The 144,179-nt window shown below is 39.1% G+C and overlaps 1 protein-coding gene across 2 annotated transcripts; it reads right to left on the reverse strand.

Annotated features, from left to right (window-relative positions):
- Positions 1–23,333: 23,333 nt before the first annotated feature.
- JAG2 (jagged canonical Notch ligand 2) lies at positions 23,334–118,197 on the reverse strand. Of its 2 annotated transcripts, XM_070931596.1 has the most exons (26): positions 118,117–118,197; positions 116,999–117,319; positions 69,048–69,102; positions 67,541–67,795; positions 65,989–66,049; positions 61,686–61,816; positions 61,237–61,356; positions 59,340–59,453; positions 57,745–57,858; positions 56,466–56,579; positions 56,000–56,046; positions 54,324–54,497; positions 51,417–51,567; positions 48,148–48,312; positions 46,864–46,977; positions 45,687–45,800; positions 44,998–45,111; positions 42,232–42,348; positions 39,680–39,707; positions 38,662–38,747; positions 34,038–34,151; positions 33,757–33,872; positions 31,475–31,723; positions 28,155–28,286; positions 25,126–25,285; positions 23,334–23,928 (listed from the first exon to the last, which is right to left on the reverse strand). In XM_070931596.1, the coding sequence occupies exons 1-26, from the start codon at positions 118,195–118,197 to the stop codon at positions 23,444–23,446; spliced, it is 3,732 nt and encodes a 1,243-aa protein (XP_070787697.1). In that variant the 3' UTR covers positions 23,334–23,443. The 2 variants fall into 2 exon arrangements, with proteins under 2 accessions (XP_070787697.1, XP_070787698.1); XM_070931597.1 differs by lacking the exon at positions 56,466–56,579.
- Positions 118,198–144,179: the final 25,982 nt, after the last annotated feature.

Below are 144,179 nucleotides of genomic sequence, written 5' to 3' on the forward strand. Positions count from 1 at the left end.
TTTTAGATTGCTGGGGACAGAAATGTTCTGTATCAATTAATTCTCTGTCCCCGCTGTTCAATTTAAACATTTATCCAGAAAATCTGTGAATTTAATGCCAAGTAACTGAAGCCCTTTCTTTGATGGAGGCAAACCATCTCTTTTGTACAGTTTTTCATTGGACCAACTGCAGACATCATGACTAATAAAAGGAAAGCCTTTTCTTTTACACAAGTTCTTTAGCCACACATTAAACTCCGCTACATGCTGCCCTTTCCCTTTTTGTTCCTTATATATTAGTAAAACCTGTGAATGATTTTCTCCAGTTCCTTTTCTTTTAGAAGAGAGAGCAGTGTTCTGCTCTCTCCAGGTAGTGCAACATCCACTATCCAGACTTTTTTGTCTTTTTTATTGACAATTGTTAAGTATGGAATATTATGGGCAGGTGCTTCTCTGTTTTAATTCTAAAGTCCCAAAGCACTTTAGATTCTTCATTTTCTATTACATCATCATCATCATTACTATTATTATTGATCATTGCACAGTCATCCAGATGTTCAGACTGGGTTTGGCATTTTTGTGTACCTATCGAATCCTTACCAAGGACCTGGGATAGGCAGATCTGGATGTTTGATGGTGTTACAGATATTGTCGCAGGATGGAAGCTGTTCCAAGTAAAGCCGCCTTCTGCAATTGACTGATGACAAATTTGTCAATGCCAATGGTGTTCAAGTAGCACTCCAGTTGTTTTGGAATTGCATCCAAGGCACCTATTACTAGTGGTATTACGCTTGCTTGCCTTTGCCACAGTCGTTCTATTTCTATTTGTAGGTTTTTGTATTTTGTTATCTTCTCCAATTCTTTCTCTTCTATTCTGCTGTCTGCAGGCACTACCACATCCACTAGCCATACTTTTTTGTCTTTCTTATCGACAATTGTTAAGTCTGAGGTGTTATGTAGCAGGTGCCTGTCTGTTTGAATTCTAAAGTCCCAGAGCAATTTTTTAAAAATGTATATTTTAGTTGTACTTTTTCTTTTAACATCCATACATATTTGTGGACAGTGTGTTGTCTGGGTCAATATATTTTTTACACAATGCTAACAATAATAATACAATTAAATATACATAATCATAGTCTTCCAACTTCTAACCTTAACATGCACATTGTAATTATAGTAAATTCTATTATATAGCCGTGTGTATAATACTATTTTCTTAATTTGTACTTTCTACTCCCTCCCCGCAATTTTTAATACAATCACCATTTTGAAAAGTATTTTGTCTCTATCCATCATCTCTTGCCCTTTTTAAAATTTCATCATTTATTTAACATAGCAATTTAACTTCTTCATTTTCTATGACTTTCTCTATTTTATGGTCCTACCAGTTCTTGCTTGCAGGCAAATGATATCTCTTGCAGATCTTCCAGCGCACCATTGCTGCTACTTTGTTATGCCACTGCTTTGTAGTTGGTCTGTGCAATCTTCTTGCAGCAGTTTACCAGGTGGTCCACTGTTTCCTCAGCTTCTTTGCATAAGCAGCACTTATGGTCTGTTGCTGTCTTCTCAAATCTGGCTTTGTATATGTTTGTCCTTAAGGCTTAGTCTTGTGCAGCCAGAATTAATCCCTTAGTCTCTTTCTTCAGCTTTCCTTCTCGTAGCCATTGCCAGTTCTTGTTATTATCTACTTTCCTTACTATTTTTTTTAAATGTACTGGCCATGTAGTGCTTTGTCTTCCCATGCCTCCATTCTTTCTTCATTTGGTCTTTCTTGTAGGCCAGTTTGGTTTTTTCAGTAGTCAATAAGCTTCTCCTTCTCCTTCTTCCTATTATCTCTTTTATTCATTAAACATGAAACACAATTAACGAATCATTTAAAAATGCATCACATATACCATTGACTAGTGCTAATGGTTGATATGGGTTGCTGCCAGTGTCCTAGGTATTAACCAAGTACCTTCTTAAGATGTATGATGTTCTGAGTAGTGCAGTTTTTTGCAGTTCCACTGGTGTTATTGCAGGAAGCTGCAATTTCTTGATGTATTTTATAAAATTCTTGGACATGGTACCAAGTGCCCCGATGACAATGGGTATCACTGTTACATGTTTCATCCATAATCGCATAGTTTTGATGGCCAGGTTATTACTATTACTATTACCATTACTATTACTATTACTATTGTTGTTGCTGTTGTTGCTATTGTTGTTGTTGTTTACACTGCAATGTGAAATCAGAGCTGCCAGTTCTTTTTTCTAAAAAACATTGTAGTTTATTTGTGTATTAATATTATAAGATACAGAAATACAAAAAAAAAAGTAGGAAAAATAGGGGAGGAAAAAGGGAAAGGAAAAATGTGGGAAAAGGGGGGGAAAGCCTTCCAACTCCCTTTGATGCAGTAGAATAAAGTAATAACATCAAACCTCAACTTTTACATAATAGTATAAACTAGCCATTTGTATAATCTGTAAAATCCAAAATCAAAGTTTCATTTTTTTCCTGTATATTTTTTTCCAACTTCCTTTTTCTATAGCAGTCCATCTAATATTGCTACATCAATTATATACACTTTCATCTTTTCACCCACAGTTAAATCTGGTATGTTATGATTATGATTCTTGGATTGTGGGCCCAGTAGAGGCAACCTCAAGGAGGAGGTAAAGAAAATAACGATTGTGTGTTTTAAGCCCTGCCCCCTTTTTATGTGTGTTGCAATGTGCATACAAAAGAGGTGGAGCTTTAACATTATGGTCATGTCTTCCACCTTAACTTTTTTGACCCAGACTTGCATACTACTGAAGGAGAAGTGGAACTTTTGTTTGGAATAAAAGTGCACAACATTGTAGCCTGGTTTTATCTTTTAGCTTGCTTGAGCTTTGAGGAAATTTCATGAATGCACAATATGCTACAGCTAATAAGGAATCTTTATTATACACTAAGATGGAAACTGTTATAAATGGTTGATTGTCCACTAACAGAATAAAATTGTATCCCTTTTTCTATGTTACACTCAGTACCTCTTTCTTTTACTCTTCCATAGCTTAGTGAAACCCCTGCTTTGCACCTCTTAGGCTCAGTGACTCTTAGTTATGAACAGTTTAGCATTCTTGCTTTCAGAAAACCTATTTCTTATATTTCCCATAAGTGTGACTAAATACAAAAGAATCTTTTTTTTTTTTTACAAAACTGCAGGCATTTTTCCTCAATTTAAGCTCTCTGGAGGCATACCAGAAAGAGAGAATAAGAATCTTGAATCACCTAGGAAACAACATAATTGGGGCTTTCAGGGGTTTTATATTATTTCAATTATTTTCAAAGTTCATACAGTGTGAACATATACATATATATCCAAAATATACATATACTTTGTGGTGTGTGTGTATATGTGTGTGTGCATGCATAACTTCTCATGGGATTTCCAAGAGGGTCTCCCCATACAGGATCTTAGTTGGCAAGTGCTAATGAAAGAGACTATCTTTCCAATACTAAGTTGTGAACCACTTAAGATTCTATAGTACAATCTTGAATTGGATCCAGCAGATCTTTAGAAGACCACAATTAGCTGTCCCATCTGTTGGGCAGTTGTTTCTGCATCAGCCAAACTTCCTGATTTTCTTCTAAGGTAGGCTCATACTGTGTTTATTAGAGGTATCTAGTTAAAAAGTTAATAGGCCATGGCTCATTGAAATGAAATTACTCAAATTTAGATAGAATGATGGTGCACCTGCTATACCTAAGTCGTCTTTGCTTCTGTACCCCCCCTGTGCCCATAATGTAAGCTTGGGATCAAGGGCAACACCCCACGTTCCACACTAGTCCCTTTGGGAGTAAATCTCTTTGTTCAGATTAGATTTTAACCATTGAACTCATGCAGCATGCCTCAAACATTATGGTATTAAATACATGATCATCACTAAACGTTAATTTCTTATTTCTCAAGATTCCTACTTGATGGCAGTCATTCTGAAATTATACTTGTGTTCCGTTTGAAGGGGTCTATCATAATCACCAAAAGTTTTTCAGTAAGCAAAACTTTTGAAAAAAATTGTCCAATGTTATCATGTCTTGGCTTGTGAATGTCTCTTGGAAGGGGGTTCTAGAGGGGAAAAAAAGCTGGCTCTTTCATGTTTTCATTGTATGAAATGTCATCCTCATCTGGCATGCACAGACGTATGCATAGGCATATGCAGATTAGGGAGAATACCAATCTGTTCCTTTGAAAAGAAGGATTTTTTTGAAGTCGATGGTTCAGGTCAGCTGAATTTAGGCCCCACTCAACAGATGCCTGTTGAAATGATAGGACTTATTTTCAGATTTGTCTCTGTAAGTGTAAATTAGCACATGCATATTTTATGCAGTTTGTATTCTGCCCATTTTCATGACATATACTCTAGGTATGTGTGAAGGAAGAACAAACTTTTTTTTCTCCTTTTGAGAAGACAGACCAAGAGAGATTGCACTGAGCTGAAGGCAATTTGTAGTTGCACCTTTCTTTGTCTAGAATTCTCATACTGGTTAATAGAAGTTCAGAGAATATATAAATCAGGTGTCCACATGTATGATTAAAATAAATCAAAATGGCAACCACATGGTGGGATTAAAGCTTTGGTTGTTTTTATGTGCCTTTGACCACATGTTGTGGCTGCCTTTTTGAATTTTGACCCTATTTTGCAGATACCCTGAGAGATGCATGCAGATTGGTCTTATTTATGCTTTTGGACTGTATTGCCCACTTCCACCTAACTATGCCACAAGTCATAGCAAATTCTCCCCATGTCCTCAAGATGTTAACTTTCTTTTGTCCCAACCATGAGTGAAGCATTCTTAAGTATTGGTATTAAAGCAGCTTTCTCCCCTCTCCCCTTTATTCCATCTCCATATGATTTCTTCCAGCGGTTTATAAAATCTATTAGGACTTGTCATCATTTCTTAGAAAGAAAGTCAAGTATGCATTAAAGTGAGGGAAAGAACTGAAAATAGGGAGAGAACATTTTACGCTGACATAGTTTTCTGCCAATTCAAGGAAGAGTAAATGGGACTTCATCTCTGTAGCGGGAAAAGGATTTTAAGTACCGGTAGCAGTGGTGAAATTCAGCCAGTTCTATCCGGATCGTACGATCCGGTAGCGCCAGTGGCGGGAGGCTCTGCCCACCCGCCTGGACATTATCATGTCCCGTTTTTGACCCTCTGCGCATGCATGCGTGCATTTGCAAACCGGTAGTGAAGGTAAGTGAATACCACCTCTGACCGGTAAGTATCTATGAAATAAAATATTCAAATTACAACATTAATCACAGTGTAATTAGGGGGACCTAATTCTGATGAAATGAGATAATCAAAGGTCTATGGAGATTCTCAGCCATTCAGGTCATGGTTGTACCAAAGATGCTTTTTGAAGAGGCAACTGGTCTTTCTGTTTTTTCTTTGAAGAAGTTTCGCTTCTCATCCAAGAAGCTTATGTCAAAATCAAACAGCCCTTTCTCAACAGAGGGAGAAGATACAACATCATCTATCTCCAGTCTACAACACAGTCCTTTCAACAGTTCCAAGAAGGCTCCACACCCATTTGCACTACTCAGGTACCCTGATGACAGAGATAAATCTCCAGGTGGCCTTAACGACTCGCTAAAAGAATGCAAATAACCAGTTGTCTGCAAGGAGTATAAATCCTTCCATTCCCCACCATCCAGTCAGAGCTGAAGAAGCTTCTGGGATGAAAAGCGAAATGTCTTCAAAGAAAAAACAAAGTCCAGTTGCCTCTTGAAATAGCACCTTTGGGACAAGATAATCATATCTGCTCTTTGATTTATTTCTCTAATTCATTGTTCTCCAAGTAGATGTCTGCTAGATAGAGCAGGGAAGGCCACCTTTTCACAGCTTTCCTCACTGGCAAACATGCTCAGTCTGGCCTAGTCAGGGTAGTTGTTCCTTCTTTGGGGTGCTAATTGCCATGCCTAAGATCTCTGTATGAAGAACATCAAATGCTCACTCTCTCGAATGCTATTTGGCTATGGAGCCAAATTTTGAAGTGAAATGGAGAAGAGGAATAACCCCCCCCCCCAAAAAAATCCTGGAATTTCTTCTTCCTCTGGTTTCTTTCTGCTGATACAGTCAGACTAAGACAAAAAAGCTGAGCTCCTAAGCTCCTGCTCAGAATCCAGACTCTGGGATTCGCGCCCAAGAGCAGCCTAATGCTCTTCTCTGGGAATGAGCTAGAAAGGACTTGTGAAGGTGATTTCCCAGGATTTGATGAGAAAAAAATGGCCTCAGGAATGGTGGCTGACATGTTTAATTAATTTGTTCTTGGTAGTTTAAATATCTTTTCTTTCACTTCTACAGCTCTGAGAATTTTCTATGCAAAAGTGCAACATTTGAGATTCAAGACACAACAAACCCAGTGAGAGAGTAGGAGATTAACAAAAGGTCATGAAGAAATTCTGCTGCAGCAAATTCAATCGATCTGCAGCTCTATTTTAGAATGTGCTTAAAGCCAAACCAGAGATGGTATCAGATACATTGATTGCAGTCAACATGTTCATGTTTAGAAATGTTTTTAGTGGCCACTGCTTATAGTGGGTACATTGGTACAGTAGGAAAAATTGAAGAGGAACATGGGTTCATAGACTCAAAGGGGTGAAAGCTACTTTGGAAGTCTTCTACTCCAACCCCCCTGCCCAGGGCAGGAATCTTCAGACTATCACAGATAAATAGCTGTCCAACTTCCATTTGAAAGTCTATGGTCAAGGAGTATCCATAACTCCAGAAGGCAGACTGTTCCTCAGCTAAAACATCTCAGTCAGGAAATTCCTGCTTGATTTGAGTTTAGCTCTCTCTCTCTGCAAAGCTTCCCCCCATTCGTCCTTGTCTTACTCTCAGGAGCTAAGAAGATTGCATCCACATTTTCTTCCTTATGGCAGCAATTCAGACTGGGGGTAACACATTCATCTTCGCTCTAATTGACCTCTCAGCAGCCTTCAATACCATTGCCCACAGGGTCCTTCTCGTTCAGCTCTGGTAGTTGGGGATGCTGGTTGTCTTCTTTTCTTCAGGGCTAGTTCCAGTTGGTTGATTGGGAGTGAGGGGTCCTGTCTTCACCCCTACTATGCAGGGGACTGTAGGGTTTAGTACTTTCTCTGCTTTGGTTTAATATCTACTATTAAACTACCACTGGGTGAGATTAACCGTAGCCATGAGGTGAAGTAACATCAGTATGCTGATCATAGCCAGTGTCATATCTCCATCACTGGTGAAGTGATGCTACAGTTTTGGTGTTGGGAAGCTGCGGGGATTTGAATAGTGAACAATGAATCTCAACTCAACCCTGACAAGTGGTTTTGGGTTTTGGAGCCATCAGGCTCCAGGAATTTCCCATCTTTAGATCTTGGCACTACCCCAGCAAACTCAATGCACAATCTGGGGCAATTCCTTCTGAACTCATGACACATGACCAAATAGCAAATGACAGTTATGGCTTGGAGGGCATTTATGCATTTATGCAATTTTGAGTTGTGCACCAATTGTACCCATTCCTTGATCAGAAAGCTCTATGCTCAATCACTCACAGCCTGGGTACCTCTCATATGGATTATTGCAATGTAGTCTACATGGAGCTGCCTTTGAAGAGCATGTGGAAGCTTCAGGTGCTTCAGTCACTATTTATTTACTTACTTATTATTTGTATCCTGCCTTTATTATTTTTATAAACAATTCAAGGCAATGAACATACCCAATACATCTTCCTCCTCCTACAGATCCAGCTGAAAGGGCCTTTGCAGGTCCTACAAATGAATGTCATTTGGCAGAACCCAGAAGGAGAGCCTTTTCTATCTCAAAACCCATTGCAACACCATGCCCTCAGGGTGAGATTGGCCCCAACCTTTTTGGCCTACCAGAAGAGCTTGAAGACATGGCTTTGCCATCTGGCATGGAGATCTAGTGACCTTGGTGGAGAGCCTGATAACTGGCTGTATTTCTAGGAAAATGACTAGTGCTCTCCTGTAGCACACCCTGGTTAATTGAATAGACTTATTACAAGGCTTCTGTCCTTTTACAATGCATTAAACACTAAACTATGGTTTATAAACAGAACATGATTTAACATGTAATGTAAAAGAAACCATAATGCTAAATCAAAATGTAATTTGGTTTTGCTTGTTAATTGTATGAATATAGCTAGTGTTGTTAACAATGACATGATTAAAGCATAGTTTGTAAACACAGTTCCTGTTTTCCTGGATTATCTCTGTTTCTTAATGCAGGAACAAATACTTAGGTACATTAGTAATAAATTCTACTATTGATATATTGAAGAACTTGAACTAATTCTTCCTGTTTTTACAAGGCAGCACTCTTCAAAAGCACATTTGAATTAAAGTGAGTTAAATATGCAGTAAGCTTAGAGCTTTTATTTTATTTTAAATAAAAAAAACAAACTCTCATAATTTATTTTTTTTAAAAGAGCTCAACAGGCAGAACAGAAACAAACATGTTTTTAAATGAAGTGTGGCTTCAGCTCCCAAGAAAAAATATATATATTAGAAAGCGTGCCTTGCTCTTGCTTTCAGAGTTTGTCCAAAAGAAGATATTAAAAACCAAAATGTTGAAATTATTCCAGAAGGAATGTGTTAATTGTCATGGCAACAACTTGATATGTGTTTGAGGTGACTGTGCATAAAGCAAATTCACTGTATTACCTTGTTTTCACCTATCCGAACATGCAAAGCAGTCAATTTCACAGTTCCACTGATTCCTATTACCAATATTAGTATTCATCAGTATTAGCTGTCTTAACTCATCAGTTTCCTTGGCAAATCTATTGGAGAAGTAAATAGGAGATTCTGAATCAGCATCTCCGTCTCTTCTCCTAATCTGGCTTGCTTTGTTTTGTTACTTTTATGTGCAGTAGTAGATTTTCAAAGCTGAAAAGGCAGCAAACATCATGATCTAACAGAATCCAATCCACCCTGGATTCATCAAGTGGGTCCCAGAAATGGGCTAATCTCTAAAGTACAGGAAGTGATTAGAGCCTGGAAGATGTAAGAATCAGACCATTTGTCTGCATTGCCTCCCTCTTCATTCCACATCACGGTGCAAGATCAGAATAAGTGCCACAATGAAATCACTCCAGAGAATTAGACCCATTATACATCATCTCCAGGGAGACTGAGCCAAAGAACATAATTGCAGAAACTCTACTGTGTTTTGTGCTTTTGTGCTTGATCCCAACTTAACCATTTGCTTTGCATATATGACACAAAAATCTATAATGACTTTTTCATGAACTACAAGGCAAGCAAGAATTTCAAATGCCCTCCCCCAAAGAAAACGAAAAGAAAATATGGGTTCCTCTCCTTTGCCTTCTAGGTTTCTTTTTTAATGTTTTAATTTATAATGCCTCTAATAGTTCCAAGGCAAACTTAGACACAGAACAGGATATGCTGTAGGGTATCTCTACTACCAGAGACTTCAGTGTTCCTTCCAGTTCCTTTCTACTGGTTGATCTTGGCAATAGATCATACAGCTCAATATAAACTGTGTCCATTGTTAACTCGACCTAACATTTCTTCATGGCTGGAACAAGACTCCTCTTCCCTGCTGCAAACACCTTCAGCCAAACTGTTGCTGTACCTTGCAAAAGTTGTCAGCTATTTCTCTTTTCTCTGTGTGTATCTCTATGTTTCTATACGCACATACATGTGTATGTCTGCATACCTCCTTCTCCTCTCTATCCTCCTCCTCTGCCTCCTTCTCCTTCCTCCTCGTTCTCCGTTCCCTCCCTCTTCCTTTTTCTTCACTATCATCTATCTTCATCATCTATCTGTCTATCTAAAACCAGGCAATGTGATGGGAAATGGGTAGGATCACTGTATAGGTGTGAATAGGAATGAAAAATTCTGGGTTTGTGGGGGTGGATTTGCTTTTTTGAAAAACTGTGAATCCTATTTTGAGATTTATATTATAATTCACCACTCTCCCAGCAAGGGAAACCATACCACCAACATATTTCAACAATGCAATCAGAGTTTGTCTACAGCAACTATAGTGATAAGCAAGGGGTGAAGTTTTGGAATGTAAAGGTCTCTGAAATTGAGTAATTGATGAGCCCAATGTGTGATGTTTGGTAAACACAACTGGGTGTTCCTACAATAAAAATGTGATAGTAATATTTATTGTGTATTTATGCATTAAATGTATATCCTGTCTTTCCTCAGGAATTCATAAGGTTCTCCCTTTTTGTCCCCACAACAATTTCCCAGTGAAGTAGATTGGCCTGAGAGAGAGTGGCTCTCTCTAAATCACTCAGTGAGTTTCCATGGCAGAAGGTGGATTTGTACCTGAGTCTTTCCAGTTTTATCCTCTCATTTTACCTAATATACTTTGGTAGCTATAGCACTTCTTTTTCCTGTTTACTGGTATTTACTGGAGCACATTTGGCCTTTCAGAATTTTCCATTCAATTTGTGGTCAGAAAAATGTGATGGACAATTTCTCCACATTTCTTCAGAATTCTCCAATAATTGTTCAAAGACACCTTCTTAATGATGGCAAAGCCAGTTGGAGGGTTTTCCCCACATTGTTAATTTTGCAATTTAACTGAAGAAGGGGAAACCAGGGAGGCTGAAAACCATTGGAGAGATGCATATAAATGAAAATAGAACATTCAAAGCTACGCCTCTTGGCTACCTTGTGAAAACACCACTTTTGACTTGTGAAAGTCAAAACTTCACCAAACTGAAAGAGAACTGCTACAAAAATGTGCAAGTGAATTTGCTCAACACTAATAAAATGGCAATTATGGTTTTAGAAAGGCTTGGGTTGAATTTATATCAGGCCCCAAACCAAGAATGATTCATAGTGATTCTCCCAAGGTGAGTTCTTTATTGTTTGCAAACCTATAGACAAAATCTTGCTAGACTAAGGACTCTGCTACCTGCATAAAGAATATATTCTGTAAACTATTAGGGAGGGGCGCACAAAAGAACAGGACTGAGTTGCCTCTTACTCTTCTGGAATGCACTCCCTCCCTTTGAGGAATACACCTACATATTACATTCTACCATAGATTATGGCAGAAAAAAAATTGAACTTGTGCCCTGCAAGATGCTGTACTTGTTTGTCATGACTGCAATTTGAACCTATGCTCAAATACAATAAACATTCATTTAATTAATAGACTTGATATCATTTCTAGTTAGCCATTCAACTTATTCAACATGAGGAAATATGAAGTAACCAGTTGCTTCAAGGGTATACTGCTAACATCTACATCTAATGTTAATGACAATTGAAGTTTTGGAAGCTCTCTACATGAGCATTTACCACAGGAAAAAATTATATTTTATATCCAGATACCTGATACGCTTCACACAGACTAAAATTTTTCCCAATTTAAATTCTTTCTTCCACAGAATTCCCTCTGTTTCTAATCAATAGCATAGCAGCTATATAGAAACACGTAGGCTTTTGTTTAGATAATGACTTAATAAATATTTTTTTATGCTGCTTAGGTAACATTTACCAATTAAAAATAAATGTGAAAGTATCTGAATGCCTTATTATTTCCCTTATTGGCCTCTTCTCACAACATCTTTAAATGCAGTGACTCTTCAAACATTTCAAATCTCCTTGGCGGCTTTTAGCTATACTAACTAGGTCAAAAGTTGCTATTTTAGGAATTCTGAACCTTGCCTTTTATCCTGAGGAAGTAATTGTGCTAGAAGAGTGCTGGCAAAGTTCTCTGTTGGTCAGGTGAACAGAGACATTCCCATGGAAATATGAATGTATGCAAAAAAAAAAAAAAAAAAAGGAAAGAAGTCAACATGGCATCCACAATGCTTATTAAATTAGGGCTTTGGTTATTTGATAGCAGACATCATCTTGACTTTTTTTTCTCCCCTCCTCTCCACACAAATTCTGGACACTGTTGGTGAAATGGTGTCTTTTGGGGACAACATTTAATCCTTCAGAGATACTTGATTGGACTGCTTTACAACTCACTAACCCTCTTCCTCACTGGCCTGGTTAAATGTATTGTGGCAACAGAACCATTTTTTTGGTCAATTATGTAACGATAAGATTAATCCTTCTACCTTTTTAAATTGAAGATAACATCTTGATCTTTCATAGTTTTTGGATGTAAAAAGGGCAAATAATAAGAATATGACGAGATGCAGCTGATTTCCATCTCTCTCTCTCTTTATATTTTATGTTTCTAGCTGCCCAACTCCCTCATGTACATGACAAAGAAAACTGAGGAAAAGCCCTATGATCAAACAAAACATAGAGTAATCAGAAGACAATGTTGTCTTTTTTATTTTAAAGCATAAATATGGCTTTAAAAAAATGCAGCCAATATGTCTGGCCCAGGTATAAAGGTGTTTGTGTGTGCATGTATGAAAGAGAGAGAGAAAGAGAGAGAGACAGAGAGAGAGACAGAGAGAGAGAGAGACAGAGAGACAGAGAGACAGAGACAGAGACAGAGAGAGTGATGAAAGAATAAAATCTGGAATAAATATATTAGTGCATAATAGAGATTATTGATCACTCTGAAGTATTCTCAGTTTGTGTTGAGAATATCTGCAGAACTGAGCCACCAAATGTAGTAATGCAAGGTGGATTCTACCTGAGGAGTCAAAGGCCACGATTCCCTTTGTTCTCCAGCCTGAAAGCCATATGATCTCTTCACTCCCTGCCCACCCCCGCTCGCTCCTTCCCGGTTGCTGCTTCTCCTCCATCAGCACTAATGAATAATGGATGAAGACCAGTTTATAGCTAAAACAGATGAGCCTCCCAAGATCTTTAAAAGCTTAGTGATAATGGCTTTGCAGCGAAATTGAACATAGACTTCTATAACCTTGTTTTGTAACTCATTTCTTAAACAGACGTTGTCTATGTATGCTGAACTAGCAGAGATTTCACCTGCCTTGCTGAGCTGATTTCTTAAACTTAACAAATAGGTATGTTTGCCAATGTCGAATTAGTTTACATATTCCATTGGAAGGATAAATTTTCCAAATTCTAAATACTATTTGTCTTGATCAGCATTTATACCACTCAGCCAACTTTCAATTCCGTTTGTAACTCCTTGGTCTCCCTTTCATTTGGGAAAACATCTCCAATAACTAGCATAACTTCCTTAACATGGTGACCTCGTATTCATCTTCCATAATTCTTACCTAGAAAAGGCCTTCCAATTGAGGAATATAGATACTGAAGACCCAAACATGTAATTATTTCTACGCCTGGTGCATTTCTAACTACAAATCCATAAAGTGTCTGGTTATGTGTATTCCTAATTATGTAGCATCTTAATATGCATTTTGTAAATAATTTTTAGAGTTAAATACTTGAATTTCAAAAAATAAGTATGAATTAAAAATACAAAAATAATTCCCCCGTAGGCAAAGAAACACCATATTAGAGATTTTCCTAAAAGAAAAAAAAAATCAAGATGCCTAAATAACTTTATTTATTAAAGCTGTGCTTTGGAGTCAGTCTCCAAAAGATTATTTGGAATATGTGGGAGTGCAGAACACTTCTTTGCAGATCATTAAAACAGCTGTGTTTCTCTATGCTCCATCTTTTGGCGATAAAATCAGAAGCACTTCACATAGAATTCCATTTTAACTTTGGCTCTTCTAAAACGATTCTGAATAATATCCCCCTTGCCTCCATCCACCCATAATTTGGATCATAATGTTTGCAGGTATTAATTTAAATATGCTTTATGTATAATCTTCTATGGTTATGGTGGTAAAATCGGCAGCCAATAAATTTTATAAATAAAATAAATAAATATTCAACATGAAGACCAAAAAATAAGAAAAAAAATATAGAATCTTTAAAACAAAATGCTTCACAAAATTTAAAGTGTACAACATAAATTGTACATAATATAATCAGCAAAATGGGAAGCATAGAAGTTTAATAATGACTTTTTAAAGATATGGAACTATTGATTGTTTAACAATAAAACGTAATAATTGTATCAGATATGAGCCCTTATGTTTCATATATATATCAATGTTGTTTTCCTGGCAACATGGAAGTATGTGACTACTGATTTCTAGGATTTTTTTGAACTTTCCATTTTAGTATATGAACCTGTTAGCTTTTTAAGATAAACCAAGGTATTATGTCAAATCTAAGTATTTCAGTAAAGTTTTTTAGAAATAAGAGCATAAAGCATTTTTCAATAGGCAACTGGATTGTGTTTTTTATTTGGAGAAAAAGAATAAGACATTTCGCTTCTCATTCAAGAAGCTTCATCAGTTTTGACTGGATGGGGTGTGTGTGTGGAAGGAATCTTTCTATTTCCCCCACCATCCAGTCAAAACTGATGAAGCTTCTTGGATGAGAAGCAAAATATCTTCTTCTTCCTCAAGGAAACAACACAGTCCAGTTTGACAGTTTTGAAAAAGCATCTTTGAGACAACCATGGCCTAGATGACTGAGAGTCTCCATAGAAATATCTTTTATTCTTTTATTCTTTAAATTATAAAATCTAAAAAGAATATTTACCCAATTTTCCTTTGAAAAATTAATGTTTATATAATACAATTAGAGATCTATTGGGTTGTTAAGGGATTTATTAACATACAACTTCAAAGAAAAACTTTAAAGACACTGAACTTTCAAATATTCCCTAGGTAATTTGTTTTTTAAAAATCTTTTATTCTGCCTTTTATTATTTTTTATAAATAACTCAAGGCGGCAAATATACACAATACTTCTTCCTAACAATTTTCTCCACAACAACCTTGTGAGATTAATTGGGCTGAAAGAAAGTGACTGGCCCAAAGTCACTCAGCCAGCTTTCATGCCTAAGGCAGGACTAGAACTCACAGTCTCCTGGTTTCTAGCCTGGTGCCTTAATCACTAGATCCAATTGGCTCTCTTTTTTATGTTCTTAATTGGACATAGCAATATTCTAGTAATTTATTTATTTTTATTTTATTTTATTCATATTTATATGCCACTCTTCTCCCAAAGGACTCAGGGTGGCTCACAACAATAAAACAACAAAACAATAAATTAATGCTAAAATAATCCAATTAAAATCCCCAACAGTTAAAACTAGAAACTCCTAGCAGATCAGGAGATTTGCTGAAAAAGCCATGTCTTCAGGCCACTGCGGAAAGAGCAGAGGTCGGGGGCCGTCTGGAGCTCAGTGGGTAATTCATTCCAGAGGGTCGGTGCGGCCACAGAGAACACCCTCATCCTGGGCGCCACCAGCCGACATTGTCTGGCTGATGGCACCCAGAGGAGGGCAGCCCTATGTGAACGCACTGGGCGGTGGGAGGCCAGTAGGAGGTGATCCTGCAAGTACCCCGGGCCCATGCCATGTAGGGCTTTATAGGTAAGTACCAGCACCTTGAAGCGGATCTGAAGGACCACCGGCAACCAGTGCAGCTCGCGCAGGAGAGGTGTAACACAGGAGTAATGGGAAGCTCCCATAACCACCTGTGCGGCTGCATTCTGGACCAGTTGGAGCCTCCGGGTGCACCACAAGGGCAGCCCCATGTAGAGGGCATTGCAGTAGTCCAGGCGGGAGATGACGAGAGCATGACTGACTGTATGGAGGGCATCCCCATCTAGGAAAGGTCGCAACTGGCACATAAGGCGAACCTGTGCAAAAGCCCCCCTGGTCACAGCCATCAGATAGTCAACTAAGGATAGCCGCAAATCCAGGAGAACGCCAAGATTGTGAGCCCTTTCCGAGGGAGTAAGCAGCTCCCCTCCCATCAAAAGCGATGGGGATGCTAGATCAAGGGATGCCAGCATCCACAGCCACTCTGTCTTGGAGGGGTTGAGTCTGAGCCTGTTCCTGCCCATCCAGACCCGTACCGCCTCCAGGTACTTAGACATCACGGAAAGGGCATCCCTGGGTTGGTCCAGGGTGGAGATGTAAAGTTGGGTATCATCAGCGTACTGATGATACCTCACCCCGAAACTACGAATGATCTCACCCAGCGGCTTCGTATAGATGTTAAAGAGCAAGGGGGAGAGAACCGACCCCTGAGGTACCCCACAAGTGAGGAGTCTCGGGGAGGATCTCCGTCCCCCTGCCCAGACAAACTGCGTACGACCCGAGAGGTAGGAGGAGAACCACTGTAAAACAGTGCCCCCCACCCCCAACCCCTGGAATCATCGCAGTAGAATACCATGGTTGATGGTATCAAAAGCCACGGAGAGGTAAAGTAGGACCAGGATAGAGGAATAACTACTATCCTGGGCCCGCCAGAGATCATTCACCAGAGCGACCAATGCTGTTTTCGTGCTGTGTCCGCGCCTGAATTGCGGTAGTTGGTGTGCCACAACGGACTCAACAATCTTCGCTATAAAGCGAAGGTTGGAGATGGGACGAAAGTTGTTTAAGGAGGCCGGATCCAGAGTAGGCTTCTTGAGAAGGGGTCAAACCACTGCCTCCTTAAGAGTGGCGGGGAAGACCCCATCCCTTAACAAAGCAATAACAATTGTCTGGACCCAGTCTCCGGTCACCTCTCTGGTTGCTGCAACAAGCCAGGAGGGACACGGGTCCAACAAACACGTTGAGGCCCCCAGTCTTCCAACAATCCTGTCTACTTCCTCTGTGGATACAGGGTCAAAGTCAACCCAGATGTTACCTTCAAGACATGCTCCCATCTCTTTGCCAGACCCTGCCCAGTCAGAGTCCAAACCTGACCGGATCTGAGCGATTTTGTCTTGCAGAAATTGAACAAAGTCCTCAGCACTGCCCTGTAAGGGGTCCTCCCTCACTCCCTGATTAAGAAGAGAGCGGGTCACTTGGAACAAGGCTGCTGGGCGATTTTCTGCAGATGCAATGAGAGTGGCGAAATAATCACGTTTTGCTGCTTCCATCGCCACAAGATAAGACCTAATATAGGTTCTTAATTGTGTTCGATCAGATTCAGAACGGGAAGATCTCCAACAGCCCTCTAGGCATCTCTTCTGATGCTCCATCTCCCTGAGCTCCACGGAGAACCATGGAGCTACCTAGGATCCCTGTCGGGGGAGAGGCCGCAAAGGGGCAATTTGATCCAGTGCCCCGGCGGCAGCCCGTTCCCAGGCGTCCACCAGGGCCTCTAGCGAACTGCAGGATAGGGATGTGGGAAATGTCCCAAGCTCCGTCAGGAACCTATCAGGGTCCATCAGGAGCCTGGGGTGGAACCAATGAGTCAGCTCCGCCTCCCAGCGGTGAGGGTTGGTGGATGGAAAGTCTAGCTTAAGGAGGGAATGGTCGGTCCATGACAGGGGTTGAGTGGAAAGTACTCCCCTACCCCGAGGATTAATCCACTGCCCAGAGATAAAAATCAGGTCAAGTGTGTGTCCACCATTGTGAGTTGAACCCTGTACAACTTGAGTCAGGTCCATGGTCGTCATGGAGGCCATGAACTCCCTAACCAGCTCAGATGTCTCGCCGTCTGACAGGAGATTAAAGTCCCCCACAACCATCAGGTTGGAGAGCTCAACCGTCAGTTCGGCTAAGACTTTGAGCAGTGCAGGCAGGGCTGAGGATACATAGCTGGGGGACAGATACGTAAGCAACAGACCCAACTGTACTCCAGGGTTCTATTTCAACAATAGGGATTCTCACTCGCCTATCTGAGGGACAGTGACCTAGGACCCCTCCCATGGAGTCGCGGCTGGTGTAATGCACGGAAACCTGGCATAGATCAGAGAGAGGGATCCCTCCCTCCGGGCCCAACCAGGTCTCCATGATAAAAGCCAGGTCTGCGCCTCCCTCGTCAATAAGATCACACACAAGGGGGACCTTATTCACAACAGACCTGGCATTGACATACACCAGCTGGAGTCCTGGGTTTTGCACTCCCAACCCCCCAGGGGAGCAGGAAGAGCTAAGAGGGCCAGAGTGCACCACTGTCTGCAAGCAGTGGGGACACACCCCACTGATGTCATAACGCCCTCTGCTCTCCCTACCTCTGCCCATCCCAACCACCACGGTGACAGAATGATCCTCACCCCACCGTACCTCATCTGTCCCCCCCCCGCCGCGGCCATCCGACAGACTAAATTGCTGATCTGCAAGGACCCCCCCCAGGTCCATCATTAAAATAACCCCCCCCGGAACACCTTAAAATTTTCGCTAAAAATTTGGACAAAACCCCCCTCAACCTCCTCTTCGCAGCATGTAATGTTCTCTGTGTATGTACAGGAAACCGAAGAAGAAAATTAAGTATTCTTTGGCTGGATTTATACAGCATACTACATTATAAAGTAGTTTGGCTTTGATTATGTTGTGTAACTCAATTATTATAGATAATTAACTCAATTATTTATAGATATAAACTATATAAGCTTTAGTTAAGCTACTGTCTTTCTTGTTGCATGAATGGAGTTAATGTTACTTCCCTAATATTTTACATTCTCAGAAGGAGCAGCTTGCTGAAATGTGCTGTGTCCCTAATATACTAGCTGAAAAGTGTTGCAGAAATTGGTGAGAAGCTATTTTGTCAACTGTAGATCACTCCAGGCGCGCAGATATTATTTTTACATCATGAAAAGTTGCTGGTTTACCCTATGTGACTGTGAAGAACCTTCACTTCAGCCCTTTAGCCAAGTGATGCTGAGAAAAGAGACGAAACTCTCCAGAGGCTGAAACACATCTAAAGTGCATCTGTGTATGATGAGACCCACAAGGAAATAAAGTGCATTGAATGCCATCATAGGTGCCATTAAAACTAAGCAGATCTGCCACAGAGCCAGTATCTCTGAGCTTCCCTGCCTAAATTTAGACAACAGTCAATGTCAATTTCTGATCAAATATACCCTTGCACTTAGTTGCCTCTGCTAAATCAAGACTGCTCTTCCAGAAGCAGAATAACTATTAAGCTTAAAAGAAAGAGATTTGGCAAAATACAAGTAATAGCCAGATGTTAGCGCAGGATAAGATGCCACTGTTCTTTGGTTCCAAGTCAACTATAAGCATTCCCTTCTCATTCAAATGTTAAATGATATAGGTTATTTATTTATTTGGTCAATGACTAGTATAAACAATGTAGATAAAACTGCTTCCAGTTTTCCTAGCCAATTAAAAGTTTTTTTAAAACTAAGTGGAAGACTAGCTATTAAGTTATTGTAAAGTTTATCAGTCTTTTAACTACTAGAAGGGTATAATAACAAGGATCACATAAAATTTTAGGTTCTGTATAAACATATCATCCCTCTTTTGTTAAGGAAATTATGGAGGTTGAGCCATGTAATCTGAAAAGGTCCCCTTTAGGATCACACCTCTTCAGAAAGCAGATTGAAGTGGTCATGGGGAAGATAGTGGTGATTTAGGCAGTATGAAAAACTCATATTTTAATATTGCTCTGATGTTTGGTTCTTGAATAAGGTACAAGATACAATGCATTTTCTGTAGTATATCTAACCTATACATTATGCCAATTCATGTATTCGGACTCTATATCTACATTTCTGTAAAGAGATGCTAGCCTGCTTTATTCCAAGATAAACTGGTGGGACTTTTGATGCAACTTCTCAAATATTTCTGATTCATGTATCACCCTCCAATACTCCTTTAAAAAAAGTATGTTCCAGTTGGAATTTGATTGCCCACATTTTGCTAAGAACAACTTCCAGTAAAATTGGCAGAACAGAATGGCTGCCAGATTAGCCTACCTGCATAAATTTGACTGCCTCTCTCTAAGCAGTGCGAGCAAGTGGGCAAAGAGGTCACAGTGCAGAGTTCAGGGGAGTCAAGCAAAATCAAAGATTTAGAAATGTGATTCTAATAGACGAGGGCAAGAAATGCATACTTTAGTGGTCTGTTTGGGTTACTTCTTGAATATATTGCCATAGTTAAGAAGCAAGTTTTATATATATTATATATTTGTAAATAATCAAATTTTAGCTCCCAAATCCCTAAATTTAAGAGAACATTAACTCTAGTCTCCTTTTAATGCATCAAATGTAAATTTTGCTAGTTAATGACCAAAATAAGGGACTTCTACTACAGCTCTCCTGTGATAAATTATTGTTTCTTAAATATCTGACTAATTAAGTTGAACAAATAAATTGTTTTAAAGCAAAAGGCCTATTCAATTTTTACTGTATGCAATAAGTAAATTTGCCAGATATTGAGATGGTTTTAAAAACAATGAGGTACATTTTAAAATGTATTTATAATCACTGTAGGTTTTTTTACGGATGGGTGGGTGAGTGATAGTAATAGCAGCAGCAGTAGGAGAGTTCCCATCCCAGGACAGCCTGCAGGAGAATAATAGTTTTGTCAGCATTCCTCATTTTGGGTATTTGCTCTTTTAGTAATCCTGTTCCTCCTGGTCTTGTAAGCTCTTCAATGTAGCATTCCTGGCTGGATTTCACCCTAAACTAGGTCTTGCTCAAACTTGTCTCAAAATACCAAAACAAGGCCAAAAAGATATAGTCAACATCTATTGTATTCAGAATTCAAGAAAAAGCTTTCATTTAGCAATGATATCCAGATTCCACTTCACAATTAGGGGATCACGAAATAACCTATCATATCAAAGGAGCAAGGAACATGGAAGACTGCTTTACATTGCATGCAATTTCTCTGATATCAGGGATATCTGAGTGGATCCAAGTAATAGATGCCTATGCGTAATTGTTTGGGTTCTAAGAAAACAATTATTATGCATTTTTTTTGTGGATATGGACATAGCTCGGCAGTCCTAGGCTGGAAGTGAAGAAATTTAGCAGATTTGAAGCACCGAAAATCCATTGTTGTAGAAACTGTGTTATTCTGACATACTATTCATTCAGTTTTTGATAGGATCTATCTTTAAAGCTGGTGGAAGCTTCATAGCAAACCTGCATCCACCCAAGGATGTGAAGTTTCAGGAGTATTAAAACCAGGGGAAGCCCTACAATACATAAGAATCCTTCTAATCAAAGCAGAAAGGTTTTCAAAGATTCATTAATAGTACTGAAGCCTATTGCTCTCCTGAGGGTTAATTAATCTGGTTGGTAAAAGTACATAAACATACACAGAGAACAACAAAAGGCCAAAAGGAATACAATGTACCTAAGTTGATTGGGGAATGGACTTACTATACCTAACTGGAAAACAATTTGGACTGGATTTTTTGGGGAGAAGATGGATCAACAATAGAAGTTTATGATTCTGGAGAATAAGATACAATTGTTGGGAAAATTCTGAATTAAGAAGACTGTAGTTAAGTTTTAATTTCTGATTCCATCCAGATTACTAAAATTTCTTTGCTCTGCATTCAAGAAACAACTCATTTATATTTGACATGAAGGCTCAGACTCCTCCAGTTTCTCCCCTTGTCCTTCCAAACCTGAAATACCACAGGTGACAAGGAAGAGACATTTGAAAAGCATTGTTTCAAATGTTAAATATATAAAATGAGAGAAATAGTTTTATTAGGCTTTGAAAGACAGCAGTATTGCAATACAAAATAAAATTACAATGGCATCAAAATTGAATTTTGAGAAAACTCTTCAAGTTGCATAGGAAAGACACTGCAGCTGTGGGAGTAGAAAGATGGGGGTGATTCAGAGATTCCAAACCATTCTGAACACTTCAGCACAGAGTCGGGGCAAAAATTTCAACTACTGACATTGTTATAAAATGCTTTAATAAATAGTTTTCATCTGAAAACTACAGAAGAACATGTCAAACAAAAGGTACTGCACAGAAGTTTCTGCAAAGCAATTTCTGCGTTCATGTATAAAAAGTGGTTCCAAAATGGCCAAGACATTGAAATATTTGTCTCCTTTGCAATTACAGGATAACCCACTTAACATAGGGTTTTATCAGTAATTAAAATAAAGGTATAGCTCATTTTTTAAAAATAATAAAGCCTTTTTTTTTTTAAAAAAAAGAACCCCACAAATGATGCATAAGCCTTCTATTAAGAATAACAATTTCTCCTGAGATTTTCCATCGCGTAAGATGGAACCAGATGTTACAACCAACGTAAAGCTGAGAAGAGCAGGCCTCTATTCTCTCCACATGCATCTAGCGACCCGAAACACATGACATGATGCTGCTTTGCTGTGGGTTACCTGCCTCCACAAGTAGCAGCTAATGAAGTGACACAGAGGCAGGAAACTCAATTCAGTGGCATCACCCCATCTAACTCGAAAAAACACTAGTTATCAGGGATAAAGGAAAGAATCCCAGAGCTAATTGATAATTGGCAGGTTTCTGCTGCACCACCTAGATCCAGCATGTTTGCCAACATGTTTTCAGCGTGAATAAGCATAACAAACAAGAAATGAGAAGAATATTGTTCCCTTCATTAGGCCTGTATTTAAAAAAATGCAAAAAAGCAATGCCACATGTAATAGAGACATTCACAAGAAAAAGAATATTGCCCTGTCATCTTTATGCTGTACAGGATACTTACTCTCTGTGTTCTTGAGATGCGAGGAAACACCTTGGATCTATTTACATGTGAAATGGTTGCGATACATTGAAAAAAAGTACAAAAAGTGACCAACAGTTTCCCAACATTAATTATAGTAACATCATTTTCTAATATGAACATAATACCAAAATAAGGTTTTTGTATCTTTTTTAGAAACTGCCATAAAACTTCCCTTTCTGCGACATAAATTAAAAAGGAATGACATTTAAAAAGATCAAAAATATTTTTTAAGTTATTAACTCAAATATACAGAAGTGATTCATTTAAATATATACATATTTACAAAAATGCACTTGCACAATCTGAAAATAAACTGTATCAATCTGAGAGAACCAAATATCTTCTTGTGGTAAACTTAGATGGGCATGGCAGTCTTTGACAGTTGCTATTGAGACAGAAAGATGATATTTCAAGGCACTTGGTATGTGCTTCAATACTGCATTTCTAAGGTAATTAAACCAAATTGACAGATTAAATTAAAAAGGCCACTTTTTCTAACCAATCACAGTTTGAAAGATCTCTATAGATTTTCTTTTGTTCACAGAATAAGGCAATCTTTTTTTCAAGGGGACAAACTTGTAGAAGTATAGAGAGAAGTTTTTAGTAAATATTAACAAGAACACTTCATGTTTTCTTTCCTTAAGTTCAGCAACTTCCTCAACCAGGAGGATTCCAAGCCACTGTTATAACAAGTAAAAAAATGAAACAAACAAACAAAAAAAAAATCCCCTCCATTTTTTAAACAGCGTTGAGCTTTCTGTGATAAACCTTTTGAATTGAAAATACGAACTTCTCTCCTCTGCCTTATAAGTGTATGCTAAATAAAATTTACAAAAATAGCAACTATCAAAGATTACTCTATCATCTGACAGTCATTGAATAATTTATACAAGGTTAAAAGAAACAAAATAAAGTTTTTATTTTATTATTTTAATTTTTTTATTCAAAATAAAGTAACTATGAATATTTGACTTCAGACAGTTAAGTCCTTTATGCACAATGGAGATGCCAATTTCTCCAATTTTTTTTAACGTAAGCAATGTAGTCATGGTCCAAACACAGATTTAGTCTCTTCCACCTTCAAGATTTTTTGTGTTCACATTTTTTACAGATCTGTTGTCCATTTTGGTTGTCTGAAGAGTGTTCTTAACAGGACTATTCTCTAATGAGTCCACTGCTACCTTTGTTGTCAAAGGTTTAGAGAGTTTTTGAGAGAGGAATTTGTCTATTTCCATAACCTCTTTTTCTTCTTCTTCTTCCTCTTCCTCCTCTTCCTCATACTCTGTGTACTCCTCTACCCCATCGTAAGTTCTTTTTTGAGGAGATATAAAATTTTTCTGTTCATAATGAATGCCTTTATGACTGTAAGGTCTATCTATAGGATTCCAAATAGGGTTTAGAGGTGCCCACTGATTATTTGTAGCCTCTTCTCTGGATGGGCGGTTTCTTTCTCTTTCTTTTCTCCTCTTTCGTGTCCACCACACACAAATTATTATGCAGGTTATCCATACAATGCTAAAAACTACACAGAGGATTGGAACCAGATAATCTAGAAAGCAAACCAAACACAACTTAGAAAGGGAATCCTGAAACTATGTGGAGTGCAAATGAAATCTCCAAGAGGCAGCATAAACACAATTTGCAGTGAGCCATGCAATTAATGAATCGTTTTGCAAAACTAATGAGTCAGGACATAGGAAGCAACTATCATATTTATATTGAATTTTTAATAAGGGCTGCTTTGAGATGGCATTAAATGTCTGTTTCAATTTATCAACAGTCACAAAATATCTATCATCTGAGCAAAAGTAGTATAAAATAGATGAGCACATAGAACTTCTTAATAGTCAAGATGTTATTTTAAAAAAAAGAAAATGGAAATTTGTATTATACTATGTATCTAATTTGTTTGTCATTTGAAATACCTGTGTCAGTCATTTATAACACAGTGGTTTTAAACACATTTGGACATAGAAGAACAATGCGAAATACTCGATTATTACTGGATTAAAAATACTGGATTATTTTTTTAAACCAACCCTCTTTTTTTTCCAAGAAGAGTGGTTGGAATGTTATTCCTGTCACTGCTCCTTGCAGAATAGGATTGAAATAGTCATGATTTGGGGGAGGGGGCATTCTCCATTTCCACAACATAACACAACCACTAAATTTAAAGTGGAAAGTTATCTGGATAGACACGTGGAAAAGGCATTTATTTTAGTACTTACACAATTTCCTGTTTATAATTGATTCCTTCTTTCTTTGGGAAAGTACAGAAGGAATGGGTAAACACATTTCAATGAAAAAGGAAAGACAGAAATTTTACTTAAGTTTTACTTAAATTTTTAACTTAAGCATTGCTACTGTAGAACAATAAAAAAAAAATCAAAACCAACCTCAGTGCTTAAAAGATATCCAAATAAAAACTAAACACAATAGCCAATTTCTATTTTACATTCTATATAAACTACTTTGGGTTTTTTTTAAACGAGACTGACAATTCGATTAAGGGAAATGGTTGTTAAGTGAAACCATGATTATGCTCACAATCTTACTCAATTTTCCTTTGCCTTGCTGACCTGCAAAGGTTGTAAATGCAAGGCTTAGTCATAAAATTACTTTTTCATTACCACTGTAACTGCAAACAGTAGCTAAACAAGGGAGTTGCTAAACAAGTAGTACCTATACTATGAAATCAGTATATTCTGAGGTAGGCATTCTTTCTCAAATGCATATTTTATCTTACCTGATGAAGAAGAATTCCCAACTACTATGGTCTCTATTTTGACTTCTGTTACTGCAAGCATAACTGTGCTGTTTTGCCGCCTTGTAATCGCGTTTACTATAGTATTGGCAGCATTCTGTATGAGGCTATTATCCGTCTCGTCCTGATGCAAGATGAAAGACTAGGAAGAAAAGACAAACAGGAAACTTAAATTTAAAAGTAACTACTTTCTTGAGATTGATGATGGGGAACTTGAGCATTCCAGTTGATTGCTGTGGCGTGAAGATTGGTTTCAAGCCAATATGAAAGTAAAGGTAAAAGGTAATGGTTTCCCTCTCCAGTCATGATCAACTTTGGGCACGGTGCTTATTTCAGTTGTTTGGACAAGGGAGCCAGTATTGTCTGAAGACATTTTCATGGTCATGTGGCCAGCATGGCTACATCCAAAGGCTGTTACCTTCCCAACGAAGAAGTATTTATTTATCTACTTGCATTTGCATTGTTTCGAACTGCTAGGTGGGTAGTTATAATATGAAATTATTATATTGGTATAATACTTATAATATTATACTTGTATATTCTTATACTAATAGTCATACTCCTTCCTTCCTTCAGTCAATTTCTATAGTAGCCTAATTGACTCCTCAATCCAGCTGACTCAACTGGTTACATATTGAAGATTTCTTATTATTTACAGCAAACTAAACTGAATTCATATTTAAAATTTTTTGATGTATTATCTAGCTAGATAGTTGCATTAATGACATAATCTGATACATACACAACACAAACTTTCTTCAATTTGTATCACAGATGCAACCATAGTTGAGGTGGGCAACTTAGCTAAGAATGATCAGCCAATATTATTCAGACAAAACAATGTCATCAAGCAGTCTTCAGTCTCTTCAAACCACTTTTCTTAGTTTCTAGGCTGAACTTATCTTATTACCTTTCTGGTATTCAAAGCACTTTAGTTCAGCCAGAAAAGATGAATCTGATTTATATAGCTGCCTATCTTGCAAATGTTATTCTGGTCAGTTAACAGAATTTTAAAAGGCACAATAAATGGGGGAAAAAACAGCAATATATAACAGGACAGACAATATATAACTGAGAAAACCAACAACCAATCTAACTGGGCTCAATTAACTTCCCAACCCCCAGGTCTGGAAAAATAGCTAGGGCTCAACAGCTTTCAAAAAGGCTAATAGGGTCAAGGTTAGCCTAATATCATGTCGTAAGGTGTCCCACAGGGTTGGCTGAACAGAAAAAATGTGCTTCATGGCTTGCACACAATGCCATTATCTTATCAATAGGGCCTGGAACATATCCGTCCTGGCAGATTTGGGACAGGCAGAGACAACTGGAAAAAGGCAGAATACAGCTGTATGCCATGAAAGCTTTATAGATGGCAACCAGCCCTCTGAATTGCACTAAGAAGCCTACTGGAAGCCAATGCTGTTTGCAAAGTGAAAATATAACATGGCCATATTTAGATTGCTAATTGCTTATGCTGCTGAATTCTGGACCAACTGCAACTCTTGGATGTTCTTCAAGGACATCCCCATGTAAATCACACTGCAGTAATTCATATGAGAGGTGACCAAAGCATGAGTGATTATGTGCAGTACTTCTCCAGAGATCATCCATCAGCATGATTAATGCAGTCCCACACTAGGGACTGAAACCTGAAAGAGGTCTACCCTGTTTCCCCGAAAATAAGACATCCCCTGATAATAACACCAATCGGGCTTTTGAGCGCATGTACTAAAATAAGCCCCCCTGAAAATAAGCCCTCCCCGAAAATATTTAAACGCATATGCAGCCACTCCCCACCATTTCCTCTGGTTTCCTCCACGCGCCTCAAAATAATAAGACCTCCCCGAAAATAAGGCTAAGCGCTTATTTCGGGTTCAAAAAAATGTAAGACAGGGTCTTATTTTTGGGGAAACACAGTAGATAATCCACTTCTTCAAGATTGATGAAGCACAATCATCCTATGAATAATTTTCTCTAAAAACAGAAGAGATGGGATGAATGTTATCCATGGACAAATGGCATGGCTTCTATTTTTTTCAGTAGATACTTTTTGGAAAGTATCAAGCGTCATTGGAATTTTCATTCACCCTCTAGCCTTGTACACTGACTAACCTAATTTTAAGAAGAGTAAAACAGTGGAAAGATCAGTCTGCCATTATAATTCATTAATTAAAAGCAAATCAAACTCCTTCTATATTGCTCAAGTAGTAACTGGAAATATAGTTTAACAGAGAAACATTTAGCTGGTTTATAAGTACCCTATGATATTATAAGAACCTTGCTTTTCCATTGTCTTAACCATGAAAGGACCAAATTTTGATATACTAACCTCTTTGTGTTATTTTATTATTCCAATTTTGGTATCAAATTCTATCTATCTATTACAGGTAGTCTTCAACTTGTGACCAGTTGCTTTGCGACTATTCCACGTTACAATGGATCTCCCCATGTCTACTTAACTATATATTCCTGATCATCCTATGGTGAAATCTATAATAATTTTTATAAATGCTAAAAATACTTTTATTTCTATCTTTTGGCCTTGAACAAAGGTATATAAAGCAGGTTAGCACCAAAATTAGTTAAAAACAGGTGACAAATAATTAAAAATAGCAGAGTCATGCTGAAAGCAAATCTAACACCCACACATTCTCTGCATTTTCTTTCATCTCTTAAACTGAATCACACTCCATTTCTATTTGCATAAATCACACATCTGTCTTCAATAACTGAATGAACATTTACTTTACATAGATCTGAAGGAATTCTTTCTCTTTCACTGAAGAAAGAGATAATCTCTTTCTCCTTCTGGGTCATACCAACATGTTCTTCCATTATTCAACATTCTGCCCTTTTCTTGGACAGGTTCACACATAATAAGCCAGTTCTCAATAATAATCAGCTCATTATCCAAATCTTGGGTACTTCTTACTATATCTACTAAGCAAAATACAGCCTGGCATTACCCAGAAAGGACATTCATTTTAATTTAACAAAAATGTAATACTTACAACAGCAACTTCCACTGCATTCTCTATAGAGTAGGATAGGTCACACAATACTAACAATATTCTTTCACTAGAAACAGCTCTAGTTGCTGGTAAATATCTTATTTCAGAGCATACATTTTCAACAGTAGTGCCCTGAGAGAAGAAAAATGTAACAGGAAATAAAAATTAAAGTGCATATTATTTTATAGAAAACTTAAAACTATTAAACAAAAAGGGAATCAGTGTTACAACATATGGAAAGTTCTTATGTTACAATCCGTATTAATAATAGTAGAAACACTATTCTCATATTCAGCAATCTCACTGGACTGCTATATACTTGACTGGAGATATGCAAGGAGATAGTGCATGACATTTTGACAAATGTATTCTTTTCCCCCCATCTCTAAAGCAAAAAGGAGAGATAGTGGCCAGAAATGAGGTTCTGGTAGTCATCTGCAAAAGATGTACCTTTTCCCCTTCTCTCAGAAAACAAAACATTAGTGGTTAAAGATGCTGGCCAAGAAAGCAGGAGATTGTGAGTTCTAATCTAGAAAACTGGCTGGGTGACTTTGGGCTAGTCACTTTCTTTCACAGGGTTGTTGTGGAGTAACAAGAAAGAAGGAGTATTGTGTTTTTATTTATTTATTTTCGTCAAGCATGTATTAGATAACAGATATAAGTATAAACATAATTATGAATACATGAAATGGATACAAATAAAAGGGAATATTAGGACAGGGACGGTAGGCACGCTGGTGCACTTAAGCATGCCCTTAAAGACCTCTTAGGAATGGGATGAGGTCGACAGTAGACAGTCTAAGGTTAAAGTTTTGGGGGTTTGGGGAAGGAACCACAGAGTCAGGTAGTGCATTCCAGGCATTAACAACTCTGTTACTGAAGTCATATTTTCTGCAATCAATCAATCAATCAACCAATCAAAGTTTGTTGACAATTGTATTAATATATCTTGTTAATAAAAGTGGGATACAAATCAAATCAGACCAGATCAAATCATAAATAAAGAAGTGTGGATGGCGGAGATTTTGAAAGTAAAGTTTGGTGAACTGGAGCAAAGCATAATCCTTGTAAGTAATCCCTTACGATGAATACTTTCCAAATAATATGGGTAGTCCTCGACTTACCACAGTTCATTTAGTGACCATTCAAAGATACAACAGCACTGAAAAAAGTGACTTATGACCATTTTTCACACTTACGACCGTTGCAGCATCCCCATGGTCACATGATTTACATTCGAGTGTTTGACAACTGACTCACATTTATAATGGGTGCAGCATCATGTGAGTTACCATTTGCAATCTTGTAACAAGCAAAGTCATTGGGGAAGCCAGATTCACTTAACAACCATGTTACTAATTGAAGATCTGCAGTGATTCACTTAACAAATATGGAGAGAAAATGGAGCAAACTCACTTAACAAATTTCTCACTTAAAAAACGTAAATGTTGGGCTCCGTTGTGGTTGTAAGTTGAGGACTATCTGTAATGTGAATGCCATTATTTCTCATAAAGAGCAGAGTAATATGAAATCTATAATTTCAACAAAGGGTAAGAATAAAGATAGCTGGCAAAGTTTCTATCACAAAGAAAATTAATATGAAACAGAGTAAATTCCTAGTCTTGGTAACCAATTTCAACCTGTATCCTTTGAAAGATGCTTTTAAAAACAAGAACAAGCTACAAAAACTAAGATGATGTCATCTAATTCAAGTGGACATGGTTTACTACCAATCACCAAGAAAAATAAAAGAAAGGCAATGATTCTAGATGATTCCTTCCAGGTGCCCAAATCCAAAATGCAAAGGAGCACATTAGATCTACCAGTTACAGACCCTTCTTACTCATCCAGAAAGGCAACACTCCTAGCATGTCAAAAGTGAGTTCACAGCTTTGAGGAATATTAAGTATTAGGGAGAAAAATATAGGATACACTACAATGAGGAATTCATGGCTTGAAAATGAAATAAAAACTTGGGTGTGGGTCAGCAACAAGCCAACTGCGAGTAATGGGAGTTTTAGGCTGCATTAGACTATATCAAAGATATATAAAAGTATCTTATTCATAAAACATAAAAATGTAACAATCTTATTCTCTTCTACTCTGCCCTGGTGAGATCAAACCCAGAATATTATGTACAATTCAGGGTACTGCATTTCCGGTATACTGATGGGTCAGTACACGTTCAGACGATGGTGACAGACATGTCATTATACTCTATAAGGGCAAGTTGAAGGAATTTAGAATTTTACATTTGGAGAAAAGAAGATTGTGGGAAGACATATTAATGTTTAGGTACATTAAAAATGGCATAGGAAGATAGTCAGGAAGTTGTTTCCATTTTCACAGAATCAGGATGTGGATTAAATGCATCAAAATCGGTATATATGAAAAATGCCAGAATTCTCATTTATATTATTTTCCCCACTTAAGGATTTCAATTCTTCAACAAAGAAAATATTTTCAAGAAATGCAGAGAAAGAAATGTACCAGTCACAGAGTTTTGTCCTCTACTCTCGAGTATCACAAGAAATTCCTCTAAGAAGAATTCAATTATTAAGAAACCATTTGATATTCCATCCAAAATGTACTAATTGACCATGGTGGGCATGGATGGGAAAATGTGAAGAACAGAACAAATTAAGTATCATGGGGGTGGGATCCAAAATCTTTGTAAAATTGGGCCTGCTTCCAAAATTGTTGCATTTCCTTTCCAACTGATACAGATGGAATGGTAGCACAAGGAAGCTACACCAGCTGACCAAATAGAACCCATCCTGCCAAAAAACTCATTCTACAAAAGGCCAAATAATAGGCAAATTTTGAAAAAGTAAGGTCTGTGCAAGTAAGGTCATTCCCAATAGAGTTTTAGAAATTTTAAAGTCCCAATATATTCCAGGAAGAATATATAAATAATTTCCTCAATACTTGAAGCAGAAGCAAACTTGGAACTTATATAATGTTTACTATTTTTCCACATCTATCTAATTTTTTATATCAAAAACTGGTGGCAACCTTAAATGGAAGGTTCACAATTAGAAAAAATGATTTTATACAAGACAGCTGATCTTTATTAACATTCCACATAACCAGACAGGAATTTTTCCTAAGAAAAAATCAGTACATAACACCAACAGACTTCAAAATAAAATAAAACTTTCTTTCTCACTGCCTTCAAAGCAGAGGACTATAAACAGAAATGATAAAAGTGCTACATACCAGTTAATAACAATTAGAATTTTGCTAGCAACATGAACAACTACAAAACAACATGCTGTGTGAAACATTAGCAAAATTTAAACAAAACTTAAATGTCTTACCTGGGGTACTTTATCTCTGTTAAAAATCAGAGTAATTCTTGCACAGCTGTTGTCTAAGTGGCCTGAATTAGGGAAGCACTTGATGTTAACAGGTAGAGGTTCTGATTCACTGCATTCTCCCCAGTCAATGCAAGGTGGTTGGAAACATTTGATGTATGAATTTTCTTGGCATTCTTGGCCTCTAGGACATTGGTAACTAGAACGGTCTCCATGTTTGGTAAGCAAACAAGATTTCCTTCCACACCATACCTAGAATTTAATACAGATCTATTGATTTCAATGGACTATAAAAGGAAACACTAAACGAGATTTACAATTAATTCCTATCACTGTCTGTTCATGTCATTCAAGCAAGCTTTTCTAGGGTTATGCTCACAATACCTCTTTCTTGTTTCTTATCTATATGTAGTCTTCAGTTAATAATGGTAATTGGAATTGAAATGGTGCACAGGTGGGCTGGTGACATGTGGCTCCAACACAGTTGGGGTAGCTGCTGCTGGGCAGGGGAGGGTGCACCAACGAGAGGTTGGTGAAGTATGGTGTGGTTGCTGCTGGGCAAGTGATGTGTGTGGGTGGCTGACAAAGTGCAGGGTGAGTGTGGTGGGGCTGGCTGCGGCTGGGCAGGGGAAGATGTGTGGGTAGTCAGTGTGGCATGAGTACAGTGGGGCTATAGCTGGGAAAGGGCGAATGTGTAGGATGGTGGATGGCGAGGCGAAGCTGGAGGCGGTTGCTGCCAGTTGGGAGAGAGTGCAAGTGACTTGCCAGAGTCACCTGCAACTTTGCCTGCTGGCTTCCCCATTGCTTGTGGGAAGCTTGCAGGGAAAGTTAAAAATGAGGGTCATGTGACTGCAGGATGTTGCAATTTTCATAAGTGGGAGACAGTTGCCAAGTGTCTGAACACAATCACAACTGCTGGGATAGCTGGTCACAAGTACCACTTGTTCAGTGCCATTGTAACTTTGAATGACTGCTGAATGAATAGTTGTTAAACAAGGACTACCTATATGATGAAACCAGAGGCTTTTCTTTGTGATCAATGGACAGACAGCTAGAAAAAAGCCTTGGGATTTTGTTTTTATATATGACAACTATAGTGAGATTACCATATGCTCAAAAATAGAAAGATCTTACATTACCCACAATAAAGGAATGGTTAGAGAAAATGATGGAACTTGCAGAGATGGCTAGACTGACTTCTTTTATCAGAAAAAACACTGTTTATATTTATGGCTGTCTGGAAACCCCTTATAGACTTTTGCAGGAAACTAAGAAATGCAGTTATGACTAGTGAATTTGACGATTAGAAAAAGATGTATTTTTTGTAATCACAGAGCAAGAGATAACTTTCTAGGCATTGTTATATTTGCTACAAAGGAAATTGGAAGGTCCTTCATTCTTTCCTTTTTCTTTCTTTCTTTCTTTCTTTCTTTCTTTCTTTCTTTCTTTCTTTCTTTCTTTCTTTCTTTCTCTCTCTCTCTCTCTCTCTCTCTTTTCTGTATTAGTTTGCATTAGTTTTTAATGTTCTCTTTAAAACCTTTAATAATACAAAATAGGACTATCTGTATGTCCAATTTGCCCATTTACAGTTAACAGTATTAACAGTACTACAATATTATGATCCAAGGACACAAACAGATGGGACGAAAGTGTGGTTCTGCACCCAGATAGGGCATATTCCTATTCTCACATCTGAGGTAGGGCTGCAGTCTGCTCTTCCTTATTTGCCTGCCCCGGCCCTAGCTATGATGGCACCTTGATGTAGATTTAGGAATGTAGCAATCCTTCTACCAACCCTGTTCAGCTGCAAAACCATTTCATCTCAGCATGAGAGAGGATCCACAGTGCCAAGTAATGCTGTTATACTTCTGGCAGTCACATATTTTTGCTATTTGGGTGGCAAGCTGAAATTCTTTTTGTATGTGTCCATCTAGTTTGCTCCCATTTTACTTGTAACACCCACTGAAATCGACAGGCAAGAAGTATCGTAGTTTATCATTCTTCTCCGATAGTCATTGCAACAAGGAGATGCATGCCCCATATAGCTTACTTTTTCCTAAACAATGTTGCTGGTGACAGAATATGATTTAGAGGCTTGCACTGTGGCCCAAGAGCCATGAATTTAAGATTTGAATTTTAAAATATTGTTTCATCAGCCCTAGACACAAATCTCTGGGCATTGGAAGTGTCCTCACTCTAAAAACATTCAGAGGAAGGTTGCCATAAAGATCAATAAACTCATTTGTCATTGTTTAAAGAGGGAGAAGAATTCACTGCAAATTTACCTTGGTACAATCAATGTGGCCATCCAGACAATGGCAACTGTTGCATTCTTGATCCCATCTACTCCTGTGAGGAAAGGACTTTCCTTTAAACCAGCAAGATTTTCCAGAGCCTATAACTAAAGAGAAACAAGGGAAGGAAAGGCAGCAATTTAAGAATGGGTAAATTTAACCTAGGAAGACAATGTCAAGTTCAATTTGCAGGTCATGTCTGGCAATCACTGATATGCAAGTTGTAAACTTCAATATCTAATTGTTTATTTTAGTTTACTATTTCAAATTACCTTCTTGGCATCTTGTTCCAGCTCGTCCAGCAGGACAAGTACACCTGTAACCATTTATTTCATCAATGCAAGTAGCACCATATGCACAAGGAGAGGATTGGCATTCATCAATATCTAAAGAAAAGGAAAATTCAAGGGATTTAGAAAAAAACAAGTGTTCAATGAAAAAAAAAGCTCAACAAGTGGCTAATTGATATTACCAATTTTTACTAGAATTTATTCAGATATTGTATTAGTAACTGTTTTCCAAACTTATGGCTTTGAGATGCATTGAATTAGATTGAGTCACCATGATCATTAGTTTTAGTGTCTGAAGATGATGGGTACTACAATCCACTATATATAGAGGTCTGATGCTAGGAAATCTTTATTTTTTTTAAAATGCCTCTTTATGTATATGTATATGTATATGTATATGTATATGTATATGTATATGTATATGTATATATATATATATGTTTTCTGAGGTTTTCGCGGGTGTTTGTATGTAGGTCTTTGGTTATTCGGGTTTTCTCCCGCGTAAAATTGGAGGTTTCTTGGCAACGTTGCCAAGAAACCTCCAATTTTATGTGGGAGAAAACCCGAATAACCAAAGACCTACATTCACACACACACACACACACACACACACACACACACACACACACACACACACGTTTCCTCCCATCATTTATCCTCTTTCGCCATTATAAACTTTCCTTCGCAGGTAAATTACAGCAAGCATCCATTTTCTTTGAGACTATCTTACTAAGGCAGAAAATATGAAAGTTGGTTTTACTTAGTTAACCATCTCCTCCACATGGAAGCCAACTATTTCTAAGCGTTACAAAGTAGAAAAAAGCCAACCTCTGTAAAGAAATCAGTAGGGTTTCAACTGTGGCAAAGAATGAAACTCTGAGGACCTAACCTGCTTTCTTTTGAAACCAGTATTTTTAGATACAAAAAAAGGAGACAATTAAAGTGAGAGAGAGTGAGAGATAAAATGCCAATCACTAAACTTTCAGAAATCTGTACATACGCTATTTCAAAATTTGTATATATTGCTTAGAATGCTGTGTGCCAACACACATTGCTTCTAAGTATAAATTTTATAACATCTCTTATTTTTTCATTCAGCTCCTCTTGCCTAGGCACTTTTTAGCATCAGATTGTCATTGAATTTTTTTCTAATCTTAATTAATTTCAAACGCTTAAAAAACTTCTCTAATTCCCTATTCAGTTTTTGAATGCAACTATACTCATTCTTGCTGTGCTATTAAAGCTAACTGCTCTTAATTATTTCTAAATAATGGAATATATAAATGTATAAATTATCAGCATTGTGTCAAGTGAGCAATATTTACTCAGACTTTGGGTCTTAAAAGGCTAATTAAGAAAAGTCAGAATTATTTTCAGCTGTAAAGCAAGCTTAGAGACTTTTTGTTCAAACACAAATAAAAACAGGTTGCCAGCAATTCTTATATAATGCAATAATATTGCTGAGCATTCCAGAAAAACAGCATTTTGTTCAAAATATAATCTCTTTCCAAATGGGGTCAAACTTTAACTATAGTCATAGAGGTTGGTCATCTGTGAATTCATAGATTTAGAATACATAGAACCCTGTTTGGATCCACCTGAAATTAAGATTTGTGTCTGTGCCTTTTAGCAGAGTTAGCAAGCCTTGACCTATTCATCTCTGCTCTAAGATATTCTGCCCACTATTTCCTCTTCAGTTCCGAAACAAGGGATCTGAAAGTGAAATAATTGTGATACCAACTGATACCAACTAGGATGCATCATTTGTATTCATAAATAAATAATAATTAAAGAACCCATTATTTCTAAGCAATTATTCTTTATAATGGCATCTCTGGTTCATAGTTATCAGAGTACTTAATTACTTCAAGGAGAGCAAAAGACTTTGAGCTAGATACTTGAACTGCTCTGCTAAAAGACGTATTCTGATAAGCTCACAAATAAGATTAATGACGAGGGATAAATGATATTCATCAGATGCAGGCTTCTGAATCCTATCAAGAACACCATCCATCTTTAGATTAAATAGACCTGTACCACTGCAAGTTTCCATATACATTTGAAACATTCAGGCCAAACAAAAAGCACTCAAGACCCCCATTGCCTCTAATTCAAAATGACATTTAATACATATTTGCCAGGTTGCTTCAGAAAATGAATAGAAATGAATAAAAATGACACTAGTTTCGAAGAGGCAATGCTTGGCCATAAAAATAGGCTTCTTCTTGCTTGTGGGGTCTACACTTTCTGCCTTTCTAATCCAAAAAAGCTGAATTTTGTTTTCAACATTAAGAATTTTCCATGATGACGAAATGGAGAGAAAGGTGCTTAAACAGAAGAACCAACCATCCTCTTGAAACCCACTGAGGTTCTCCATCTTTTGAAAATGGGTATCATGGTTGGAAATTTGGATTCTGTACCTTTGTACAGGAGTACGATGTCACCTTGAACCTAACATGGGCTGGACCTGATGCTACCACCTAGTCATCTAGAACTTCTTAGAACTCAAAATTCGAGATTAGTTGGTCGTGGCAGATCTTGTAAATCAGGGGTTCCCAACCTGTGGGCCATGGCCTGTTGACCACCAGGCTGTGTGAGTGGCTGGCCAATGCACACGCGTCCCCCCCTCCCCGCACTAGCATATGCACGTAAAGGCGCCTGCCCCCCGCCTCCGGGCCGTCAACCCAGCAAGGTTGGGGAACTCTGCTGTAAATCATGGATCTGCTATCTTGAATGGGGATCCCAAAGGAGTACACAGTTGTGGAGTTTGTTGGTGCCATTAACAGCTCTCCCTTTGCCTTACTAATTTTAACAGGGTGTAATTATTCTTAACTTCTTGAAAAAATTTATAACATTTAATTTTAAAAAAATAATTCTAACTTTCTAACATTTTAATTTTTATATGTTTTATATTTTGATGCTTTATTGTACACTGCCCACAGCCCCTCTTTGAGGGAGATGGGCAGTTCAGAAATGTAAAATACAAATAAATCAAATTAAAAAAAACCTAATTAAAACAAAAAGACCGGATACCTCCTTACCAACAATCAACATCCAGATAAACAGGGATTAACCCCTGGATTAACAACTACACAAATAATCATGCAGTAAACAATATCCTAATCAAGAAACAATCAATTCAGGCTAACAATCAAGCAGTAAAGAAAAAGAAACTGCCAAGGAGAAAACAATACCTCCACTAATGTTGACAAGGAAAGCTATTGTAGAAAAAAACCCACTCCCTTCTAGCACTGAACGTGTTACCTACTGGAGTAGATGCTGTTCAAAAGGCAACTGGATTTTCTTGTTTTTTTCCCTTGAAAACACTTCACTGCTCATCCAAGAAGCTTCTTCAGTTCTTGGATCAGAAGTGAAACATTTTCAAGAAAAAAAAAGCAAGTTCAAAAGGCAAGTCCAGTTGCCTTTTAAACAGCACCTTTGGGACAACCATGACCTGGATGACTGAGAATCCCCATAGACATCTAGTCAGATAATGAAACAAAACATCAAGGACTCCACAGTTCAAACCTGAGCTACATATATTCTCTTATTTGTTAATATAGTATGCTGGCAAGACATCACAAGTAAAATGATAAGTGCTAATAGTCATACTTGGCGTATAATACAGTGCAGCAATTTAAAGTAATAATTCATGATTGGTGTGATACTAAAAGATCAGGGCTTCTCAAGACCTTAGTAAAGCCATAAACAAGTTTTTAGAGTGGGAGCTAGCTGGAGAAAAGCACCTTGGCTGAGAGAACAAAAGATGGTGAGTAGGTGAGAAGCTTTGGACATATGTGTCAGGGCTTTCCAGGGTGATTATTCTAAACATAAGAAAGACAAAGTGTGCTTATTCAGTGAAGGGAATCTTTCCCTGCACTCCTTGTATTTGAAATAAAGCAGCATTCAAAGCTCATAGTCCCAAAACAGGGGAGAAACATTTTAAGAGGTGTGTATCCTAATATAAATGCAGAAATGACAACTGAGAAAAAAATTGTAATTAGTAAAAAAATAAAAATAGAAAGATTTGAACTGCAAATAACAAATGGAACTGGCCATCACTATGGAAGTTGAAAAATAATTTAAAAGAAATAGAATTTAAATAAAGGACAGGACAAGGTTCCTACTATCTTAGTTCTGGAATATTCTGAATCGTCTTTGCAGAGGTTCATAACCCATGTATAAATCATAAATATCATAATGGAGAAATATATAGAGAAATCTACAGTTATAATAAACAAATATACTATAGGACATCCTTAAGATGAGTTGAATATAGAAATTCTCTTTTAAAGTTCCTGACTGAATATACTAGTATCATACAGTTTAGAACTAGCAGATAATTTAAATACAATTTAAACCACATTATTTATAATTGCATTTATAAAATACATATTATAATTTGTAAAAGGTTATTTATAAAAGGATTCTATCTAATAACAAAGAGAGCACCATTTTTGTAAGATAAACATCAGCATCAATGAATAACTTAATTAGTTTCTGCTTCATTATTTGAGATATAGCTGACTAAAACTTAACGCCTGGGTGAGGTTAAGACATGACAACAGTGTGAATTTTTCACTCCTTTTCCTATACAGATACTTACTAATTCTGCAGTCAGGACCAGCAAACCCAGGTGCACATTCACAGCGAAACCAATTCACACCATCAACACAGATGCCTCCATTGTAACTGTAAAAATGATAAATCTATCATCGCAATGAAGGCTGTCAACAGTTTTTCAAGCTGAGAGAACATTAGTTCTTGTATAAAATAATGTGCTGAAATTCAAATTTATTTCTATCCATAGTCACTGTAGTTAACATTGCAAAATTCAAGTAGTGTAGTTAATTTATAATGTATGCCTATTTAATAAAACATTTGTGTTTTCTTAATTTGTTTATTTAAGCTTAGTTAATTGAATCTTCAATCACACTGAGCAAAGGACTTCTATTAACAGACGCAGCATGTAAAGAATTTTAATAATGGGTAATAACAACTTTGATTTAAACTCCCCAAATTCTATTAAAGCTGAAGAAAAAATGGATAACTACATTACATTTTATAGGAATATAATTTTTTTATTATTTCAAATGTAAAAGACATTTTGGCAATGTGACTATATAATTGAAAGATAACTAATCCAGTCACATTATTTAGATTTTATTTCAAAGAAGGATATGAAGTTTTAAAATTTTATGACTTAAGAAACAGGACATCTTGAATGCAATTATATTAAATTGCACAATTTCATAAATTCTATAACCTCAAGGAACTGAGGAATGCATGAGAAAGCCCTTCAAAAACTGTTCATTTTGTGGTTGCTAAGATTTGACAATGACTTAAATATGGATATCAAACAACTAGACCCAAATAATTCAATTTTAAATTGGATTATTCAAGTAATTTTCTTTTGAAATAATTTGCCTTCACAAAAACTTTGCAGCTACCAATCTGATACAACAGATTTCTTAATAGAAATCAATTAGTAAATAAGTATAGGAAAGTTCATTGGTAAACCCAGCACAATTGCTTAAGATTGATGAGAAGATTTTGAAACAAGATCGTTTATTTTTATTGCTGTATTAGGGTATTTTAAAAAAGAATTATCACTGAATACTCACCATGGGTGAGGATTGCAATCATTAAGATCTAAAAAAGAAAGAAGTGAAATAATTACTCATCTGAAGTATATAAACAGTATTCAATGTAGATAATATCTGAGCAATTTTTGTGCATATACAAAGTTTCTATAGTATAGTATAGTATAGTATAGTATAGTATAGTATAGTATAGTATAGTATAGTATAGTATAGTATAGTATAGTATAGTATAGTATAGTATAGTATAGTATAGTATTAGTATAGTTTAGTTTATTGAATAGCCCGAAGGCCTTTTCAAACAAAACAGAAAAGAAAAAGGGAAAAAGATAAAACAGTTACAAAAATAGCAATCTAAAAATATATGATAGATGACATTAAAATTTTACAATATCAAATTTCAATAGCTAAGTTGCCAAGACTAGATAACCCAAATAGGATAGCTCCTCTCTAACTGAGCTCATCTTCCTTACAATCGATAAATTTTTTTTTGATATAACTGGCTCGTATTGCCGTCATTCTTTTAAGGTATCGAGTGATCGCTCTTACCAGGGGAGGAGTCAGCCCTCAACAGAAATGCTAATTTTTGGCTTATATTCCAGTGGGGAAATTTATTTATAATTGGGGACAGATATTGTTTTCTTACTTCTTGATAGAGACTACATTCGAATATTATATGCGCCGTGTCCTCCACGACGTTTACCCCACATATGCATATTCTTTTGTCATACGGGATTTTCCGATAACAGCTGAATCTAACGTTGGTATCTAGAAGTTCGAATCTAAACTTAACAAATAACTGTCTCTCCACTGATGGCATTTCTAAATGTAAATACTTTTCCAGAGTGAAAGTTGTTTTAACTGCTGTCAGCAGTTTAAGGGAATGATTAGTTGAAAGGGTTGCCATGTCCATTTGCCCATGCATATCTTTAATCCGTTGTTTAACTTGGTTCAGTGTGTCACACAATGGGAACCCTACGCCATATCGGTTCAATATTTCTGACAGCCGGCTTAGCCAGGAATACCTTTGAGGATTTGAAATCTGCTGTTCCTCTAGACATATTTTAGGGTGTCTGCTGGCATCCATCTGGGTCATTTTTAGCCAGTAGGCTACCGCCCTAGTGATTGTATAGGTGTACAGTGAGAAATGTCCCAATTCAGCTCTGACGGCTGCAGCTGAAGTGGAATTGTTTACCCCAAGCATCCTCCTTAACAAATTAAAGTTTCTGTACAGTATGTACAAAAACTTTTCCCCAACAACATACAATAGTAATGGCAATTCTATAAATATAGCCCAATTTGTTTTTATATGTAGTTATTGTAGTATCAATTCTAAAGCTACAAGAAAGTGTTCTGGTGAAATAACACTAGTGCATTGTTAAATATGTAAACAGGAAACTCTTTTTCATATTGAAACTTGAAAGTGAATGATGGGAGTTAAACCCTTGTCTGCTAGAATTATATTCCAATTTTTCTCTGGGAACTCTAAGTGGATTCTCTCTTCATCACAAGAGGTGAAGTTTTTTGGCTTGAGAGTTTGTTACTGGTCCAAAGTTAGTTTCATAGTTAAAGAGGGACTTGAGCCTGGGTCTGCTCAGTCTCAGGCCAATATATGAGCTTATGTAAAACACATTTCTTCCCAAGCCTCATTCTTTGCCTCTAGTTGGACTTGTTTTCAGTATCAGAATTTAGGAAAAATAGTTTTAGAAGTTAAACAAAGGGAGATCATAAACATTTTAATATTATTAATAAATAATAATAAAAATAATGATCTACTTAAAAGGAGATTTTCCAGCCCTACTTTATAGATACAGTACATGCAAAAGTTTTACAAGAAATCCAAGTTTGTTTTTGATCTTAGAACACTGGCCACAAAGATATTGAGATGACTTCTAGAGGTTTAAAAGCAGTTGTTCCATAACTGGGGCTCTCTAAATGCTCCTTTGCTTATGAGCCCCTTCCCAGCATGTCTAATTAACATAATAGATAGAAATGATGAGGTATGAAAAATGAGAAAGTGTTGACTTGGGGAAGCAGATCTAAGTGTACACCAGACTATTCACACCATTACTGTATGGATATTCTCTGTGTTGCTTTCCAATATATAACTGGCAGAGATGATAGTACTTTTAAACCTTTACCTTTTCATCAATTACCATAACAAAATGTTATGCCACAATGAAGAGCTACAGTACAATGCAATTCATAAAGAAGTCAACTCTCTCTTATCTACCGTTTACACTGAATAATGCTAACAATAATCACAGTTTGTACTTTATAGCACAAAAAAACATAATCAAATGCAAAAATTAGATTTAGATCAGATGTAAAATTTTAAGCAAATTTTGTCTTGAGCCAAAAACTGAAGCTCAACCACACCTAAGAAACTTGGTACTATGTATCAGAATGCTAGTAAAATGCTCAAATATAATATTCAACTACGCTTTTTTGATAAAATGTTTAATTCAATATGACTTTTAGTACAAAAGTCCACTCTTAAGCATCCATCATAAATTATCTTGAGTACGCTACAAGACTAAGAACATTATATTAATACAAACAATAATTACACTTACTCTGGGTACATGTGCGTCCTTCCCAACCTTCTTTACAAATGCAAGAAAAGGAATCTCCACTGCCAACACAAGTTCCGCCATTCAAACAAGGATTAGGAATACAACTGCTGTTCTTAGCTATAATAGAATTTTTTTAAAAAGGTTTTTTTTCTAACCATTGGGACTTTCATTCATAATATTAACTGACATGCCAAATAAAAATCTACATTGTTACAATCATTTTAATCTCGACCGTGAAGTGGATTAACACGGTACTTAAAATAATTAGCAAATAACCCAAGTTCAACATCAGATGCTTCTATCAAAGCTTCTATCAAAAATCATTTATAATTTGTTTAACAGCTCTCATCAAACCAGCCAGTCAGACTCCTTTGAATGGGAGTCCACAGTTTGATCAATTTATTTTTTATTTTATTTTATTTCAGATTTCCATACCGCCCTTCTCCTTTTGGACTCAGGGCGGTGAACAGCCAAAGTAAAACACTTTATACACAAAAGTTAAAATAGATTTAAAATAATTAAATAAATTTGGCCCATAATTTAAAACATTTCAATTTAAAACCAATTTCAAATTTTAAAAACCCATCATAAAATCAGGACAGCCCGGCTAACTGAAAGAAGTAGGTTTTAAGGGCCCGACAAAAAGTCCGGAAGTCTGGGATCACTCATATCTCTGGGAATAGATTGTTCCAGAGGGTAGGTGCCATCACAGAGAAGGCTCTCCCCCTGGGGTCACCAGCCGACATTGTCTGGCCGACGGCACCCTGAGGAGGCCCTCTCTGTGGGAGCGAACTAGCCGGTGGGAGGCAATTGGTCCCTTAAGTACCCCAGCCCTAAGCCATGGAGCGCTTTAAAGGTGATCACCAACACCTTGAAGCGCACCCGGAAGTCCACCTGAAGCTAATGTAGCTCACGCAGGAGAGGAGTCATGTGGGAGCGCCCCGTCGCTCCTATAATCCCCGGCACGGCCGCATTCTGCACCAGTTGGAGCCTCCGGGTGCACCCCAAGGGGAGCCCCATGTAGAGAGCATTACAATAGTCCAGACGAGAAGTGACGAGTGCTTGAGTGACCGTGCGTAGGGAGTCCCGATCCAGAAAGGGGCGCAACTGGCGTATCAGGCGAACCTGATAGAAAGCCCCCCTGGCCACGGCCGTCATATGCTCTTCTAAAGACAGCCGTGCATCCAGGAGGACACCCAAGTTGCGAGCCCGTTCCGTGGGGGCCAATGATTCGCCCCCAATAACCAGCGATGGCACCAGCTGGCTATACCAGGACGCCGGCAACCACAGCCACTCGGTCTTGGAAGGGTTGAGCTGAAGCCTGTTTCTCCCCATCCAGACCCGCACGGCCTCCAGGCACTGGGACATCACTTCCAAGGCATCGTTGGGATGGTCTGGGGTGGAGATGTACAGCTGAGTATCATCAGCGTACTGATGGAACTCCACCCCAAAACCACGGATGATCTCACCCAGCGGCTTCACATAAATGTTGAACAGAAGGGGCGAGAGGACCGACCCTTGTGGCACCCCACAAACAAGACGCCTCGGGGTCGACCGCTGCCCCCGTCAACACAGATTGCGACCAGTCGGAGAGATAGGAGGAGAACCACCACAAGACGGTGCCCCCCACTCCCAGTCCCTCCAGCCGGCGCAACATGATACCATGGTCGATAGTATCAAAAGCCGCTGAGAGATCTAACAGGACCAGGATAGAGGAATAACCCCTACCCCGAGCCCTCCAGAGATCATCCACCAACGCGACTAATGCCATTTCCGTGCTGTGCCCAGGTTTGAAACCGGACTGGAGCGGATTTAAATAGACAGCTTCATCCAGGTGCTGGGGAAGCTGTCGCGCCACCACACTCTCAACAACCTTCGCAATAAAGCGAATGTCCTTGTTAGCACCATAGATGGGATTTTTGATAAGATTTCAGTTTTTCACACTTACAAAGCAAACTCCCAGCATATTATCTAAAACTAGCAATCCCTCAAATATGACTTCCAGGAGCTCTGAGAAGTCAAATAAATAAATAAAAACTAAATTTTCTTAGTTTTAATTTATAACCCAATAAATATTGATGGATATAATGTACACAAACCAAAGTTCTTTAGGTCTTCAATCATTTTAAAGAATATAGTATTCTAAACTATTCAAATTATTTAATTTTGCCAAGTTTATCAGCTAGTAACTTGACCATTATTTCTGCTTACCTACAGTATACTGAGGTAACTTTAGTCACATTATCATTATTTCAATACAGCTCCCATGTTGTTATTGTAAAATGTAGGTGGGCATTATAAAATTTATATTTATATATTTGGCACCCATCTGATTCTGAAAGGCTTAAAGCATAAAAATATTAAAGACTTCAATTATAACATAACAAAGTAGTAAAATAAAATAATTAAGACAAGATGGAGCCGGATTTTTATACATTTCCTGCCTCAAAATAGTGAGAAATGATACCTTTCATTTGGAATAATGACAATTAAAAGAGCTTTGGAGCCATAAAGAAGGATTGGTATCCTTAGGACTGTGAATTTAATTTCAATTCTACTTTAATGGAGGATAACCATCTCAATTCCCCCTTCGTTTTTATGCCAAAACAGCGTCCTCAAATATAATCAAAACTATTACACTGTTCTACATAACAAGACTTTTTCTAGATCACAGAATGAAGAAGGAAGAAACAGGCTACTTATATTAGCTTCTTAGCCAAGTCATTCTCTCGATTTAGAATCAATATAAATAGATAAAGCACTTACCAATATTGCAAGTGCTTCCTTTCCATTCTGGAGGACAAGAGCATCGAAAAGTATCACCATCATCGTAACATGTTCCTCCATTTGTACAAGTATTTGCATCACACTGGTACTTACCTAAAATAACACAAAAGCAAATTAAAGCAGCCTATCAATATAATTCATTGTTATAGAAGGTTGTTACATGGAATTATGTACACTATTAGACCTATTATAATTCAATTTACTTTCTATTTCAGCTGTGCAGAGCTTCACATTGAAAGACAAGAACACCTCTCTTCTTGGGATAATGCTGGAGCTATGTAGGGCAGCTGCATAATCCAAGGAAAATGTGGAGCTGTTTTAAGGAGCTGCAGAGAGGTGCTATTCAAGTGCTCCTACCTCATATGAAGCACCATTTTGTTTTACCTGATGTGAAGCACTATTTTGCTGCATTGCTCTTTCTAAATAAAATAATCTGTGAAAATAATTTCTAATGGCATTTTATAAATATTAATTTTAAATGGTGATAGATAGAAGCTGTAATTTATAATTTGATATTTTATTATACTCTTCCCTATATCCAGATAATTTCAGTTGTTAGATTTAATCGTACACTTCTTTTTTCATCACATTTTTTTTTGCAATTCTTAAAAAGTTTTCTTTTCAACTTTTGAATATTTTAAGCAGTAAACCACCTATAACACACTTACTTGAATGGCATGTTTTCCCCTTCCAACCGTTTTTGCATGCACAATAGAAGTCATTCTCTAAATCAATGCACTGGCCTCCATTGTGACATGGATTTGGTGAGCAGTCATTAAAATCTATACAATGAATAAAGAATTGAACAAAAAAATGTCTGTGAAAAGAAGAATCTTCATAGATAAACAACAATCCATTAAACCAAACTTAATCTAGTCTTATTAATCTGGATTTAAATGCTATAGATCCCTGGATAAATTTGAGTAAATTAATGTGGGTCACAATTTAATCTCTATGATGAAAGTCCAAATTCTGTTAATTAATTTGTAATCAACAAACAATTGCTGGGTTTGTACAGTATGTTAAATTAAAACCAAACTGAAATATTTTATTACTTAACTTGGTAGAGAATCAGTATAAAGGTACTGGACAAGAGTGAAAGAGGACCAGTTTCAAGTTCCCACTATCCATATGGTAATTCAAGGCCAATCACTCTATTCAACAAAAGCTCATTTCACAAAATAAATTGCTTATTATAGAAAAAACTGAATGAAGATTTGCAAACAAAATGCTATCATTATTACGGATGCAAAATTTATTTAAAATTTTTGTTTTGAGAATTGTTGATTTGAAACAAGTATATTAGTCACAAACTGATCAGAACAAAAACATTATAACCATCCAAAATTCAAGTTTTTCTTAATGTGAGATTTTAAAATATCAAATTCTATCTGATTGGTTTTCAAGATAATATTGACTGTCTCAGATTAAATAGAAATTCTTGTCAACTTTGATGATTCTTTTAATTCTGGTTGACTTTTAAAAATCTTTAACTTTAATAAATGTTTTAAAGCATGTTTGATACATGATTATTATTAGGATATATAATCATATATCTATTATAATAATATAATAGAGGAATGGTTTTTCTTCTTAAAAATGCACATTCTTATTTAATTTTTATAGTCTTTAAATCCTTCTTTGTATTTCTTCCCCCAGTTCTATTCTTCTGAATCTTTAAATATAAAATAAACTAGTTATAAAGTATCTTGTCATGTGACTGAGAATTAAGAATACAAACCCAAATTTCTTTTTTCACTATCATAAATAAAACTCCTAAAAACTACAAGTGACAAAAATATTTCAATGGCTAACTTAAATATATTAATATTTAGCTATACTCACTAATGTCACACAATTTTCCTTCCCAGCCATTCCGACAGAAGCATCTGAAATCATTGACTTCATCTATGCAGGTTCCACCATTCTTGCAGGGTTTCTCAAGACAGTCATCAATATCTAAAATATAATAATACATAACTACTAGATTACTATCTGTTTGTTTTTATATTGATTGTTTGAAAGAAACAAATACCTTCAACAAAATTCTTCAACAATCGTTCAAAATTAATAAGTATAAAACAAATATGAAACTAACCTAAGGAACAAGATGTTCCATTTATTTCAAATAATACTGTACCTCAAAATATCCTTTCTAAATTAAACTGGTGCTTAACTGAGCCCAATGTGGTGAGTTTTGCTTTTCTAATCCAATGAAATAAGTCTGATGTGATTACTATTTTTTTTTTTGTTCAAAAAGCTACCATGTAACAAGTGTTTATTTAAACAGTCTAAAATCTAGCTACATTTAAGATGTTATCTGAGTGGGCTCTTGCTTTGTGAAGTTTTTATTACTTTGTGGGGTTTTCCATAAACGTTAAGTTTGTTGCAGAACACGAATCACAATTATAAATGCTATTTATGTCTCTTAAAAGTTTTACTAGAAAACTTAATTTTATCAAATGTGGCCAAGTGTAAAATGGCAGGTTGTGGGCCAGGAAACCAGATACCAGGCTCCTCTGTTTCTTATTTTCTCTCTGAGCTCTCTTCACTCAGAAGTGATTTTATCATTTCTGTAAAGCCAAGACAAGCTGGAAATTCTTGCCAAAAATCAATCTAAAGATTCTGATCCATTCATAAACACTGGAGACCTTATATACTGAGTAGTACAGATCTACAATTTTGTGTGCCTGTACATCTATATCCTATATCCATGCAATGTACATTTCACTACGAAGTGCTTTTTTTAAAACAAAACCTTGAAATCACAGAGAAAGAGCAAGAGTGAGCACTTGTAAATTTGCCAAACAATAACAATCTAGTCATTATACAATGGATCTTTAAACAGCTCAGCAACAAATAACTATCATTTAGTATTTGTACTAAGCTGTTTGTGCAAAGACACCTGCCCACCACCCTATTGAGAACAAATGGCTACTACTCATAGAAATAGTCACTCATGTTCAAACTCCAAGTCTTCAACTAACTTACAGTAGACCTCTAAATCCTGTTATGTACCTATGGAATCGCTTTAAACAGTTAAGAAATAATGTTGTATAAATTAAGCCCAAGTACTTGAACCTTGTATTTAATAATATATATGTATATATATATATATATATTACATACTTTCATGACAGTACGTTCCAGTAAAGCCCTTTTCACAGGCACAAGTAAAATTTCCTCTTGGTTGACTGATGCAGCGTCCGTGAGGCCCACATACACTGGATGAGATTAAACGAATGCCATTCTGAGTAGCATTTGTGAAGACTTCTATTGTACAGCTGTCTATTACTAAGAATAAGAGAAAATTATGCATATAAGCTACCCTCTAGGATAGAAGGCCTCCATAAACCTGTGGTTTCTTAATTCAGGCACAAGATATTTCATTTAGTCCTCATATTTAAGTTATTTATTTATTTATTTATTTATTTATTTATTTTATTTGCAAGTATTTATATGCCGCTCTTCTCCCGAAAGGACTCAGGGAAGCGAACACAGGTAAAAACAAATAAACAGATAAAAACATACAATAAAAACCCAATTAAAACCAGTTAAAATCGAATGATAATAAATAATAACACCCAAGAATCTAAATCAGCCCATTTGTTGGAATAGTCAAGTCTTCAGGCCCCGATGGAACGGAGATCAGGTGCTGTCCGGAGCTCGGTGGGTAACTCGTTCCAGAGGGCAGGGGCGCCCACAGAGAACGCCCTACCCCTGGACGTCGCCAGACGACATTGTCTGGTCGACGATACCCTGAGGAGAGCAGCCCTGTGGGAGCGGACAGGACGGTGGGAGGCATGCAGGAGATGGTCCTGCAAGTACCCTGGACCTAAGCCATGTAGGGCTTTATAGGTGAGTACCAGCACCTTGAAGCGGATCCGGAGGACTACCGGTAACCAGTGCAGCTCGCGCAGGAGAGATGTTACACGGGAGTAACGAGCTCCCGTAACAACCCGCACAGCCGCAGTCTGGACCAGCTGGAGCCTCCGGGTGTACCTCAAGGGCAGCCCCATGTAAAGGGAATTGCAGTAATCCAATTGGGAAGTAACCAGGGCATGAGTGACCGTGCGAAGGGCATCTCAGTCCAAGAAAGGGTGCAACCTGTGCGAAAGCCCCCCTGGTCATGGCCGTCAAATGATCTTTTAGAGACAGCCAAGAATCCAGGACGACACCCAAGTTGCGGGTCCTTTCTATGGGGGCAAGTACCTCCCCCCCATCAAAAGTGATGGGACCTCTGAAACACGAGGTGCCAGCATCCACAGCCATTCAGTCTTGGAAGGGTTGAGTCTGAGTCTGTTCCTCCCCATCCAGGCCCGCACCGCTTCCAAGCAATGGGACATCACAGAAAGGGCATCCCCGGGGTGGCGACGTACAACTGAGTATCACCGCATACTGATGATACCTCACCCCAAAACCACAAATGATCTCACCCAGCGGCTTCATATAGATGTTAAAGAGTAGGGGGGAGAGAACTGACCCCTGAGGTACCCCACAAGTTAGGGGCCTCGGGGTGGATCTCTGTCCCCCCGCCCATACAAACTGCGAGCGACCTGAGAGATAAGAGGAGAACCACTGTAGAACAGTGCCTCCCACCCCTAACCCCCCAAATTGCTGCAGTAACTACCATGGTTGATGGTATCGAAAGCCGCTGAAAGGTCAAGTAGGACCAGGATGGAGGAACAACCTCCATCCCGGGCCCACCAGAGATCATTCACCAGAACGACCAATGCCGTTTCTGTGCTGTACCCGCGCCGAAAACCTGACTGATACAGGTCTAGGTACTCTGTTTCCTCCAGGAACTGTGGGAGCTGTTGAGCCACCACGGTCTCAACAACCTTCGCTATAAAGCAGAGGTTGGAGACGGGCCGATGGTTATTAAGTGAGTCTGGATCCAGGGCAAGCTTCTTGAGGAGGGGTCGAACCACCGCCTCCTTAAGGGAGGCGGGGAAGATCCCCTCCATCAAAGAAGAGTTGACAATTGCCTGGATCCAGTCTCCAGTCACCTCCCGGGCAGCTGAAACAAGCCAGGAGGGACACGGATCCAACAAACTCATGGAGGCACCCAGTCTACCCACAATCCTGTCCACTTCATGGACGGAAACAGGGTCAAACTCAACCCAGATACTACTCCCAAGACCTACTTCAGTCTCCCAAGTGGACTCCGCCCAAAGTCCAATCTGATCCGGATCTGAGCAATTTTATCATGCAGAAATTGTACAAAATCCTCAGCTCTGCCCTGCAAGGGGTCTTCCTCGCTCCCCGATTGAAGAGGGAGCGGGTCACTCTAAACAGGGCCACTGGGCAGTTTTCTGCAGATGCAATGAGAGCGGCGAAGTGGTCCCGCTTCGCCGCTTCCATCGCCACAAGATAAGACCTAAAATGGATTCTTAACAGTGTTCGATCAGATTCAGACCTGGAGGACCTCCAACACTCCTCTAGGCGTCTTTTCCGACGCTTCATTTCCCGGAGCTCCATGGAGAACCAGAGAGCCACCCGGGATCTGCGTCGGGTCAGAGGCTGCAAAAGTGTGATTTGATCCAACGTGCTGCCCGCCGCCTGTTCCCAGGATGCTACCAGCGCCTCAGCCGAGTCGCGGGATTGAGAGGCGGGGAATGTCCCAAGCTTCGTCAGGAACCTCTCAGGGTCCATCAGGTGCCTCGGGTGGAACCATCTTACTGTTGCACTAATTAAGTTGCACTAATATTTAGTAGAAAACCAACAAAAAAGTCTCTTTATGACACATCCTTGCATGGATTAGGAAGTAGATACATTCTAAATATTACTTGTACTTAGTATATGACATATAATGCTCTTATAAAATAGTAACTGGCTAACCATTATCATATGAAAGCACTTTGAACTGTATTAGATTTTTCTCTCTGTATGATCTTTTAAATCTGCTCTAAATAGTTCCCAGTTCCCTGAATCAGATTTGGAGAGACAAAAAGAAGCTAAGAAAGATAATAAAATGTGATCCACTTCTACTGTCTATTTCACTGACACTCAAAACAGAATTCAATCTACTTCTGGGAAGCAAGTTTGATAATGCAAACAAGATAAGAACAAGTGTATAAGATTATCACAGTTTTATCTAAGAAAAAATGACCAACAGATCCTCTATGGATAAGTAAAATAATTCATGTTCATCTCCATATATTTATTTTCTATAGAAGGACTGAGGCTTGTTATTTTCCTTTCTTACTGTATTGATTTTATTTTCCTTTTTTTAAAAAAAATCAAATTTACATGCATTTAATTTTGTCCTTCATATTGTTAAAATCTGTAATACTAATTAAGAAAAATCACTGAACATATTTCCCTAAAAGAATCCTATTATTATAAAATTTCCGGCATTAGGCTACACAGTCAAAATTTCACAGGACAGACAGTACCTTTACAAGAGTTATTTTTACAGTGATCCTTGAGGTGAGAGCAGTTCTTTCCATCGTAATCATCAGAGCAAGCACAATAATAGTCTTCTCCCAGATCATAACACTGTGCTCCATTTTGGCAAGGATTAGGCTTACAGAGATCAATATCAATCTACAAAAGATTTAAACTGCATTGTTAGTTTTGTAACAATATTCCACAAGGTAGTTACTCTCATTTTTATAGATTAGTTATGGGCTTAAAAAAGAGAGAAGTGGTATGTCACTAAAATTAAATTCTAATTTATATCAAGTAATCAACCTCTAGATGAATATCCTGACATCTAGTGCTCAAAGTGACTTAAATGGGGATCTCCCTTCATTGTATTGGCACAATAAACGTGTGGATTAAGTTTGGCAGAGTGTGAGGGAGTGAATTTTCATGGCTAAAGGCAGTCTTGAACCTGTATCTTTCCAATCCTAATCCATTTATTAATCATTAAAGCACACTGGCTGAATTCATTACTCTGCTAAGAATTTCAGTTCAATGTTATTAATCTATTTCTCTATCATATAATCTCTAATACACCTGCTTTTTTCTATGCATCAAACTAAGCCTAAATTCTAAAACACAGACAGACAGACCCAGTGGTGAAATCCTCTGGGGACTGCCACCGGTTCGCTGCCTGTGCATGCCAAAAACAGTGTGCGCGCCCATGCACGGTGCGCATCAAAAGCATGCTGCACGTGCATGCATGGTTTGCACCAGATGCACACTGCGCACGCATGCACAGTACATGCCAAATGTGTGCTTCGCACGGAAAAAGGAGGCTTAACAAGGTAAGTAGAACAGCGAGGGGGGGGGACAGCTGTGCCGCGCGATTTAGATTCGCTAGAAAGCAGGACTTCCTGCTTTCTAGCGAATCTAAATTGCGCGGCACAGGTAATCGTTGGAAATACCACACACGAAATGGTAGCTTTTTTTTTTTTTTTTTACTACAGGTTCACTTGAACTGGTAGCTTTTTATCACTACCGGTTCACCTGAACCGGTGCGAACCGGTAGCATTTGACCCCTGAATGGACCCTAATTCTTACCTGAAAGGCTTCTTATAGAATTTCAGGCAAAATGCATCTCTTAAGATTTATTTGGTACTGAGCTAATTTATGTATGGTTCAACTACTATGCATTTGAAACCACTATAAAGCTAATTTGTTTTTATAAAATCTGTAGTTCTGTGGAGTTTGTGGGACAATTTGCAGAAATTCATTTACATCTTATTTCTTATGTGGCAGCTAGCAGATTTTCCAAGGAGAATGGTAGCTTGATTGCTTTTCAATCTATTTCCTCAAAAGAACTGCTAGGATTATTTTTTGCAGAAACAATTGTTTTCAAACTGCTTTGGGATTCTGTGGGTGAAAAAGGTTTAGAGACTATTATAGGTGGTGGTTCTTCTTTGAAAATATTTGATTTCCAAGCTAACCATTTTAATTGAAGGTGGCAAAATTTAAAAATCCTGTAACTACAAAGAATATTGAATTACACTTATAAATCATTCTAAGGAACTGTAATCTTAATATAGTTCTTTATGTCAACTATAAATGTTTTAAAGAAGCATCTATTTGCATTAAGCTTTTCCACAAATGTCACCTGTTAATCAAACACATAAAAACACACGAGAGCTATATTACAGCATTAAAACAGTTAAATAGCCAGATAATGGAAATATATTTTTTCCACTAAAAGATATGGGAACTAGGATCAACTGGGACAATTTCTTCCAATCTGATTGATATGAGTTGTTTAGGCATACCTGAAAAAACTGGTCTCTAAAAATGAAGGTGCCCTCTTCTACAGATCTTAATATACCAGGCATTATTTTAGTACTAATGCTACAAATGAGCCGAAAGCAATATACAAAGAGAAATAATCCAGCATCATTTCTCATTTATGTTCTAATACACAGGAAAGGTTATTTCAATAAAAGCACACTCAATTCCTCAACAAAAAGGAAATCAATCTAGAACAGTTGTTTGCTCCTAAATCACATTATTGTGATTATATCAGCATAGCCATATTAGAATACCTGCACACTATCCAGTTACTTATAAAATAATACACAACAATACCTCATGAATAGTATAGGATTTTCTCCGAAAAAAATACCTTGGCCTGCTATATGCCAATGTATTAATTCAAACAGACTGACTGACTGATGGAATGGTATTAGATGCCCAGATTTTTAAACTTGTGCTTTAATAACGCCCACTGAACACTGAATTTAGAATTTGATTTGTAGTCTGTAAAAGTGGTGGAGGGAAGGGAAGCGAAGCGAAGAAGGAGAGAGAGAGAGAGAGAGAGAGAGAGAGAGAGAGAGAAGGAGAGGGAGAGAGTGAGAAAGAAAGAAAGAAAGAAAGAAAGAAAGAAAGAAAGAAAGAAAGAAAGAAAGAAAGAATGAATCAACACTCACACTTATTGTTGTATATTCCAAATATGCTACTACTTAAAAAATAGTGCTCCCAGGTGGGAAAGATGACAGCTTGAGAGCATCCTGAAGAAGTGTCCTTCCAAGTACTTCCTTTCCTCAAAAGGCTTATAACAACAATTAATTTCTATTGCAGTAGCTGACATATGCTATGAAGCAAAATCAATTAATTGGAATCTAGAGGAATTTGGGGGAAATGAAAGGACAGCTTTCTGTTGTAGCAAAAAAAAAAAAAAAAGGAAGCAAACAAAAAAGGAGAAAGCAAAAACAAAATAATGTTGGTGAGCTATTAATGGGCTGATGGCAGGACTATTTTGCACCAAATTTGGTTGTTTCTGTGGGGCAGTAAACGAACTGTTTGTTCCATTCATCCATAACAACAAACATTCAAGTTGCTCTAGAATTCAGACCATCCAAACATTCTAACAAGTCTAAAGTATCCTTCACCTCACAGAATTCTCCTGAGAAGCCATGAGGGCAAAGACAATGGAATCCATTGATGAGGTTAGTACAGTGACCTGCATTCTGACATGGGTTGCTCATGCAGTCATCAACTTTTTTTTCACAGTTCTTGCCTATGAAAGCAGGAGGGCATATGCAATGATAGCCATTCACTTCATCCTGCATGGACAAATTGAAAAAAATATTATAATCATTTCCAGAAGATACTAGAAAAAAGTTAATGAAAAAAGATTACAATTAAAAAAAAAAAACATTCCAGTAGTTTTCTAAAAAGAATGACTAGGACAATGGATCCTTCTAGGCCGATTCTCCTATAACTTTAAATTGAGGTCCATGGATTAAAATACTCTAATGTTTACTTAACTATGAAAGTAAAGTGACTATTTTTGCCCTTTTAAAAACTATTTCTACCTTCTTTTAAAAAAAACAAAGCTGATAAAGCACATGTTTTAAAGAAGAAACCATTAAACCCATAAGAAAATTGTTTGGGATGAGTAATGTCAAACAATTCAATACCACTAAAATTTGATGTCTAGAAAAAAGTAATTCAATGGCTTCCTTTTATGCTTTAGATTCATTGTTTCCAGTATTATACTTATTTATTATTCTAAAACAATTGTTATGATCTTTTTAGAAAAAAAAGCGCCCATCTGAATATTTGTTTTAACTTATTGATATAGACTATGCCACACAAAAGGCACAAAAGTTAAGTTGCCCAATAATTTTGCATCTGAACTTTTAGAATTACTGTACAAATGTTTCATAGTCACTTTGCTCTAAAACAAATCTAATGAACATTTTACTAAGATTATTCTCAGTTAACCTCTAAATGCTCACATATGAATTTGAATTGAGTCTCCTTTTTAAGAGTTTTTAAATCTTAATTTGCATTTCTACTTTCTAGTGTCATAAACATTAGGGATACGTACCTGAATAATTTTTTTCTGAAATACTTCAGAACTCTTCCTTATGGTCTTATTTACATTTTAAGGAATGTAAATAACCCTCAAAATGTAAATAATCCTCTTATTTACAGAAAGGGGCAATTAATTGGTATACCAAAAGCAGTGTAGGATACTGGCTACCTAGTCCATATTATTAAAAACTTGGATATAATGTATCCTTTTATCTCCTTGATTTTACTGGATGAATTTATTTATTTATATGACTCCTATGGCTGCTTATCTGATACAGGTAGCCCTTACTTAACAAATATTTGTTCAGCAACTGTTTGAAACTATGATGATGCTAAACAAAGGGACTTACAACCTGTGTCCTATTGCAGTGCCCACTGCTGAGACATGATTGTGAGTGGGTAGTCCTCTCCCAATAACTGATGGGATTCAGTTATCAACAGCAATAGAGATTGTGATGTCACATAGAAATTCAGGTCCTAATTACTGTCACAATTCAAGGACTACCTGTGTAGTCTGAATACTGAAAGTATATTCTTGAATGGGTGCTGGATATCCATTTGAATCTTGAATTTTCTACTGTATTATCCATACATGAACAATTGCTAGTGTTATTTGTCTACAAAGATATAAAGAATTAAAAGGGTGAGGTTAAGACAAATGCTGTCAGGATCCAATTATGATTGTCCTGATGAATTTTAAATTTAAAAGGTTGCTCAAAAAATCATAAAATAAAACAAAAATTACCTTGCAAGTCCCTCCATTTTGGCACTGCCCATGACAATAATTAACATCTATAGATAAAAGAGGAAAATCATTAAAATAATGGAAAAATAATGGAAATAGACTGAAGCACAATTAATGATATCTGTTGATTTCAAATATTCAAACTGATGTTTTCCAGAGGAAAGAAAATAAGATTTTTATAAGTGATATAAATTTGAAAGAGCCCAAATCATAAAGTCAAGCAATGTTTAAAACAAATTGTCCCATGTGAGTAATTTCTCAGAAACTTTCAGTTAGTTCATTCCACAATTCAAAAGCTAAGGCTTTAGATGCAAGGAAGTATGTGATAAAAAGTGTCACTGTAAAGACTTGTAGAAAAGTTAGGTTTGGAAATGAAACATAAGCATTAATTTAAGATTGTCTGCTTTCAGTCTATAAATAAGAGACCCTTAGGGTCAAGTGTATACACTAAATATTAAATACTGACTGATATGACAATTTACTCCTTTCCATCCTGGAATGCAGTCACAATAATATCCACCAATAAGATTTTTGCAAGAATGAGCATTAAGACAGGGTTTCCCTTCACACTCATTAGCATCTGTGAAAGAAGAGAAGAAAAGCAGAGAGTGAAGAACAAACCCAGAAAGATACTGCCCTTGCACCAAAGCAAAGCTTCCATGCTTTCCAAATATCAGCTACATTTCATTCGCTACTTTGATATTGTTTGCTGATATTCGCAATATGCATGCTGCATTCTTTGCTCTAGGAAAGCCTCAGTGACTGTTTAAATAAAATCCAGGGAAATAGCTGTAATAAAAATTATCTGAACAGGTTACTTCCAACTTTAAAAAAAAACCAAACTAAATAATAAAATAAAATAAAATAAAATAAAATAAAATAAAATAAAATAAAATAAAATAATAAAATAAAATAATAAAATAAAATAAAATAAAATAAAATAAAATAAAACCAAACCAAACCAAACCAAACCAAACCAAACCAAACCCACATCACCCTTCTGGCAGCTGCATTAGGATTTTTTCAACAATTTAATTGTGGATTAGATGCAGAATAGCCAACAAATGTGGACACCGGGGATAATGGCTATGCAGCCTTTTTAAAGAAAGGTTAGATATCAGCATCTATTTTACCTCTTATGCAACTATTCAATCACTTGCTCAACAGAAAATTGATTATAATATCTGGGGCATTAAGATCAGTGCTTTCACTGACCTGATTCTCCTCTAATGCCATTACCTATTTCCCTGGGGAAACAATAATTGTGGGGTTTTTTTGTTAACTCCAGACTGAATTATGCATTCAAAAAGAATCTGCCCAAACATCTGTACAAAAAGCGCCATGTTTCTGAGTAATCCTGCAGACTGCACATACCACAATCATGAAATGAGTCAAGCAAATGAAGCAATAAGGAAAACTGAATGGCCAGGTAGCAGGAACAAAAATCTTTCTGCAGTGAAACAGCAGCTTAAACATTTACACATGCCTAATTTAGCCACAGTTATTTTGCCAAAGATAATTATCTATAGCAGGGAGGAATGCTACAGATGAATTTTGATTAAATGTAGTACAGTATATGGCTCAGGAATGCAGAACTGCATTCAAAAGATAGTAACATTTTACAATCTGTTTCATAAAGTGGTATGAGAAGTAGCTAAATAATAATTCAGCAAAGTTGACTGTAAAAATCTTTAAAAATATTTTCGAAGTAATAATTTGAGATATTTTTAAATGTTAAGACTTACCAAGATGGCAGGTTGCCCCAATCCACTGCTGTGGACATATACATTCAAACCCATTAATGCGATCGACACAAGTACCACCACTAGCACAAGGGTTAGATGCACATTCATCGATATCTGGGGAGGGAAACAGTTGTCTGAGATAGTTTTAGAACTATAAAGTATCTTTCAAGCAAAGAAAGACACTAATTTAATTTGACATGTAATTCCAAAACTGTTTACAATTGTCAAAACTAGCAATAAACTAAAAAAAAAAAAAAAATGGGGGGGGGGGGGTGGTTTCTAATCTTAAAAACAGGGTTAACATACCTTATTTTTCGGAATATAAGACGCACCTTTTTCCCCCAAAAAAGAGGGTGAAAATCTGGGTGCGTCTTATACTCCGAATGTAGCCCCGCCCAGACTTGCAAATGGAGATTTCAGAGGCTGAAAGAAGCTTCAGAAAAAAAGCCTCAGAAACGAAGCTTCAGAAAAAAAGCCTCTAAAAGGCTTTTATCTAAAATAATATGGCAAACAACAACAGAAGAATCTGTAAAGGTTCTAACCAAACTATGTTAACAAATCTGGAGAATGACACAATAACCAACAGATTGGAAGAGGTTAATCTACATACCAATACCAAAGAAAGGAGATTGAACAGAGTACAGGTAGTCCTTCAGAATAAAAGCCTCTGAAAGAAGCTTCAGAAAAAAAAGCCTTTTTTTCTGAAGCTCTGTTTCGGAGGCTTTCAGAGGGAGAAAAAAAAGTTTTTCCTGAAACGGAGTTTCAGAAGTTACAGAGGCAGGAAAAAAAAGCAAGGCACAGAGCTCAAAACCAACGAACCTGTTGCTAAAATTCATGTCTGGAAACAGCTGATTGGGGATATTCTGGGAGGCTGATCCACCTACCAATCAGCTTTTTTCTTATTTTCCTCCCCAAAAACTAAGATGCATCTTATACTCTGAAAAATATGGTAGCTAAAAAAAATCTCAATCAAATAAGAAAAGGGAAACTTCTGGCCTGTTCATCCATGTGAGGAGTTCCACACATTTTGCATCTTTGTCTTATCTATTGTGGTTCTCCCCTTCATCATTACTACTCATTTTCCGATAAACTATTTTATTGCACACATTTTTTAAAAAAAGAAGTTGCATCCAAACTTTTTGAATTTATGGGCTATTTAGAATTTTGTTAAGGACTGTATAATGCAACTTCATACACTGCCATTGGGAAAAGAAATTAACTAATTCAGAAAGAAGCTATATGTTGAGCATTTTCTAGTAAATAAACTGATGAGGATCCTTCCTATCAATCCTAAAATCACTTATCTCTCTCATTCTTTCTCTCTTGGATAGATTGCTATCATTCTTAAGCACTGTATTATAGCCACATACCATAATAATTTTAAGGCATATTTCTGGGTGGAATTTTATTTACTTTTAATTGGAAGAATCTAAAATTGATAGGATGACAAAGGGGGGAGTCCATGTGTGAATTGCAGAAACGGGCACTTCCTTCAAGATATCTCTAAGGGAATTGCAATTGAGTTGCAAGAAATTTTTCAGCACCAAAGTGAGTTTTCATCAAGGTACAAATATTATGACTCAGACAGTACCTACCAATTGCACATGTTGGTCCACTCCATCCTTTAGGACACTGACATTTAAACCCGGATGAAATTTCATGGCAAATTCCGCCATTAGCACAAGGATTTGAAACGCAAGCATGCTCAGCTAATGGAAAAAAAATAATAGTTTTTAAATCCAGTCCGAAACCCTATTTATAGTTTCTCTATAAGAAAAGTCACCATTAAATTTTATACATTTAGGGCAGGGGTATCACGTTGCATTTCAGGGGTGAAATGCTCCCAGTTCGAACCGGATCGTCCAATCTGGTAGCAATGGTGGCGGGTGGTTCAGAGAACCAGTAGCAAAAATCCCTGCCCCACCCCCCATGCCCAGCTGAGCCGTGCAATCATCAGAGGCTGTTTTTTTTACTTTTAAAAGCATTTTTTCTACAACCTCTTTGGCCAAAAAAAATGCTTTTAAAAGAAAAAAAAAGCCTCTGATGATCGCACGGCTCAGTTGGGATCATCAGAAGCTTTTAAAAGCATTTTTTCTACAACCTCTTCGGCTGAAGAGGTTGTAGAAAAAAATGCTTTTAAAAGCCTCTGACGATCCCAGCTGAGTTGCCTGATCATCAGAGGCTTTTAAAAGCTTTTTTTTACAACCTCTTCGGCCGAAGAGGTTGTAGAAAAAATGCTTTTAAAAGTTAAAAAAAAAAAAAAGTTGGCCACGCCCACCCAGTCACATTACCCCACCCACCCACACTCACAGAACCGGTAGTAACAAATTTTACATTTCACCACTGCATCATGTGATGTGTTTCCCATTCATGGAGCTAGGATAGGGCATGGCCTGTGCATGACGCATTGGACCCGTGGGCAGCCAGTTTGACACCCCCGATTTAGTGTGATCCCATATCTGCCAATTTCATTTTCTCTCAAGTTTCTTGTTTTTCTACCTTGCTTTTTTCTTAATCATTGACATATTCAACAGGACTACTTAAAAATTTTGTGTATGTTCATGAATATTTTGTAGATTACCAGTTTGCTTCCGGATCCAATTCAAGGTGTTGGTTATCACTTTTAAAGCCTTTCTGGCATAGGTCCAGGATATCTGAGAAATTGCCTCATCCCATTGGGATTAGCCCAGCCCACCCGCACTGGCAGAAAAGGCATGCTGCAGACCCCATCAGTAAAGAAATGTTGGCTGCTGGGGTTCAGGCAGGGTTTTCTGCCATGGTTCCTACTGTCTGTTCTATCCTGCCCTTCCCAAGGTGAGATCTGCATCCCTTCTGGCCTTCTGAAAGAGCTTGAAGAGCTGGCTCTGCCAGCTGGCCTGGAGCCCCAATGGGGGAGTGGCATCCTGAAAGTAGTTGATTAGACAGACCATAACTACTACTCCCCTCCACGTACTTTGCTTCCTTCTTCTGATCTTGGTTAATTGAATTTTAATTGAATTTCAACTGAATTATATGTGCGGTTTGTATTGTTTTAAGGTTTTATATTTTAATTATACAACTGTAAACTGCCTAGAGTTGCCTTGGCAAGATGGATGGCATAAAAGTTTAATAATAAACAATAATTATTTTCCTATTGTTTTCATACTGTATATATTCTTAAAATGAACATACTTTCCAAAATTTTTCTATTATAGCTTTAGTGTATTTCCCATCATTATTTTATACAGTTTGGAGGATTACCTAAAACATAAACGTATTTTACAAATGAATTTGTAAAAAGCAAATTCCAGCTTGCAAGTATGTGCCAAGTTATCTATAATTTTTTGAAAGTATAGATGAATTTTTTCATAAAAGACAGTGAAGAGAACAGAAATTCATTTATTCCTAATGCAGACAGAGAAAAGAAATAAGCCATACATTCCAAATTTTTCCAAGACTGTCATTAATTAATAACATTTCTGGAGTAGAAAACATATTATTAGCTGTATGTACCAATTTCACAGTTCTTTCCAGAGTAACCATCTTGGCAAGCACAGCTATATTCATCTGGTTCTGTATTCATGCAGGTTCCACCATTCACACATGGATGATGATTTCCACAATAGTTTAAATCTAGACAGAAAGGATTAAAATAAAATAGCACATAAGGTGCAAAATTTCATACAAAGGTCTTTTCAAATATAATGTTAAAATACTTTATTCTCCTTTAATGTATCTGATTTCATGTAAGCTATTACATATACTATTATTTTTGTGGTGTTTATGATGGCAAATATAGAAAAATCCATCAAGCTACAGAACTACATGTTACAGGAAAGTTACTGACGCAAACAATATTCTGCTGAATGCTCTTAAGTAAACATCTTTACATAAACAAGCACTACTAGATTTTTGTTAACGTTGAAGGTTTAAAATATTTATTACAAATAGAAGTGCAATACCTTTGTTGCAGAGCAGGCCACCCCAGTTGGTTTCACATTTGCATTCCCATGGAATGTTGCAACTCCCATGAGCACAGCCTGGGTAGCGGACACACTCATCACAGAATTGCCCGTCCCAACCATAATTACACCTAGACAAAGTGCATATTAAATGTTAGCAATATGTTGATTAACTACAATGTTCATACAATTTTAAGCTGCAAATTTGCATTCAATTATTTTGTATTTAGCAGTCTTTAACAACAACGAAGCATCTAGCCACCATGGATTGCCGTAATCTTAAAAACATATGTATCTCTTATTATAATGACATATGTCAGTGAGAAGTTACAAAACTACATATGTGCAGGGTTTTTTTTAGTATCAATGGCCCTTCTTATAAAAATTAAAAATATTCTGGATTGCTAGCAGTCTGCCTGATTTATAATTTCAGCATTCATCAGGAGCTAAGTTTTGCTTACCAATATTTAGGTTTACTTTGAGTACTAAGTACAAATTATTTTTTTAAAAAACATCTGTACTTTATCATCTTGATTATTTTAAAATACTTGTGAATGTGCCATTGCTTTAATCTGTAGCGAAGAGATTGTCGTAAAACATTTTCAATGCTGAACGCAACTCATTTCCCTCTGTTTCTAATCCTTGAAAGTCCTCCCACATCAGATAAGACATTCATGATGTCCACTGTCAATTATATTATTTATTTATTAAATTTACTGGCTGTCTATCTTACTACAGGTTAATTCTGGGTGGCTTACAATGTTAAAAAAGATAGAACTATAGGAAACATAACACCAATAAAATATATGAAACTATAAATTATTAACTAAATTTGTATCATTTTAATAATATTGGTTCCAAAGCTATATACACATTGAAAGTAATATATAGCTGATAATAAGAATACATTATTTTATACCAGACTATAAAATGGAGGCATTTAGATTCACTAGGAATCAGTGTTTTTAATTAAGCATTAGAAGCACACTTACTGTGTTTTTACTGACATTCAAATGATCTACCTTGTCCATATAAGTTTGATTATAGCACACTTCCTAAATTTCTGCAGGAACCAAGTAAATGTATAACAAACTATTTTTTTTAGATTCCACATCATGTAGATTATAAAGATAGTTCATATTGCACTATACAGGTATCTCAAGAGAGAGAAGACTCATTTCTTGTTCATTCTCAATTCAGTTTTCATTCAAGGATCCGACATATTTTGGATAACAAGCTAGATAAAAAGCAGTTGCCAAAAGCTTTTAGTTTTTTAATCACATTATAATATCAAATAGCAAAGCTATTGAGTTAAAAATAAAAATATGCAAGAAAAAATAGCTTATGCAAGTGATTCCTATTAAGTAGGTTGTAACTCGGGATGCAAACAAAAAAGATCAAAATATCGTGATTACTTGGAAATATTTAGTTTTTAGCTCTAGGTGTATTAATTTGCTTTCTTTATATATGTAAATGAAACACTGCACTTGAATACAAGAGGGCAGTGAGAACAAAGCTTCTCATGAGTTCTGTTCTCTCTGTTACTCTAAGTTTTATTTCATTTTATTTTATCTGAAGGCTGCCCTAAATGCTCTATTTGAGCAGACAGATGGTATATAACACTATTTTAATTTGTACATTTGACAACAATGTCTATATTTGAAAATATAAAAATATGTGCCAAATTTATTGCTAGTTGCTTGCAATACAATTTTGTAAAAAAGTATCATCATTTGAAAAATAGAAACAATCTCTCAAATTCAGAGATTTGTTTAGCAATTAAGCATCTTCCCCACAAAATTACTAAATGCCCATAAAGATGCACATAAACAATGGTTCTGCAGTTAAAGAGTTAGATAACAGAAGGAGATCCAGTTTCCTTAGCCACGGAGACTCACTAGGTAACTTTGGGCCAATCATTTTTTCTCAATCTAACCCACCTCACAAGATTATTGTTTAGGAGAAAAATAAGTGAATTGTATATACTGCTTCGGAACAAAATACAGAATATAAATCTAATACATATCGACATAAACTTCATACTTTTTGAAAGAGGTGATAGTAAGCTCTCTCCCAAGAATCTAGTATTTGATCAAGATAAACTGGACAATTATACTCTCCAACCCTCCCATTGGGAGAAGATTATGGAAAAAGCGCCTGAGCTGCAATTATAAAGAATCTTGGAGGAAGTAGTTTCCAATGCCATAGAACACAATGTCCTTCTGAACCACCTTCAAAGATTACAATGATCCACTGAATAATATTTCTCCCCCTTCCTGAAGTCACAATTCTGGGGTGGTGGTGGTGAAGGAGATTGAATCATAGACTACTTAATGGCGAGTCTTGTAGGGCTTGATGCTCTCCCACTTTTATTCAGCATCTAAATGACATTAGTGAGAGAGAAGGGGTGTTGGTCCTACCTGAGATGCTCCTTCTCTGATGGACAGCGGGAGGGTCCAAGGAGAGGCTGGCAGCTTGCCATGTTTCTTTGCAGCCCTTAAAAATTGCTTTTCAAGTGCTTTCAAGCACCTCTTAGCGTCCTTTTCCTCTGCGCTGGTGTGCCTGGAGGATCTGAAAGCTTTGGGCTTAATTTTGTCGGCTGCTCTTTTAGAAGCTGACCTGGATTTGGCAGGTCCCTTGCTGGTATGCTCCAGCAAAGCTGGGGAGCGACCGTTAGCTCTACTCCTGTCATCAGGGGAGCTTTCGACCATTTTGACAGCTCAGCTGACAGGGGAGGCTGGAAATAAGGCAAGGGCACCGCAGGAGTTTAGCCTGTTGACGATGGCAGGAAGGGTGGTGGCGGCGTTGTCTGCGACCGCAGTAGCCAGTGCACACACCCACAGGTTTATAAATGCCTTCTCTCAAGGTCTGGCTCCAAATTTAGCCATAGCAATGCCAAGCGGCTTGAAATTCCAAGTTCTGGCTCGAGCAGCTCCAAAAGCCGCAGCAGCAATTGCAGCGCAATCCCAGCACTTTTGTGGGTCCATGGCTGTGCCAAGCAGACTGGAGCTAGCCAGCACGTTCCCCCCGAGCTCAGACGAGGGTCTTTCAGGTCAGTGGCATTGCCAGAGCACCTGGATTGGCCAGCATGACTGAGTAGCATGGAGCTTAGCCCTGGCGGCAGGAACACGGCAAGAGTTCCTGCTGCCTCCGCTATCCTCCAAAGCCAGAAAAACCCCCGATATCAAGCCAATACACAAGAAAAAAACCCTGTTCCTGGGAGAAGTCCAAGAATGACAATCTTTGATGTCCAAACTGTCCAAAAGAAGTCTCTCTAGGGCAAGTCTGAGTTGAAAACTGTACCAGAACAGATGCAAAGTGGGCGTGGCTGCTTTATAATCTCAGTCTCTGGGCAGAAAGGACATATCAAGATCCCATTGTTGGACCTTCCTGCTGTCTCTCAGGAGAACCTCCAGTAGCATGGGGTAACGTTACATTGGTAGACAGATGATATTCAATGTTGTATTTTGACCCCTCATTGAGTAGTTGATGCTTTTGAAATGTTGCTCAGGTGCTGGCAGATGGTCTGGGTCTGGATGGGATCAGGTAGAGACTCAATCCAAGGAAGATGTTTTCAGTAAGATTCCATTATTAACTCTAAGCAGAGTTCTACTGTCTTAGGCAGAGCTGGATTTGCAGTTTAGGGAGAGCAGGCACAGCTGTGGTCAAGAGGGTATTTGCAAGCTCCATTTTATATGCAATTAACAGTAAATTCTCTTGGAACAATAGCCATTGCTCACTGTAAGCCTGTTACCTATTGATTTGGCTGTTGTAATGCACTTGACAGGCGAATAGTCTAAGAACAGTACCTGTTGCTAGTTAGCTTCCAGATGCAATTCACAGAATGGCTGCGAAATCCTTAGGTATATCCTTATAAGATATCTACAAGGTTTGAATGTCTAAGGGACCACCTTTACCCTGCCTGTTAAGATCGAGTTGGATAGGCTTGTTGCATTTCCCTCAATTAGAAAATGTTATCTTAAGGGCAATAGAAGCACTCCTTTTAAGTTGCCATCCCACTCCTATGAAACAGAACCCTCTGCCCAATTGTGTAATATGCCCCTTCCCTCTGGTTTCTAGGAAACTGGCGAAAACTTGGTTGTTCTATCAAGCCAGGGAAGCTGGTTTGCTATAATTGTCTTTCAGTCATGAGATTGGATTTTTCAAAATTGTTAAATGTTTTTATTCCTGATTCCATAGGAATGTTTCTAGTTATTTTTTAAACATTGTATGATTTGAATCTGAATTACATATTGGAGAGTTCTATGACACTCAGAGTAAGTAAGTAAATAAGCAAGCTTACTTGCACTCCCCAGGTACACTGCATCCTCCACGGATTAAATTACATCCTTGCTTACATACAGCTATGAAAAGAAAGAATTAAACATCAGTTAGAACCAACTCTTTAGAAAAAGTGATTACTGTAATTAAATGATACTACCATTTTATGCACTGATTTTTTTTCCCTTGAAGGATAGTTTTAAGAAAAAGTGGAAGTTTTAGTTAAAAACTATCAATTACAATGATCATATCCATAACCTCCTGAATACAAAAAACCAAATAGATTTTTTGTGATTTTTTTTCCTGTCTAAAAATATCTATTTCAGGAAACACAAAAAGACACAAAGAGGAAACATAAAGCATTATAAAAGTATCTTGTCCAAAGGCTATTCTTACAAGATATAAATATAATAACTCAGATGCTCTGCCAACATTCTAATTTTGGAATGGATGCAGATTAAGTTCTCTAAAATGACGAACAGAACAGAATAGAATAACACAGTTGAAAGAGACCTTGGAGGTCTTCTAGTCCAACCTTCTGTCAAGCAGGAGATCCTATACCATTTCAGACAAAAGGCTGAAATCTTAGTGTTTTAACTGTGAACTATAGACAAATAAAACAATTGCACTATGGTCAGCTTTCAAAACACAAGCTCACTATCTTCAAAAGCAGTTTCTAGAACAGTCTAATTTCTTAATATACTTGATCAACTTACACAAACTGTTAAATATGGTAATACTTGAGTTTATCTGGATAAGAAAGCAAATCACAGGTAAACCCCACTGAAATAGAAGTTGTGTGAAAAATAACGGTCATTATAGCTTGCCAACTATGGTAAACAATGTATAGTCTTGAATATTTCAGAAGAAATGTAGAATAAAAACATTTTAATAAATAATGAACTTCAGTGAAGCAGGCAGACGGTTCAAGAGGTTCTATGGTTAAAACATTTTGTGATTATGTGCTTTTATGTGGTGATTCAATATAGTATCTCTAATAAACAAAATCATATTATCTATTTTAGATGAGGCATAATTCAATGATGGACATTATTTTGCTTGCAGAAGTTATAAAGTTCAGCTCTTGTCTTTTTCCTATTTAGAAAGGACTCCAAAACTTAAGAGTCAACTGTTAATTGGAATAGACAACATATGGCTTAAAGGTCCTCACTGCCTAATTCAGATATGGCATCAACACAAAGTACTGGGTTAATAATAATGCACTGATATTCTATGCTGGAGAAGAATATTTATTTATTTGATCTTCAAATGCTGCAGTAGATGGCTTGATAATATGAACTTTGTTATCAGTTATGAATGCCAGAGGCTTAATACATTTTACTACTAGGGGTGGTGGGTGGTAGTTAACATACACGTGTGTATAAATAAAACAAAGAAAATAGTGGATTATCTATTAAAAAGGATAGTTTGCTACTACATTTCAGTCATAAGTGTATCTAATAGCTACAAAAATAGTCTTGAGGAGTAGTCAAAATCCTTCTCCTCTTTTGCCATAAAAACACATCATAATTCCAGTATAACTGTTGCATTATAAAACATGAGAAATACAGTACCTTGTTTACATTCATCACCTATCCAGCCTTCCATACAAGCCTTATTTCCATTTTGGTCACATGTATAATGGCCCACAAAGTCATCACGTGGGCCACAAAATTTATTGCACTGTGGTCCATAATAGTTTTCATCACACTTCACTCTTATTTGTGCTTCAAAATGAGCAACAGGGCCATTCAACTGTACTGTTGTCCATCTATCCTCTGGGTTGATCATACCCGCAGATGATACTCTATCAATTAATAATTTTTCATCTAAAAATTGAAAGATGAAGAATTTAAATAAACATTTTAATATAGAGAATGTTAGCAAAGGAGAGCAATATAGTTGCAAAGGACAAAATGTGGCCAGAAGTTCAGAAAATGTTAATCAGCACACCCATTTAAGAATGTACAATAAAGCCTTTCTAGGTTTCCACTTGTTATAGAAAGCAAATTATTCTTAAGAATGAAGGAAATCATATTGTTAAGGGTGCAGGGAAGCTGCTGCTGGTTAGAAAGGGATTTCTATTTTCAGAAAAGAAAAAGGTCACACACAAAAAACAAACTGAACAAAGTAACCAGTGACAAATGAAATACAGACAAGATTCCTGCATACCCCCAATACAGAAGGGTAAAATTGTGGCTCAACTTCTCCTGTTGCACTAGTGTTTTGCCTTTCATGTTTCATCCCAATTTTTCTATAAATTGGGAAGATAGAATTTATGTTGTGATTTAAGACAAAAGACTGTAGAGTTCAGTACTTGCACTGAATTCCCATTGCTTCCTATACAGAAATTAGCAATGTAAAGGCCTGGGGGAGGGGGAATCTTGTGAAAAAAGATCTCTACTACATTATGAAATATTTCCTCAAGTTTCCTCAATGCTTCTTCAAGTTACCTCAAAGCTTCCAGAGATTTATTTGGAGTATTGTACTATTCTTTTGAGTTTGAGATCCCTGATGTCAGCTATTATAGTTTTATTTCCTGGGAAGAGATGTATTTAGATTTTTTTACTAGAACCCCAAAGACAAGTTAGCATATTTCTGTCTTCAAACATCTAAGATACTAAAAGAATTGATTAGCTAAAAATACTATGAACAGTATACAAAAGCTTACAGATGACTTTATAAATATATACAAAAGATAAGGAAGGTCAAATATTATAACTCTATTATACTCTATTACTTTAGAGTAATGATTCAGATGCGATGATATCAATAGTTAAAACAACTCAGAAGAGTACTACTAGAATTACTGTTGAGTATATATTTCATATACTTTTTGCACATATTTCAGAATCTACCTGTATGTATCTCTGAGAATACAAAATACAGATTAGACTATATCTCTTAATCTTTATTTTACCATATTCCCAATTTAACATTTGGTGTTCAGACGGAACATATAAACAAATCTTTGTTTTAATTTTATCTGCTAAGCTGTAAATTCAAAATGTTTCCTACAAGATGTCTATTTCCTCATAACTGTCAGCTCTGAGAGTTCAAATTCTTTAAGAATATACTCACCAGCTTTTGTTTCATTATCCCAGTCCCAGGCTTCTATTGTTAATGTAAATGACCTCTGAAACAAAGCATACAAATCAGTTACTGAAGAGGCTAAATCAATATCAGAATCCTCTGAAAGTGACATACAACATGAATTAGATTTAACACTAGCATCATGTATTCGAAAACAATAGCTTTAATTCATTTATGCAGTGATCTGACCTGTTGCAAAGCACATTTATAAGACTTAGTCAAGAAATATCTGGTGGCAGATATTTCCTGCTATTCAAAAATCCAATCCCTACTAGCAAAAGTACTATTTAAGAAAATTTCCCCAAGATTGTACCTGTATTTTTTTAAATAATTAAAAGGTGTTTTAAATAATTAATTGTAAAGGTAATTTTAAATTTTAAAGTAATTGTGAAGTAATTCTAGGTTAAAACACCAAACCAGATATTTTAGGATTGTTCAAGCTTCAACAATGTTTTGGAAGAAATAATCTGGAACATACGAGAACACCTCTCTCTTATTCATGAAAAACCCCCTCTATTTTTGTTATTCTAAAGAGATCTGGTATCTTGTTGACTATAAATTAAATATGAGCCATCAGTTGGATCCAGGTTCAAAAACAAAAAAGCTATCTTGAGATGCATTAGCAGAGACAGAGTCCAGATTATGAGAGACATTTGTTCTCTTTAAAAGGCATCCAACTAAGAAAATCAAGGATGATTCTTGAATTGTATTTCAAGAGCGTGGTGGCGCAGTGGTTAGAATCAGTACTGCAGGCTAACTCACTGCTCACTCCAGTTCGATTCTGACCAGCTCAAGGTTGACTCAGCCTTCCAGTCTTCTGAGGTCGGTAAAATGAGGACTCAGATTGTTGGGGGAAGCCTGCTCATTCTGTAAACTGCTTAGAGAAGGCTGTAAAGCACTGTAAAGTGGTCTATGAGTCTAAGTGCTATTGCTAAGAGCCTGAGTAGCGTAGGAGGCTAATGCCTCCTACTAAGGCAGCATTTAACATCCAGCTGCCTGCAATTACTGTGAGTTCAAATCTCACCAGGCTCGTCGACTCAGCCTTCTACCCTTTCTAAGGTGGGTAAAATGAGGACCCTGTTTGTGGCGGCAATAAGCTGACTTTGTATAAAATATTCAAAAGTATGAAGGCTATTGCTTAACGCATTGTAAGCCGCCCTGAGTCTCCGGAGAAGGGCGGCATATAAAAATAAATAAATAAAATAAAAAAATAAATTTGTATTGGATCAAGACAGTGGTGGGTTGCTCCCGGTTCAGGCGAGCCAGTAGTGGTGATGATGTGATGTCAGCGAACCGGTTCTCTATGACTGTGAGCTGGCCCTCCCACCTACCCCCGCATTATATGTAGCTTTATTTGTCGTTTTTTAGCCCAGCTGATAGGTGTGGCAGAGTGGATTGCTGTGCCTCAGCTGGGCAAAAATTTAAAGCACTTGCGCGGAGTGCAAGTTTGGCATGCATGCGAGTGAAGTGAGCAAAGCGCACACGCGAAGAGAACCGGTGGTAACACCGGTTGGAACCCACCACTGGATCAAGACAATTGCATTCATGTGTCCTTCTCATCAAGACTATAATGCAATGTCTGGAATCGACAGGACTCTTAATACATACATACAACCCAAAATATAGATCCAAAGTGTGTATGTTACACTTTTGTCATAATAAAAAAGGACCAACTATAGAACAGATATGAAACTATCAACAACATCTTCAAAGGAATAAATTTTAGTAGGGAAAAAGAAAACAGCTAACATGCTAATCCTTTTTGGATATCCTCAACAGCAGAGGCAGTGGTGGCAATTAGAAACACAAATTTATCATAAAATCATCCACACCAACCAAGTGATGGACACCGACCAAGGTAACAACCCAATCTCCCACAAGAGAAGCTGTGTAAGAACACAATTTAGAGAGCACAAACACACTGCAGTAACCCTGAACAGTAGACAAAGGAAAAAGAGCATCTATACAGCATTTTCCACATTTCCACCAAAATGGATAGCTATGCAACTTCATCAAAAAGTGCCTAACCACTGAACCCAATAAAGCACAACCAACACAAGCTGTGAAAAGAATAACACTGCCATACATTAAAAATATTTCAGAAGCCACCAACAGATTATTACAACCTATGGCATCAACCATAGAACACAAACCAACTAAAAGTCTCCAAAACATCCCAAGCAAACCAAAAAACCCAGCAACCCAAGAAGAAAACAAAGCCAGAAGTCATCTATAAAATAGAATGTAAGGATTGCAACAGCCACTATATAGGGCAAACAGAGAGAAGATTAGCAAAGTACATCCATGAACACCAACTAGCAATTGGAAGACATGATGAAAAAAACCCTCAATTTCGCAATATATGGATATACTTAACCATATTTTCAACAGGATTAGAGTTAGGGTTAGTTCAGAGAGAATCAAGGACCCACAAGTTTCACCCTGAGCCACAAATATTCTCTTCTAATGTATTCTTTTGCTTACAATTTTTAATCTTTATCCCTCTCTTTATGTAAGCAGCTACAGTAAGCCAAATATTAAGTGAATTTATTAGTTTTTTATTTATTTTATTTATTTCTTAATTTATAACTGGATAATAAACAAGAAATTTGCAAAAGAAAATTAACAGTATCCTATTTTGTCCAACCAATGGCTTCAAGTTCCAAGGAATGTTAATGTTTTATTCCTTAAAATATTGAATTAATTTAACAACAAGAACAACAATAGAAAAACATTCAATGTTTATTGGATCACTGAATATTTAAAAGTAGTTAGCTATCATTCTTTTAATGCTGAAACTATAATTCACAGTAAATGACAAAATTCTTATCACTGCATTCTGTACTACATTAGACTGCTCTTGAAATACCAGGCCCAGCACTGGGCACTTAATTTTAAAAGTTACATGGAGAAGCTGCTCAGAGGAACAGTGAAAGGGATGGAAATGTTTTAAGTTACAAAAGAAAAGACTGAAGGGAGAAACAATGCAGGCAGTCTTGCTTAATTTGCTTAATTTGTTCAGTGATTGTTTGAAATTATGATGATACTGAATGAAGGGACTTATGAATTGTCCTTGAAGTTCTCATACCCGAGAGATGGCCTCTATTCACGCCCCAATCAGGCCTTCTTCATTTCAGAAGGACCTGGTTATAAGAGTCCTAGTTTGAAACCAGCACAGCTACCTGGGGCCTTCTTCTGCACATTTGCCCTTTTCAAGAACTGAGTAAATAATTGTTTTGTCAGAAGTAGCATAAGTTTGCTTGGAGATAAATATTATTGATAATCTTACTATCCTTAAATAAGAAGATGCAACAATTCTTAACCTCATGTTCCCTTTTGTATTATTAACTTCTTTCCTGAGAGCATGGTATTTTATCGTGGGGGTGGGGAATAGTTTGTCTTTCATTTACTCCAAAGAGCAGCTGTTTATAAACAATTTAAAAAATTTACATTTGATGAAAAGATAATATGCAAATTGTTTGAATGTTGACAGAATGTAATGCTTTCAGACTGATCATTCATTTTGTTACAGGGGCCAATAATTTCTGTTGTCTACATACTGTTCTCTCCCTTTCTTTTCCCTCTTCTTAATTTATTAACTGCCTCTCTCCAAGTTCTCTTGGCTTCTGCCCAAACCTTTGTTATTTGTCTTGTAAAATATAAGTAAACTACCATTTCATTAGCAAGACAATGACTAATGAGGCTGTTGGAGATAACAAGGCCTGTATCCTGCTCCTGGTTGGAACTAGGTGAGGCATGTCTCTTAGACGACAATTCCTCAGTGCCAATAATGACACAACAGAAATTTGAGGACTCCCTGTAGAAAGAATCTTTTATCACTCTCCCCAAGAAATGAAGAACTACCGGATATAGTAGGAAGCTTAGAAGATGAGGAGGGAGTTATAATGGCATTATAGTTTTTTGGGGAGCGTGCTCCCAAATATAACTTGAAAGCAAGAATAAGGTTGACCCTGTTTAACAAAAACCTACCAGTGTTATAGTTTAGTAAGAGCTGTTTAATTGTATGGTTTATACTACAGGGCAGCCAAACAACTTTACAAGTTCTGAATGGGCTTGGTGTAGTTGCATAACCCATGTGTGAATCACAGAGACCTAGCTATTTTCCTGCTAGAAGCCATTTTCTTTCTAAATAAATATTTCCAGATGATGAGAACTGCAGATGGTAATAATGATGTAATGCCATTCAAAAGGATGGACTGAGGTTGTTGTTGTTTCTAAATGTCAAACCTTTAGGGTTCAATGCAATTATTTTACTTGCTGTAAAGAGGCATAAAAATTGAGGACTGCAAAAAAAAACCTTTGAAGGTCCACCCATTTCTTATTTGTTTTCTTAAACAAAGCTTCACTGCTTATATAAAATAATACTTCACAGACCAAATATTTACAATGCTAATTATTTTTAATTAAAAAGTGTATTTATATAAACTCCCTTCCAAAACAGCACATATATTCTTTGACTTGTAAAACAATGGAATATTTCAATGACATTAATTTTATGTCTTCTGGTCTTTACAAATTCTCCCAGAAGCATAAATTATTAGCCCAGGTCTTTAGTTCCTTCAATGGATAAGTAGGGTGCTTGTATCATTGTATTCAAGCTAAGGGCAGATACTATATGTTAGGATATGGTGTAAGTCTAACAAGTTGTCCAGGCAATATATGTGTGCTATCACTTTAAATGTATTCTTTAACTCTAAGATGTAATGCTGAGTTATTGTACTGCTGAGTCATTGTAATGACTAATGAATGCTGACTGACTGCTGAATGCAATTATTCTAATTGTCCTAATTATCCTGTTGAGTCATTGCACTGCTGACTTCACTTATCTTAAGTGGATAATTACTAGTGTAAACTGTATATAAGAAGGAAGCCGAGCTATAGTCATTGTTGGACCTGCTCTCATCATTGCTTGACTTGCTGCTTGACTTGTTGGTTGGAACTGTTACTGTCGTGTGTGAAGACATGGATGGATCTGCTACCATCGTGATTTATTACCAGCGTTGAATTGCTGTTTGTTTGGTAAGAAGATATCTGTAACTCTGGACTGATTTGAATGGCTAAAGACTTGGATTGACTAAAAGACTATGCAACTGTTTTTCACTACAAAGTAAAAGCTTTGTTAAACCAGTTTGTATGTATTGTATTCATTGCTCTCAGTACAGTTTCTCTGTGCACTTACTCTGCTGGTTGGTAACACAACAATATCCTTAACACTATGCATAATACTAGCAATTTAGAAATCATTTATACAGGCCAAAATATTTGGCCAGATGGCTACTTTTCATTAATAGATATATCACACTGATTGTATATAAATGTCTCACTAGAACCTAATTGTAAAGCAACAACGGACTTAATTTAGCATTAATCTAATGAATCTGTCTTCACACAAAAGGAAAAAATAATAATCCGGCCTATCAAAAGCATCACTGTAGAAGACTGAGTAAGAATGCAAGTCAAAATAGGCAAGAATATGATAAGAAAACACCCATCCATTCTGGACAAGTACAAATTGCCAGGACCAGATGGATTACATCCCAGGGTTTAGAAGGAACTGGCAGGTATATCTCAGAACCAAATCTTTCAGAGCTCCTGGAATACAAGGGAACTACCAGAAGATTGGGAAAGAGCTGATGTGGTTCCAATCTTCAAAAAGGATAAAACATGGATTCCAGGAAACTACAGACAAACCAGCCTGACATCAATATCTGGAAAAATCCTAGAAAAGATAACCAAGCAGCATATTTGTGAACATCTAGGAATGAACAAGGCAATTACTAGAAGCCAACATGGGTTTCTTAAAAACCACACTTGGAATATTGCATTCAATTCTAGTCACCATGGCACAAAATAATGCTGAAGCCTTAGAAAGAATATAGAGAAGGACAACAAAGATGATAAGGAGTCTGCAGGCTAAACTGGATGAACAGTTGACAGAACTAAGATGGTCTAGTTTAATGAAAAGAAGAACTAGGAGTGATATGATAGCAGTCTTCTAGTACTTGAGGGGCTCTGACAAAGAAGAGAGGGTCAACCTGTTCTCCAAAGCACAAGAGGGTAGAACAAAAAGTAAGGGTGGAAGATCATTAAAAAGAGAACTTTAGAACCTAGAACTAAGGAGAAATTTCCTGACAGTAAGAACAACTGATCAGTGGAATAGTTTGCCTCCATAAATTGTGGGTACTCCATCATTGGAGGTTTTGAAGAAGAGATTGGCCAACCATTTGTTCAGATTGGTATAAGATCTCCTGCTCCAACAGGGGTTGGACTAGAACACCTCCAAAGTCTCTTCCAACCTTATTATTCTATGTTCTAAATTAACAAGGATAGTTATTCGACAACAAACATTTTGGATAGTTAAAGACTTTTTATATTTGAATGTATATATATATTTCTCATATTTCCTGAGAAATAACTTTATTCATGCACTATCATAGCATAAGAGGAGAAAATATTGCAAACTTAGGGAGAGATAACAAATGTTGAAGAAATAAGAACTGAAAGGCTTACGTTCTTAACTGCATATATCGTATGAGTCCATGGCCTTTTTCTCATGAAAATTATTAGGAGCTTGTTACATATATATGAAATGATATTGATCCCACAAAATTACTAATGTACTACTTTGTGAAGACTCATGGCAATGCTGTACCTCTGCAACAACAAACAGTTTCTAAGATTTATAAGACAAATGAAGATAGAAGTTATTATTCAAAACTGGAGGGCATTTATAAACTGGATGATAAGAGCGTTGATCTAGAACAGGATACAGGCATCCATCCCATTTTAGTATTGAAATTAAAAAGTTATGAGCATGCTCATATAAGGTATACACTTGCATCTGTTGTGTAAAATACCTAACTACTTTTTTGTGAGAACTGAGGAGTAGGTATTGGCAATTGAAAAGAAAAATAAATTCAACATCCCAATGCTGGTGATGGTTTCCTGTCAATATTATCACTAATTTACAGTTGAAGACCAAATGAAAAATAGAACATTATGATACATCTGTTAAAACAAATAGACAAATGAATTATATAATAGCTATGGATAATGCCACCGCTAACAGGGCCTCTTTGGAAAATGCCTCATGTAGCTGAAAACCTCTGATGACAATAATGATTGAATAAAACATCAGCACGTTTTTGGATATTTCTGCTGAGACATTTGCAAATAAGAAGCAAACAAATTCCATTATCAGATCAATTCATATAGGAAGAGAAGGGCCGTTGGTCCTACCTGAACGCTCCTTCTCATGGCGCTGGGAGAGAGAATCCAGGAACTGGTGTTGCTCTTCTCTTCTGCCTGGAGACTGAGCCTGTCATCATTTTTGGTGATGCCTCCTTTGCCTGGTGATCTCCCAGTTCGGCAAAGGCGTAGCGATGATGAGACTTGTGACCTGTGAAAACATTAGCCCCTCCCAGACTGTGGACCAGACAGTTGTCAGGGTGAGGCTGGATTCTCTCTCCCAGTGCCACGTGAAGGAGTGTTCAGGTAGGACAAACACCCTTCTCCATTGCGCTGGGGAGAGAGAATCCAGGAATGGGACTTACCAAAGCTGGCCTTTTCTTGGTGGGAAGCAGTCTCGTCCTTAGTCCCCACTTCAGTGTGGACCCTCTGGAGGACTCGCCATCCAAAGGCCATTTCAGCTGAAGTGAAAGCATCCAACTTGTAGTGTCTGATGAAGGGGAATAGCGAGGACCATGTAGCTGCTCAACAGACCTCCTCTATAGAAGCCTGTGTCGCCCATGCTGCTGTCATGGTCGCGCTTCTGGTGGAATGGGCTGTCACATTCCGAGGCACTGAAAGCGTCCGAAACTCATAGGCCTTGGCAATGCATGCCTGAATCCATCAATGGCGTGACCTTTTTTCCCAGCGTAGAGTGTTGGAAGGAAACAAACAGGGACTCTGTCTTCCTTAGGGGAGAAGTCCTAATATAAATGTGGAGGGCATCTCTTCTCCAGGCTGTTTTGGCCCCAGGCAGAAGTCAGGCAGTATCAGTTCCTGGGCCCTATGGAAACAGGAATTCACCTTGGGGATGAAGGAGGGGTCCAACTTCAGGACCACTCTGTCAGGGTGGAAAATACATAGGTCTTTCCTTACAGAAAGGACTGCCAGGTCTGAGATATGTCTGGCCAATGTGATGGCCACAAGGGAGGCCACCTTACATGTGAGGAAACACAGGAAACAATCTAAGTGGCTCGAAGGGTCCCTTGGTGAGGGCATTCAAATCTTTGTCAGGTCCCAGGTAGGGTACCTGTGGACCACAGGGGACCTCAAGTTCGTAGCGCCCCTGAGGAACCTGCACATGGTAGAGGATTTGGTGAAAGATTCCAGACTCCCACATGACAAGACCGAAGACAGTGTTGCCACATGCCTACTGATGGTATTAGGTGTCAACCCTTTGTCCAATCCTTCCTGGAGGAACTCCAGGACTTGAGCCACTGACACCGAAAAAGGATCCGTGTTTGTCCTGGAGCACCAGGTGCAAAAGGCCTTCCAGATAGCATCATATACCCTGTCAGCAGATGGCCTTCTAGAAGCCTGTATGGTCCGGATGACCCTGGAGGAAAGGTTGTACTGACTCAGGACCCTCCGCTCAAGCGCCAGATGGTCAGCTGGAGCCACTGTGGATCTGGATGGATCAGGGCCCCCTGGCTGAGGGAGATTCTGCCCTGAGGTATCCTCCAGGGCCGGGCCACCAACAGGTTGACCAGGTCGGCAAACCATGGTCTTCTATCATAGTAATATCTCTCCCCTTTCCGTCAACACCCTCCTGATTACTGCTGGAATTAGCAGAAGGGAAGGAAAGGGGTACAGGAGGCCCCGGACTGTGGAAGGCATCGACCCCTTCCACCCCCGGTGATGCAAACCTGCTGAAGAACCTTCGCAGTTGAGTGTTGCAAGGTGAGGCAAATAAGTCTAGGACTAGAACACCAAAGTGATCTGTCAGTTCCTGAAATAGGATGGGGTGCAGGGACCATTCTGAATGGTCCACTGTCACTCCGCTGAGGCAGTCCACCTGCACATTCCGCACCCCTGAAATGTGTTCTGCCCTTATGGACAGAAGGTGTCTCTCTGCCCAGAGGCCCAGGTGTTTGGCCTCTTTCATGAGGGACCTGGAATGGGTACCCCCTTGGCGGTTGTTGTGGGTCTTGGTGGCCACGTTGTCCATCAAGACCAGAAGTGTTGCCCAGCCAAAATACTTTGGAACTGCTTGAGAGCCAGGTGCTGCCCTGAGCTGCAGCCAGATGATATTGTGGCTCAGGTCCATCTAAGTCCACTGGCCTTGGGCTATCAGTAACTGAAGATGGGCCCCCAGTGATGGTCAAACAGTTGGGCTCTTTGAACAGGCATCCCCTGTTGATGGCCCGGGACATCCACCATTGGAAGGACTGCAGTACCTTGTGTGGAACTCGGACACTGGCTGTTGAGTTGCTCCTGCCAGACCTTTGGTAAGGCAGGAGGAACCATTGTAGGGTCCTGACATGTAGACTTGCCAGGATGGAAATATAGGACACCATGACACCATCTGTCACAGGAGTTGTGACAGGAGAGCCAAAGATACTGTACCTTTGTTCTGGATGCGCCTTGCCAAGGTCTGTAAGCTGTCTTGTCTCTCCGGTGAAAGGGAGACCATGCAAAAAGAAGTGTCTATGATCGCTTCCAGATGGAGCAATCGGGTGGTCGGAGAGAAATGGCTTTTCTTGTTGATTGAAAAGCCATGGCTAGAGTACCTGGATATTGTTCAGGTGACACTGGACTCGGATTGGCAGTGCCTGTAGGTAGGCTGCCAGTGCTGCCAACAGCCTTGTGAATGCCCTTGGTGCTGATGATAGGCCGAAAGGCAAGGCCTTGTATTGGTAGCGTTTGTTTGCATAAAAGAATTGAATGTACTGCCTGTGAGAAGGCAGGATAGGTACATGTAGGTACCCTCCATAAGTCTATGGAAGTGAGGAAGTCATCCCCTTGGATGGGGTCCAAGGCCTCCCCGAACAACTTGCTGCCTGTGAAGGGAGCAGATGCCAGCTTCCACTTATTCTTGTTATCAGCTTGCCAATGGTGAAGCCATAGCAGGCGACAGGCTATTACAGAGGAAGTGAATTTTGCCGCATTCAGGGTGGCATCAGCCGAGAACTCCACGGCAGCCACTGATTTATTGATCTCTTGATGAAACCTGACATCCTCAGGAGGAAGCCAGAGCAAGGAGGCCCGATCGAAAAACGAGGTGGAAGTAGTGGTCTTTACCGCCCATGCTGCCTGGTGAGCTCTGCAGAGAGCCAATTCCGCCTTCTTGTCGTCTGCCTTGAGGCCGTCAATGGCATGTCAAGGCTGCCACCAGGCTATCTACAGTTGGCGTTTGCAGGGCCTCAGAAAGTTCTGTGGCTACATTAAAGTTTCCTTTCAGTTCCAGTCCCTGGATTGGCCATTGCCTCTGGATCATGTCCAGGAAGAGCTTGGGCAATGAGAGTACCTCGTTCTCAAAGGTCAGTTCTGAAAAGAGCATATGACCTGAATCCATTGTACTTAGAGCTGTCTCAAGGACAGGGTCAGATCCCAGATTGGTTGTTTTTGGCCTTGTGCAATAAGGACTTGCATAAATCAGGTTGAAAGTGGCCTGAGAAGGGCAGTGGTTCAGGGGTCATCCCCTCATCCTCTGAAAGAGCCATAACATCATCTTGCTCTCCAGAGGAGTCTCCTCTCTGAATGGAAGGGGTTTGAGAGGGAAGGCTCTGAGGTTCCATCCAAGTGCCCTGTGCCATGGGTGGCAATTGCTGGGCCTGGTAACGAGGAAAGCTTTAGGGAGGTTGACTCCCTTGCTGCAGGCCTGCAGCTATTCCCTGTGTTATTGCCTAGAAAATAATCATTTTTAAATGGTCAGACAATTCTGACCCATTGTCTTCCCCTTGGCGGAGCCCCACCGCGATTGGGCTAAAGGTAGCCTCAGCTTTGACCTCGAAAGAGGAATTTGGCCCTCTGTTCCTGCTGCAGACAGGCTGGAAGCTGTATTAGAGAAAGCCTAAGTTCTGTCAAGTGTCTCTATATGAACTGAAGAAAGCAGCTCTCTAGCGCCATCTGGTGACCAGGTGTTATAGCATATTGGCTGCAAGAGGCTTGGTTCTTTGCAAGGCTCTAACAGCCATTCCTCTGGAGGGCAGGAAATGACAGCTCCTCCCTTGGGAGGGGGTTTCCCAAACCCTGGCTTTTTCCAGCCTTTTCGACTTTGGCCATTTTTTTTTCAATGGCCTGTTGGCACCGTTTGGCGTCCTTTTCGGCTGCCTTGGAGCCTCTGCTTGCAGCAGCTTTCTTATGGCTCCGATCCGTTGCTCCTTTGACAGCCATTCTTTGGCTGGAGGAGCCCTGTCTGCAGTTCGGAGAAGCTATAGGGAGAGCCCTATTGTCCCCTTCCTGAGGACTTTTGCTGGTGGAAGGTACCTGAGTAGAACGTTGTCTTACCTGAACGTTCCTTTTCAGCTTCACTGCGAATGCAATCCACACATGGGTTGTTTTCCCCATCGCTTATCTCTGACTGGGTAATTTTTCTTGAATATCTCCCTTCGTGTTGTGGCCACGCCCTGCTGTCCCATGATGCATCAGTCTTTGAACGAAGGCGCGACCACCTAGGTGAGGATTAAAGTCAGGTAAGTAAACACAATGGAGCCACAAGAATGGAGCCACAAGGAACTGAACCCAGCAGGGGGATAAAGAAACAAAGGAAACAAATGCAACCATAGGGAGGGGGTGGATTGCATTCGCAGTGAAGCTGAAAAGGAACGTTCAGGTAAGACAACGTTCTTTTTCCAGCTCACTGCTCATGCAATCCACACATGGGATATACCAAAGTTCAGATCCCAAGGGTGGGAGACAAATCACTCCCAGTGGCCTGGCCTGCAAGAACACTCTGCAGAACACGTCGTCCGAATGAAGCCTCCGCTGATGCGTAAGCATCGATCTTATAGTGTCTAATAAATGGCGTAGCAGAGGACCAGGTGGCAGCCCGGCAGATATCCGAGACCGACGCCTGCGTAGCCCAAGCGGCCGACATTGCAGCGCTACGCGTAGAGTGAGGCAAAATACGAGGGACAGGACAGCCTCGTTGTTCGTAAGCCGTAGCGATGCACTTCTTGATCCATCTGCCTACAGTAGACGGAGATATCTTTTGACCTAGAGATGAAGGATGAAAAGAAACCAAAAGTGCCTCAGACTTCCTGAACGATTCAGTTCTACGAATGTAACGACGTAACGCCCTACGGACGTCGAGGGTATGCCAGTCCTTCTCTCGTAGGTGCTTGGGCGAGGGACAAAAGTCCGGAAGCACGAGCTCTTGGGCACGATGGAAATAGGTGTTTATTTTAGGCAAGAACGTAGGATCCAGGCGCAAAATCACGGTATTGGGCTGAAAGATGCAGAGATCTTTTCTAATTGACAATGCGGTAAGTTCGGAAACCCGTCTTGCGGAGGTGATCGCCAAAAGGAAGGCCACCTTGTAAGATAAGTACTTGAGAGGAACAGAACCCAAGGGCTCAAAGGGAGGAGACATAAGGGCCTGCAGAACAAGTGGGAGGTCCCAGGACGGGTAACGATGGACAGGCGGTGGACGGAGATTAACGGCCCCGTGGAGAAAACCTTTAATCGACGGGTGCAGAGACAGAGAAGAATAAGGAGGACATCTGATGACCGTGGACAAGGCAGCAGTTTGACGCCGAAGGGTAGACGGTGACAAACCCTTGTCGAGACCTGCTTGTAAGAAACACAAAATATCCACAATCTGAGCCGAGGTAGGGTCAACAAATTTGACAGCGCACCAGGAACAGAAGGATTTCCATGAGGACTCATATATCCGAGAAGTAGAAGGTCTTCGTGAGGCCTGGATGGTATCTATGACAGAGTCCGGTATACAGTCTTTTTGCAGGATGACCCGCTCAAACGCCAGACGGCCAATTTGAGCCATCCGGGGTCTGGATGGTTGATGGCCCCCTGACGAAGTGACAGACGTTCCGGCGGAATCACCCACGGTGGGTGGATCGACAACGCTACCAGATCCGCGTACCATGGGCGGCGCGGCCAATCTGGCGCCACCAAAAGGAGTTCCGTTTGCTCTTCCAGCAGTTTGCGTATCACCTGAGGAATCAGGGGAAGTGGAGGAAAGGCGTATAAGAGACCGGGTGGCCAATGGCACGTGAGTGCATTGTGATCCTCCGCCGACTGACACGGGTAGCGAGTCACAAATCGAGGCAGTTGAGCGTTTGACGGGCTGGCAAAAAGGTCCACCACGGGAACGCCGAAGATGAAACAAGCCGTGCGAAACAGACCGGGGTGAAGTTGCCATTCGGACTGGTCTATGGTCCGTCTGCTTAGCCAATCGGCCCTGGTGTTCTCCACGCCGGAAATGTGATCGGCCCTCAATGATAGGACATGCGTCTCCGCCCAATGCAGAAGGCGTTCGGACTCCAGCATCAGGGGTCTTGATCGAGTGCCCCCTTCTTTGTTTATATGGGCCTTCGCTGCGATATTGTCCGTCAGGAAAAGGACATGATGGCCCGACAAGTGCGGTTGAAAATGATGCAGAGCTAGACGAATAGCCCTTAACTCCAAAAGATTGATGTTGAGACGTCTCTCTGCCCCAGACCAGTGGCCCTGAACAATCTGGTCGCGAAGATGAGCCCCCCAGCCTTGGAGGCTGGCATCCGAGGTCAAGGTCAGGCGGTCTTGAACCAGGAAGTGCGAGCCCTTGTGAAGACCCGGTCCTAACCACCAACGAAGGGAGAGCCGAAGTTGAGGTGGAAGGGGCACCTTGCGTAGAGAGTCGCTTTGGCCTGATCGCTGGTAAGGGAGGAGAAACAATTGTAACGGTCTCGTGTGACGACGGGCCCATGGCACAATTGAGAAGCTGGAGACCATTTTCCCCAGCAACTGAGAGAGATGAAGGAGAGGGATGGTCTGATGCGATAGGACTAGATGGATTAAGTCGCAGATGCTTTGAATTCTGTCCGGGGAAAGAAAAACTTGTCCCTGTACAGTGTCTATAATCGCACCGAGGTGCAGCAGAGTGGTGGAAGGGTGAAGGTGGCTTTTCGGGAAGTTTATTGAAAAGCCGTGGATCTGAAAAGCCTCGACGACATTGCGAAGATCTCGAGACGCTTGACTCCTGGACGATGACAGGACCAGGATGTCGTCAAGATAACATAAGACCCTGACAGGAATCTTCCTGAGGGAGGCCGCCACTACCGCCACCAACTTTGTAAAGGTCCTTGGGGCTGATGATAAGCCAAAGGGCATGGCGCAGTACTGATAGTGGTCCTCCCCAATCTGGAAACGCAGAAATCTTCGGTGTGCCGGACGGACCGGAACATGCAGATATGCCTCCCTGAGGTCGACTGACTGGAGGAAATCCCCTCGACGAATTCCTCCAAGGATGGACCTCAGCGAGTGCATTTTGAATCTGCGGTAAGATACAGACAGATTCAATTGTTTCAGGTTGAGGATGGCCCTCCAACCCCCGGAATGCTTCGGAACGAGAAAGAGGGTTGAGTAGAAGCCCTCGCCCCGTTGCTCTGGAGGGACTGGTTCTATTGCTTTGATATGTAATAGATGGGAGACTTCCTTCCGTAGTTGGCAGTCCAACTCCATTTGGAGAGGAGGGCAGCAAATGTGGCGAGATGGAGGGCGATCCAGGAACTCTATGGCCAAACCGTCTGACACTGTACGAAGAATCCACGCATCCGTGGTCGACTGTTCCCATTGATGACGGAAAAGATGGAGGCGGCCACCAATGGGATCCAACTGGGTGTAGTCACTTTCCTCTGCGGTATTGACGGAAGCCGGTACCACGGAAGGGACGCTTGGCTGTGGTGTTACGGGACCTGTCTCGAAAACGTTGGCGGTCGGACGAACGGTCAGGACCTTGAAAGTAGGAGCGTTGTGAGTAGGGAGCTCCTGATCCCGACGAGGCTCGAAAGGACTGTCGCTGATAATATGGTGTATAGCGGCGCTCAGGGCGGCGATAGGACGAAGTAGGCATAATTTTGCGTTTGTCCTTATCCTCGACCAGGACGGGATCTAGGGCGGCACCAAAGAGAGAGGAGGCCTTGTATGGGGCCGCTGCCAATTTCCATTTGGCTTTGGAGTCAGCCCTCCAGTTCTTAAGCCAAAACAGGCGCCGCGATGTTATGGAGGAGGCCAAAGCCCTTGAAGTGAATTTGACCGAATTCAAAGATGCGTCTGCCGAATATTCGGTGGCAGCAACTATTTTGTTCAAATCTTGATGGAGGCGCGTATCTTCCGGTGGTAATTTGTCCTGGAGCTGCCTCAGCCAAAGCAACGTCGCTCGATTAAAAAAGGACGTAGCGGTAGCAGTCTTAATCGCCCAGGCCAGAGCTTGATGCTCCTTGCGAAAGGAGAGTTCCGACTTCCTATCCTCAGATTTGAGGGCATCCAGGGAATCAGTGGAGACCAGAGAAGACGAAGACATGTTGGCGATCGGAGGGTCAACCACTGGTAGGGATAATAAGGCGTCCAACTCTGGCGCAGCGCAATAGAGTTTTTTATCGAGCGCATTGGGCCCCATTAGCGAACCCGGTTGAGACCAGGGAGACTGCAGTACATCAGAAAAGAGTTGGGGAAAGGGAATGAAATCTTTGCCCTGCTTTGAAGAAGAGAACAGAGCCTCATGTGGGGCGGTGGATGACGTAGCATCAGAAGACGATGAAGGCGATTCGGTCATGTTGGTGGTCTGCCGTGCCTTATGCAGCAGGGATTTAAACAAGGAAGGCCTGAATAAGCCAGTAAAGGCAGGCACATCAGGCGCAAGACCTTCATCTTCCGAAAGTTCCAAATCCTCCATAGGTTCGTCACCACCGTCAGATTCATCCGATGAAGCGGGTGCCAAGCGTGAAGGGGATTTGGCCCGAGTAGGAACCGACGAAGGAGGCATGCAAGAAGGTACAATGGGAACTTGTTGTAGGGAGGATTGGTGAATCCCAGCTGCCAACAGAGAGGATAAGGCATTGGAGAGTAAGGATTGCAAATCTATCTGAGTTGCTCGTAACTGACCATCCGGGTCACGAAGTCCGGCAGCGGTCGGAGTGAAGGTCGCTTCTGGGCGAGGTGGAGGAGGAGGAGCCAATGCTCCAAGACCCACAGATGAAACATCCGGTAAAGACATGGAGGTCCGTTTAGACAAGGTGCCAGAGATACTCTGAGGATCCTTGGAGACCAAGGGACAAGAAGGTGAAGCTGGCAATAATTGAGAAGCCGATGTTAGAGGTGGCTCAGATGGAAAAACAGAGGCCAAGGAGGCCTGTCTGGCCTTGTCAAATTGTCGCTCAAGAGCCTTGTGGCGGCGTTGAGCATCTTTGTCTGCTGCCGATGACCTGAGGTGGCGGGTATCCCCAGAGGCCGACGGAGGTCTGGCACGTGATTTTGACTTATGTTTGGAAGGTGCCCTAGGTGGGCTGGGCTCCCGATCCACATCCGATGAAAGGTAACCATCCGCCATTTTTTTTTTAATCAGTTATCAGTATCAGTATATATATACTGTTTATTATTATTTTTTTTTTATATTATTAAAAAATAACAGGTAGAACAAGTCAACAATAAAAGGCAGCAGACGCCACAAGTCCCAATTAACAGGGACAGCAAAGGCAACAGTCAAGATCAATTTAAGTGTAAATGGCCAGCCAGTTGAAAAGGCAAAAAAATGTCAGTAATCAAGTCCCGGGCGTTGCTAAGAGGGACGGAGCAGGCTGTTTTTAGTCGCTCAAGATGGCTGCCCTTAAAATATGAGCGAACTGAGCACTCAAATGGCCGCCCAGGAGAAATCTAAAATGGCGGCCGCAGGCTGACACTTGAAAGTTCCTCACGGCCTGTAGAAACCTAGACGATGCAGGCGCCGCCCGAGGGACAGACACCTGCTCTGCTCACCACAAGTGGAGACTCCTGCAGCCGATCCCCAGCAAAGCGCCAAATTTTGAATAAGGCCGGCCAGCGAAGCGCTCAGGAGAAGAGCGACGATGAGGCGATGACGTCAGAGCCTGCAGGGCGAACCATGCGGAGAGCTCCGGAGCCGCCGCTACGAGCCCAACAACAAAAAACAAGCTTGAAATTGGTGTGGGGGGTGCAGCGGCAGCCGCAAGCCCCTCGCGCACACCGGCGGCTAAAATGTCAGAAGGGAGAACGCCCGAAGGTCGGAATCCCCAGCTGCGGGCAGTAGATGACAGGAAAGCCCGTGCGAGGGGCGAGGGGAAGGCTTCCGACTCAAACCCCCGTCTGGCAGCAGGAATAAGGGCTCAACCGAAGAAAAATAATTTTAAGCAAAAATAAAGAAAAACCTAACGCAATAACTAAGAAAAAAAGGCAATAATTTCACCACGAAAGGAGAAAGGCACCAGTCTGGAAGCGACTGAGTAAAAAGACTGATGCATCATGGGACAGCAGGGCGTGGCCACAACACGAAGGGAGATATTCAAGAAAAATTACCCAGTCAGAGATAAGCGATGGGGAAAACAACCCATGTGTGGATTGCATGAGCAGTGAGCTGGAAAACGCCCTATTCCACTGCGTCATAGGCAGAATGGGTCCACAATAGCTTGCAGCTGCCGCGGCTTGGATTCACACCAATAGCCACTACCAGTGTGCCCAGGTGAAGCTGGGCAGGGACTGAGTCCCCGCCGCTTTCAGCGCAGGTAATGGCAAGGGCTTCGGCTCGTTAGAATGGAGCTGGCTCTGAATCAAGTCTCTCTCCGCTGTGTCGCGGGAATGGCAGGGACCTCGGCTCTCAAATAGCCGGAAAGGCAGCTAACCAGCAGACCAGTTAGCCGACCTGATCTCTTGCCAGCGATCATGAAAGAATTATTTTCCTTTATGTCTCACGGTTTTGAAGAGAATCCAGGGATCGATGTGGTTTCTGAAGCAGTTTTGTTTTGAACATCTATTCTGGTTGAAGAGTGAGCCAAACTGGGAGGTCACCAGGCAAAGGAGGCATCACCAAAAATGATGACAGGCTCAGTCTCCAGGCAGAAGAGTATCCATTCCTGGATTCTCTTCCCAGTGCAATGGAGAAAAACTGGAATCTCAGCACACTATGGCATACTACAAAGAGGACATTGGAATAAGGCATGTGCTGCTGACATACTAAAAGGATCAGAACATATAACAACAGCATTCCACATAATGAATGCTGTTAAATATTTCTTCCATCAACCCTGAAGGTAGAACATTATATCTTGAGAACACGAGTACTATACTCTTTTGAGACTAGCACAAATAATACCATAAAAATAGTTGGAGGCCTTGAAACAGCAGCATTTTATTGCAAATCTCTAGCTCTGCCCCAAAGGATGATCTTTGTAAAAGTAAAATGTTCTTTGGAAACATTCAAAATAAAAAACTGTTATCTAAAGAATTGGCTGAAATTATCCTTTTGGAACGAATCATTGGTTCATCTAACTTTTGATGACAAATTTATTTCTGCTTGGAAAAAAATACTTTTGCAAAACATTTCCTTTCAGAGTTTGCTGCTCCATTTTTAATATTGGTCTCAATAGAAACTATGCAAGTATGTAACCAGGCTTCAATCTGAATATATAAGTAGTTCTCAACTTAGAACCATTCATTTGAAGTTACATCACTGAAAAAGTGACTTACAAGTGGTCCTCATATTTACTACTGTTCTATCCTCACAGTAATGTGGCAATTAGCATGTATTTACAATGGATGCAGTATTCTGGGGTCATAATCACCATTTGCAACCTTCCCAGCCAGTGTCTGACAAAGTCAATGGAGGAAGCCAGATTCAATTAATGATCACGTAATTCACTTAACAACTGACAAATCCCTGGAGGTCCTAACCTGATGCACCTCTTCATTGTGAGAAATGTTCATTTATTTCTACTCTTTGTTTTCTATTCTTTAGCCAGTTACTTTTCAATAAGGGGACGTCCTTTTATTCCACTGCTGTTAAACTGACTAAGAAGTCTTTGATTATACTTTATCAAAAGTTTTCTGGAAATCTAACTAGTTGATGTCTACTTAACACCAACAGAGAATCAAGAATAACAAAGAGTCACAATTCTATATGTAAACTTATTGTATAGATCTGTGATGGCGAATCGATGGCATGCGTGCCAGAAGTGGCACACGGAGTTCTTTCTGTGGGCATGCGCAGCGTCACCAGCTGTTCTTCTGGTTTCTGGTGCTGGTCTTCACGCGCACAGTAAACCCGAAGACCAGCTAGCCATTGCGTGCATGCCTGGTCTTCAGGTTTTCGGCGCTCTGGTGTGTGTGTGTGCACATGCACGTGTTTCGGCACTTGGTGCCAAAAATGGTCGCCATCACTGTTATAGATCATGGATTGAATGTTGATTACCAGATTTTAAAATATGCAGTTATTAAAGATGGTAGACTAGAACCAGAGGTATTCATATTAAGTTTATCCTCATCTAAGGAACCCCTCTGGGTGAATTGGTTCAGTTGTTCACTCAGCCCTTCCTACTTAATTTCTGTAGAACTGTTGTGGAAGGACTTGAAGTAACAGTTCATGCAAGGAGCTGAAGTTGTTCTGTCAAGAGGAATGGGCTGAAATTCCTTCAAGACAATGTGTAGTGCTAGTCAAGTTATCAGAAATGTTTAGGTGCAGTTGGTGCCCAGCAACCAGTTACTGAAAACAAAAATTCACATACAAATACAGGTAGTCCTTTGTTAACTATAGCCTGCTTTAGCGATTGCTGTATGGCACTGAAAAAGTTGAGCTCACCATTTGTGAGCTTCATAGTCAGCTTCTGATGAGCAAACTCAATAGAAAACCTGGCAGTAAGTCTCAAGTGATGATTATGTCATGCTGCATTTAATGACTGTATTTAATTACAGTGAAACCTATGTTGTGAGTCCAGTGCAACCATGTGGTGTTTCACTTAATGACCATGTCACTTAGCAGTGGAGATGCTAGTCCCAATTGTAGTTGTTAACTGAGTACCACCCATTTGTAGCTTTGGATAATTTTCCTCAATGAATAAATAAACAAGTATAATATTTTTAACTCATATGATTAATTGCTTTTTTTTTTATCACAAACTTTAGAACTTGCATAGAGAACAGATCACATTTTAAGCCATATTTATGCAGAAATATTGAAAATTCCAAAGACTTCACAAATTTTAAACACTACTGAACGAAGTCTGGTGGCTCTACCAGCCCGACTGGGAGCCAGCCGATCGGGAGTCGAATACCTTCCAGGAACATATTCTCGCTAAGGAGAATCCAGGAATGGAATATTATGTTTGAGTGAGGTTTGAAAGGTGTAAGCCAATTTTAACACGCCTACTTGAGCAAAAGACTGAGTCAAAAGCTGGGGACCGCAGACAGCAGAGGTATGTCCACACAACTTTGACAGACTCAGCTATGAGATGAGTTAACCCATTCCTGGATTCTCTCGTCAGCACACTTAAGAACATGTTGATTTATAAAACCAAAAGTCAATGTTATTAAGCAAATCTGGGTAGTAAGACTGGTATGTTGTTAATTTAATCATTAATATATTAGCAATGAAAGTTATCAGCTGCCCCAAAAATTGCAAGGAAATTGCAAGAAAGCCTCTCTGATGTAAACCAGTAAGGGAGGAGAGATCCTCTTAATAGCATAAAAATATCATTTATGTCCTAAATGAAAGTTAAGCAATTCAAGAAAGAGTGGTCCTAATATAGAATATTCCAGAATTCTGTAGAGAATTTACCAAGGAGCAGTGAAAGGATGGTACATCTAAACTTTTGTTTGTATTTTCATTCAAACTTCATCCTTGAAGGTTCCAAATATAGTAACCATAAGAATTCACATTCTTTTAACTGAGAATTATCAGAGAACAAAGCAAACTAAAATCAGTTGAAGAACAAATATGTATAATATCAAAACAAAGAAACTGTTTACACACACACACGTCTTCAGACGAGTTTTCCTTTCATATGTTATCTAATCATGACCATAGAAAAATGCAAGCAATTCTTCCTAAAAAAGAAAATAGCTAAATTCATTTCTTGCAGCTAAGTTAGGTTCTTAATATTTTTCTGCTAAAAGACACCCTCTTTTAAGAAAGCAAATAAAATAGCTTCAAACTTTAGGCCTTAGGGAGATTTTAGTTGGAAACTATAGGTAAATTATAGGTAAAAATTATAGGGTAAATATATGCTTTTTTCTCCAACTTCTGTATGTGTCAATTTGATGTCCAATGCATTTCAAGTATTAATAAAAATGGTTTGTGAGATGCTTGCATCAATTAGTTGAAGGCATTTTGCATATCTACATGTAAACTTGAAAGGATTATTTTGTACAGATGTCATAGCAAGAAAAAAAAGTCAACTGATATTAATCTTTTAACAGACTTATATTCAAACTGTACTTAATTCTTTAACAACTGAATTACAAGTACTGATGTTTAAAAATAAGAAGATACATTTTCTTGTGGGATCTATGAGAAAACCTATTTTGGCATCTATGATTCCTGAAATCTTCACAGGCCCTATATAGAAAAGCATCAGTTTAAGTTGAGAAATATAGCATAGCAACTAATACAGACTTACAATCATTCAAATTTACTGAAAAAGGTCACTGATGACTGGTCCTTGCACTTATGATCTCCATAGCATCCCTATGGTCATATGACCAAAATTTGGTCACTTGACATGTATCCGTAATGGTTGCAGCATCCTGTGGCCATATGAATGTAATTTACAATCTTCTCAGGGGCCTTCCGACAAGCAGTCAATGGGGAAAGCTGTATTAGCTTAACAACTGTGATTTGTTTAATGATGGCAACAAAAAAGGTTACAAAATCAGGTGCAACTTAGTTAACAAACGCATTGCTTCGTGATAGAAAACCCAGTCCCAGTCATAAATCGAGGACTACCTGTAGTATGAACGGAGAGCCTTACATTTTATTCAGAGCACAAAAATATTACCATTGTTCTTTCAGTTTTAGCACTTCCTAGGAAATATGGACATAAAATCAAGGAATCAAACCCAATTACTACGGTACAGTACAAATGGCTAAGTACAAAATAGTTCAACATGCACAAGTAACTACCCTGTTTTCCCCAAAATAAGACATCCCCTGATAATAAGCCCAATTGGGCTTTTAAGCGCATGTTAATAAGGCCAAACGCTTATTTCAGGGTTCAAAAAAATATAAGACAGGGTCTTATTTTCAGGGAAACACGGTAGTTCAGATTTTAGAAGATGGGGGTTTTCTTAAAAGTCTTTTTCTCCCAAAACCTAAACTCCGTGTTATTTCTTTGTGTGATTGGTTCAAAGAAAAAGTAAAAATGTACATAAAGCCAATCTGTATTTCCCATCCTGTATATATTTAAAGTATTTAGGGTCAACCACATTCAGATTCTACACCATTCATAAAAAAATGTGTAGAAGAAAACTGCATATGATCCCAGACTACTGAACATAAAATCCCATTAAGTCTGTATGAGAAAATCTGTTACAATTCAAATACTTTTTCAGACATGTCAAGGAAAGAATTGTATAATAATTATGCAAAATAAAAGCACTTTATTTTAAAATGCTGCTCAGGATTCTCTATCGTTTTAGTTGCTTAAATTATTAAATTACTTTTCAAATTTATCTGCAAATATCATCCCTAAATAGTGAACAATTCAAGAGCAACCTCTTTCTGTACACAGATCTTATCCTATAGTCCTTGCACTTTAATGACAGCCCCAGCATGTTGGTTGTCATGTGACTGTAATTCAGGTACTTGGCAACCAGGATATATGTACATCAATACAGGATCCCCATTAGTGATCTTCCCAGCTGACTTCCAGTAGGCAAAGTCATGGAGAAGATGGCAAGGAAGGTCATAAATGGTTATCAATTAGAAAGATCAGAAATGGACACTGATCACAGTATACATCAATATGACTGTAACCCATCTAAAACAAGTTAAGGTGGCATTACACTTTAAAGCAGATATAAAGGTAACAATTGCCATTACAATCAGTACAGTCTTTATTTCCCCCCACTTGCAGAGTTATAAGATTGTTTAAACAAGCAAAGGGGCAACCCCAAGCAATCTCTAGGCACTCTCTCTTATGTCTGACCCTACTTACCCACCCATCATAGAGCACAGAGACTGGAGTAGAAAGGATTATAAAACAGTAAGCAAACACACAATGAGGAATACGCTCCTTGTTTAGCTGTCAGCACCACATCTTTTCTCTTCAATGAATGCAAACATTATTTCCCTTCTTGCTGATTATCTAAGCCTGCGATGCACACCTATGGCACGCGTAAGTGGCACGCAGAGGCATCTCTCCGGGTATGCGAGCCATAGCCCATTGCTCTTCTGGGTTCCAGCACACAGGCCAGCTGGTCTTCACGCATGCAGGAGTGCTGGAAACCGGAGGAGCAGCCACCCAGTGAGCATGAGCGTGCCGGGTGATTGCTCTTCTGGTTTCTGGTGCATGCATGCGCACCAGCCACCTGGTCTTCTGGTGCGCATGCGCACAGGAAGACCAGATGGCCGGTGCGCATGCATGCACCAGAAACCAGAAGAGCAGCGGTGCCAAAAAGGTTTGCTAATACCAATCTGAGCGATTCAACCAACATTATCCCAAACATAATTGTTAAACCAGGACTACCATATTCCACTGAAATCAGAGCCTGCTTGAAATCTGGAAAGAATTTTACAAAAGCTGTAAGATGAAAAAGTTAACTAAATATTTCACATCACACCACCTGCCAGAAACAATACCGTGTTTTCCCGAAAATAAGACCCTGTCTTATATTTTTTTGAACCCTCCTTGGCCTTATTGACATGCGCTCAAAAGCCTGATTGGGCTTATTATCAGGGGAAACAGGGTACTTAAAGCAATTCATAGTCAAATAAAAAATACATCCACACAAATCAATTAAAATAACCCAATAAATAATAATTTAATCACCAGAGAGGTGAGATGAAATATTATATCAAAACAAGACTCATTTTGATGTTCACAATAAATTAAAAATATGGAGGATTCTAAATTCATACTGTTCAAAAACAGTAAGGAAAGATTTTTTTTAAAGAAATCTTGTATGGAATGGGAAGTTTATATATTACATAAAATGGTGAATTGTTCCCATTTTGAGGAAGAGCAATACAAATATAATCATCTGAAAATGCAAGTACACATCTAATTGAATTGCACATATACAAGTGCACACAGCACAGAGTGTCTCTGTATGAGTGCATATGATCTTCATTTCAACAATATCAATAAAGGGACATTATTAAGTTTATGTATCATCCATCTCACTTGCATATACAGGTAGTCCTCGACTTACAATGGTTTATTTAGTGACTATTCAAAATTGCAATGGCACTGAAAAAAGTGACTTATGACTGTTTTTCACACTTGCAACCATTGCCCCATTCCTAGGATCATGTGATCAAAATTCAGTAACTTGGCAACTGACTCGTATTTATCAAGCTTACAATGTGATCACTTTTTGCAACCTTCTGACAAGAAAAATCAATGGGGAAACCAGATTTACTTAACAACTGTGTTACTAACTTAACGTAAGTTTTGGGCTTAATTGTGGTCGTAAGTCAAGGACTACTTGTATAATACAACAAATATCATACACTGTTTACATTTTATAATCCATTCTATAACTTAAATAAAGGTAACTGCAAATTTTGCATGTAAAAAGAATAAGTACATTCCCTACATTTAGCACTACAAATTTGTAAAATTAGTATCAAGAGCATAAGAACAGGTGCAAATGACTAGAACCATGATGGTGAACCTATGGCACGTGTGCTACAGGTGGCCAGCGGAACCATAACTGCGGGCACATGAGCAGTTGTCCTAGCTCGGCTCCAGTGCGCATGCACGTGCCAGCTAGCTGATTATCTGCTGGCCCTGCCCATGCCATCCCTCGCCTCCCAGGAGTCACCATGTGGCCCATTTTGGATGCCAGGTAAGTACAGGGCTCTGCGGAAGCTCTGGAAGGGCATTTTCCAGAGCTCTTGTCCTGTAGCTCTATAGACTGAGTCTAAACTGAAGACACGCCCTCTGCTGATGCTCTCTCGTTTCGACGATGTTACAGCGATGCCTCATGACGCAGTACCTGCAATGACACCCCAAGTATTCTCTGGACCAGACCCTACTTAGGGTGGGGCTGGACTCTCTCAACGACAGGAAATGGGCATCTCAGGAAGGACCAATGCCCCTTTTCCTGTACGGTGCCTCAAGACTCCAGGCATGGGACATACCAAAGCTGGCTGTCCTCACGGGAGGGTACTTGTCTGGTCCTGCTCACCAGTCATTCCCAGTACTCACTGCAGAACTCTCCTGCCAAAGGCTGCCTCAGCCGATGCGAATGAATCCAGTCAGTAGTGATGAATGAAAGGTGACGGCAAAGACCAGGTTGCCGTATGACAATTTTCCTCCACTGAAGCCTGTGCCGCCCATCGTAGCAGCACTCCTGGTAGAATATGCTGTGAGCGTCCTGAGTCTCGGAAGGGCCTACAAGTCATATGCTTTGGCAATAGTCGCCCGAAGCCACCTGCCTACTGTCGATGCCGTAACTTTCCTCCCCATCGTAGCCGGTTGGAATGATAGAAAAAGTACCTCAGACTTCCTGAAGGTCTGTGTCCATTTTATAAATATACGTAAGGCCCTCCTCACATCTAGCATGTGCCAGTCCCTTTCTCTGGAGTGAGATGGATTGGGACAAAAATCTGGCAAAATCAACTCCTGTGCTCTATGAAATAGAGTTGATTTTGGGCATAAAAGCTGGGTCCAATCTCAAGACTATTCTATCAGCGTGGAAGATGCATAAATTCTCCCTTACATGAAGAGCGGCCAACTCCGATATCCTCCTGGCCGATGATATGGCCACTAGAAACATCACCTTGTAAGCGAGAAACTTAAGATGGGTAGTTCTTAGGGGTCCGAAGGTTGCCTTGATGAGGGCCTGCAGGACCTTGGTGAGATCCCAGGTGGGATATCTATGAACCACTGGGGATCTTAAATTGGTGGCTCCTTTAAGGAATCTCCGCACCTCCGGGTGGTGCGCTATGGATTCTACAGTCCCACAGGATAAAATTGATGCCAAGGCCACTACCTGCCTCTGAAGAATAGTCAGAGCTAACTCCTTATCCAGTCCATCCTGAAGGAAGTCAAGCAATTGAGGAACTGATATTGTGGTGGGCTCCAAGTTACCTACAAAAACTCCCCCACATAGCATTGTAGATCCATGCAGTGGATGGTCATCTGGCAGCCTGGATGGTCTGTATGATGCCAGAGGAGAAATTTCACTCCATCAGAAGTCTCCACTCAAGCGCCACGCGGTCAAGTGGAACCACTGTGGGTATGGATGGCATATAGGCCCCTGGCTGAGGGAGATTCTGTCCAGAGGAATCCTCCACAGCCTGGCAATTGACAGGCTGACCAGTTCCATGAACCACGGATGTCTGGGCCAGTGTGGTGCTATCAGTATCACCTCTGCCCTAGAGTGCGTGCCCCCTTGCCTGTTCATGTGTGCTTTAGCTGTCACGTTGTCAATGAGGAGGAGGACATGCCATCCAGCAATCTGTTCCTTGAATTCTCTCAGGGCTAGGCGAGCTGCCTTCAGCTCCAGCCAATTGATCTTTTGAGTCCTTTCGTGACTATCTCCCTTGGGCCACCAGGTTTTGGAAATGGGCTCCCCAGCCCCCAAGACTGGCGTCTGTAGTAATGGTCAGATGCTTCTGGGGCCTGTGCACACAACCCGTTCATACTACCTGACGTCCGCCAGAGGAGTGACCTCAGAACCCCACTTAGGATCCTAACTTTTACCAGTGATGGGCCTCTGCCCATCACTGGTAAAAGTGATGGGCACTTTTACCAGTGATGGGCACTGCTTCCTTTCCATCTGGAAAGGAAGCAGAAACCACTGTAGTTGCCTGGTATGGAACCTAGCCCAAGGGACTATCCCTATAGTCATCTTGCCAAGTAGGGTGGACAGCAAGGCAATGGAAGCTCTATTTTCCAATCTGACCTGTGTAGTCATCGACCTGATGCTCTCCAGGTGATTGGTGATATAAAAACCTGTCCTGTTAAGGTATCTATTATTGCCCCAAGATCAGGGGTGAAATGCTCCCGGTTCGGATCGGATTGCCAATCTGGTAGCAATGGCGGCGGGTGGTTCGGAGAACTGGTAGCAAAAATCCCTGTGCCCCCCCCACCATGCCCACCTAAGCTGTATGATCATCAGAGGCTTTTTAAAAAAACTTTTAAAAGCATTTTTTCTACAACTTTTTTTGCCGAAAAAATGCTTTTAAAAGTAAAAAAAAAAAGCCTCTGATGATTGCGCAGCTCAGCTGGGATCTCAGAGGCTTTTCAAAGCATTTTTTTCTGCAATCTCTTCTGGGGAAGAGGTGGTTAAAAAAATGCTTTGAAAAGGCTCTGATGATCAGGCAACACAGCTGGAATCATCAGAGCCTTTTCAAAGCATTTTTTAAAACGATCAAGCAACTCAGCTGGGATCATCAGAGAGACTTTTAAAGCAGTTTTTTCTGCAACCTCTTCAGCAGAAAAGGTGGTTAAAAAATGCTTTGAAAAGGCTCTGACGATCCCAGCTGTGTTCCTGATTGGCAGAGGCTTTTCAAAGCATTTTTTTGCATTTGCAGAAAAAATGCTTTGAAAAGTTAAAATTAAAAAAAAGTTGGCCACGTCCACCGTCACATTACCATCCCCCCAAGACACGCCCACAGAACCTGTAGTAACAAATTTTACATTTCACCCCTGCCCAAGATGTAATAAGTGAGTAGCCAGTCTGAGGTGGCTTTTCTCCACATTTATGGAAAAGCCGTGGCTCTGCAAGAGCTGAACCATGACCTGTAGGTCTTCCTCTGCTCATCTGTGAGAGACTGGCTGAATTAATATGTCATCAAGATAACATTGTATATGGACTGGTACTGTTCTGAGAAAGGCTCCTAGCGCCACCAAGAGTTTGGTAAACTCTCTGGGTGCTGATGCCCGTCCAAATGGTAAAGCCCTGTAATGCAGGTGTCTGCCGTTGTAATAGAATCTCAGGTACTTTCTGTCTAGAGGAGCAATCGGGACATGAAGATACGCTTCCGTGAGGTTGATGAGGTCAATCAATATCCTTCCCTGACATTTTCCAAAATCAATTGTAGAGAATGCATTTTGAACCTCCGGTACCATAAGTATTTGTTGAGTCCTTTGAGATTGAGAATTGGTCTCAACCACCCTGAGGCTTTCTGAATCACAAACAGCATGGAATAATAACCCTGTCCCTCCTGATCTACTGGGACCACTTCCACCACCTGAGTAGCCAGTAGATGCTGGATGGTCTCCATGTTCTTTCGTTTGTCTACATCTCTGGAGACAGGACAACGAATGAAAAACTGTGGGGGGGGGAGAGGGGCGGAGAGGAATTCTAGGGAAAGAACCAATCTTATGGTCTTGTTGTGGCCTGCCAGCAGCCTGCGCGGATTGTTGCTGATCCCGATGAGGAGGAGGTTGGTGTGGTGTCGCGCCAGCAGCCTGTGCAGCCGGCGCTCGAGTCAGACAGTGAGGTGGCTGATGTAATGCCAGAAGCAGGGATTCAACCAGGGCCTTCAGAACCTCCAGAGGCTCCTTTAAGTGAAGAGGATGAAGTGGAGGAGCCTCTTCTCAATGCACGGGCACGCAGAGCTGCCAAAAGGCAGGAGTGGTTAGTCAGGAGGAGGTCTCCTCGAGAGTAAAGCTTGGGGCTAATTGGCCACTCCTTTAGCCTATTTAAGTTTGCACACAGTTTGTAAAAAGCTGCAGGAAACAATGTTCGTTTGTTCGATGATAATTGAGTTTGGATTTTCTCTGCAAACCTGGCTTCTGGGCTTTCTGCCAACTCTTGCAAGACTCTTATCTTATCTGTGGAATTTCTGGCAGGTTAAGAACATTTTATTAACAGCCTGCATTTGCAAAAGACTGTGTTTTGAAGTAAACTGAGTTTTGTTCAGAGTTCGTGTGTGCTACATTCTTTGGGATCCGTAGCTGGGGCAGAACAGGTCTCCCTTACCCAAGCATCCATAGTTCTTTCCTCCCATTGGTGCGCAAAAAGCCCTAACCGGCCACCAATGGGAGCTGTGGCCCTGGAATCATTGAGAGCAACAAAAGGGGCGGTTTCCCCACCCTGAAAGTGTTCTGGGGCTGCATCTTGGTCTTATCCACAAACCCTTGCCCTGACTGGGTGTACTTCTGGGTGCATAACCCCTCTGTTGCTGATAACCTGACCCTGCATATGGACGAAAATTAGGCTTATGGAAGGGAGATGGTTAGCGATCAAACCTCCTGGAGATCGATGGCAATACACTCCTCTTGTCCCTAGATTCCACCAACACTGGGTTCAGAGATGCACAAATAGCTTGCCCCCTTTAAAGGGGGCTGAAGCTAACTTCCACCTCCTCTTAGTGTCTGCCTGCCAGTGTTTTAGCCATAGGAGACGCCTTGCCGTGACAGACGAAGCAATGGCCCTAGCCCCAAATTTTGCCGAATTCAATGTGGCATCCGCCGTGAATTCCGTTGCAGCTACAACCTTCTTGAAATCCTGGTGAGTCCATAGATCACTGGGTGGTACTCTTTCCTGCATCTGCTTTAACCAAAGCAATGACGCTCTGGTGAAAAAAGAAGCTGCCATGGCTGTCTTGACTACAGGACTAATTATAAATCTGATTTGTTTTGATTTAACTCCCATTGTTCATTTCTTCTGCATCTAGCCAACTCAAGCCTACTCCAGCAGACCCAACTTTCAGCAGTCCCAGAATTTTTGTTAACTCAAGGATGGAAGACGTGCTATGATGAAATGTTCAAAGAGAATGACTTATGTCTTTAAATTTTCTTAAATTAACCTATACCTTTTCTATGAGATTTCTCTTAATGGCTTTGATTAAAAAAAATTATTTTATAAAATGATTTTATAAGACAGAAAATTTGTAGTAGTAATTAAGGTGCTGGCCTAGAAATCAGGAGACTGACTTTTTGCTGTTTTGTTTCTAAATAGATTGCTGGAAGAAAAATGGGTGCTTGATGTTTCCCATATACATACTGTACCTGTCATCTTAACACCCCTTTGGGGTTTTATTAAGTTATTTGGGTGCACAAAAGGAAGAAACAGTAAAATAAGGAAACTGGAGACAAGTTGTAAAAACAAGAAAAGGTAGTAAGCTAAAGCTTAATTTATATCAATAAATTTTCCCATACTTCTCCATACCATTCTATTTCTGCAAACTGTACTTGCTTCCACTACTTATTTAATCTATATCCTGCCTTTAATATTTTTCTAAACAATTCAATAGCTATAAAATGCCCTGTCCTTATCATTATCTCTTAATTCTATAATCACCCTAAACATTATTTAAAATATCACAAAATCATATATAGAAAAAAGCTTAAATTAACAATTTTTGATGCTTTAAACACATTTGAATCTCACACCAGACTGCATGTGAAAAGTAAATGCAAACTGAAGCTTGACAAGTCAGTGTTCTAGTAATCTTTATATTTACTGAATGTAAATCAACAATTGCCATTATCTGTTTGCAGAATATAGCACAATACAAATATATAATCTATAAGGTTTACCCATATGAAATTTAACTTCCTCAAAGTAGATTTTCGAAAACAGCAGTAATGTCCCAGACAGATTGGTAGACAAGCAGCGATAAACAATCATCTTCTATCTAGCCATATAATTAACTACTAGTTTCCAATCAACACTCTATTTCCATATCACCAATCCAAATCTAATCTATTGGTAATTGAGATGCAACTGTTGTTACTGATCGAAAAGTTGGCTGGAAAAAGTTTGGAAATAGCTATCAAATCATAAGTTCTTAAACAATAGCCTAATCACAATGTTTGGATCACTCGTAACAGTCAGCTTCTTTGTCATATTCTATTCATACGGAAAGCAAACTTGGAGCAATTCAAAATAAAATCAAGACTCCAAGTTTTTCAGAGATGTGGATGCTTTCCCCTTCCCTTTGGAAGTTTTCAAATACGGGATATTAAGGATACTTTGTATTTTTCCCTTGAGAAGGGAGATGGATGACTCATTAAGTGCTTCCCAATTCAGTGCTTCTTGCTCAATGGATAGCACAAAACACTTGAATTATGCCAAACTTATGCTGGTTGATTTGAAATACAGAAAAGAACATGCTCTCTACATGGGGCTCCCCTTGAGGAGCACCCGAGGCTCCAGCTGGTCCAGAACGCGGCTGCGCGGGTGGTTATGGGAGCGATGTGGCGCTCCCATGTGACCCCCCTCCTGCGCGAGCTGCACTGGCTCCCGGTGGTCTTCCGGGTGCACTTCAAGGTTTTGGTTACCACCTTTAGAGTGCTCCATAGCATCAGACCGGGGTATTTACGAGACCGCCTTCTGCTACCAATAGCCTCTCACCGACCAGTACGCTCCCATAGAGAGGGGCTTCTCAGGGTGCTGTTGGCCAAACAGTGTCGACTGGCGGCCCCCAGGGGGAAAGCCTTCTCTGTGGGGGCACCTACCATCTGGAATGAGCTCCCCCCAGAGATACGGAGGATCCCAGACCTGCGCACATTTCGTCGTGCTCTCAAAACTTTTTTATTTCAGCAGGCTGGCCTGGCCTAACCTAACTCTCCTCTTTTAAATTTTTAATTCGTTTGATTTTATAAATTGGGTGTTTTAATCTGTGTTTCGGCCAAAATATTTAATAATTTTAAGGGACTTTTAATATTTGTATTATCTGTATTTTATCTTGGCTGTTCACCACCCTGAGTCCTTCGGGAGTAGGGCGGTATAGAAATTTGATTAATAAATAATAAATAAATAATAAACATAGTCAGGCTATGGGGCTCCAAAGCATTTGATATCTATATATAACATATCTTATTTATCACATCTCTAAACAGAAGTGGTACACAGGTAAATTTAATGGCACTGAGTGTCAGATATAAAAGATCAAATTCACACTTGAAAGTCCAACTAATTTATTGCTAATCATGCCTATGCATAGAAATCTTCCCAACTAAGAAGATTGGACCTGATCTTTTACACCTGACAGGGATGTGCTTAACATTATAGATGGTGATGAATTATTAAATTTGTTTATACAGTACTTGTTGTAAGGTTGGAAGTTACTTCTGTCAAGCATGGGAAATCAGGGAAGTTCAGGCGGTTCAAATTAATATAAAGGTTTATTGCAAGTTTATGCTCTGTACAAGAATCTGAACTACTAATAGCTAAAGCAAAGATGCAGTGGATGGAATTCAAGGTGGGCTGGACTTAATCTCTTGTGGGCATGAAGGGGCTCAAAACTGATGACGCATTTGAGCCCTTCCTTGGGCTCAGGGTGGTCATCTTCTACAACTTCTTTATATATTTATTTTCCTTCTCTCAGAAAGCGGAAATGAGATCTGTTGGAAGACTGCTAGCAAGTAGTAACATGAAAGGGTTTCAGCTTTTCTTCACCTAGACCAGTGATGGCTAACCTTTTCCGGACCGAGTGCCCAAAGCGCGTGCCAGAACCCGCCGAGTGCCCCCTGCGCATGCACCCCCTGCCTCTCCACATATGTGTGCGCCCCCCACACATGCACGGCACAGACCTGATGACCAGCTGGCTGGCAGGACGCGTGCGTGCGGCAGAGCTGAACTGGGGTGATGGTTCGTGTTCCCACAGAGGGTGCTGCATGCCACCTGTGGCATGCGTGCCATAGGTTCGCCATCCCGGACCTAGACTTTATCATTCTAAATCAGACGTAATTGGAGTAATATTGCATTTAGGACTAATCTATTGCAATTACATCAATTTGAAACTAACATATGCAAGTAAAGTCAGTGAAAAACATGAATTATACTCAATTGAAGCATGTACTTTGAATTCTCCACAGGCTTCCCCATCTCCAAAAAAACCCACACTAATATGCTTAATATTAAATAAACCTATAGGGACAGGGTGGGAAGAGCAACTGAATCTTTCCACCTATTTATTTCACTTTCCAAGATGTCACTCTCCCCAAAGCTTAGCAACATAGGAAACATTTTATAGAATAATAGAGAGGCAGTATTGAATTAAGTTAAAAATTCTTTTTATGAGTGTTACAATGTATTATCCATGCAATATTACCTTGCAGCATATGCATATAGCTCTCAATTTGAATCTGTTTCTCTTACAAATATATGCCCCTTAATTCCTTCTGGACTTCTCAGCAGTATTCCATATCACCAGGGTGGATAAAATTGATGATTTAAAAAATTAAAAACAAAATCGGATGTTTAAAAATTTAAACCATTTTTTTTTATTTTTATCAAATTTATTTTAATAAAAAGCTTTTGGTGTAAGTCTACTTAAAGATAGTTTCTATTTACAATACATTAATAATTTAGTTTATTCAGCATGAAATTGGAGCTTAGTTATGTAGCTTGAGGTTGTATATTCTGCAATATTTACATTTTTGGTAAACTCATTCAATGAATCCAAGCTCTGCAAGCTAAATAGAAAACCTTCATTTTATTTTCAAATAGTAATATTAGATTCTAACTACCAGCAAGAATGAGTCCTTGCATTTAAAGAGCACCTATCATTTCAGATCCATCATGGCAGTGCCTGTTAGCGAGCATCCACTCACCTGCTGCCCACCACGTCCCTCACCTTGTCATGTCACTGCCACATCACCAGCCGTCCCAGTAAAGTGAATGGGACTGTTGGTGAATCAACCGCAGGTCAGAGGAGCCGCTGCAGGACAGAGATGTTAGTTGCTCTTTTAAAAAAAGCCTTTTTACTAGTGATTTAAATCATGATTTAAATTGTGATTTAAATCAACTTGATTTAAATCAAACCCACCCTGCATATCACTAACTTTGGTATTCCTCTTGACTGCCTACAAGAATTGATGAAGGAAATGCATTACAATGGTCCTTAGGGCGCAGTTTCAGTCAGTAGTTATAGGAGACGACAATCTTAAACCTATAAATTTATGAAATGCCGTAGGGCTTAATATATCTCCCTTGTTGATTAACACTAAGTTGCTGGAAAAGCTCACCTGATCATTTGAATGAGAATCATCAGCATGCTTATCACCTCAGGGCATACAGGTGATATTGGAAGTTTTGCCCTAGTGTCTAGAGGCTATTAAGATCTAGATAGAATTAAACAAGCTGTAATTAAACTCAAGAAAGATGTGATTGCTTCCTGTCCAATGAGGAATTAAATGTTGTTTCTTGAGCAGAAGGCACCATTCTTCAGGAAGCCGCAACAGTAATTTGGGGATCCTACTGGTTTTATGGTTCTTGTTCAAAGGAGGTGGAAACTGGTCAAGGGGTTTTTGTTCAGCTCTGGCAAGGGCACCAGTTGTGGATCTCCAGTTATAAATGAACATTACATTTATAGGCCTTCTAGAAGTAAAAAGCTCTATGTGACTCGGAATCAACATCTGTCCAGGACCTGTTTTTTCAGACCCATGTATTGCAATCAAATAGGGACAGGTTCTTAAATGCCTGGCATTTTCCAAAGATTAAAGAGGCTGAGGTGAGGAGGTAATGCGTTTCTATAATGGTACCAATTTGTGGAAAGGTCTTCCTTTACATATTAGATTCCCCCTCCCCTCGGGGAAATCTGTAAGAAAGCAATGAAGACAGAATTATTCTAAAGAGCCTTTAGTATGCATCCTGATGTATTTGTATGTATTTTGATAGATTTGATTTAGTAATGACTGTTTTAGCATTTTAATACACAAATTGGAAATTAACAGAGTATATGTTAAAATTTATTGTAAACAGAATGTACGTTACTATTTTAACTGCTGCGCGTTCATGTGGATTCAGTTTATGTAACTGTAATAAATAAGAGGGGGGTTCAAAATATCAAAAGGCTGTAGTTTTAGGACCTGTAGAAAGGAAGAATTAGATTCAAAAACTATACAACTACTAATGTGATTTGTTTTTTTATTTAGTATTCTTCCAGGATTTTGGTTTATAAAACATATTTTGTGGTTTCCTGTGTTGTATCACCCAGCCATTTATGGTTTGTTTATCATTTTAAAAAATCATGATGTAATGCAATGTCTGAACTAGACTACAATTTTGTATTTACTGTTGATACTTAAAACTACTTAAGAATGTTCAAAATTATCTCTTTCCTTACACTTGAAATTGATCTAAAGAAAAGTATTCGGAAAGCAAAATTTTATGTTTCTGGCCAGACAATATCCACTTCCTCCAGAGTCTTCAGTTTCTTAGCAACCTCATCAAGCAAACCTAAATTTGCAATTTTTATTGGTCTTTTGTGACACATATACACATATATACTTTTTATATGATGAATTATGGACTCAAAATGCTAAGTTCCCTCATCCTGCAAACTAACATATCAAATGCTAGATTGTTACAGATATTCCCTATTTTGTTTTTGCAATCAGTACTTACTTCTATAGAATTATTTTAAGTATCAGAACTATGCTTTCATTGTCAAAGTGTCCTGCATGAAGAAGCTATCAAATTTTCAAAGTAGAATCAAAATGTATCTATTATGTTACTGAATTATCAATAGATAGTTTGAGTATAAATGCAAATACAGTAAATGTATATGAATATATGACCATTCCATGCTAAGAAATAATATAGTAGGCTTTTATCGCTGCAACTCAACATGTACAGCAGTTTATGGTCCTCTATATGTAAAAAAAACAATATTGTGCAACTTTAAGCATCATGTAATTGCACCAGTCACTTTCTCTTAGTCCATTCTACCCCATAGAGTTATTGTTGGAGAGAAGAATACTATGTAAACCTATTTGAGTTGTTGAATGAAAGATTCAATATAAAACTAAAAACACAAAACTATAAAAAGTAACAATAACTTAACCTAGGAAGAAAAAAAATGTTCCAATGACTGGTGATCAAGAGATATAAGCAATATTTTATGTCAAAAAACTATTAACATATTACTGACACAATAAACTTTCATAAATGCAGTCATATTGGAGAACCATTGGTAATTGAAAATCTAGACTACAGCCTTTTAACTAGGAACCATAATGATTGCCTAGAAAGAACAACCAAATGCTTACCAATGCCTGCAGATACAAACTAAGCAGGAATCCTCAGAATCTCAGCCAAGACAGTTATTTCTATAGGTTAGCAGCAAACATCATTATCTAAAATTGCACAATAATTTATTCAATTTATATGTCCCCCAACTTTGATTTTTAATATTCAATACTCAGTATTTTTACTGAAAAGTATTTCAGTTAAGGCTTGTAGGAATAGGAGATTGTCAGTCATCCAGATCATGGTTGTCCCAAATACGTTTTTTCAAGAGGCAACTGGACTTTCTGTTTTCTTTGAAGACGTTTTACTTCTCATTCAAGAAGCTTCTTCAGCTCTGAAATTAATCTGTTTTATTCGGAGCTGAAGAAGCTTCTTGGATGAGAAGCAAAACATCTTCAAAGAAAAAACCAGAAAGTTGCTCTTGAAAAAGCACCTTTGAGACGCTTGTAGGAATGTTAGATAAAAATAAGTCACTTTTGTTCCTTAGCTTGTATAATGTATTTATCAGTGGTGAAATCCAATTTTTTTTTACTACCAGTTCTGTGGGCATGGCTTGGTGGGCATGGCAGGGGAAGGATACTGCAAAATCTCCATTCCCATCCCACTCTGGGGCCAGCCAGAGGTGGTATTTGCTGCTTCTCCAAACTACTCAAAATTTCCACTACCGGTTCTCCAGAACCTGTAAGAACCTGCTGGATTTCACTCCTGGTATTTATATATCTCTATATAATCAGATATAAAACCTACAGGTCAAGAAAATATACGACAAAAGTACTTTCAAATTTCTTGAAAATAAAGTCCTGTTTTTAAATTTACTCCATGAAGTTTTATTTTGCAAATATTTATTTATTAAATCAAAAGGGAATTGCAGAACACTTAACATTTTATATGCCATTTATAGCATTCAAAAAACACTCAATTTCTAAAAAGTGACTCTTAATTTAACCTTGATTCAAATAAATGGCAGACACAAATTGTCAGCATTACACTGAGTTTTATTTATTTTATTTCCATCTGCGAATTTTTAATTCTGTTACTGTTTGTTACAAAATACATAGAATTTGGACAAAGAAGGTAACTTTCTGATCTAGGTTCTCTTTCCCAAGTGGGGCTGTTTGTTAAATTAATATATTAGCATTTGATTGAAAAACATCATGAGAGAACTATTTCAAGGTATTACTTGCTAAATTCCTTTAGCAATAATGTGTTTGTATGAATTATAATTTAACATTTTATTAAGATAGCTGTCCCCAACTTTTGTGGCTTAGTGGCCCAGCTGGGGGGGTGGGGAGGAAGAGGGGAACCGAGCCGCAAGAGTGGTGGGCTGGCATGCATGCATGGGCGCACCTGAGCTCTTGCATGGGCGCACCTGAGCTCTTGCATGAGTGCCCACCGGCCTCCTCCTTGTGCAAGTTGAGCTGTGTGCACACACCTCTGGCTAGTCACTTGCGTGTCCCAATTACAAATCGGTTGTGGCTCGATAGTGGCCGTGGCTCAGGGACAATGGCCTTGCTATAGTGGCAAAGATGTATAGGTGTATAAGCAAACACACAAATTAGGCAAAGTAGCCCATGAATGAACATAAACATAATGTAGAACACATCAAAATCCAAGATTACATATAATTTAAAAAAATAATCCCAACCATCATAAGATAATTTATACTGATTTCTTAAATACAATACCTCCTAATTAAATTGATTGTTCCATAGATATCAATAGAACATTGCCACTTTCCCTACTCTTACAGAATCCATGCTAGAGTGAATGAGAATGGAAAAGGGAATCAGCACACAAATAACCTCCGGTTTCCTTTCACATTTATTAAAACATCTACAGCAGTGGTTCTCAACCTTCCTAATGCCGCGACCCTTTAATACAGTTCCTCATGTTGTGGTGACCCCCAACCAGGGGTGGGTTCTAAATTTTTTTACTACCGGTTCTGTGGGCGTGGCTAGCTGGTCATGTGACCGGGTGGCCATGGCTATGTGTATAGGGACTACTCAGAGGGCTGAAAAAAGTCATTTCTGACAGGTCCTCACACTTTTGACTGGTCCTCACACTTATGACCATCCTCACATTTATGCCCGTGCAGCATTCTTAACAACCATGTCACTCATTTCACAACTGCTTCTTTTCACCATGGTGATAAGATAGGGCAAAAAACGTAAAATGTGAGGACAGTCGTAAATTCGAGAACTGGTCAAAAGTGTAAGGACCAGTCAAAAATAACTTTTTCAGCCCTCTGAGTAGTCCATGTGCACAAAAGGACTACCCAGAGGGCTGAAAAAAGTGATTTCTGACAGGTCCTCGCACTTTTGACCGGTCTTCGCACTTATGACTGGTCATCATTTATGCCCATTGTAGCATTCTTAACAACCGTGTCACTCATTTCACAACTGCTTCTCTTCACCATGGATAGGGCAAAAACGTAAAATGTGAGTACAGTCGTAAGTTCGAGGACTGTTCAAAAGTGCGAGGACCAGTCAAAAATAACTTTTTCAGCCCTCTGAGTAGTCCATATGCATAAAAGGATGCAGCAATAAAGAGGGATGAAGGAAGGGAAGGGAAATTAGAGTAGGAGTGAGGGTAAGAGAGGGAGCAAAAGAGGAGGAGAAGGAGAAAGGAAGAGGAAGTAAGGAGGAGAAGAAGAGGGGGGAAAGGAAAGAAAAGAGAGAGGTGGTAGGTTTGAAGAGAAAGATTGCTGTACAATAAAAAAGATGAATGGGAAGAAAGCCAACCCCAAACAAATATAAAGATATTAAGATAAAGAATGAATTGTTAAACTTTAAAGAATAAAAAAGAACAAATATGAATAAATAACAATAGTTAGAAACACACATACAAACATTCAATGTATTTTCTTTGAACAGAGTATTTGGCCGGTTCACAAATTTAAACAGTGTTTAGTCATTTCAATTAAATTTACAATTTCTATATTTCCTTTTTGCCATATTTATTCATCTATTTTTTTAAAAAAACCAATATTACCCTTCATCCTCATCTCTAATCTTAATCAAATTCAATTTTTCCCTTCTATTGTATACCCCTTCCCATTGTCATCTATTTTTATATCCATCCTCACACTGGTTAATTATGTAATTATGTAATACAGTTGTTTAATACAAATTCAACATTTTAATATAGATCAATTAGTTACATAACTATCTTTTTTGTGTATTAATCAATATGAACATGAATATTCCAATTATTTCCATGCAATCCAATTAATTATATTTACCAATAATTAACCAAATAATTTTCCCCATATATTCCTCCAAACCACAACTTAACCATTTCTGCTTTCAACACAATATACAATTAACAGTATCTCAATTATTACAATTCCCTAGTTAAATAGAGCTTTTTTTCTTTTGTGTTTTAAAATCTTGAACTCTCCTCTTTTGCCCTAAATTTCCCATTGTTTGCACCTACCTTTTTTGGTGAGGAGAAAGAAAAAGAAATCTCTCTCCCTGCCTCATTTTGTCACTGTTGCAGCAGAGCCTGCTTTACTTTCAGTTTCCTTTTAGCTAGGGGAAAAAAAAATCTGCTCCAGCACTCTTTGCAGCAAGCAAAGAGCTTGCAAAACAAGAGCTTTCAAAGGAGCCTGCAAAACAGCTGAGAGCGAATCAGCTGAGAGTCGGAGGCCGATCTAATCATGCTAATTAACCTATGCTGAAGCTGAAAGAGGCTGTTTTTTTCTGGCTGTTTGCTTGCAAGGAGGTAAGTGCTGCGAGGCACAGGTCAAATGGGGGGGCCACCCTCCTTGCCACTTAGCCCCCTGTCACCCCCCTTTGCCTCTAGTGTCCTTCTGCCACCCCCCTTGCCACTTATTGCCCCCCTAAGGCATCCCACCGCCCCCCAGGGGGCGGTACCGCCCACTTTGGCAACCACTGGCTTAACTACTTAACCGGTTCTACCAAAGTAGAATCCCACCACTGGGTCTACCCATTTATATTTGCAGGCACCGATCTACTCATTTGTTTTCTTTTAACACTGATCAGCTGTAGGGTGGCCCTTTGAAGCCCCGCGGAAAGAATTTAAAGTTTTTTTTCCCTCTAGCCACAGAGGGACTCCGGAGGCAGCAATAGATTGGGAGTGGGGGGGGGTAAGCGAACGGCCGGCGATCCAACAGAGAGTGAGGGTGAGTGAAGGCGTGGGGGGGGTGGCGAGAGAGGGCTTTGGCGACCCCTGTGAAATGGCCGTTCGACCCCCAAAGGGGTCGCGACCCCCAGGTTGAGAACCGCTGATCTACAGGATAACACACCTTTCTTCAAAGAGAGTCAAATAGGCAATCAGAACCAAGTTTTCCATTATTATGTGCCATTAAGTTGTTTTCAACTTCTAGTACCGTGATGGCGAACCTGTGGCACACGGAGCCATATTAGTGGGCACGCCAGCTCAGCTCTGGGGCGCATGCGTGCACCAGCCAGCTGATTTTTGGGCCTTCTGGGCCCACCAGAAGTAGGGAAACAGGCTGTTTCCTGCCTCTGGAGGGCCTGGGGGCGGGGTGGGGAAGGCCCGTTTTTCTTTCTTACCTGACTCCAGATCCTCTCTGTGTATCTGGGAAGGGCGAAAACAGCCTTTCCCACTCCCTTGGAGGCCCTACGGAGGCTGAAAGGGCCCATTTCCCAACTCCTGGTGGGACAGGAAGTGACGTTTTTTCCTGTCCCCAGTCTCCAGAGACTCCTAGAGAGGCTCCTAGAGAGGTTCTGGAGGCTGGGAACAGCAAAAAATGTCACTTCCTGTCCCACCGAGAGTTGGGAAATGGGCCCTTTCAGCCTCTGTAGGGCCTCCAAGGGAGTGGGAAAGGCTGTTTTCGCCCTTCCCAGATACACAGAGAGGATCTGGAACCAGGCAAGAAAGAAAGATGGGCCTACCAGGCCATCATGTGCCAGGAGCGGGGGGGGGGAGGGGGTTGCACAGGCATGCGGGTGGGCACGTGCGCACGCGACCCTCCCCCGCCCCTCTCTCCTGGCACGTGATGGCAAAAAGGTTAGCCATCACTGTTCTAGTAACTACATAGTTTTTCTCCATGTCAATCTCCCCTAACCTGATCCTTCAGATCTTCCAATGGTACATTCTTCAGCATTATAACTAAAGCAATCTATGTTTTTTATGGTTATCCTTTTCTCTTTCCTTCTACCTTATTCATTTTGCATAATGTGTCCAAAGTAGGATAATTTGAGCCAGGTCATTTTTTCTCAGAGTGAGAGCTCTGGGTGGATTTGTTTAATGATATATTTGTTTGTTTTCTTGGCTGTGTACAATATTCTCAGGAGTTTCTCCAACACCAAAGTTCAAAGGCATCAACATACTTCTAATCCTGTTTTTTCAAAATCCAACTGTCACTTCCATAGTGTTTCACAGTTAATACCATGATTCTGTGATTTTGATTTTTGTTGGTACAGTCACAACATGGCATTTGAAAATTTTTCCCAGAGCCTTCATGGTTGCTATATGAAGTGACAGTCTATGGCATATTTCATGACAGTTTGTTCCTTTACTGTTGAAGAGAGATACTAAAAGACAGAAACTATCCATTCTATTGTAAAACTTTCATTTTATCAGCTGTATTCTTACATCAAATATGTAACTTAAAAGTTCTAAGAGGAAAAAAATAGTATTAATTCTATTAAATAGTATTAATGTTACTTCTATTTTGCTGTTTCATTAACTCACTTTGAAATAAAAAAGTCATTTTAACAAATTAGTTTGATTACAATACTCAATACTTTTAAGTCTTAAAAAGATATTACAGGTATTCCTGTAATATCTGTAGCAACCAGAGTTAGGCCAAGCAACTTAATCTTTGGATCAAATAGTCACCATCTACCCAGTAAAGGCTATATCCTCCCCATCTCACATAATAGTGCATAGATTTACTATTTCAATTAAGAACCACTTTTTGAGCAAAATAAGAGAGCTTCCAAACAAATCTAACATACTCTTTAATCATCAGTAGTGATAGATACAATTTTGGAAGATTGAGGTGAACTATCTCCTAAGAGTGCAAATGTACAGGACTCATTGCCATGATACGCTGTGAAGTAGTTTCAGACACATTCAGACATGTTCTGGAATGGCTTCTGAATGTTTATTATTAAGTTATATAGAAGTTAACTTAATTGGTATATTTTAAAAAACTACTATTTTGCTTGAGATAGTTAAACTTCACACAACATACACCCATCTTTCATTGCAAATTAATGTCTTAATAGAACCAATGTTTTACAAATGTTGCTTAAATATGTATTAATCTTTGTAAATTGTTCACATCCTGACCGCTTTCCAAGATTTGCTTTTTTATTCATTCTATTCCAATAGATTCTATTAGTTTACTTCAGATTTACCCTATCAATCCTATGCAGAACTGAAACTTGAATTTGCTCTAATAAAAAATAAACTTTTTAAAAAACATAGGAAGGAAAGCAAAACATGAGCGAAATCATCATTTGAAAATAGGCAATCAAGTACAGTACTTAAAACTATGTAAATAGATAGGTTGTTTTAACTGCATTTGAATCATAGCCCAATACAATAGTTTAATACATCAATATTCTTACTTAGAGTCTTCTTACCAATAAAATATAACACTCTGAAAATGCTAAGATTCTTTCATCTTCATATACAAAGCTGGTTGCATATAACTGGCTTAGTAATGCAAATCAAAATTCTAATTCCAGTTGTACCACTAAGGACAAAACCAAATTTGTCAATAATTTGTATTGAGAAACACTTTTATCAGGTTTTATTTCTATGAAAATGGCTGCAAAATAATCCACAAAATACAGATAAAAATATTTTGTTCCAAAACTACAGCAACATTTTCAGTTAGAGTAAAAGTGCTGAAGTTATCATTAGTCTAGAAAGTTGAAAATGTGCTATCAAGTTGGTGCTACTCTTTTTTAACCATATATTTTCTCCATTCTAATTTGTACATCATCTGATTCTTCATGTATTTCAATCATGCACCCATCATTATTGTAACTGAGTACATCCACCTTGCTGTAGGTTGCCTTCTTCTCTACTTTCCTTCCATGTGTCCAAAGTAGAAAAATTGAATGTGGTCATGTATGCCTCAAATGAAAATTCTGAATTGATTTCTTCAATAATCCATTTGTTTTCTTGGTTGTCTACACTATTCTCAACTGTCTTCTCCAACATCCATCATCAACATCAATTCTATCCTAGTTCTTATTCCCACCTTACTAAAAACATTACATATATTATGACAAGCTATATACAAGCATATATATGAATGACATGCCAAAACAAAAAAATGTAACTCCTTCATACACAGCTGTGATAGCTGTGTATGACAGGTCTCTCATGTGTCTTATAACGAGATTTCAAGAAAATGTTTGATTTATTTTATTTAACAAATGTATATAGTCACCCATCTACCAAAATAATTGTGATTTTTACAGCAATTTAAACAGTGTTTTACAGCAATTTAAACAAGAGTAAAAAACTATGGTAAATTACATTACAGGACAGATCTCTACTGCATTCTACACATACCCTAACAAATGTAAATGTTCTCTCATGTGAAAATACTATTAGTTGATGAAAACGCAGCATCACCTTAAGTGAGAAATTTAAGTCTAGTCAGACTTTCTTAAATAAGGTGAGAATTAAAACTACAGACATGATATAATTGAAGATGTATGCTTAACTGAATAATCCCAAGAAGATAACTATGCTGTATCCGACCCATTTTCTTAAGTGCAATATTATGCATACAAAGATTAATAGCCCATTTACGTTTTATTACTCATCAGTGTAGGAAAGAAAAATCTAAGGTTAGACTTAGGTTAATCACCATAAAAGACAATAATTTGTAATATTTTATGAGGAAAAGTTGTAATAGTTGCATAGAAAAGTCTTAGCTTCAGTATTAGGGGAAGCATTTTCCCATTTTACTTTGCACGGTGAAAGATTCGTATTTTCATTTCCACTGCCTTTCCTCAGGTTAATTTGACAATTTGCAGACCATTTATTCTGTGGCACTGTGGCTTGAGTAATATGGTTTTTTAAAACATATCTATTACCCTTCAGGCAAGTATAGCTGCTTCTCATCTTTCTTACACTGTTAAATAGCATACCCCCAAAGTCAGCAGATATGGTCTACTGTACCATTATTTCTGAAGAATGATTTCAAAGAATCTTATAAAGACTCTGCCACACACTTCTGTAAGTAGTAATATATATTATGGCAATTAAGAATGAAATATTTTAATTTTCATTCTTGAACAACTGTGCCTAGCTATTATTTAAGAATAATTACAAATATATATATTTAGAAATAAGGAACTCAATAGTTGTTTCAGTTAGCCCCTTATAATCTATCACATGGGAATATTTAAAGAATAAAAAGTTTACATGTGAAAACCTGAAATATGCTTGTAGATCATCTTGCTATTATTTTAAAGAACTTTTTTGAAATATGATAAACCCAGGACAAACATTTATGATCCTAGTCTGATTATTTCATCTTATTAAAGTTGACTTTTTCCCAACTTCAAACACTTGCACAATGATTTAAACAAAGTATTAATATTGCAAAGTCAACAGGTTGAAAAGATGCTTAGTCAGATGTTGAAGAAAAGCAATACATCAAATGAAAGGACCTTGCAAATATTAAAAAGATTACAGCATATATTTATCATTAAAGCATACATGAAGTGCTTTAGTCAAAATTAAGTGAAGATAAAAATATGACCTTTTCAAAATGTGACTAAAAACTAAGCCAGTTTTGGCATCCAAATCTGGGCAAAAGAATATACTGAGCAATGACTCTAGTCTCTATCCCCTGAATTAAGCATGTATGTTATAATATTTAGACCTTAAATATCAAGATAAGCTAAAAATAGACCCATTCATTAAAAACCGAAAGCATTTAGTATTAGCAACTACTTTCAGGCAGCAAAAATCACCAGTTGCCAATAAAAACTGCTCAGTCTTTAGACCAAGGAACAGCTTTCTAAAATTTGTAACAACTTGTATGGTTGTGAAAATTGTGCCTTATCAATGAAGGATTCTTCACAACAATTATACAACTATATTCCATACAGAGCATACTCAAAGCACAGTTTTACTGTTCCAATTTAATGCTAAAAATTTCATCATAAAGAAAATCTCACCAAGATATGTGGATCACCCACAAATTTTGTATTTATAATCCTTTTCCTAATAAATGCAATGAAAATGATTGTTCAATGAAAGGAAATATTTTAAGAATGGAATAGTTTTGATTATATCACTACAGTACCTTTTAAGAAGACAACTATGAAAATATGAATTGCTAGCTAATAGCAACAAAATAGATTCAACAGTGAATGCAACAAGTACAGTCAGCTATCAAAGTGACCATCACATGGACACTGCAACTTGCTAAACAAACTCCATTTAAAACTGAAAACAGGTGGATTGTACTGCATTTGGTAGCTTTATAGAATCTTTGTTTTGTCTTCTATTGTTATCTATTATTTCAAGACTGTAGCCATTCCTACACACTAATAGAAACTATTTAAAAAGTACAAATGACAAATATTCTTATACACCTGCTGTATTGGTAGAATTCAGCATCTGAATTTAGGAAATATATTTTCCTTTTAGTACATTTTTTTAGAGAAATCCATTCCACCAGTTATCTTTTGTTAACCAACCCAATTCTTTTGTGAAGATTCTTTTTTGTTAAGCACTAAGGATCTCTCATCCCTTCCCATTTGTTCCCTGTGGTGCATATAATACTGTATTCTGTTTTGCAAACAATCATAGATCTAGACATACTCTGGTAAACAGCCAAAGATTAAAGTACATTATTTACTGTCATACAAGCACTCATGTCCAGAAATCAAGTGCAGCTGCTGTGGGGGTGAAAATATGATTGATCCTACAGTTGTTGCACATTTGATCTGCATGCTTTGGAAGTGCTGTAAAAACTCACAGGGACAACTCCACAATTTGGTAAGTTTTATATTCTACCCATTGAGATTATATCAAAACCAATAAGTATATGCTTTCTACACATACACTGCAAGCCCAAATCATTCTTCAGCTGAACAGGGAAAAAATGTAGCATGTATAAGTGTAATATATATAATACATGTTTTAATATGTGTAAGCCCAGCCACTGTGGTTTGGAATCATGGTTTTTAAGATTGAATAACTTGTACTACTCCATCCTATCACGGTCAAAGTCAAGAGTGAATTTTAAAGCCATCGCTCAGTTTAACAAGTGAATAGAGTCAGTCAATTTATCTGTCATGATAAAAAGAGGGAAAAAAATGGAAGAGGAAAGAAGAGGGGATATAAAAAAAGATTTTTTTTATAAAACTAGAATTTGAAGTGATCAATGAATTCCTAAAACAAATTATAAATCCTTCCTCTCTTGAGTTATTGGTTTCTTACCCCTTTGCAGTAAATGTACCTCTTCACATCTACTCAACAGACTTTAAACCACGAATTGAATTCTGGTCTAAATTAACAATCGACTGGAGCAGTTACGGATTTCCTAACAGTGAAGAGAGTTGGAATAATAATAATAATAATAAACCACGAAGGAGAGAAAGAAGAATGCTATAGAAAATCAGGAGCGGGTTTCCAGCTGTTCCCTTCCCCCATTCAGCCCGAGGAGACGAAAGAAGCAGCGAGGCTCCTACGCGCTTCGCCCTTAAACGCTCTTAGTCCAACGGTCGCTGTTGAGGCGCGCGCCAGGAGGGTGAGTATTCTCGCCACGCCTCCTCCCTACCCGCCAGGTCTAGTCCCAGGAGCCAAGTCGCTCGCGCCTTTCGCGAGCAGCAGCACGCGCCCCGCGCTTTCCCGTAGCTCGGGGCTAAGAGCAGCTGCTTGCTTTGCAGCGGCGGCAGCCACCGCCTCCTTCCACGCCCCGCCGGCACAATTCTCTTCTTTTACGCACACGCCCTGTGATACACGTTAAGTATTTCTTTAAAAAAAAAAAAAGACAAAAAGGTAAAATAAAATAAAAACAAAAAAACAAAACCCGAAGGCGCAGCCACGCGGAAAACTAGCTACACGCGCCCTCTGCTGGAAAGACGCTTTTGCAAATCCAAGAAGTGTTCAGGAAATTAGAGGTGTGTGTGTAATACAAATATATTTTAACAGAGGGTTGGGCGGTAGCGCTTTTCGCCGGAGAGAAAAGATGGAGAATCCGAGAATATGCAAGCCGTAAGTATCTTCATCTATCCAAAGCAACAACAAACCGGTTTGGCGCAGAGGTCAACTACTCGCACCTGGACATGCGAAGAGACGCTATCGCACACCGGGCTTCTACTTCGCGCCTCCCCCGCTCCTGGCAGCTGCTCCCACCAAGCGTAGACACGCCCCTAGGAGATGCCTCTAGGTGCGCCGTTTTCCATTTTTCAAAGTAATCCCCTCTTTCACACGTTAAAGAGTTTTATTGTCCCCATCAACTGGCTCGTGGAAACTTAAAGCTTCATTACCCCGCGCCGCACAAATTCGCGCGAGGTTCCCACAGATCCGCAATACAAAGCGTGTGGCTGGGTTTCGTGGATGTTGAGAGGGAAAACTTGCAGCTTTATAACGAAACGGGAGAGATTGCGATGCTGCTCTTTTTTTCCAACCTCAACTTGGTTATCCCCCCCCCTTCCGCGTGCTGAGGGAAGAGCAGGAAAGAAAAGAAAGGCGCCCGTTAGACACTCTCCTCCACAAACCAGAAAAACCCAACTCAAGTTACAGTTCTGCAATTACCCACAAAGTAGAGAGTCAAAAGCGGCGGCAAGACGGCCCGTTTAGCAGCTACTTACAAAAACACAGCTGCAGAACCACGATGGCTTATTAGAGAAATAGACCAGGAACGGAAGGAAAAAGAAGGGACTTACCGGCCAAGCAAACTGAAAAGGTATAACAATCCTCCCCATGTCGTGGTTTTTACCCTGATGAAAATTTCGGCTGTTCAGATAAAAAGTATTTCCACCAAGAACAGGAGTAGATCCGGAGCCGTAGCTGCATGTCCCAATAGGCGTGATTTTAGCCTGATATTCCTTCAGACAGACTTTCACATAAGTATCGCACTCATCCCGAGTACAGTCCACGTTCGTTGGGGGTTTCATGCCATCACAACATTCCCCATTCAACAATTCGCCGTTTACATTCTTTACCGAGTTAATCTGCAGCTCGAAATAGCCCGTGGACTGGGAGACCTAAAAATAAAGAAGCAAAAAGGGAGAACCTCATTAACTGTAGTGTCCGGGGGTGGGGAGGGAGTACATGGAGATTTCCAAGCGGCCACTCCAGAGTTCTCAACGACAAAGTAGCCTTCTGATAAAACTATTAAAACTATACGCACTATTAAAAGAGGCATCGGAGAGGAGAAACACAGTGCCGCAATTCCGGCTTATCGCAGTAATAGGAAGGCTGGTTGCAAGCCGCGCCAAAGACCTGCAGAATGCTCCATTGGCAGCTAAAATAGGCACTTCGACATTATTTTGATGCCAGCCGACTAGGAACTCCCCATGTTTAAAAGTAACTGGAAGCGATGCAAACCGTGTTATTGGCTTTTTTTATATATCAACGCGTTCGGGAAATGGATTAAAAACAACAACGCCGAGGGTGCTCCGCGCAAACGTGCAACGCAAGTTTGCCTCCGCGTTCTTCCAAAGCAAACATACAATTGGAAGCCTCGAGTTGTTAAGGGAGCTTGCAGATAGACATCAGTAGAAGCCGTAAGCTTTCCAATCTCCCCCGAAGCAAAATCGGGTTTCTTTTTTTGTTAGTTTCACAAAAACAGAATGTATATCTTTTTTTTTTCCCAAAAAAAAATGAAGGAGCGACAAGGTACTCAAATCTCATCACCGGGTTTAAGTGGCAAGGTAAAACAAACCGTGCAAAAGTCGTCCCCGAACGTTTTCCGCCCAAAGCTACCCTCCCCGCTCTTCCCTTTGGAACAATTACCACCACCGCAAGCCAAACCAGCCGAAAACGCAGACAGTTCTTTTACCTGCGTCCATAAAGTTAGGAGCAGCCACAGCCTGAGCGCCGCAGCAAAAAGAGCCCAGTGCCGCCCGCCACAATCCAGCATGCCTGCTGCTCCGAGCTGAACGCCTTTGGATCAGGGAAGACAGGCAAGGACTCGACAAGCCATCGACCAGCCGCGCTGCTCGGCGCATCGGCGGCAGGAAGGACAGGAAGGCTTTCGCCGGGTGCAAGCTGAAAGCTCTCCCGAGCCTTAATCCCTCCCTCCCCCGATGCTTTAAGCCTAACAGCCTGGGACCCGCGGAGGCGCAAGCCAGCGCTCGCCAGCCGGGATCCACCTAGATGAGAGCACTCCGCAACAGAAAAGAGAACGGTCTAGCAGCGGCGGCAGCAGCCGTCCCTCGCAACTCCGCTCGCTCCTCTGTGCGCCTCTGCTGTGCGAACACCCAACAAGTAGGTGCCAGAGTGACAGCTTCATCGCCCATTAGTCAGCAGCGCCTCTGCCTTCATATTAATGAGGGGGAAGGGCCCAGAGCAGCAGCGGACGGGTGTGGCCACGCGACTCCTTCAAGGGCGGGGGGGAAAAGCGAAATGAAAAACGCTGGAGCGTGCGCAGCCGTCGGAGGTTTTTCCAACCTGTCATTTATCTCCCGCCCGGCTAGGGCCCTGCGGCGGGGAGTTGCGCAAGCGGTCTGTTGCGCGTGGGCAAGGCCCTGCCCAGTACGTGCGCGGCGCTGTGGGGGTAGGAAGGGACGTGTGCCTTCTTGCCCCGTAACGTGTGCTAGACTTCGCTTCGCTGCCAGTAAAGGAGTGGTATCTCTTGTGCTCAGCAAGCGTGGTATGCCTTGGGATGGCTGTTTACAGTTATACCTGTCTGTGCGCGTTTACTCCAAGATAAAATTCTCTGAATTAATCTAAATTTTGAGTGCTTTTTCGATTTCCTCAATCCAGGAAACCATGCCCCATTCTTCTATCCTACAGTATCCAAAGGAATGGGGGGGATATGCTCAGTCAGTTTACTATTAGCGTTTGGAACGGAAACATAAAGGCCCCTAGAAGAAGTTTTGTGATGCTCATTTACTGATAAATGTTTCATAGATAAGGAGAATGCATGTTATTTTCGGTTTGGTTATGGGAGCAGGGACCAAAATAATGATCTTAGAATAACAGAGTTGGAAGGGACCTTGGAGGTCTTCTAGTCCAGCCCCCTGCCCAGGTAGGAAACCCTACACCACTTCATACAAATGGTTATCCAACAACTTCTTAAAAATTTCCAATGTTGGAACATTCACAACTTCTGCAGGCAAGTTGTTCCACTGATTAATTGTCCTGTCAGGAAATTTCTCCTTAGTTCTAAGTTGCTTCTCTCCTTGATTAGTTTCCACCCATTGCTTCTTGTTCTACCCTCAGGTGCTTTGGAGAATAGCATAATAATAGAGAATAATGGAAGTCAGTATTCCTAAATTACAAGTCTCAATCAATACCCATGTTAGCTGGGAGGAAATCTGAGAATTTTAACCCTTCATCTATAGTAGGCACCAGATTGGGTGAGTTAAATCTGTTTTACCATCCAGGAGGAATAATGAATAAATGCCAACGAGAGACTGTTTTTGTTCAGGCTAGGCTATGATTTATGGAAGCCAGTCTGAAATATACAAAATCGTAAACTACGCTGGTTGAATTTGTACAACGCAACCAGAAACTTACCAATACCATTTTATCCTAGCACATTTTAGCAGGTTGCTAAACCTGCAAGTTTTGCTTCTTATCATGTGACCCATCCAGTCTGACCATTTCATGAAGATTATTCTTCTAGCCTTGGTTTTTTCTCTGTAGAGCTCAAGATTGGTTCAAAAATTATGTCGAGCCATAAATGGTTTGCTTTGTTGGAGTATAATGTCATTCAGCATCCAGCAGCTGCAATTTATAATGAGTACTTGGTTAATAGTTAATTAGTGGTTAGAATAACACAGCATGTGTGAATGTAGCCTAGCTTGGTTTAGTGAACAAACTAAACTGGGTTTGCACACTGAATCTAGTCTATGACTGGATTTCTTACCTAAGCCACAATTAGGGTTTAATTATAAAGCATGTGTTAATAGACTATAATGATTGGATTTATACAACAATTATAAAGTCTTAATATACTTTGGGTTTGACATTTGTATGAATCAGATATTTATGAACCAGGGTTTATGGCTTAGTATATTGTTGAGCATATTCACTTTTTTTAAAAAAAAATGTATATGGCCGCCCAACTCACTCTCAGTGACCGCAGGCAGCTTACAAAGATAAAGGCCCATTGACAAATGAGGTCTTCAGGACTTGCAAAAGAATGAAAAAGTGTGAGCCAATCTTATATCTGTGGGGATGATATTCCATAGGGAGGGAGCCACCAGGGAGAAGGCCCTTCTTGGTCATGCTAGATCACAGGTGTCAAACAACAGCATCATGTTGCCATCATGTGATGTTTTGCAATGTTTTTTCCTTCATGGAACTGGGGTGGCCGTGCCTTGTGTGTGACACATCCAGCCTGTGGGCTGACAGTTTGACACCCCTGTGCTATCTCCTTAGGAGAGGGTACCTGTGGCATTCTCTGCCTCCCCGTGATTGGGAAAAGTCAGTGCTTCAAGTAACCTTAAAGCCATGTAGAGCTTTAAAGGTGGCAACCAGCACCTTGAATTGGACTTGGCAAATTGGCAGCCAATGCATCTCTCAGGAAAGATGATACGTGAGCTTCAAGGCCTGCTGCATTTTGAACCAATTGAAGCTTCTGGATACTTTTCAAGAGCATCCCCATGTAGGACCCATTGCATTTGTGGCTAACTGAGCAATAAAAATCAGCTAATGATTCAGTTACTGTTGTCAGATGGAGATGAAATGAAATTCCATTTACTGAATGCACTCTATAAAAGCCATGTCCAAGTGGCATCTTCTATATCTTTTTGGACTCCAATTCCAGTGTCCCAATCTGAACCTATTTGGGAGGCACCAGAATGAGACAATTTAACAAGTAAAATCAAAACCAAGTCCCACTATGACTATTTCCATGATGGGCCTTAAAAGTTTCTTCACGGGCATATCACTGAACCATATGCCCGTCTTCATTGCTACAAATTATTTTAACTATTTAACATAATGGTTGGATGACTCTAGAAGATGTTAAAAATGGCTACTAGGGAAATGACAGTTGTCTACAAGATACTGAGCCACAAGCCATTTAATCATAATTCAGTCTAGCATGTTATATAAACCAGGGGCATGTTTCAAAACCCGTCGCTACTGGTTCGCTCATGGGCACGCGCACAATGCTTTTGCACATGTGCAGAAGCGTCGGTGGGTGGGCGGAGCCTCCCGCCACCGCTGCTACCAATTCACCCGATCCAGGGCGAACCGGTAGCAACCCACCACTGATATAAACCTAGCCTATAAATTATCAAGATTAGTTGTTTATAAACTGATTTGTGTGAACCAGACTTCTGTAAAACTATGATTTAGCTTGTATGAACTAATTGTATAAACTAATAATGTTTGGCGGGTACTTAAGGCACTTTTTCACATAAATGCTTAATATACTACTTCAGTTTTGACTTGGGAGCAGTACATAAATTCAACCAATAAAACAGATGCTCCATGTTAAATTGATGTGAAAAATGAGATCTACCAAAAAATAGCATATTATCTCATCTTAACAGAAATGTTCAGAGTGCCAGCCAGCTAACAATGGTATCCTTTAAAATAACATTAGTTGTGTTGGCTGGTGGTTATGAGAGTTTGTCCAATACAGCTCGAGGGCATCAGATTGTAAAAGCTCCATGAGCTAGTAAATTATCAGTCACCTTATTCCCTGTACTGCCTTCCCCACCTCCTTCCCTATCATTTTTCTTTAACCTTAATATATTAATAGTTCCTCTGACTGACCACTGGCTGCTCAATTCTCTTGATATTGGAGGAAAAGCAGAGATAACATTTCTATAAATCTTAAGCCGCCTCAAACTATGTTGATAAATTCTTGATACTTTTTGTTTCAGCTTTTTGTTGTATGAAGATGTCTATTGTTGCAAGGCTGACTGGATTCCCAAATTGCACCAATTCATGCTTTGCTAGGTAAACCTATGGTAACCGTAGTTACCATAAACCAAGCACCTGCATGACCCTAATTTGGTCTAATGGCTAGAAACCAAGAAACTTAATTCTCATCCTGCCTTAGCCATGAAAGCCAGCTGGGCGATTTTGTCCCTTTCTCTCAGCCCATCCCACTTCACAGGGATATTGTTGGGAAAATAGAGGGAGGAAAGAGTATTAGGTATGTTCGCTGCCTTAAGTTATTTATAAAAATAATACATGCAATAGCAAACTAACATTAAAAAATAATACAGCCATAACTTCTTGCAGTTAAGAATTATCACATCATTACTGTAAATCACCTGTAGCAAACCATTCTTTTCCAGCTGTTCTGTGAGTGCTGAAGGTATCGGAGTTGATTGATGTCAGCTGCTTGGGCATCCACATAGTTATATGGTGTACTCAGCAGCTTGTAAGCCTAAAAAAAATCTCCCTTTCCTTCATCGTTAACCCTTTCATTCTACTGCTCTATTAGAGAGGCTTGTTAGGAACAAATAACCAAGAAGTCAATGGACTGTAATCACCCTGCTGGGCTTGGAAACATTTCATAAAGCAAGGCCCCGGCCCCCCTCTTCAGAAATCCAGCCTGATTCCTCAGCTGCCAACCGGCACACCACTCTTCTGCTATTCATGGTCAGCATATAGCTGAGCTACAGTACCTCCTTCAGCTGACACAAGAGCAGCTGCTAAATGGGAGCCAGCTGGCCAGCTGCTCACCCCAGCTCAGCTGCTTCTGCTGCACTTCATCTGTCCCATTACCCCTTATGACTCCTGTCTTTTATCTTCAAACTGTGATGGGCCTACTTGTATAGTTGCTGATCCTCACTTTGGAGTCTAGGAACCTTCCTTATCAAAGTGGGTTGGGGAAAGGTAAGAGGAGAACCAGAATCTGAATTCACTAAGACATACTTTAACCATGGTTTGGTAATTAAGTAAAAGGCAAAAGAGGTATGAGAAACCAGAGCAGAAGACAAAATAGTTGGGTTTACAGCAGTAAACAATAGGTTAGAATGGTTTAGAAATCACAATGGCTACATTCACACATTGCATGTAGTGTAGCTTGTAAACCAAATCAATGATTTAGTTTCTCTAACATAACAAGCTGTGTTGTGATCAGTATTGTTACATTATCTGCTCCTGTGACTAATTGGGAGGCAGACAATACTTTGAAATGATGGTGTGCTTTTAGTAAATGTCTTTGCTAGTTAATTAACTACATTTTTATTATTGAGCAGAAAGCGTTTTTTTTTAAAAAGCTACTTTATCCCATCATTCACTGCAACTACCAAGCAGCCAGGAAGGAGTTCATGTCTTCCAAACATTGCCTACCTACAACACTTATTCCTCGTTTTCCAGGCCCAGCTTACTTTTCAGCCTTCCCAAATAGCAAAGAATGTTGCAGAAATTCCTGAACACGCATATCATTTGTTCCACCAACTACAACCTTATGCCCTTTAATAAAACCTTAGCTAAGGAGTGTACAGTACTTGTCTATCCTACCATTGCGTTGCCTCTTCTTGTGCCAGGATGGAATGGATTTCCCAGCATCTATGCCATCCATGGCTGGTAGGAAAAAAAAAAAAAAGATTTGGAGGTGTTATCATTCATGGTCATCCCTCTTCTCTAAGGACCTGTCATCTCATTTGTATATGCCAACAGGTCAAATAGCATTCATACAGGAGCATTAGCTGGCATATGCCCAGAAATAGCATATCAAGCATTGATGCCATTGGATACTTCATAAACCTCTGGGTCAGTTCAAAAGTCTATTAGAGCTCAAAATCTTTATTCAGAACTGAGACTGTTATGTGTCGAATACCGCAACAGTTTTTATCAAGTTGCATTTCCTGTGTTCTACCAGCCAGTGCGAAGTTGAACAGGTTGTAGAAGTTCAATAAATGTAGTATGCATAATAAATGGCGTGGAGGTGGGCTTCATACCTGCTGGCCTGCATGCTACTAGAGTGGGGATAGACACATCCCAGGTAACTAATTGTGGTGAAGGAATTCTATACTAGTCTTCAACCTCATGCAGAACTAACATTTATGATGGAAGATCATGGTCTTCTTACTACTGACTTTGGCAGGTTCTGTTCCTCACTTCTATCCTATCAAAATAGAAGGCTCTGAATGCCTCTAGGGACCTGGGAAACATCTGAATTTTGATTTCTCTTATTCTACATACCGAAGGGATTTTCTGTAATTGGAAGTGCTATGATCATTGATGCAAGACGTCGAACAATGGAATGGTCATTGTTTCACTACCACTTGCTGTATTATACCTGTGGTCTAGAAGAAGGCTATAATTAGATATTGTACTATGGCCATTGGGAAATATTTGAGTGAATAAAAAGAAAAAAAAATGGTGCTGACAATTAATGTTGCCTGTTTTCTCTTTGTAATATACTTCACATGGAGAAATAATGTATCAGTGAGTAGTCCACCGGCCATGTCTGGTGAACCTCATGTCAAAAGAAGTTTTGTGGTATGAAATGCATGTTATTCCCTTTTCATTCATTGGGTTTATGTGGGTCCATTATCTACACATTCAGTACAGTTAACTGACAGAAAACAATTAGTCTCCTGGAAGATGTGTATGATTTCCAGTCTTGGCTATATGTTAATGATTACAAACATATGCTGTGGGTTGCTAGCATTAATACCCTCTTTCCTCTTGTAGCAGCTATGGGACATATGTATTTCTGGATCTTGCCTTTTTCATTAGAGAAAATAGAATCCTGGGCTTGGAAGGGACCTTGGAGGTCTTCTGGTTCAATCCCCTAGCCAAGTTTCTATCCATTGTTTCTTGTTCCGCTGTTGGCACTATTGAGAATAAATCCACATATTTTCCCCTGTGACAGCATTTCAAGTATCTTTTTCTTTTAGTATTCTCTTCTTTAGGTTTAACTGTTCTTCATAGCATTTAGCCTCCAAGCTTCTCACCATCTTTGTTGGTCTTCTCTGCATACTTTTTTCAATATCATTACTGCAGTGGTTGTTCAAAGGAGTAGTGCAACCTTAGATCACTAGGTGAGTGCAGGAGAGAATAAAGAGAGAAAAAAATTAAGCGTAGATGATTCCTTGATTAGTTATTGACTATAACTTAAGCAGGGGTGAAATCTACTTACTTTCCTTACCGGTTTGGAAACGCATACGCCACGCAGGAGGTAAAAAAAAAAACATTACTTCCTAGTTAAAACCAGGAAGTAATGACACCCGGTCGGCGATCGCTACCGGATCGCTGAACCACAGGGAGAAATCGCTACCGGATCAGGAAATCCGGTCCAATCCGGGAGCATTTCACCCCTAATTTAAGATGATGATGATGATGATGATGATGATGATGATGATGATGATGATGATAATTTTATTTCTATACCGCCCTTCTTCTAGATACATAACCATGGATAACTGTCATACTGAAAATATTGGACATCTTTGTCAGCAAACATACAGATCCAGGATGAAAACAAGTTATTGTGTCAGAATATTCTGTTCAGATTGTCCCTAAATCCAATTCCTGTAAAGAAGCAACTATCAAAGAATATGTTAGTAACCACATATCCTTTCAGTGCTTCCTATCTCTCTTTCTCTCCTCCCTCCCCATTTCCCCTTTCTTCCCGTTCTTCCATCTTCCATCTTCTTTTATCAGTGGATTCAGATATACATCTGAATGTGCGTAGATAAGTCAGCCCTTGGTCATCTACCTAATTAGCCAATGGACGGTTCCCTTTAATTCTATTTATCCAGGACATATACATTTAGAGCCAAATATTTCTGGTGGCTTTGAACTTTGGTGTTGGAGAAGATTCCTGAGAATACCTAGGACAGCCAAGCAAACAAACGAATGGATCATTGAACAAATCAACTCAGAGTTTCACTTGAGACACAAATGGCTAAACTCAAATCCTCCTTTGGGGAAAAAAATGCAAGACCTAAGTCTCTGGAGGAGGCTGTAATGCTGGGAAAAGTGGAAAGGAAAGAAAACAAGAGGTTGACTAGTAGCAAGGTATACAGATTCACTTACAGAGGTCAGTGGTGATGGAAGATCAGACAGACCAGCTTAGAGATAGGTCGTCATGGAGACTATGTGGTCACTAGAAGTTAAAATGATTTGATGGCACATAATTAATTTCTGGCAGGAAAATGCTGCTGTTTTGGCCATTGTATGAAGTCAAGTTCATCTCCCCCTTTATTTATTTATTTAAACATATTTGTATCCTATTGCAATCAAAAACCCATCTTTGATGGCTCACTTTTTCTAAAAGTAAAGAAGGGTAGACTAAGTGGCCTTCTTAGGGTTTTGGCACTCTTGGCCAAAATTTAGGTTCATAGCCTGGAGAACTGATCTGACTGGTCACTGGAGGGCCCAATTGACTGCAGAGCTGTACCAAATTTCTTTCAATAGCTCAAACTCCTTTGAAGTCAGTTTTACATTTCCTTCAACTTTTTGATGAAACTATCACAACATGTTGGGTTTGGGGCCACCCTTGAAGATTACTTTAAAAAACTGGAAATAATTCAGTGAATGATCAATATATTGTTAAAGTGCTTTTGGTTATTGGTAGCACATCTGGCTAGTGCTTAAGGAATTACACTGTATGCAGAGATGTCCCCACAGGGAAGTGCAAGTGGGGCAAATGACAGCATGTATATAGGGAAGTCATCAATGAAATTATGAGATTTGTATGCTTGTTTTTTATCAGATGTCAGGGTAATATTACATAATTGTGTATTTTTGTGTTTGATATCATCATGTTACCATTTTGGTATCATCTTTACTTGTTCTAGACAATATTGCCTTCTGATCTGCTTCTGAACATAATTCCAAGTGCTGTTACTTAGCTACACAGGTTTACATGACTTTAAATCTAGATATCTGCCCAAGGGATAAATCTTTTCCCTCATCAGCTTGCCTTATACTTTAAAATCATCTTTGCACTGACTATTGCTGCTATTGCTATACCTGTGCTACTATTACAATTAGTACCCTCAAACTATTGCTAGCTTTTATTTTATCTGTGAAGGAGGCTGATGACTCTGGTCTCTTCTGCCTTAACTTTGCAAGATGCTTAATTTACCTGTCTACATAAGTTCCTACTGGCTGGGTTAACATCTATTGTGTTATTATGATTTGTTAAACTGATTAATTGATTGATTTGGTGTGATATATGATCCCAGTGTCTATTTGAGAATTATAGAGTGACCTCATTCACGTACATTGCTGTTATTTTTTTTATTTCATATTGAAAGAATCTACCTATTGTGGTCCAATAGTACATACAAACCAGGTCATTATGGCTTGTTCAAAATATGGTTTAATAAAACATTTTAACTAAAGTTATTGGCTTTATATATACATAGCACAGTAGATGAACCTGGTGATTATCTGTGAAACCCATAAGTGAAGAAAAACGAATAAGGACCATGGAATAGATAGAAAACATCTTAAGTTTTACAAACTCCCAACATGAATTTCTGTTAATCATGAAATGCGGGCATGCGGTGATGTGCAAAGATAACCATTCTGCAAACCAATAGATTATGAAGCTGAAATTATTAATATGGATGCAACTTCTCACCTGTGAGCGAACTGCTTTGATGTAAGTGAACTTGCACCTGAAAAATACATGTCTAAAATTGTGGAGTTTTGTGCCTGATCTATTTACATTAAGCTATCCCTACAAGATTGATAACAATGCAGTAGAAGTGTTTGTACAAAGCTAGAATGCTTGGGAAATGTCACTATGTAGTAAGAGAAAACATTAACAGTGTGCAGCACCATGGAAGAAACAGTCTGCTGATAACAAGAAAGAGATTGTTTCATCTGCCAAACACTAAGTATACTGAAAAAGCATTGTAAATCTCTGGCAGAAACCCAAGATGAAAACATAATAACTTGCAGTAGAGGGAACCATTCAGTGATTCATATGAGGTTAATTTCCAGAGTGCCTCGGGGCTTTTGCCAAAGGCAAGCTGTACTTGAATATTGAGCTTCCATCGAGATACAGAACTACTTTGCTCTCAATGGGAAGCATCTGTCAGTCTCTGTGTGTGCAGCTGCAATTTATTGCAATGTTTTGTTTTCCAATAAATTTTCATAGGTGCTTAGGGAGACTCACAACAGTTGTTATATCACTGAGACAAAGTGTTACTTTGGAACTTTTAAGGCAAAAGTCCCATGAAAGCAAATTTTCTTTTTCTAAAAAGTAAAGATCTTCAAGTTTCTGTCACCTCCAAGTAATTACAGTACATAGACATTTCTATTATTTTTTTTTACTAGCAATGTTGTGAATATAATTTGCTGTTGTCTTCTCTCTTTTTTTTCACTTCCCAGTTTAGTCTAAAGCCTTGGCTTTCTTAGTGCTCTCCCTGCAAAAACTCCATTGATTAAATTTGAGGAAAATTCATAATACATGAAACATCTGTGCTTGCTGAATAATGTTATGGAATTTATAGCTACAAGCTACAGTGATGGCCACTGACTTATATGACCTTGAAAGAATCAAACAAACTATAGAGAAGGTTTATTAATATTTGTTTGATGGTAATAATTTTTAATTGACATTTTTCTCAATGGTATGGTTAGATCCTCTGTTACAAAATGTGTATGTATGCCTGTGTTTATGTGTGTAGTCTCAGAGTACGTTTGATACTTTGTAAACATCAATTGAACAAAACAATGCATCATAGAACAACAATGTTTGAATCAATATACCTTAAATGAGCTAACATAGAATATGTCCAAAATGTGGGACTGTAATAAAATGTGTGAATTGCCTTAGGAAAAGAGGGGAAGAGATGCTGCTTAGAAAACAAAAAAGAAGGAAAGGAATCCCTAGTAGCTTAACAGTCAGAGAAAAAATAACAGGAAGGACCTGCTTTAATGGTTCAAGCCGGGAAGTTTATGACTTCAGATTTTGCAAGATTCTATTAATATAATCTTATGATAACATAGAATTCATTTCATCTAGTCCTGTTTCCTATTTGTTTTTCTGGTGGGAGTGGGGAACCCTTGACTCCCATGGGACTGAAAGTTGGCAAAGTTGTATCTGCTTCAATGCCCCCATGCCGTCTGCCTACACTTTCCAGAAACCCGTAGATTGTGTGGCACAAGGAAAGATGAGAAGGGCATATTCCCACCTTCTTTCCCGCTTCCCTCTGGCCCCTATATCCAATCAGCTGGCTGAAAGGACTGTTGGACAAGCGGACATTGGCTGCTTTGGAACTTAGGCTAAAATGTGAAATCTCTTTAATAACAGTGGCTAGTGAGAGAAGAATGATGGAGCGACCTCATGGATGGATGTCTGCTGTCTGAGGGAGGTCAATGTGTGAGCCCTCCTTCTCCTTGAAAGGAGGGGCCCTTGATAGGCTGGAATGAAAAGTGGGAGTACAGTTTTCCTCATGGTCCACAGCTTGTTTTGTTTCCTTCCCCACAACAAAATAGCCGGTAGTTCCACAGGTCAGTTGAGGTGAGTAGGTGGCAGTGGCGGCAGCAGCCTCACCAGAGCTTCTGTGAGGGCTGTGACGTGAGAACAAATGGTGGAGGCCTATATTATACATGGAAAGAGGAAGGACAAGGGAGTAACTGGGATTTCTGCTGGCATGGAAGGGCTGGCTGGGAGGTGCCGAAGATGGGTAAGTCCTCTTCCTTCATGGAGGGGAGGGGGCCCTTGGTCCCACACTAGAATGGGGATAGTGGTACACTTTTCCTTGCAGTCCACTTCTCCCTTTGTTCCCCTACCCCACCCCCAGTAAAATGGCAGGAGGTTCTTTAGGTAAGCCAAGGAGAAAACTTCATTGGGGCATTCCGGAGAGTCATGAAGGGAGGAGAAACAGAGCAAACCATGTTATAAGTGGAAATAAGAATGAGTCATGAGTTGTCATGTGTGTGTATACACATATACCCCTACAGAGAGAAAAAGACATGATAAAATGTCACATAAGGATCTTCATGGTTGAGTAGGGTTTGGATCTGGGACATGTCCCTTCCTACCTAATTTTCTAACCTTCAGGTCACAAAACTATTTTGGGTCTCTATGGTCATGAGTGCTCAGAGGCTACACACTGCCAGGTTTTAAAGATAGCTAATAGAGAAGGACTCTTGCTTTTATGTCTTCCTTTGGGCCCCAGGAGTACTAGCCGAATTGTTATCTAGGTGACTAGAGGATCTGAAAGATTAGATTTACAATTACCAGCTTCACACATTGTCCTGGAAGGGAAATGAACAGTTTGCAGGGAAGAATAATTGATTAGGAGAAAGGTTAAGCACCCTCCTTATACTAAAGATGCTTTGCAATAAATGCCCCATATCTTTGAAATCCTTTTGCAAATGTAAGCATGGTGTTGGAATTTAGCACCCACCCCTCTCCTAGAAGAATGAAATATTCTAGGAAATATTAAAAAGGCAAATTATATTTCCCTGGATGAGAAATGGAGAAATACGTTTTTTTTAGGCAGGAAAAAACAAAGGTAGGATTAGCCCTCAGCCATAATAGGAATTGCCCAAAGCCCCTTCATTACACCACCCAGCACAGTTCAACCAAGCTTGACTCAGAAAACCTACAAGGTTAGCTATGATCCCTACAGCAGCCAATAGCTTGCCACAGGAACGGGAAGCTAAAATTCAAAGCCCAAGAGAGGGTATAAATCTCTCTCTCTCTCTCACCCATGTGCTTGATTGCCCAGGACCTCAAACCATGTGTTCCTGTCCACCATTAAACCATCTTTCCAAACAGTCTCCGTGTTTCCAGTCTCTTTCCCCACTTGGAACTGAACCCTTTGGGCCAGTCTCAGCCAACACCCTCACAGGGTTGTTGTTGTGGGGAAAATAGGAGTCTCATGTGCATTCATTGCTGTGACTTAGTTATAAAAATAATAAAGATGGGATAGAAATAAAATAAATAAATAAATAAATAATAAAACACTGTATAACTCAATAGTTCTAGGAAATATTAATAGGTTAATATAGTTGTACACCCTGGATGACTCATATTTTTATTTTATTCTATTTTATAGAAATAGTAGAAACACATACACCCCTGAATACAAAAATACAAAGGTAAACAGTGAAATACACTGTGAAATGACATATTAGAAACACTTAATGAATTATTCAAATAGGTCTCAATAAAACAAATAGAGAAAAAAAGCCAAAATAAGAGAATGCAGAGAATTAAAAAAAAAAAACCTGGTATTAAACATCTCTCTCTCTCTCTCTCTCTCTCTCTCTCTCTCTCTCTCTCTCTCTCTCTTTCTTTCTCTCTCTCTCTCTATCTCTATATATAACATATAGAAATTTGGTTTACAAAGATATATAGGAATTTTGTTTACAAAAAAGACCTTATTATATTATCGAATAAAAAAGTATCCCATAATGGAACTTTGTTAGTCTAAAATATCATGAAATCTGTACCATAGCAAAACATGCTCCATTTTCTGATTAGTAGAAAACACGGCATTTTTCAAGAGTCAAATTATACATTTTGAAACAAGAACACCTAAAGCGTTCTAGTTACCACAATTAGAGATCTGTCACTGTCAGTATTCAAAATAATTCTCACTGAATAAAACGGATGCACTTTATTTTGCAGTTCTAAGGCATATAAACTGTTGTTCCTATGTTTTCTCACAAATCTTTTACAGCAGAAACGAATATAATATTATCACATAATATTATAATATAATATTAGTCTTTAAAGATGCCACAGTCTTTGTTACAGGGGTCTAAGTGAGCCACATATTTCCATAAAACTTACTCCCTGTTTAATATTTGTAGAACTACATCTTTTTTAAAAACATGGATGTTTTAAAACTTAAAAACTTGGATGTAATGCAATCTATGTATAGATGTATCATATACCTAAAATAATTTATAATTTAAATATAAACAAATGTGAAAATTAACATTGTAGATCCCTTTAGCAGGTAGGACAGAAAAGGTATTGAGAGAAAATTATGACAATAATGCTATAATTCATTTTTGGAAGAAAATAATATTTTTGTATATTTAAAATTCATCCCTTAGTTTCAAAAGATAAAGACTCACATTCTTCAATCTTGATTTCTCTGATTTGTCTCACTAATTAAAAGTTGCAGTTAATCATTTAAAATTTCAGCTAGTATTTCTTTCATCCATGTTATAATCTTATCTTATCTAATCTTTTTATCTAATCTTAACTTCAAGGTTTTGGTTACCACCTTTAGAGCGCGCCATGGCATCGGACCGGGGTATTTACGAGACCGCCTTCTGCTACCAATAGCCTCTCACCGACCAGTACGCTCCCATAGAGAGGGGCTTCTCAGGGTGCCGTCGGCCAAACAGTGTTGACTGGCGGCCCCCAGGGGGAAAGCCTTCTCTGTGGGGGCACCTACCATCTGGAACGAGCTCCCCCCAGAGATACGGAGGATCCCGGACTTGCGCACGTTTCGTCGTGCTCTCAAAACTTTTTTATTTCAGCAGGCTGGCCTGGCCTAACTCTCCTCTTTTAAATTTTTAATTCATTTGATTTTATAAATTGGGTGTTTTAATCTGTGTTTCGGCCAAAATATTTAATAATTTTAAGGGACTTTTAATATTTGTATTATCTGTATTTTATCTTGGCTGTTCACCGCCCTGAGTCCTTCGGGAGTAGGGCGGTATAGAAATTTGATAAATAAATAAATAAATAAATAAATAAATAAATAAATAAATAAATAAATAAATAATCAACTTTCAAGAGACAAATGATGACAATATGTTTCTGTCAGACATCTAGAGTTAGGATAAAATTATCAAGGATGGTGGACAGATATTGTTTCACAGTGGAACACACGTAAAAACCTGGGGGAATCTTTGATCACACTATCACAGCTGCCATCTTGATCATATCTTGTGGATCCCCCTGCATTGTTCAAATGTATTTCTTACGGCTTCTCTTACCCTGAGACTGAGCTCTGGAATGGATCTTAAACTCTGATTAAATTTTACTCTTGCAATCTATAAATGTTTTAAAAAATAAATAGCTAGCTGGTAGCCTGGAGTCTCCTGAAACCATTTTATCTACCTTCTGATGGATTTAAGAGCTTGGGATTAGTCTGCTTTTACTTGATTTGAGAACAAATTGATTTCTTTACTATGTGTTATGCACATAAAACAATAAACATTGTTTTCTGCAATTACCAATATCTGCGAACGGTATGTAATGTTGTCTCTTAAATTAGCTTTACATTTTGTCTAATTTCATCCTATTGCATTTGGCCAATTTTATCTCTCACCAATAACATTTTGAATTTTATTTTCAGTTCTTGCAAAAACAGTTTGTGTCATCAGTAAATCTGATCAGTATTTCTTCCATGTCATTAATAAACATATTGCCCAGCAGAGAAGCCAGGATTCGATCATTGTGACATCTTATCTGATATCTGGTTCCATTGTGATGAAGAATTATTAATGAGCACTTCTGAGTATAATTTGAAAACCAGTTATGTATTCACTTAATTTTCATGGGATACTTTGTTAAACTTTTTACTGGAAAAAGATACATCTCCTGAATTAAATAATTAAAGAAGTTATCCAGGAAAAAGTCCAGCATGGCTTCAAAAGTCATGATAAGTTACCATGTTGCAAAACAATCTCTTTATGTTGTGGCTCTAGAACAGGGGTGTCAAACTTGATTTCATTGAGGGCTACATCAGGGTTATGTTTGACCTTGGGGGCTGGGTGGGTGTGGCCGTGGTGGGCATGGCCAGCTTGACATCACTCATGTGGGGGCACCCCTCCCAGGCTCCGTTTTCAGCTGTGACGACCTGCAACGCTTTGCCAGCGGAAACAGAGCTGGCAGAGCATTGCCAAGCTCCGTTTTCGCTGGCAGAGGCACCATGGGCCGGTCCTTTGTTGTTTCCAGGGCAGCCCTGTGGGCCAGATCTAAGCACCCTGCGGGCCGCATCTGGCCCACGGGCCTTGAGTTTGACACCCCTGCTCGAGAATCTCCTAAATTATTCAGATCAAACTGACTGGTCTGCATTTTCCTTTTATAAAATAGGGATAGCACATGCCCTTATCATGTGTCACTTCATCAGCTTTCTGGCATTTCTTAAATATTATAAAGTTTTCGTCAAACAACTAATTTGTTTAGTACCTGACAGCCTTAGATAGCTAGATCAGGAAACTGATTCCACAAGAAGACTAAACATTACTGAATGGGCTCCAGTAATAGAATCTTGCAACTCTGCCTGTTTCTCCCCTTGCCTTCCTCTTACAACCCAGGGAATTGGGCGGAACTAGTCTGAGTATTTTTCTTATAGGTTCCTGCCTCCCTGGCTTAATGTATATTTCTTCTGCTGTTGTTCTAAAAACCCCATCTATCTTCTCCAAGGTCATTTGGTTCCCTACAATACTCTAGGATACAATTCCTCTGCAAGGAATTTATATTTGCAAATAAAGAGAAATTCTCTCAGTTTCTGTCAGTCTCTATTTTGAATCCTACCTCTGGATAACATTTCTTTTAAATCACATCACTTTTAAATTTGAATACGTAACTGCTGGAGGTGCATTAATTCTCTTCATACATTTCCAAAATAGTTTCTTTCTTTCCACCAAAATTGTTCTGAATTGTCTCCGCCTCTTTTAATCTTAACTATTCTTTGCTCTTTTTGAGCACATTCTACAACTACTGGTATATCTTTTTCCATTTTCCATTTATATGCCTAATGTAATCTTTTTCTCATAGTAGTTTGCAGAAATCATTTTCTTACATGTATTTTTTTCTCATTTACAACCTCTTTCACGTTCTCATTCCACCAAGCCCATTGTGTAACTCCACACACTTCCATGGTGCTATACAATAGATTGCTTTTCACTTTGTACCAAACAAATTCCACATTTTCTTCCTACCATGCCCTACCAAAAATGATCTGTCCAAATTCAAAGCACTCATCACCTTCAGTCCTTCATAATTGTGCTTTTAGATTTATTTATTATTTCTTACTATGTTTATGAATAGAAAACTACATATTTGAAATCAACAGATTACTTTCTAAACAAATATTCTCATTCTCATTCATTTTTGGATTTCTGATTGGCACCCACTTTTTTGCACTTTTTCTTCTTGCTCCCATTTATTCATTCACATCATCCAGAAAAATAATCTCTCTCTCCCCCCCCAACCCGGATTGCATTATTTCAGAATGTTGCCAACTGTACAAGATATTATAAGATATTAAAGAAAGAGGAGGCTTAATCTACCTGATTTGAAATTGTATTATGCAACTTGCTTAGTCTGGATGAAGAAGTGAGTGATGCTGAGAAACAGGAGGTTGTTAGGATTAGAAGGGCATGCTTTAAGATTTGGTTGGCATGACTATTTATTTAAAGTTCAGGTTAATTGTAGATTTCAAAAATCATTTTACTACACATGCCATATAGAGAATATACCTTTATGGCTGTCACTACAAGAAGAATATTATACAAGATAATTAAGCATAAAAGGTTAACATATGGTGGTGTATTGGAATTCTTCCAAGAACATTTTAAAATAAAATTAAAAGAGATCTGATATCAGAAGGATACATACATAGTACATGTCAGTGGTTTCCCTATGTACAACTATTAGAAAGATTCAAAGTAGATAAAAGGGCTTTTGGTTTTGAGCAAAGTAAGATGGAATTCAAAATGCAATGTTGAAACAAAAGATGAACAAGTGAAAGTTTGATAAAATGGGCTAAAAACTTTGGGTATAGTATACACACGGGAGTCTATATAGACGGAAGGATTGAAATTCACATTGGGTTGCAATCTTAAAGAGAAATTTTATAAAATTATGTACCATTGGTATTTATTACCAGAAAAATAATTGAAAAAGAATCTCAAATATAGGCTGAGAATGTGAACAACAAGAGGTGATGTTTTATTATGCTTGCTGGACATTAAAAAAAAACTTTAAAAATGGATTCAAATATCTACATTAATTCAGAAGAGATTTTAAAATATACAATAATATACAATCGAAACCAGAGACAATCTCTTTGGTACTGATGGATAAACAGTTGGAAAAAAATCTATGGAACTTTATGAGCATGATTTTAAAACTGGAGTGGTAGGAACATTCGAAAGAGATAGGGAATCATAAAACATTAGCATGTGAAAGACTATATCTATTAGGTTACAGAGTACCCTAATATAGTATATATTAAGTGCCCATTGACTTTAGTTTATAATGTTGGCCATGAAACACAAGCCAGAAGTTATCATCTGAGAATGTTGAGTGCTGCTGCAGAGAACCTGGCAACATTGTATGTTGGAGCAGATTTAGTATCTGAACCCAACAGCATGAAGTAAAATTGTCCTAGCTGATACTGGTACAAAAATTGATACCAGTGCAAGTGTGGTAAGAGCACTGGAGAAGCACATGCTCTGTTATTTTTATGCATCTAGAAATGCAAGGACATTTTGGTTCTTAAAAGTAAACATTGACTTGATGGGACACAATCAATAATTCATAATTATATCAAAACTTTTACTTCCTTAATGCATTCATCATTTCCACGCTTGATGATTTAATCTCCTGCCTTCATACATATCCTTTATAGCTGCATAATATATTTTTCTGACTTTCGGTTGTCAGATCATGCTTTTTACATTTAGCTTCTGTTACATTCCAAGTCACAATTTCCTATCATTGGATGGGCCTTTAGATATTGACCTTCACCACTCATCATGGCTTTAGTCAATCACGATTTTTGCATAATGTTTTTTTAGTAAGACAGAGGAGTTAGAGAATAGGTTACCTATCTTAATTAAACCAGTGCCACATGCATCGTTCTTTGGTAATGGTACAGACAGCACAGTCCATGTCCAGTTTTGCTTCAACCGCAATCTGTGCATCTGTGCAAGTTAGGATCTCCTACCTAGGAGCTAGATGCAATATATTGACACACACTCAACATGTGTCCCCCTCCTACCTTCTAGGTTGGAATAATTTTGATTTGTTCCTTTTTATCATTCTATAATAATTATTATTTGAACAGAGATATTTTAATCAAACTGCCCATTTCATTTTGACAGCAGTCTGCTCACAGTTTTGCTTTTTCCTTCTTTTCTACTGATAAAGAGTCTAGAGTGCACTTAAAGACTTTCATACCATACCGAACTCCATCTTCCTCCACATACAATTCACAATGGAGGAAGAAATAGCTAGGCAATTACCATTTTTAGATGTACTTGTCAACAGACGAAGATGGAAGTCAGTTTATCTCAAGGCCACCAATACCCCATGCATTCTGAATTCCAACAGTAACCATCCACTGTTACAGAAAAAGAGTTGCATTAGAACACTATGTCAGCTGGATCTCCAGCATGGGTTTTCCCTTTGATGCTTGCTTACAATCAGCTGTCATAGTAATGGGGGGCATGGCATTGGGGTTTGGAAAGTGTGATGAAGGCCCATGTGAACTAAAAGAGAGGTTTACTCTCCAGAATTACTGCGCTGCTGAATGCAGTTGTTTATACCCAGTCAAGGCCTACCGTCCTAGAACTTCAGATGGACGAAAACACCTGAAGATGTGCCCCACATGACACTATGTGGGATGTGGATTGGACATTCAGCCTAGGTCCCTGGGGGAGGGATTTGGGGAAATTTTCAATATGTAACTTTTGATCCTTTTGGCTCAGATCTTGCTTTTCTTGTGCTGCTATCATTTCAAATTTAGTAAAAGTACCTCTTCTCTACTTCAATGGAGTCGGGGGTTTTCTGAGTTTTGAGCAGAGGCAGGCCTGATACACTATATGGCAGGATGAGAACCCATTGTAGAACCCAGCAAGCCAAACAACTGGACAACAGGTACCTACGTGAACAATTCAAACAGAATGGGTAGTCACAATCATTTGTCACAAGTTGTCTGTGCAATATGGTGGGGAGAGAAATGAAGAAACTAGGTACAAGACCAATCACATGGCACACCCCGACATACATCAAAAACATTTTGGAAGCTGTAGAACGCAGTTTCTAATATCTGCAAGTGGGCATTCCATACTGCCCAGAGGCTACTATACAAGGACAAATTTATGCATTGTACAGATTGCTTGAAGGTGGGAGATATTTCCAATGTAATCTACTGAATCCCCTGCATGGATTTCCCTTGTGACTATGTAGGACAGCAAGGAAGCTAATCATCAGATTGTAGGAACATAAGCAAGCAGTCAGACTAGGAGACCGAATTCATTGGTAGCCTCATACTGCAATAAACAAGGACCCATGTAAAACTTTGCAGTGACTAAGATTGTTGGATGAGCAAGCACAAAAACAGCCAGGAAAGTGGTTGAAGCCTGGGAAACAGGCCCCTCGTCAGTCAACAGGAGTGCTGATTTACCACCAGCCTATCAAGTACTTAGAAGGCGAGGACTGGGCAGCACAAGTAAATGACAGCTAATGATTTAAAAGTCAGCCATCAACACACCCCAATTCAGCATCTAAAAATCAACTTAGAATAGGCACTATAAATACCACACACATAACAGCACACATTCTGCTAGAGAGAAGTTTCCTGAAGATGGGCTCCAGCGCGAATCCGAAAACTTGGAAGACAAAACCTCTGGTCCCAGTGATCGACCCAATTTCTGCAGCCTAGATTAGATTATTTACATATTTTGCTACTTTTCATAGGTTCCAAAATTCTAACAGTATTGGTAGTTCCTATGGTAAGGATTTTCTGAATTGTCTAGCATTACATGAAATATGGGAACAAAAAGTTCAACACAAAGGATGAAACTTGAATATACTCTGTGCGTTTTTATATTTAAAAATGTAATATATGTGTGTGTGTGTATACATACATACACATCTATAAACACGTCTCTCTGTGTTAATACAAATGCATATACATCAGGGCTGAAATGCTACCAGTTCGGACTGGTTTGGCTGAACCAGTAGCAGCAGTGGGTGGTTCAGAAAACCGGTAGCGGCGGCAGCGCAAGGCTCCGCCCAGTACGAGGCTCCGCCCGGCTGTTACTTCCTGCTTTTAACCAGGAAGTAACCTGTTTTTTACCCTCTGCGCATGCACAGAAGGCTTTGCGCATGCACAGAGGGTCCAAAATCGCATGTGATGCACACCTGGAGCACGCACCTCCGAACCGGTAGGGAAGTTAAGTAGATTTCACCCCTGATATACATATACATATACCTGAGTCCTTAACAACTAATGAACAAACATTATTATGAATCTGAAATAAATGGGCATATATATCCTGAATGGCAAAAATTTGAATCTGCATCACTCAAAGGCAGGAGAGAAAAACAATTTCCCTTTCCATATAACCCTGTTCAAAACACACAATTCACCTAGGGCTTTCTATTATCACTGCTTATAAAAAGGGTAGAATAAAGGTGATAGGATCATTACTTAGTCAGAAGAAATCATTTTCTATTTTTAAACATTTCCAGAAATACGGAAACGAGAAAGATCCAGTTAAAGCAGTACAAAAACTGTACTTTGATGTAGGTAGGATTGGCAACAATTATGTTTTCGTTTAGGAGAATTAGAGGAAAAACACTTCCGACATGATGTGTGTGGAATATTGGCTACGTTTTGGGAAGGAGGTGGTGGAATGAAAGAGAGATGCTGGAGTCCTGAATAGAAGCATTCCTTTTTACAGCACTGCCCCACTTGCAATCTATTTTTGTGGCTGTAGCTTTATAAATAATTCCAAGAAGAAACTAGAATGTACAGGAATATGGGTTACAGCAAAACAACAATCTTTTTTTAGCCGCACCTACAGTTCAATTCACCATAATGTTCAGGATCTACTACTGAAGGAGACCTCTAGTGAAGGAGACCTTTGATGAAGAAGTCCTCGAGTGAAGTCTCTAATGCTGGAAAAGGTGGAATGAAAGAGAAGAGCAAGATGGATGGACTCAGATACAGTGACAATGAGTGCACTTTTGGAAGATCTGAAGGATAAAGTTAGGGATGGAGAAAACTCCTGTGGTCACTAGAAGTTAAAAATGACCTGATGGAACTTAATGGATCAATTAGTGAAGAAGAATTCATTATATTTTGTGACAGCCTGTTCCACTGACTGACAACTTTGTTTCATTTGCAAACTCCATAAATATTCCTTCATCAAAGGCATCGACTATAAATATGCTAAGCAGTACAAAGCCTAGGACAGAGCCATGTGGCATTCCACCGGCTATTTACTTCCAAGTTAAATTGGAATTGTATTCAGAGGTGGGCATCACATAACATAACAACCAGATCGCCCAGCACTGGAAATGTGAGCATGCGCGCGCCCACTTTGCTCACTTGTGCACCAACCCCACATGCATGTCACAAAACAAGGCGTCCCAAAACACTGAATTAGCTCATGTGCACCGTCCACACATGCGTGCAGTGTCACAAAACACAGGAATTCGCTCTTGCGCGCCATCCACACATGCGTGTGGAGTCAAACAACACAGCGATATAGGACGGGATTGCGCCTGGGTGGGTGAGCTGGTGGGCAGGTTGCACCTACCAGTTTGCCTGAACTGTTTCGAACCGGCTGAATCCCACCACTGGCTGTATTCTACCATTTTACAAAGGAGAATATTATGGAATATTATGTTGAAAGTTTTGCTGAGGTCCAGCTACACTCTGTCTATGGCCTTCTCTTAATTAAATTATTAACTGTCAAATAAACAATAAAATTAGTCTAGCATGATGTATTTGTACAAAGCCATGCTGATTTTTGTTAACTGTAGCATGCCTATCTGAGTATTCACAAACATGCTGCTGATCTTGCTCAATATAGACATCATGATGATAGTAGTTTCCCAGGTACTCCATTTTCCCCCTAAATTTGAAGACAGAAATAATATTTGTTTGTGTCCAATATTTTGGGGATCGCACTATTCCTGTAGGAGTTCTTCAAGAATGCTGGGAATAGTTCTGGGATCATCTGTGGTAGATTCTTCAGTATCCTGGGATACAATCCATCTAACTCTGAAGATCTGAATTCATTTAATTAGTTAAATTCTTTCTTAATTCTCTTTTATTCTAAGTGGCAGTTCTCTTCTTTCCCAAGTTGCAGAACAATGATTAGTCAGCTTTCCATTTCCTTTTTCATGAAAATAGGAGCTAACAAGGAGATAAATTCTGTCTTTTCACCACAATCCTTTGCTGTTTTACCATCTTCTTCCTCAATGGATTACACTTCTTTTGGCTTTCCTTTTGTTTTCAACATATCCAAATAATCATTTTTTTGTTATTTTTGGTACTATGTTTCAGACTTCAATTCATTCTAAGCTTTAGCTTTTCTGGTGAAATCCATGAAGTTTCTAAACATTGCTTTGTATTCTTCTTTGGTTATGATATTCTTCCATTTCCTGTATATGTCCTGTTTCACACATCAGTATTTTAGATGAAAGTTCATCTGAACACACCAGTTGTCAACTCGCAAAGCCTTCCTGACCTGCTCTCAAGTTGCCATAGGGGCAATGGCAGGGGGATGGGGGGGATGGGGAATTGCGCCTCATAGCTGTATCAAGGAGTTTGCACCTCAGTCAAAGTAAAGCACATTTCAGCCAGCAAATGTCAAGGCTATCTCCACAGAGATCCACAGTGGCCGGAGGGAGTGACTTCTACAACCCGTGAAATTGCTTCGTTGCGGAATGTGACTGATGACACACCTTGGGGAGAGGGGGAAACAGAGCCAAGGCGTGAATTAAGTGAGGTCAGAGTTGGCTTCACTTGGATCGTGCTGACATGACGCTCCTAATAAATAACTGGAATTCTTTTAAACCTCGGCTTGAGATCCATCATTTAATTAAGGCATTGGTTGGAACCCTGACACCAGTCTCATTAGACTTCCCCGATTTCCTTTCTCATGAGGATTGCTTCTGATTGTGCTTACTTCATAATCTTCCCTGTCTTTCAGGATTCCAAGTCATTGGATCTAATTTATTTTCACATGGAATTCATGAAAATCTCTTCTACTGAAGTCTACTATGCAAGTCTAATTGTTCTTCCTCTTCTGGATATTACAAATTCAAGGATAATACAATAACTTTTCCCCAAGGAATAAATTATTTTCACTTTTTCAACAAAATATTCCTTGGTAAGGATTAAATTCAGAATAGCAGATCCCACTGTTATTGTGAGTGAGAGAAGACAAGAATTTGTTGAAACCTCTAACACTTGGCAGAATTAGATTCCCAGCAGACGTCAGAATAATTAAAATCCCTACTGATCACTATTGCACACATCTTTGAAAAATTGGTCATTTGGAGTAGGACTTCAATGGCTGCTTGGTGAAGGATGCAATGGGAGACATGCTGCCTAGCAAGCTGGCCCAACTGCTAAGACATAGAAAGAGGTTGCAACAGACAGGTGAGAAAAGCGAAAATAGCTACCATCATTCAGCTTTGCTTAAAAAACAATTTGTCCAAGGAACGGTCAAGCAATGTATCAGCAAAGCCAAGACTCACTGCAAAGTAGCTTAAGAGGCAAGGACTATCTGACAAGGTTTGCTGCTCAAGACCACAACAGACCATTACAGTAGGAGAAGAGGATTTAGGTAACTCAAGGAAGCAGAAAGAATCCAGCTCAGTCTAAATTAGACAGCTCTCAGGCTTTGGTGTCTCCACATAGGAAAGAAGGGCTTTTGTGTGGTGTCAAGCCTTACTGCTCACCTTTGATCCAATCTTTTGCTTTTGGCTCTTTTAAACTGCTGAACACAAAGGCCCTGTCTCAACAATTTTGTTTAGTCTTGGATCATACAGGTCCTGACACCACCACTCCTGGTGTACTGAAATCAAAATGTTACCTTCCTAGGAACAAAGCACTGGCAGCAGGATTCCCTGAAGGAAAAGAAAACGTCCCAAGATCAAAAGGCACCCTTCAGGCAAAGGATGATTCAATTTTTTCAAAAAGTCTCAACACATAAATTCTTGGAGAAGAGGAGACTGTGGAAATAGATAGTGGTTTGAGTCCAGAGGTGTTTGTAAGGGGGGGGGGAGAGGTGTCAAAAACATTGTGGTGCGGCATGACTGAATGTATGTGTCACATATATTAAAAAAGAAGTAAGTTTCAATTGCATGACTATGGGCACCATCCTGATTTTATTTACCTCCCACCTCCCCTCTAGATTTTCTCAATTTGTAGGCTGAGAACATTGCATGGCTTAAGGAGAAACTATATCTTTCAAGAAGAGTGAGATAAATTGGTGAGGACCTTGTTCAAGGGGCAAGATTGCTACTTTTTAATAAGTTGCATTAAGATCAGGCTTTCATATTTGCTTGGGTGGTTCTTTTTTGTTTCAACACACAGTTTATTGATCTGATATTAGGTATATTCAATAAATGTAGTCCTTCATATTTCTTTCTATCCATAGTTCTTTTCAGCACAAGGAGACTATGATTACAGAGGTACAATTAAAAAGTGCCGTCACCTTTCAGCACCTTAAAGATGGCACTTACGAAATGGCTTGATGTCAAGATCCAACCCATTAGAAGCATCCATTTGCATTTAACATGATATTTGAGAATATTCTCATCAAGAGAAAGGATGTAAACAGTCCTACTCCTAAAAGGCTTTTAACTGCAACCATCCTCTGTAACAGAATTACACTGGCAGTAGTTTCCATTTTAATAGCATTCTGCTCCTTGGTAACCTTGTTTTGATCATGGGCTAATAATTTGTAGGCCATGAGTAATGCTTCATTCAGTTTATTCCAGGAAAAGAGAGAGAGGCTAGAAGCCTCTCTTTCTTTCTTTCTCAAAACAACAAACAAACAAACAAACCTCTCTATAAAATGTCCTCTTTCAATCTCCTTCATGAAGTGCCTTTTGCATTTCCTAGGCATAGAATATCAAGGATCTAGTCCACTGACAGAAAGTTGGAAAGATAGTGAAGCTTATTAGAAAAAACCAAGCATGGAAAAATCTGAACCTTCCTATGACTGTATAAAGTAAGGGCACATCAATAGTCACAGACTGCTTTAATGAGTTGG

The sequence above is a fragment of the Pituophis catenifer genome, unplaced genomic scaffold (genome assembly GCF_029215685.1).
Source record: "Pituophis catenifer annectens isolate HBS135680 unplaced genomic scaffold, rPitCat1.0.hap2 SCAF_1, whole genome shotgun sequence".
Lineage (NCBI taxonomy): Eukaryota > Metazoa > Chordata > Lepidosauria > Squamata > Colubridae > Pituophis > Pituophis catenifer.

Bases quoted from the DNA above. Each gene is read 5' to 3' on its own strand.
- JAG2 (XM_070931596.1), bottom strand. From the start codon at position 118,197: ATGCTGGATTGTGGCGGGCGGCACTGGGCTCTTTTTGCTGCGGCGCTC. The intron at 61,817-65,988 runs GTAAGCTTGCTT...CACTTTGTCTAG, and splicing joins AGTGTACCTGGGGAGTGCAA to GTGTAATTATGGTTGGGACG. The intron at 31,724-33,756 runs GTAAATTTGCAG...ATTAAATTCTAG, and splicing joins GCCACATTGATTGTACCAAG to GTATGGTGTGGAAGGAAATC.